This window comes from Coregonus clupeaformis, chromosome 8 (genome assembly GCF_020615455.1).
Source record: "Coregonus clupeaformis isolate EN_2021a chromosome 8, ASM2061545v1, whole genome shotgun sequence".
In the NCBI taxonomy this organism is placed as follows: Eukaryota; Metazoa; Chordata; class Actinopteri; order Salmoniformes; family Salmonidae; genus Coregonus; species Coregonus clupeaformis.
The window spans coordinates 44333103-44477281 of NC_059199.1; the positions used below are offsets into that span (position 1 = coordinate 44333103).

Consider the following 144179-nt stretch of genomic DNA (forward strand, 5'->3'; position numbering starts at 1 on the left):
GCGTTTCACCAGCAGGACCCTGACATTATAAAGGTTAAGAAGGTGGACTTTGTGGCCTTTATAGCTATGGTGATTCATGGCACTGCCAAGGTGGAGAGAAGGTCCAGGAAGATATATATCATTGTGGATGCGGCGGAGCGGTTCCTGGGACTGAAAGATTTCTCTGCAGAGGAGTTACATGGAATATTGGCACAAGCCGTACCACCCTCTCAGGCCCTAGAGCCTGAGAAGGGAGATATGGAGATTTTTAATGTACTATTTTGATTTGGGTGGATTAAGTTAGTTTCCCTATCACATATGGATTTTCTTTTTTACCTTGTTTTGGTTTTCAACTCGTCCAGCTGGTGGCAGCAATACACCTTTTTGGGTTGTAGTCCGCCATAAAACCCACAGGAGAAGAAGACTAGTCTGCCGGAAATGTACACGAAGAAACTCACTCCAAGCTATCTTCAAAAGTTGTGAGCCCTGCGTTAGCTAACAGCAAATACTTTGTCAGCCGCTAGCCTGAACAAGACTATTCTACGTTTAGTACAGTATCTATTTGGTCTATTATTTATGGTAAATTCTATGTTAGCCTGTTACCTAGTTGTTATTTAACTCTCCAATTGTTGATTTGATAGCAGCTAGCTACAGGAGCTAGTTATAGTTTCAGTGTAGCTAGCCTAACGTTACTGTTGTTCAGTCACACAGGCTCAGCTAGAAGAAAATATGCAGCTATGTTGTCATTGACGTTTATTGCTCTGTTGGGTTTATTGAGGGTGTCTGTGTCTGGCTTATAAGCCCAGAGTTCTCTGTAGTTTGTTAGCCAGAGTAGCCTCAATAGCCATTTTAACATGAAGAAGTCAACAAGTGCTATCATGATGCATACCATCACTGTTGCTGTATGCAGCCTAGTGCTGGTTGCTCAAGGGCAGATGGACGACGACGAATGGCTTGATCCGCATGATATGCTGAACTACGATCCAAGCTCAAAGACCATGAGAAAGCCTGCTCAACCGGTTGAGGTACATTACGAAGCAGCTGTGCAATGCATGTTTCCGTGCCATGAGTTGAAATCATTCTATTGCTTTGTTGTTTGTGTTTTTCCTTTGCCATGTTTCATATTATAGTAACTATATGAAACAAAATGCTGAAGTGTGAAAATACAGCAAACTGTCTTGTCTCGTGATATTAATGGAATCGGATAACTAAATGAAATTCATCTTCACAGCTGAGTAATTACCCTAATGTACCCACCAAAAGAAGGGAATACAGCCAGGACTCAGATCAAGTGGAAGTAAAGGAGTGCAACAACAAAGTGGAAGGGTTACAAAGAGAGGTTCGTTTTGGAAACATTATTTTGGACAACCTCTCTTAAATGCTTATTTATGAAACAGTGGCAAAGAGTCACTTTTCTGTGTTATTATTATTTTTTTTTAGATTGAAGGGTACAAGAAGAAGATTACACATATTGCACAGCAGCCGTCATGCAACCCAGTGTTCAAGCGATTCCTCACCAAGCTTCTGAAGGAGATTGAAAAAGTTGGCCTGGTATGTTTTGGCATTCTCTCAACTCTTATGAACGCCGACAATCGATGTATCTTATTCTCTTTATGTAAAACAATTTTAAATGTATGTTACCACCTTGGAATGTAGTATGCTGTCTGTATGCCAAGTGCATATACTTTATGTACTATTCTATTCCATTCCTTGTCTAACCACCAGCCCACCGATCTCAAGAACGATATCCACTACGACGCCAAAGTGAGACTTTCTCGGCAAGCAGTGGCGGAGATCCGGAAGCTTCTGGAGGGAATGGACACCTGGAGAACGGGGGCTCTGGACGATGCCCTCAGCCAGATCCTGGTGGATCTCAAACCACATGACTTCGAGGCCTGGAGATGGCACTTTGAGGACACCTTTGGTGTGGAGATCGACATGGTCATGAAGGTGAGAATGCGTAGCATTGCTGAAAACTACATGGATTTACCACCGCACACACCATGTTTTATAATGTGGTTTGCCTAAAGCAGGGATGGGCAACTCCAGTCCTCAGGGCACGAGTGGTATCACACTTATTCCCCATGCCTAGCAAACACAGCTGATTTTAAACTAATTGCATTCTAAACTGAAGATCATGGTTAGTTGATTATTGGAGTCAGGTGTGATAGCTTGGGCTGGGGCAAAAGTGACACCAATCAGGCCCCAGAGGACTGGAGTTGCCCATCCTTGATCAAAAGGAATTGATGATTAGACTGTTTGTAAAGTAGTCTACACGGGCAGTGAGGATGAAATCATTTGTTTAACTTTTCTTTTAACGTGAGGAAACATCTTTTGACCTTCATACAAGAAAACAGTAGGCTAGGACTAGCCTATAAAAAAGCAACAGGATATAAAAACAAAACTTAAAATACTGCGCTGGCTGGCCTGTCTGATCTTTGCTTGATCTACTCAATTGACTCAGGTACGTAATGACTGACTGAGAAGCACATAAAGCTAAATGGCACATTTGTGTCATCATTAGTAGAAATAAACCACTCCGATTCAGAGCACAGTCATTTTAAACTCAATTCAAGACAAACAAGAGACAGAACTGACACCACTCGTTGGCATTCCAGCAGCAGGAATATTTATCATTGAAATTACACTGCCTTCAGAATGTATTCACACCCCTTTACTTTTTCAAAATGTTGTTGTGTTACAGCCTGAATTTAAAATGAATTCAATTGAGATTATTTCTCAGTGTCCTACAGACAATACCCCAAGATGTTATGTTTTTAGACATTTTTACAAATGCATCAATAAGTATTCAAACCCTTTGTTGAGGCAAGCCTAAATAAGTTCAGGAGTAAAAATGTGGTTAATAAGTTGGACTCACTCTGTGTGCAATAGTGTTTAACATGATTTTTGAATGACTACCTCACCTCTGTACCCCACACATACAATTATCTGTAAGGTCCCTCAGTCAAGCAGTGAATTTCAAACACAGATTCAACCACACACACCAGGGAGGTTTTCCAATCAGGGCATAACATTTACACCCGCCAAATGCGGGTAGATTTAAGTATTGGCGGGTAAGACGTCTATTTCACCATACACGTTGGCTGTGTATTTCTGCTGTTTTGTTTCATAGCTGCTAATCGCACAAAGAAATACGAATCCTATATCCCACCTCACGCAGCAATACTGCCTGGCAGGAGAGCTGTGCGCTCTGAGTGAAGTGCTGATAGATTCAGCATGTTGAAGTTATTAATTACACTTTGGATGGTGTATCAATACACCCAGTCAGTACAAAGATACAGGCGTCCTTCCTAACTCAGTTGCCGGTGAGGAAGGAAACCACTCAGGGATTTCACCATGTGCCAATGGTGACTTTAAAACAGTTAGAGTTTAAGGGCTGTGATAGGAGAAAACTGAGGATGGATCAACAACATTGTAGTTACGCCACAATACTAACCTAATTGACAGAGTGAAAAGGAAGCCTGCACAGAATAACAATATTCCAAAACATGCATCCTATTTGCAACAAGTAAAACTGCAAAAAATGTGGCAAAGCAATTCACTTTTTGTCCTGAATACTAAGTGTTTTGTTTGGGGCAAATCCAAGACAACACATTACTGAGTACCACTCTCCATATTGTCAAGCATAGTGGTGGCTGCATCATGTTATGGGTATGCTTGTCATCGTTAAGGACTAGGGAGTTTTTCGGTATAAAAAAAGAAACAAAGCTAAGCACATGCAAAATCCTAGAGGAAAAGCTGGTTCAGTCTGCTTTCCACAGACACTGGGAGATGAATTCACCTTTCAGCAGGACAATGACCTAAAACACAAGGCCAAATCTACACTGGAGTTTCTTACCAAGAGAGTGAATGTTCCCAAGTGGCTGAGTTACAGTTTTGACTTAAATCTGTTTGAAAATCTATGGCAAAACTTGAAAATGGTTGTCTAGCAATGATTAACAACCAATTTGACAGAGCTTGAAGAATTTGGAAAATAATAATGGGCAAATATAGTACAATCCAGGTGTGCAAAGCTCTTTAGAGACTTATCCAGAAAGCTGTAATCGCTGCCAAAGGTGATTAACATGTATTGACTCAGGGTTGTGAATACTTATGTAAACTAGATATTTCTGTATTTCATTTTCAATAAATGTGCAAAGATTTCTAAACATGTTTTCACTTTGTCATTGTGTAGATGGTTGAGATTTTATTTGAATACATTTTGAATTCAGGCTGTAACACAGCACATGTGGAATAAGTCAAGGGGTGTGAATACTTTCTGAAGGTACTGTATGTAAAGGACCTTCTCTCTCTTCCAGGTGTCTGTGTGTGTCTTAATCATAGTGGTCATCATCTGCAGCGAGATGTGGTCTATAGTCTCCTGGTTTGTCCAGTTCAAGCGAATCTTTGCCATCTGCTTTCTCATCAGTCTGGTCTGGAATTGGTTCTATCTCTACAAGGTAAATTACCAATATACACACTTCCATGCATTTCATAACATTTCCACATGCTAATTACCCCTTACTGTCTATGGTGCTTTATGTTTAGTAGTAAATTAATATAATTATCTGAAAGAATAGGTACAAAGCTCCTTTACTGCCAGTGGCCATTCTGGCAGCCTTCAGTGTAGGGTTTTCCTGATTCAGGATTGGTTCATGTTCTCCGAGGGTAAAAATGTAGGCTAAACACTACAACAATATTGCAGGTCTCTGCAAATAACGTTTTTGGGTGGGTTTATAAGCAGGTCAGGAAATAGCACAAAGTTATTTCAGGTATTTCTAATATGCCGTCTCTATTCTTCAAAACTCAAAGCCAACTAAATTTAAGGAACACCACCAAGGAATATCTTGAGAAAAACAAAATGTGTTACGAGGAGAGCTAGACTGTGACAGATTATATTTGATTGGGAGATCGATGAGAGGGATAAAAGCAGTCGTAGTCCTGGGGTTCTAACTGGTCCCGGGGATGGCAGCACTACCGCTAGACCAGCCTCCAGCACACCAATGACAGTTAATCCACCATATATTATTGGATTTTCTCGACCTGTCAGATTGCCTTTGCCGAGCACCAAAACAAAATGGTGAAGATGGAGGGCGTCGACGCAAAATGCACTGGAAGGAAGAAAATCGACTGGTGGGATAACTTGAAGGGTGAGATGTAAAAATAATACTTGAGCATGGCATCACATATCTTTCCACGGGGGATCAGATTTTCCTCATCTCAGAAATATAAGTGAAAGTACATTTTATTGAATGCGTCATACTTTAATAATCATTGGTGCATGAAGACACAAAGTACACATTACTTCTCACTCGTTTCTGGCAAATAATGTAATGCCGTTTAAGAAAAGAACTTAAGACACATGGGCTTATACATTTTGACCATTTTGTTGCATTAAGTTTACTGTGGAAATGCACATCGGTTTGTTGTCGTGAAGCTTACTGTGGTGTACTCCTCCCTGCCTGTACCACAGATTGGTACAGAGGTGCCATGACTCTCCAAGACGATCCCTGTAAGATGTACTACGAAGTCCTCATGGTCAACCCCATCCTTCTCGTACCACCAACTAAGGTAACCTATTTTTGGCGACCAGGGAAAGTCAATTTCCATTTAGTCAATTCAGGAAGTAAACTGACATTCCACTTCCAGTTTTCAGTCTACTTCCGGAAATGACTGCATTGAAATACACTGCTCAAAAAAATAAAGGGAACACTAAAATAACACATCCTAGATCTGAATGAATGAAATAATCTTATTAAATACTTTTTTATTTACATAGTTGAATGTGCTGACAACAAAATCACACAAAAATTATCAATGGAAATCAAATTTATCAACCCATGGAGGTCTGGATTTGGAGTCACCCTCAAAATTAAAGTGGAAAACCACACTACAGGCTGATCCAACTTTGATGTAATGTCCTTAAAACAAGTCAAAATGAGGCTCAGTAGTGTGTGTGTGGCCTCCACGTGCCTGTGTGACCTCCCTACAACGCCTGGGCATGCTCCTGATGAGGTGGCGGATGGTCTCCTGAGGGATCTCCTCCCAGACCTGGACTAAAGCATCCGCCAACTCCTGGACAGTCTGTGGTGCAACGTGGCGTTGGTAGATGGAGCGAGACATGATGTCCCAGATGTGCTCAATTGGATTCAGGTCTGGGGAACGGGCGGGCCAGTCCATAGCATCAATGCCTTCCTCTTGTAGGAACTGCTGACACACTCCAGCCACATGATGTCTAGCATTGTCTTGCATTAGGAGGAACCCAGGGCCAACCGCACCAGCATATGGTCTCACAAGGGGTCTGAGGATCTCATCTCGGTACCTAATGGCAGTCAGGCTACCTCTGGCGAGCACATGGAGGGTTGTGCGGCCCCCCAAAGAAATGCCATCCCACACCATGACTGACCCACCGCCAAACCGGTCATGCTGGAGGATGTTGCAGGCAGCAGAACGTTCTCCACGGCGTCTCCAGACTCTCACGTCTGTCACGTGCTCAGTGTGAACCTGCTTTCATCTGTGAAGAGCACAGGGCGCCAGTGGCGAATTTGCCAATCTTGGTGTTCTCTGGCAAATGCCAAACGTCCTGCACGGTGTTGGGCTGTAAGCACAACCCCCACCTGTGGAAATCGGGCCCTCATACCACCCTCATGGAGTCTGTTTCTGACCGTTTGAGCAGATACATGTACATTTGTGGCCTGCTGGAGGTCATTTTGCAGGGCTCTGGCAGTGCTCCTCCTGCTCCTCCTTGCACAAAGGTGGAGGTAGCAGTCCTGCTGCTGGGTTGTTGCCCTCCTACGGCCTCCTCCACGTCTCCTGATGTACTGGCCTGTCTCCTGGTAGCGCCTCCATGCTCTGGACACTACGCTGACAGACACAGCAAACCTTCTTGCCACAGCTCGCATTGATGTGCCATCCTGGATGAGCTGCACTACCTGAGCCACTTGTGTGGGTTGTAGACTCCGTCTCATACTACCACTAGAGTGAAAGCACCGCCAGCATTCAAAAGTGACCAAAACATCAGCCAGGAAGCATAGGAACTTAGAAGTGGTCTTTGGTCACCACCTGCAAAACCAGTCCTTTTATTGGGGGTGTCTTGCTAATTGCCTATAATTTCCACCTGTTGTCTATTCCATTTGCACAACAGCATGTGAAATGTATTGTCAATCAGTGTTGCTTCCTAAGTGGACAGTTTGATTTCACAGAAGTGTGATTGACTTGGAGTTACATTGTGTTGTTTAAGTGTTCCCTTTATTTTTTTGAGCAGTGTAGAATTGACCCCAACCCTGTTGACGGCTAACCTATTCCACAGGCCAGGACTGAAAGCTAGTCACCCATACCTTACTCTTGCCATGCAATTAACAACTATTTGAGTATCCCCAAATGCAAAAAGTGCAATGTTTTTCACTTCTATTCAAACTTAAACTTTTGTCTATTTAACAATTGAATTTCAATGTAATTCAGTGACTCCATGTGGGTTTTATTAAAAACTTCAACTAGAAAGGGAATTGACCCCAACCCGACTAAACTCTAACATTTAGCCTATTTCCTGGACCTGTAGGATGCAGTGTGATAATGTATTATCTCTTTGTCTCTGAAGGCTATCACTATGACCATCACCACCTTCTTCACGGAGCCTCTGAAGCACATTGGTCAGGGGATCAGCGAGTTCCTACGAGCCCTCCTCAAGGACCTACCAATCACCTTGCAGATCCCTGTGCTCCTCACCATCGTGTTCTCCATCCTGGTAAGGACAAACACACAATCAAAGAAGCACTGTCACAAGGTCTGGGGTCAATTCCATTTAAATTCAGTCAATTCAGGAAGCGAATTGGTGTTAAATTCTTGAACGACAATTTCGATTTACTTCCTGTGCTGAAATGGAATTGACCCCAACCCTGACTGTCACACAGCAGTCATACTGTTTCCATAGCCAATTTCCTGCCTGTCCCTGAAGCAGTAAATCAATTCCTCAGGTCTTCATGTACGGCAGCGCCCAGGCTGCCATCCAGCATGGCATCACCAGACCGCTGTGTGTCGGTGGGCCCAGGGACCCCTCTCCCCCAGCCTTGGACCAGCCCATGCCCAAGGCCCGTCTGAGAGGGACAGACCACGACCCACTGGCAGGGGGGGACGCCCCTCAACGCTCCCCTCCCCCGCTCAGACGCCGACTAGGACCAGCAGCCAACCAGGGGGTTCAGGACCAGGTCAGGAGTCCCCCCCACAGGGCGCGAAAGGAGCCGACCGTGGAGACTCTGAGGAACGCCGACCGGCGGTACAGCGAGGACAAGATCGTCTCTGAGGGGTGGGAGGATTTCACTGACGCAGAGGATACCGACTCTCTACCGTTAGAGGGTAATACCGACATCCAGGAAGAGATACAACAAGAACCAGTGGTAGTTGGATCCACAACTGAAGGCAATAACTCGCAAAAAGCTAAACCCTCTCCAGTGAAAGCCAAACCAAATGAGGTGTACGTGGCGTCTGAATCTAAGGGGGTAGCTGACAGCCAGGCTGAGAGGCAGCCCTCACCAACTACACAGGGAATAATCGGAGTGGTTTGTGTTGACCTCCACTGAGTTATAGATGCAAAGGTGTTCCCTTATGAACCTGGGGGCACTGGGGGCTTATCAAAAGCAGCCTGTCATTGTAGGTTTTGAGCAGCTACACTGGAAGCGTATACTGTAGATCGCGCCAGCAGAGTGCAAGCCACTCCAGCAAGTGGTCTTGGGTGCGAACTACACAACACATTCTTGAAACTCGAACCAGAGAGTAATTTTACGCTTCAGACCCACCCTGCCAGTGTAGCAGGTTTAATTGACAACAATGGGAGCGGGTCACTCGCTGCTCATGCCCGGCCTAAATAACACATCCAGTGTAGCAGGTCTGTTATGCCAATACATAGTCTTCATTCTAAGCGGTAGGCTAATGGAAAGTAACCTATATTTATGCATACATTTTTCATACTGGCCCCCCATGGGAATCGAACCCACAACCCTGGCGTTGCAAGCGCCATGCTCTACCAACTGAGCTACAGGAGGCCTTGTATGTTTAAATGCCAACCACAGCATCTTACATGCGTTAATGGGATGATTCAGATTCTACATCAATTGGTAAATAGTACCTTCTCTTAAATCAGCTGATCCAGTGTTTTTATAAATTTTTTATCCCAATTTTCCTTTTGCCGTCTCTTTCACGTTTATTTTATTTTTTACCACCACTGTGCTTTATTGTGCTTTTGTTTGCCTGCCTGGTCAATGTGCATGTACTGTTAACGCATGAATAACACCCACGTTTATGAATGACGAAAGTATGTTGTGCAATAATCCTGTCACTGTTTTGTGGCAACTCGCCTTCTGAAATGATGTGAATTATGTTCTGTATGTTTAGGGCTCGACATTAACCTTTATTCGGGACAAGAAGAATATAGCTGAGTTCACACATCACAATATCAAACAGTTACGCTGATCAGAATAGGATCAGTGTCGTCTGGATGCTATGTATTGCTGTTCTCCCAATATCTGTTTAGGATTGTATTGCATTGACAGGCAGAGCGGTCTTTCAATCATCCCTGGTTGCGAGATTTAGATCTGTGTGTAGCCACGTGTGCACTTTTGTTGATATTCCTTGCTAATTAGTGAGTTATTTGCATAGTTATAGAACATTTCTGGTCAGCAAACAGGCTTCGTACGGTCATGAAAATCCTGGAAAAGTCATGGTTTGCGCATTGGCTGCATGTGTGCGAGTGGGCCGGGAGAGAGGGAGACATTGCAGCAGGTAGGCCTCCAAAATAATGACAAGACTAACTAGATAGCCAATTAAACACACATCGTGTAGCCTGGCTAGTTATTTCTGTAGTTAACTACAGTGCATTCAGAAAGTATTCAGATCCCTTTACTTTTTCCACATTTTGTTACGTTACAGCCTTATTCTAAAATGGATTAAATTAATTGTTTCCCTCATCAATCTACCCACAATACCCCATAGTGACAAAGCTGAAATACCTTATGTAAATAAGTATTCAGACCTTTTGCTATGAGACTCGAAATTGAGCTCCATGATTTGATTGGACATGATTTGGAAAGGCACACCTGTCTATATAAGGTCCCACAGTTCACAGTGCATGTCAGAGCAAAAAAAGGAATTGTCCGTAGAGCTCCGAGACAGGATTGTGTCGGCACAGATCTGGGGAAGGGTACCAACATATTTCTGCAACATTGAAGGTCCCCAAGAACACCGTGGCCTTCATCATTCTTAAATGGAAGAAGTTTGAAACCACCAATACTCTTCCTAGAGCTGGCCGCCCGGCCAAACTGAGCAATCGGGGGAGAAGGGCCTTGGTCAGGCAGGTGACGAAGAACCCAATGGTCACTCTGACAGCTCTCCAGAGTTCCTCTGTGGAGATGGAAGAACCTTCCAGAAGGACAACCATCTCTGCAGCACTCCACCAATCAGGCATTTATGGTAGTGGCCAGACGGAAGCCACTTCTCAGTAAAAGGCACATGACAGCCCACTTGGAGTTTGCCAAAAGGCACCTAAAGGACTCTCAGACTATGAGAAACAAGATTCTCTGGTCTGATGAAAACCCATGTTTGTCCCCTGTTGTTGCGTGCCTTTCTTTGTTTGATGAAATCCATACTTTTTTTATAAAACGTTAATCAAATACAACTACCGACTGTTTCCTTGTTGAGATTCAATTGGCACATGTGCATTTGCGCTGGGTTGTGATCCTAGAGCAACAGCAATAAGTAAACATTCAGTGATTGTATTTGATTAACTTTAGTCTGCGCTCAACTCTGTGGAGGAGTTGAGGTACTTGGCAAATCACAGTACAGTATCAACTGGCTGAATCCTACATTGGATTCGATGTCTGCATGTAGTCCGCCAGCAGCGGTTCCAGTGACTCACATTTGAACTTTAATCTGCTATTGTAACTTCTTTCATTCTGCTCAGATAAGTGATAGGATAATAAACAGTTATTATCCTCTCGCTGGACAAATCAATTATCTTTCCGGGAGCGAGTCAGTTGGGCCTCTTGGGTGAGTTTTTTTTTTTTTTTAAACAAAAAGTTGTCGAATATTCCTGCAGAATGTTGTTTTTGTACTTTTAATATAAAGTGTTTCAACTATGGTTATAAACGTTTCCATTTCTAGTAAGAGTTAAGACTTTCAGAAGCTCTCAAAATCAATAAGCCTAACATGAAACGTTGGTAGAAAATGTAATTCAACTTAAGTGCAGTGAACTTATGTCTTAGTTATAAAATTACACTGTACAACTACAAAACAATATGCTGAAATGACCACTGCCACCAACTGTTAATATTAGCATTTTCTAACCAAAAACCAATGTAATTCAATGCCCCCCAGTTAGCATACTCAAAATGTCATGCCCAGATAATCTCAAAATAACTTCAAACCAAGTTGTTGAGTTTTGAGTATGAATTTTAAAAGAATCCTGAATACACCTGACCTGTGACTTTTTAAAACATTTTTATTCCACCCTGGTCATGTGTCTAAGCAATGTGAAAATATGTAGAATTGAGCTTTAAAACATTTTTTCTAAATCATGGGGGTGTAGACAATTCACAATAGGAAATCTCACTCAAAGCTATATTCAAAAGTTGGCCGTTTTGAGACTTGAACCTGTGGGGTCTGAAAATGCCATGTTTCTCGTTGCCACCGACTCGAGGATCCGTGTGTGAGAAGGCTGGTCACTTCCCGATCTTGCTTTACCTCTTTTGGAGCGTTGACAAGAGAAACGAGAAGTCAAATTACTGTGCAAATTACGTTCAAAAGCAATAGGAATCGATACTATACTGAACAAAAATAAACGCAGCATGCAACAATTTCTAACGGCTCTTAACAAAACTCCCCCTACAGAAGACGCCTTCAACCTGCTATAGTCAGTGTATGTTTTTTATTTAAATGATTATTTCTCACTGATGAAAGTGAAGAAGCCATATCGCAAGCAATGATTATTGACGTTTCTAAAAGTTAAAACGAAGCGTCCGGACTAGTTCATGAGGCAGTCGTGGGTAATGTTCCCTCGACTGCCTTCTTTAGGCACTTAGCAAATTTCAGGTCTGCTGAGCACAAATTCTGTGCAACTTCCAGCATGCGTTCACTGATAGTAATGGCGCCGGAGGGGATGGCTGCCGTTTTACAGGCTCCTAACCAACCTATTTTGTTTGTTTTTTTGCGTTGTTTGTAACTTATTTTGTTCATAATGTTGCTGCTACTCTCTCATGACCGAAAAGAGCTTCTGGACATCAGAACAGCAATTACTCACCTCGAACTGGACGAAAATCAATTCTTTAACAAGCCCGTCGAAGGATATACTGCTTTCTCGAGAACAGGCCCAAATCCCCGTCATTTGTGTGAAAAGAGGGGCGGAGGTCGGGCTGCCTTCTGAGAATTCGTAGGCGAGTGAGTAAACCTCCACTACCATCCGTTCTATTGGCCAACGTGCAATCATTGGAAAACAAAATGGATGATCTTCGATTAAGACTATCCTACCAACGGGACATTAAATATGTTATGTTTCACCGAGTCGTGGCTGAACGACGACACGGATAATATAGAGCTGGCTGGGTTTTCTGTGCATCGGCAGTACAGAGAAGCTATGTCTGGTAAGACGAGGGGTGGGTGTGTGTCTATTTGTCAATAACAGCTGGTGCGCGATGTCTAATACTAAAGAAGTCTCGAGGTATTGCTCGTCTGAGGTAGAGTACCTCATGAAAAGCTGTAGATCACACCATCTATATTATTCGTAGCCGTCTATTTACCACCACAAACCGATGCTGGCACTAAGACCGCACTCAACGAGCTGTATAAGGCCATAAGCAAACAAGAAAATGCACATCTAGAAGCGGCGCTCCTAGTGGCCGGGGACTTTAATGCAGGGAAACGTACATCCGTTTTACCTCATTTCTATCAGCATGTCACATGTGCAACCAGAGGGGGAAAAAAACTCTAGACCACCTTTACTCCACACACAGAGACGCACACAAAGCTCTCCCTCGCCCTACATTTGGCAAATCTGACCATAATTCTATCCTCCTGATTCCTGCTTACAAGCAAAAACTAAAGCAGGAAGTACCAGTGACTCGCTCAATACGGAAGTGGTCAGATGACGCGGATGCTACACTACAGGACTGTTTTGCTATCACAGACTGGAACGTACGGTGACCGTACGTACATATCCCAACCAGAAGCCATGGATTACAGGCAACATCCGCATCGAGCTAAAGGCTAGAGCTGCCGCTTTCAAGGAGCGGGACACTAATAAGAAATCCCGCTACGCCCTCAGATGAACCATCAAACAGGCAAAGCATCAATACAGGATGAAGATTTAATCCTACTACACCGGCTCTGACGCTCGTCGGATGTGGCAGGGCTTAAACTATTATGGACTACAATGGGAAACCTAGCTGCGAGCTGCCCAGTGACGCAAGCCTACCAGACGAGCTAAATGCCTTTTATGCTCACTTTGAGGCAAGCAACACTGAAGCATGCATGAGAGCACCAGCTGTTCCAGACGACTGTGTGATCACGCTCTCGGTAGCCGATGTCAGCAAGACCTTGGAGCCGATTTGTGAATTACAGGAAAAGGCGGGCCGAACAGGCCATCATTAACATTGACGGGTCGAGAGTTTCAAGTTCCTTGGTGTCCATATCACCAACAAACTATCATGGTCAAAACACACCAAGAGAGTTGTGAAGAGGGCACGACAACACCTTTTCCCCCTCAGGAGACTGAAAATGTTTGGCATGGGTCCCCAGATCCTTAAAAAGTTATACAGCTGCACCATCAAGAGCATCCTGACCGGTTGCATCACCGCCTGGTATGGCAACTGCTCGGCATCTGACCGTAAGGCGCTACAGAGGGTAGTGCGTACAGCCCAGTACATCACTGGGGCCAAGCTTCCTGCCATCCAGGACCTATATACGAAGCGGTGTCAGAGGAAGGCCCAAAGAAATTGTCAGACTCACATTGACTCGGTACCGGTACCCCCTGTATATAGCCTCGTTATTGTTATTTTGTGTTACTTTTTACCTTAGTTTATTTATTTAATATTTTCTTATCGCTTTGAATGGCATTGTTGGTTAAGGGCTTATAAGTAAGCATTTCACGGTAAGGTCTACACCTGTTGTATTCGGCGCATGTGACAAAATTATTTGATTTGAACACTGAGGCTGTACAGGCTTTAAGTTAATGTTAAGTGGCCATGGGGCAGCAGGTAGCTTAGTGGTTAAGAGCGTTGTGCCAGTAACCGAAAGGTCGCTGGTTCTAATCCCCAAGCCGACTAGGTGAAAAATCTGTCTGTGCCCTTGAGCAAGGCACTTAACCCTGATTGCTCCTGTAAGTCGCTCTGGATAAGAGCGTCTGCTAAATGACTAAAATGTCAATGTAAAATGTATGTAGGCCACTGAAGCTATTTGATCATAATGTAGGCCTACCAGAGTAGCCTACCATCAAGAAAGATTGAGAAAATGCATCCCATAACATTTGAACATGGAAATAGATGTTCTATCGTTCAGCCTACAGTAGCAGCCAATGTGTGGTGTTCAATGTAGGCCTACATTCCATGAGACTTTTGCAAAAAACATGCAGGGCTTGACATTAACCTGTTTATCCACTTGTCCTTCAGACAAGGAGGTGACTGAAAATGTTGTTTGATGCAAGACACCACTTTACAAAATAAAATGCATTATTATTACCATACCATTATTAGAGAATCAGACAAATTATGCTGCCCTCTCCCTATTGGCTACTTAGCTTATTCAAGCCTGTCTCAAAATACAACACTGCCCCTTTATGACAAATAAAAGCTCTTTATCGCTTTTCAAAGATGCCTAGAAATATACACCTTTTGTGCTCTTGTAGGAAGCAATCACTCCCCTATTGCTACCTACAAATGATCTATAACTGGGATAATAACTCCCTAACTAGCAAAGGATATGAACAAAATGTGCACAAGTGGCTACATGCAGCTCTCCCTTTGATCTCAAAACAAGCACATCTACTCAACCGCTCATGCTGTAAACACAGTCCTGTTTAAAGTAAATGGCACAGATCCACATATGGCAATGGTCTATTTGCAGCTCTGATTGTTTAAGCCTCACCGGTCTGTGTAGAGTATGGGCTGAGTAGTGCCTGTCAATGCAATAGAATCCTACTCCGATGTGTTCTGCCTACAACAAAATCTCTTGCACAGTTCGTTTTGTTTTGGTATGTTGCGTTGCATTGAAAGTGGCTAATATTGCGTTGATAGTGGTAACAGGGAAAACTGTAGAACAGTGGTCACCAACTTTTTTCTGAGTCAAGATCACAGAGTCAAAATGCAAGTCGAGATCTACCGCTCAGATTTTTGTCAAACTGGTCTTTTAAAAACGTAAGCCTATGCAGCATTAACCAATTAAAAACAGTACTGTAGCAATGAGGTTTGTGCAGTAAGCTATAGGCCTAATACATTATCACCGCATATTGGCTTTGCTTGAATTGCCCTGCCAATGCATTGTTGTTCGGGCCATTTAAAAATATATATATTTCAAAATTTTAGGTAGGCTATATGATCACACCGGTAATAGTTCCGTTGTTGTATTACTTGTGAGGCACAGCTGAATGAAAAATACCCAAACCGCTAATAATAACGCAAGCCTGTAGATACACTTTACTCCTCATTCATTACTGCTGCACTGCTTGTAGTGCTGAGTGGAAATGGGAAGAACGCGCATTTTATGGCGTATAAAAGTGTTGACAGTTCTGAGTAAGAACTTAAACAAGAACTCAAATCATAAAAAACAGTAGCTCTTTGCTGTATTCGTTGACAGTCTCTAGTCATGGTTTTGAAATATATATTTCGCTGTTGCTCTGTTTTATGCCTGCTACGCTACTGCAGACACGGTAATCTGAGCCATCCGATTGGCCAGCGGTAGTCATATAGTGCACTTGATTTGCTCTCTTTGCCCGCCAGGAAGGCACAGTTTGTACTTCAGACACATTAAATGGTTCAAAATGGCAACAGTTCGCCTACAGGGCAGCTGAATCAGGTGCAACTACCGCCAACAGCCCGAGACGAAAAAAAAAAAAGGAGCAGAAGGCTTTACATTGGATTTTTTACAGAAATGTTTGGCGATCGACTAGGAATACCTTTGAGATCGGTGACCACTGCTCTAGAAAATTGAGTGAAGTTCAATCTCATGCTTCTACCTGTGGGCTGATATTTATGCGCGGCAGTTCCGGCCAACTGCAAGCGCGCAGTTTAGAGGGAACATTGGTCGTGGGTGAAGCTAATGGCTGAGAACTGTAGGGACAAGGCAGCATGCCGGCTAGAGTTTGAGAGCTAGATGAAAGGTTAGCACAACCCCATAAATAACCCCCTTGACAGGCGCCATAATTCGTAAATCCATACACAAAACATTCCATTCAGAAAGCTATGAGGCGCAAATCACGCTTATTCTGTTCCACGGACACAAAAAAAAATCGGAATAAAACCAGCTCTTGTGACTCTCACCGACGCCTCCATTGTACCCCTCGTGACTTTGAACGGATCCCTCACTCCGACTATAAAATAATCTAGGGATTCCTTAGTTTCCATCACAATTTTATTTTTGTTTCCTTTCTTTTTCACGAATGTAGCCAACTCGTTCTCACTCTCTGTACTCTCATCTTCACCCGACCATCATCAGTTTTGGACAGAACAGCCGTATCCGCCATCTTATAGCATTTCCTTCTCTCAGCAGATGATATCATGGCGGTCCGCAAACAAACGTTTAAAGTGCATGCCGCCACCTACTGTGCTGGAATGTACGATCAGTCATTATCTGTCCAATTCTGTACTAAAATTGAAAACCAAATAAATCCCTAAATTCTACCACACCCTCCCCCCTCCTAAACCCCCCCCTCCCCAACCCCATTCAACTTTATCTATATCATGCTGAAACCATTTCAAGAGTCACATCTGTTACCTCCAATATCTCTTTTGCAGTCTCCACAATAACCTTCAACCTGGCATTTCTGCTTTCCACAACCCGAGAGTCGTATTGATAACCTTACCAATAAAAGCTATGAAGTCAACTTTATTCATTATCAAAGTGTCCTTTGACACCGCACATTAATGAGCACAAGATTTCTGAACAGGACCATCAGAAGCACCAGCCCCGACAGTAGGTCCACTTACTACAGGTACATCAGTCCGCACTGTAGTTCTACCAATCTGTTTTACGGCCTCTGCATATGATGCATCATGACTGATCCTGTATCTCTGAGCCTCTCTAGAGTCTCTCTGTACCTGGCATCCACCAAATGCTGCACTGTGTTCTCCCCCACAATTACAGCGCTTAACCTTCACATTGCTTCCACATTCACCGTAATCATGTGCCCCTCCACACTTGGCACGTCTTTTCTTTCCTTTACACTGAGCAGCTACATGTCCCATTCTTTGGCATTTAAAACACTGCAGTGCATATGGGACAAATTCTCTAACATTGAAACTAAGGAATCCTATTTGTACTTTTCACCGCAAGACTTTCTCAAACCACAGCATCACTGATAAGCTTTCACTACTTTGACCCTCTTTCCTACTGATCAACCTTTTTGCCTCAATCACTCAGCCTCCCATCACATTGTCTTATTATAATAATAATAATTTTTTTACCCCCTTTTTCTCCCCATTTTCGAGTTTGTCTCATCGCTGCAACTCCCAAACAGGCCTGGGAGGCGAAGGGCAAGTCATGGGTCCTCCGAAACATGACCCGCCAAACCACGCTTCTTAACACCCGCCCACTTAACCCGGAAGCCAGCTGCTCCAATGTGTCGGAGGAAACACCGTTCACCTGACGACCGAGGTCAGCCTGCAGGCGCCCGGCCTTCCACAAGGAGTCGCTAGAGCGCGATGAGCCAAGTAAAGCCCCCTTGGCCAAACCCTCCCCTAACCCGGACGACGCTGGGTCAATTGTGCGCCGCCCTATGGGACTCCCGATCACGGCCGGTTGTGATACAGCCCGGGATCAAACCCGGGTCTGTAGTGACACCTCTAGCACTGTGATTCCGGGCCTTAGACCGCTGCGCCACTTGGGAGGCCCTCTTCACATTTTCTTTAATATCATCTGTGGACATACTGTAGATATTGGGACTCAGCACCGTCTTCTTCTTCCTCTTTGGTATTATGGTGGTCTGCAAACAAATGTTATAGGTGCATGTCGCAACCTAATGTTTTGGCTGTGTATCAGCCTACGATTCTGTAGCATGAATTTATTACACTTTGAAAAAATTACACCCATTAAAACCTCATCATTATTCCACTACTTTGGCCCTATCTGATCCTACCAGGCCATCAGCCTGGGAGGACGGGACACTATTGTTCAAAACACCTTTTAACTCTTCTGCAGTAAAATCTTGTACACCCAAGTACTTCTCTGCAGCTGCCACCACAACATCTATCCTCTGTGATTTACGTTAGATTCCTGCGGGACAGTGGACAACCATGGCCGTGAACGCCAAAAAATTGACCTTACTGAAGCGCATGCTATTTCTATCACTCTCTATTGACCTCAGCCTTCTCACAGGGATACTCTTAGGATCCCTCAACCTGGACCCATCTTCCTCTACTACTTTCTTCACTGCCTCAGCATGTCACCTTCTGCACTACTCTGATCCTGGCAACCTCAACCCGAGTCTGTATGGGAGTTGCAGTGATGGGACAAGACTGTAACTACCAAATGGATATCACGAAATTGGGGAGAAAAAGTGGTAAAAAGTACCAAAATAAACACTTAAATGATGATTGCTCTCATTGAAACAAATGAAAGATGGGACATCATTACTGCCATTAGAAGTAGCTGAGCTGCAGCGCAATTACTGGCGCTGTTGGGTTGAAATTATACCGGTTTTGACTAGAAGGGATAGGCTACAGTTTGTCAGAATTGACCAGAATTGACTTTTTGTAGCAGGTAAGGAGAACTTATGCAGCATGTTTGGAGAATGAACATCGCAGGTTTGGAGAATTAAGTTAAGGTTAGGAAAAGGGTTAAGGATTGCTAAAATGCACAACAATCTACAGTACATTTGACATCAATTTGACATAAACTGTATCGCATCAAGACATGACCAATTATACCCCCTGGACTCCATTTGAGATCACATAATGACAGACCTCCCTGGTCTAACTAGCTTACTAGCCCAACTCTTGATGGATCCTGCGAAATGATCACATTGACTCCAGTAGAAAAATGCCCCAGGAGCAGTGGCTATAAAATTAGATATTTTAAAGCGACCGGGAACAGCGCGCGCGCTCAGAGTTGCGCGGCGGATATAACAGTAAGCAAGCAACACTGTCTTTGTAATGGACCTGCTAGAATAGGCTACGTAACCCGTCACCCGTGGGGCGCAGATACGTGAGTGGACAGAATAAATTAGTGGGGCATTGTTAAACACGAATGAGATTCTATGGGACATGATGAGGCAGGCTAGAGAGACTACCCCCGTCCCGAGTGCATGAAGTGAGACACTTTCAGACGGTGTCCGTGAAGCAGTATGAGCAGAGAGAGGTCCCTTTTACACGCATCTTCTCACGGACTACAGGCATTTATCGATCCGCTCAGATTACTGGTAATGATGTGCATATTATTACACATTGTTTATTATAAGCCTATGTGCTATTTCATTTATTATATTTTTCAGTTCCTTCGGATTAAGATCGTCGGATATGATGTGATGTTGTCTCCAAAACGATCAGTGTAGGCTATCATTATGTTAACCCATTAGCCTATTATTTATAATAGTAGCCTAAAACTGTTGTGTAGGGCATACGCATAATGAATGCCACCTAACAATGTAACTATTGTGTTTTGTCTTCTCTTTTTAGTGATAGTTATGGCTTAAAGACACCATGGAGGCTAGCCTATGTGAACGTGACAGTGATCGGTAATGCATAGAGAAGTCTAAAGTGTGAGTGATGGCCTCACTTTGTGGGACAGTAAATCTTCCACTTAATCTGGTGCTGTCAGACATGTGTGGACCCACCCTAAAATAGATTGAAATAGCCCAGTAGAGCAGTTGTGTGTTACCGCAGACCAAATAGACTGTAGCCTTCTCTGGCTTTTCTCTTACTTCAAATGATAAATTGGATTGCAGAGTTCCATTTCATTTAGACAATGGTGTGTGAGTGTGTGAGAGAGAGAGCACCATTGCATATCCAAAAAGGTTATTCTGTTTGCTAAACATCACAAAATAGTCTCACCAATCATTCACCTACTGATAATGAAGGACTGAAGGTGTTCTTGAATGAATGATAGGGACATTCATGTTATGAAGACAGGCTACATATCTTGGCACCACGTGGTTATATTAAACCCCCCCAAATTCTGAAGATTGAAAATACTGTTACCAAGGAATTACCTTCATTAACCCTTTACACTTGTGGGAATTGGCCTATATGTTAGGGCTACATTGAAATGGTTCTTACAGAAGAAATATGGAAAGTATGCATAACCATGGTAGCAATTAAAAGGGAACAGTTAGGAGATTATGGGAAAGTTATTAGACTAAAGCTGAGGACGCAACATTTCACCTGACTCAAGTCTGAATACAAACCTTACACTGTTGATTTTGTGCATTTTACATTTATTGTACTTTTTGCCGCATTTGTTGATAAAAAAATCTGAAAATTCTCTGGATACGAATATTCTTGGAAAATTTGGGGTAGGTGCGACATTAGACAAAGGAATTACAAGGGTTTGAGTGAAAGGACTGACTGGTGTCTCCAAGTGGCCACACACCTCTCCAAAGTGTGCACAGTTCCTAAGAAATGTCCATGCACTTTTATGACTCAAAGAAGAGTCTTCCATTATAAGGTGCTTTTTTGAGCTCTCCAAGCTTTGCCATTGAGGAACTAGAGCTTGTAGTTGTTTTGTTTGGAACACAGCCCTGCATCCCTGCTATCACACAATTAGTGTTGTTTACGCAATCCAAAAACAGTCCATTATAAAACAGAATCTGGGTCAGGTGAGCATCATTTGAAAGCTTGTTCTATTGTCAACATGACTAGCTAAATGATAAAATAGGATCTTAGTGTTAGGCTTTCACAAGGCAATTCAGAGAAGCGGAACGTAATTTTGATGCGCATAGAATGGAGTCATGCGTGCATTCAAGTGCGTCGTCCACGGCAAATTTTCTTCACAATAAAACAAACAGGCTCATTTTCTTCAGGACAACCCAGGGTATAACACCATGTCATCTTGTAACTATACATCAAATATAGTGATCATAAACGTTGACAATGTATATTACATGAGTTTTATGAAATGGATGGAAATGTGAAGTGCACATTTGGACTCCCAGGTGTTTGGCTTGCTTGTACTTGGCTTGCTCCCTTGGTAAATGTTTTATTTGGGAATCTATACAAATGCATGTACTAATGACTTATTCTATTACAGACACCTTAATGCGTACTTTTAAATTATATTAATTGAGCTAAACATACAAATAAAACATTTAATAATATATTTAAAATGTTCCTTTTAAGTATATATATTTTTTGAGTACTAATGTTACTGTCCCCACTACAACAACAAAAAATACTTCAATACATGTCATTTTGTCCTTGAAACATTTAATTGAAATACTGTAGAATTCCATTCATTCCTATGGAGGACTACTCCTACTGGGGAGCCAATATGGCCGACCAGTGGCTTCAAAGCCTCTCAATGGCCAATACATAGCATCAGCAATCCAGTGTTTATATACAGTACATCATTAGTCAAAACCCATACAAGTCTGTGAAGCAGAGACCCTGAACTCTGATGTCATGTACTGTATAGCATGTTACTGTACAGCCACCTTTTTCCAATTTAGATACGATTTTCAACCCTTATACGGGTACGAATGTAAAGGGCTACTGTAGGCCTACATTGATTAAAACTAACTTTTATAAAATTGCTGTATATAATGGAACTGGATGAAGAATAAGTAGAGGTATTGCATCCTATCAAACTGATGCATCCACCTGACGCGCGCATGTGGAATTAATGGCGTGAGTCCTCTGAGCCAGCACTTTGAAGAGATTAAAAAATACCTTATGCCACCTTGCTCAGGCCTCTAGGGACGCACGCGGTGCCAATAGTTCTGTCTTTCCTCTCTCTAAAGGACATTACAGGAGAGGAGAGAGGAGACACCCGAAGTGTTCTGTCAGCTTGAAGAGGAAAGGAAATGTAAACCAAAGAGCCAGCTAGGCTATCAGCGTTGTTATGCAACACCAATTCTGATAGTGCTGACTGAGACAAGGAAATCAAGACAGAGCTTAGGCTACTGAAATAATGATATGGAGAGATGTGGTGAGGACATTACACCAGTTCAAACTCACAGAGTTCATTCAGCAATTACTACTTAATACTTTAATCAATTAATATTTTGACTTGCTTAGACTAATCATATAAAGATTGCCTCAGTTCATGATTATAACGCGATTCTTTCTGAATTAAGTTAAATTACCCTGGCCTGAACCAGTGGTGTAAAGTAATTAAGTAAAAATACTTTAAATACTACTTAAGTAGTTTTTTGGGTATATCTACTTTACTTTACTATTTATAGTTTTGACAACTTTTACTTTTACTCCACTACATTCCTAAAGAAAATAATGTACTTTTTACTCCATACATTTTCCCTGACACCCAAAAGAACTCCTTACATTTAGAATACTTAGCAGGACAGGAAAATGGTCCAATTCACACACTTATCAAGAGAAAGTCCCTGGTCATCCATACTGCCTCTGATCTGGCTGACTCAGGAAACTTCGTTTGTAAATTATGTCTGAATGTTGGAGTGTGACCCTGGCTATCCGTAAATTTAAGAAACAAGAAAATCGTGGCGTTTGCTTAATATAATGAATGTGAAATGATTTATACTTTTACTTTTACTTTTGACATAAGTATATTTTAGCAATTATATTTACTTTTACATTTACATTTGAGTCATTTAGCAGACACTCTTATCCAGAGCGACTTACAGTTAGTGAGTGCATACATTTAACTACTTTGATAGTTAAGTATATTTAATAACCAAATACTTTTTGACTTTTACTCAAGTAGTACTTTATTGGGTGACTTTCACTTTTACTTGAGTCATTTTCTATTAAGGTATCTTTACTTTGACTAAAATATGATAATTGGGTAGTTTTTCCATCACTGGCCTGAACCCTAATGCTGGCACAGCCGAATAGACTAGAGCAGTGTAATGGTTTTGTAATTGGTCATCTTCAGTCAACAGTAAACAGCAATAAGGACGCTCGATGAGCGTCTCCAATGCCAAGTCCACTTCGTTTATTCCATCGTCCATCCAATCTTTTCCTCTCAGAGTGGTGCCTGTCTTGCTATTCGAGCGCTACACATTTTTACCCTAATACCATTACGAAAAGACACATTGCCCATTTCAGCTTCTTGCCAGGCAGCCAGTCCATCTTGATTTGGAGGGTGTTCTGTATGTGATTTTCCTGACTCCTGCTTACATACCTCCTCTTAGGGCTGTGGAATACATTTATCCGTTCAATGCATTAGTTAGAAAGCAAGTCAGGTATTTACTCCTCCCCTACTTGCAGGGATGCATTCACCATAGTCATCCTCTCTGAACTAAGGCTAGCGGTAATGATTTTATGTTTTCAAGACTGAATATCAAAATGAAAACAGTAACCAAGGCCAAACATGGGTCACGTTCAGCATGGCAACATTGGCCAACATTCAGATAGAAATGTATTATATAGATTAAAACAAACATGCCTCTCTGGCAGGTAATTAGAAGTCACATCAGCTCTATTCAAGCAATGTCTACCTACAACATTTCACAACGTGGCCCTGCTTTGAGAATTCAGTCAGCTTCATGAGAGAGAGAGAGAGAGAGAGAGAGAGAGAGAGAGAGAGAGAGAGAGAGAGAGAGAGAGAGAGAGAGAGAGAGAGAGAGAGAGAGAGAGAGAGAGAGAGAGAGAGAGAGAGAGGTGCAGAATACCCTAATGCTGTGCCATGCATAATCAGGTTTAAGAGAACAAAGATTCCCAGCTTTACAAACAGTGGTTGTTTGGTTCAGCACCCAGCAGAACAAAGGCTCTTTCAGTGTGTAGCCTACCAAGCAGGCCATGATTAAAAAGGCCCGCTTTGAACCCTTCAATGCTTATTTTCCTTGTATTGTGTCAGATGTGGATTGAAAGACGAGCCTTTTACATATATAGGACATCCTGTAATATGATCATTGTACAGATTTGCATGTTGTCCTCTGTCCCAGGGCTCTCATTGCATTCCACTGTAAAGATTAAGTCTACTAGAAGTCATCATCATCCTTTGTAAAGACATGTAGCTTGTCTGCTGCTCCACCAACCAGTCAAGATGAATGGGTTCACACCACAGGTGGTTGCCAGCCCAGCTAAGGATGTGTCCCAATTGGCTCCCTATTCTCGATACGACCCTTGTCAAAAGTAGTGCACTACATAGGGAATGTCATTTGGGACATAACCTAAGGCGTTGGCTCTCCCCTTAAGTCAAAACCCAGACAGCTAACTCATTTTCTTCTGTGGCAAAGTGTCTCCGTTTAGGCTGAAATAACTCACACACACATCTTGTTATTGACGCTAGCAGCATCCTGTAGGATTGATGTCCACACCCTGGGACCATAGAGAGGAAATGGGAGGAGCTGGAACTGAAACAAGAAGGGAGCGGGCCGGATAGGAACCTAGAACACTGGAGTGTCATTGTTTTGTGTTGGGCAGAACTAAGTCTGTTTCCCAAATGGCACCCTATTCCCTTTATAGTGCACTACTTTTGACCAGGGTGCATTATATAGGGAATAGGGTGTCATTTGGAATGCATTCTAAGTGTGGAACAATAGAAACGTGGGGTTCTACTCACTAACTGTAAGAGCGTCTGCTAAATGACTAAAATGTAAATGTATATGTTCTTTCTGATTGAGAGGGGGTCAAATACTTATTTCCCTCATTAAAATGCAAATCAATTTCTAAAATTTTTGACATGCGTTTTTCTGGATTATTTTGTTGTTATTCTGTCTCTCACTGTTCAAATAAACCTACCATTAAAATTATAGACTGATCATGTCTTTGTCAGTGGGCAAACATACAAAATCAGCAGGTGATCAAATACTTTTTTCCCTCACTGTATGTATTAACGTACATCAATACCCAAATTACCAGTCTCATTAATTGCATGTGGTGTATCTTGGGTGCGAACTCATTTCAATTCCATCATTCCATTGTTGCTTGACTAATGAACGGCAGATCAGATAACGTTATTTAAATGAAGAAAATGGGTGGCCTCTTTCACAACAGAGCCAAGTTGCCCCAAGCAGTTTCCGATAGTACTCTTTCCAATATAATCTTTTGTTATTTATTTATGTGGAGGAGTCAAAGGATTTCAGTGTTCGGTTTTAAATGTAGGTGGCTACTTCCATCTGCTCCTTAAAGCAGAAAGGTCAAATATGGTCTGAGGCTGGCCGAGAGACTTCATAGAATCATCCAAACCCTTTGGAACTTCTCCTGTCTCTCCTGACAAAATATCTGTCTGATCCTCTACGACAGTTGTTCCTTTCACCTCCACCTAATCAAACAAATTCTGGCCACATTCAGAGTTTCCTCATTACCTCTTTCTAATTGTGTCTGGTCTCAGCTCGTTTTGTCTCAATAGAAAGGTGGACATTGAATTTCCCCCTTGGCTCTTGCCTGTCTTTCTCCTTGGAACTTCCTCTTCGCCCTTCGGCTTGCTGTCCTCAGTGAGCTCATATCCCTGCAGTCTCACAAAACTAGGTTGGACCCATTTCCACACGGGGAGCTGAGAGAGAGAAATTCCCTCGCTCTACGTGGGAGGATTACACTGGGGAAAGGTGTGGTGGAAAGAGAGGACTGTTTTGTTCTGAAGGAAAGAGCAGAAGATGATGTAAGAATTGGAAGATATTGCAGTAAACGGATGCTTAATTGGTATTGTTGAATATTTGGCTGTTTTTAATGAAGGCCTGACATTTAGAGATATTTAGTGTAATAGAGGTTCACACTTCTGTGACCTTTTAAAATGCACTACATGGTTGTCTCTCTATTGCTCTCTCTCTCTCTGACAGAACACTGCTTATTTCCTCCTTGGTAACCCATGCAACCTGCGAGACAGGAAAAGAGGAGTCGTTATTTTCTGAAAAATATAATTGAACGATAATCATTTTGATTCCCAATGATACGCTCCAATTCTGCCATGGGACAAGTCAGACGTGAGACTCATGTTTTTTTCTTCTACTTCTTCTCTATGAAAAACTAGAACAGTCAGTCATCAGCAATAGTTCAGCAATTTGGGCCACATAATATTTTTTCTGGCTGTCAGAGTGTGAATGTGGTAGGGCTAGGAGCAGAAACAAGCTATTTTCATTGAAAGGTGATGAATGATGTGTCTGTGCCACACAGAACAGTGTTTCTCCTTTTCTCACACTCTTTTCCCCCACTCTCAATCTTCCCGTTCCCTTTCCTTACATTCTCTATCTATTCCATCCCTTCTCTCTCTCTCTCTCTCTCTCTCTCTCTCTCTCTCTCTCTCTCTCTCTCTCTCTCTCTCTCTCTCTCTCTCTCTCTCTCTCTCTCTCTCTCTCTCTCTCTCTCTCTCTCTCTCTCTCTCTCTCCCTCTCTCTCTCTCTCTCTCTCCGTTGTTCTCTATCTCTCTTTTTTCTCTACAGTGCAGCAGCAGTTGAAGGGGTATATCTGAAGGCTGAAGGTGACCTGTGGCTGGGCCAGGGGCTGCAACACAGGACATGGGAGCTACCTGCCCCTCCCGCTCGTGTCTTGTGTTGCAGCCAGTGGAACAGTGGCACTGCTTAACACCACGAAGAGACGCCGAAGAGACCATGTATCAAGTCAGCCATGGACACCTCTGGTTTTCTCTCCGCTCCTCTCTCCAACGAGGTGTTACCAAGCAACATCAGGGTCCTTTCTCTTGTTTTGTATGTTCAATAGCAGCAGTTTTAAGATAGGCCATGTGTGTCAGGTTTGGGAGTGAAAAGAAGAGCCAAGCTGCTGAACAATATGTTGCATTGACTTTTAATGTTTGTTTTTTGAGGGAGCTGTTTAAACGGGAGGAGGGAAGGAGTTTTAATGAGTTGGGGGGCACCTGCAGAATCAGATGATGAAACAGCGCTTCTCTCTCTCTTTCTGCCAACAATAAGGCAAACACGATTGTGAGGCAATAGAATTAAACAAGGTCAACCATGACGCACCTCTGATGTGAGGCGAGCTGCATGGCATGCACTGCCTAGCTGTCTGGGATAATAATATATAATATAATAATAATATGCCATTTAGCAGACGCTTTTATCCAAAGCGACTTACAGTCATGCGTGCATAAATTTTTTCGTATGGGTGGTCCCGTGGATCAAACCCACTACCCTGGCATTACAAGCGCCATGCTCGACCAATTGAGCTACAGAGGACCACGGGATAGTATTAATGATCCTTTATCTCCCCCAAGGTTACAGATGAACAGCACAAGAGGAAGAGGCACGAGATTGCTTTTGCTCCCAGCAAACAGGGGCGGCGAGAGAGACAGAGGAGAGGGGGGCAGGGTGGGGCACACCGGTGTAAATATTCAGCTCATGTTCCCGCTCTGCTCCGCGCCTGACTGAGCCTTGTCTGGTGACCACGGCAAGACGGGGGAGAAGGGGGCATAATTTAAATTTTCTGACGGGGGTGTCACCTGATTGGAAGGTAAATCCAGTGGGCAGGTCGTCCGCTGTTTTCAATCTATGTCCTAAATTGTGTTGTGTCAAAGCAGGGATTGTAAAGAGGCTGTGCAGTGAATGCAGCAGGATGACTATTATATATTGGTCTCTGGCAGCCGTGTGTTTTCTTCTCAACACCAGTGATGCTAGGAGAGTATTCCCACTGGTACAGACGTCAGTTAAACATCTAGTTTCGATTTACATTTGGTTGAGTTGTCAACTAATGTGAATTCAACGTGAAATCAACAAAAAAATTAACCTGTTATTGGATAAAGGTTAAAAGCAGTTAAAAAAAGACGAAATGCCCTTACGCTGATGACTTTTTGCAAATCCAATCAGTTTTCCACGTTGATTCAACGTCATCACATTGATTTTTTGGGGGTTGAAATTATGTGGAAACAACATTGATTCAACCAGTTTTTGCGCAGTGAGTTATGACTTTTCAGAAACACTTTATGGCATGCCATGAGTTCCTTGAAAACACTCAGTATTCATAGGGCTGCATGTTTTCATACAAATACTTATTGTTGTCTGGAAGAAAGAGGTTGTGATTGCATCTCCAGGTACTATGGTCACTGGTATCTATCTGCCCCCTACTATGTTTAGAAAATTAATACAAGATTGCCCATTCACCACCCCCATGTGAATCTATACTTAATTTAGGTACTTTCCCCTTGAGGCTGTGTACATGATAGCAATTAGACTTGAATAACCTTGGGCAGTTCCACTTTAAGAAATGTCATCAAAGATATCTGGGAGATGGAGCTGCTAAGACAGATCTGACAGATTGCTCATCTCCTGACAGTGCTGCATCTTTTAGGAGTTTTCCATACCAGTGCACTTGCCTCTATCTGCAATGTACACTTACAGATTGGAGTGAACTGCAGTACATCTACAGCCATTCAGGCCTGTGTTCGTTTTATGTATTTAAAGGAGTCTCAGGTTTTAAATGCAGGCTTGATATAACTCAACTCTCTCCAGAGAGGAACAGCACCACTGGGCAAAAAGTGAATGAATCAACATTGTTTCCATGTCATCCCCCCCCCCCCTCCCCCCAAAGAAATGTACGTGATGACGTTGAATCACGGTGGAAAACTGGATTTGCAAAAAGTCATCGATATAAGGACGTTTCTTTTTTTTTTTTACCCAACTTTTAACCTAAATCCAATGGCATGGTGACGTAGTTATTTGTATTTTAAGTTGAATTCACGTTAGTTGACAACTCAAACAATATTAAATCAAAACTAGACATTGAAATTATGAGCGAGAGAGAGAGAGAAAGAAAGAAAGACGACTGTCTGTCTAAAGAGATGCTTTATTAAAATTGAGCCCAAGCAGGCATGCGCTTCGGAGACAGCTGTGACTTGTCACAGTGTTTAAGACCAACCATGTGGGGTTGGACAGATTATTCCCCTGTAGCTCAGTTGGTAGAGCATGGCGCTTGCAACACCAGGGTTGTGGGTTTGTTTCCCATGAGGGGCCAGTATGAAAATGTATGCAGCCACTAACTGTAAGTCGCTCTGGATAAGAGCGTCTGCTAAATGACTAAAATGTAAATTATTCAGAAAGGGAAAAAAATGCCTACAAATATTATGTGAAAAAGTATTGAATAAAATGTGAGGGACCTTCTAGGATGTGACTGCCCTTGAAAGACTCCAGGCCTGCGTCCCAAATGGCTCCCTATAGAGTGCACTACTTTTGACCAGAGCTCTGATAAGATGCCATTTGGGACGCAGGCCAGTTGTTGATGTGAAAGAGTCGCAGAGTTCCTGCAAAACCAGCCATGTCCGGAAACAAGCAGGCAGACAGATAGACAGACATTTCTGCGCTGCCCCCTGGAAACAGTCCGTCTTCGTGGAGTTTAGGAATGTGACTTTAATCATGTATACATCACCATATGCTACGCTCCATGAAGTTGATGTCTGCCGTTTGGGGAAGTTATGCTCCCAAGATTTTAATGAAACCTCCTGCCATCATGAGGTTCAGTGATATACCTTTAGGATAGACCTAAAATCTATTTTACATCATTAAAGGTAATAATAAAATGCAAAATGCTTTGAAAAATGACAAGGTGGAACGATAAAACAGGTTTTCAATAGGGCAAACAGCAAATCTATTTTGGTACTTTGAGGGGGATACAACACACGTTTGATATTGCACAGACAAAATGTATGTGTTTAGGAACTTATCTTTTAAATATCATGTTTGAACAACTGTCACCATCTCTTAACAGAGAGGAAAACCACTACCACTAAAATCCAAATAAATGTCCTTACTCATCTCCCAACGGATACTGTGGCCCCTCGCTCTCCCTCAAGGTTTCAGTTCCAATTACTGCCACTTTTCCGGTGGAGGGGCCCAGGGGAGAAAGAGTATGGGAGGGGATGACAGTGGCCCCTCAGCCTCCCCCCTCAGCTCAGCCTCCCTCCCTCCCTCCACGGAGGAGTTGAGCTGAGTGATGAGTTATAGGCGGCAGATAGCTTAGTGGTTAAGAGCGTTGTGCCAGTACCCGAAAGGTCGCTGGTTCTAATCCCCCAGCCGACTAGGTGAAAAATCTGTCGATGTGCCCTTGAGCAAGGCACTTAACCCTAATTGCTCCTGTAAGTCGCTCTGGATAAGAGCGTCTGCTAAATGACTAAAATGTTATGGGGTCAGATCGCTAAGACACAAGGTGACCCTTTGTGACGGTTGCTGCTGCAACACTGTACTGCTGACAGTGACAGGTATATTCACTTTCATGGTTTATTCATCTTGACAGGTATGTTCAATTTCATGGTTTATTTATCTTGGGGTGCATCCTAAAAGTGCACCTTATTCCCTATGGGCCCTGGTCAAAAGTAGTACACTACATAGGGAATAGGGTGCAATTTTGGACAAGACCTTCATATGGGGTCAAAGGCAGGTAACAAGGAAATGTGGACTGACAGCCTGGAGGGGAGAAGGCTTCTTTCACTATGAAGAGGAAGATAAAATGGTGTCAACTTAATAGATCAGTGAATTGTGAAATGAATGTGTTGTTTTTCTTGTGGAGAGGGAATAGGCTATATTTAGAGACAAACTAAGACACACTGTCAAGACACTGGCAGTTTGGTTTTGCCACACGCCCATCTGTCGGGAACCAAATGAGAGGATTATAATATTCAGCAGTAGGAATTTGTATCGTCCAACTGTAACCAAATGATTGCACGCAAACAGCTTGCTTCACAAATGGGAAGAAATAATAACTCAAAGCCTACTGGCAAGATTTAGAGGTGGCCACTGTCAAATCTTATTCTACAATGGGTTGAGCTGTTTCAACTGCGTTAGGATTATCATACTGGAAAAGTCAGATATAAAAAAAGCTTTTCAGTCATGCACTGGCAGACAGTTCAGTTGCCTGTTCGAGGGAGTAAAAATCGCAGCGCATCGGATTGATATTTGCCAGTGGGCGGAGGATGTAGGCAGCGGCTATTAAAGCACTTCAGTGAGAGCTTGCTCTGAACAATTTTATTGTCCCCGTGTTTTGGTAAATGCGACGAGTGAGGGAAGCGGTAGGAACACTTCCAGCAGTGTTATCAGGTGCAAACAGAAGGAGTCAGGATATCCGGATCCACAGGAGCAAGACATCAGAGGGTGCACGCTTCCCGGTTCCCGCGTCACCGCCCCCGGGCCGTGACTCATCCAGTTGGCATTGACGATGATGTGCTCCCCGGTGTGCGAGGTCGATAGAGAGAAACGGCGCTTGACTCCGGATCGAATGTTCCTCTAGTACCCGGGGGCGTAACTACATATAAGGCCACCGAGGTCCGTACCTCGGTAATTGTTTCAAGAAAACATTATATATATATATATATATATATATATATATATGCGTCACTGCTTGGTATGGCAACTGCTTGGCATCCGACCGCAAGCCACTACAGAGGGTAGTGCAGACAGTACATCACTGGGGCCGAGCTTCCTGCCATCTAGGACCTCTATACCAGGCTGTGTCAGAGGAAGGCCCTAAAAATTGTCGAAGACTCCAGCCACCCAAGTCATAGACTGTTCTCTCTGCTACCGCACTGCAAGCAGTACAGATGCATCAAGACTGGAACCAACAGGACCCTGAAAAGCTTCTATCCCCAAGCCATAAGACTGCTAAATATTTTGTTAAATAGTTCACCAAATAGCTCAACTCGGTACTGGTCGCCCGTGTATATAGCCATGTTATCGTTACTCATTGTGTATTTATTATTACTTTTATTATTACCTGTTTTACTTTTCTATAATTGTCTATTTTCTTTCTCTTTGCGTTGTTGGGAAGGGCCCCTAAGTAAACATTTCACTGTTTGTCTACCACTGTTGTTTACGAAGCATGTGACTAATAACATTTTATTTTATTATATTTGTATGTCACTCACTGACAGTCACTCAATTAGCCCCAGTGCTTGACTTGGACTGAAATAGGTGCTGGTACTCACTTTGGGTGCCGCTACTGTTAAATTTAGGTGCAGGAGCTACACAATACTTTTGAGCTAATAATTCAATAAGAGGAACAGGAGCTCAAGCAGTAGAACATTTTAGGTACTGGGCTCTGGTGAGCTCCTTGCCAAGTCAAGCACTGATTAGCCTATGTCAGTAAAAAAATTTTAGATTGGTAAATTAGTCTAGTTAGTCTAGCCAGTTATCTAAACTTGTAGTAATCATGACCTAATTACTTACTGGGCACGTCCACCGGGCCCAGTTGATTTTGGAGCCCTGGTTACCACGTGAAGCGAACCCGTGCACATGCACAGATACTGTGTGTGACTGTGTGAGAGCTCAGTCTTGCTCAATCTTGCTCATCTCAATATCTGCAGTGCTGTTCATGGCAACATCATTTCGCTGAGTCTACTTTCAAGTAGTTTTTTTTGGGTATCAGTACTTTACTATTTATATTTTTGAAAACTTTTACTTAATGGTCCAATTCATGCACTTATCAAGACAACATGTGGTCATCCCTACTGCCTCTGATCTGGCAGACTCACTAAACACAAAATAATGCTTCATTTGTAAATGATGTCAGAGTGTTGGAGTGTGCCCCTGGCTATCTGTAAATTTAAAGAAATAAAAAATATTAGTGCCATCTGGTTTGCTTAATATAAGGAATTTGAAATTATTTATAGCATTTACTGTTACTTTGGATATTTTAGCAATTACATTTCTTTTTATACTTAAGTATATTTAAAACCAAATACTTTTACTCAAGTACAGGCGTGGACAAAAGTTTTGAGAATGACACAAGTATTGGTCTTCACAAAGTTTGCTGCTTCAGTGTTTTTAGATATTTTTGTCAGATGTTACTATGGTATACTGAAGTATAATTACAAGCATTCCATAAGTGTCAAAGGCTTTTATTGACAAATACATTAAGTTTATGCAAAGAGCCAATATTTGCAGTGTTGACCCTTCTTTTTCAAGACCTCTGCAATCTGCCCTGGCATGCTGTCAATTAACTTCTGGGCCACATCCTGACTGATGGCAGCCCATTCTTGCATAATCAATGCTTGGACTTTGTCAGAATTTGTGGGGTTTTGTTTGTCCACCCGCCTCTTGAGGATCGACCACAAGTTCTCAATGGGATTAAGGTCTGGGGAGTTTCCTGGCCATGGACCCAAAATGTAGATGTTTTGTTCCCCGAGCCACTTAGTTATCACTTTTGCCTTATGGCAAGGTGCTCCATCATGCTGGAAAAGGCATTGGTTGTCACCAAACTGTTCTTGGATGGTTGGAAGAAGTTGCTCTCGGAGGATGTGTTGGTACCATTCTTTATTTTCTGGCTGTGTTCTTAGGCAAAATTGTGAATGAGCCCACTCCCTTGGCTGAGAAGCAACCCCACACATGAATGGTCTCAGGATGCTTTACTGTTGGTATGACACATGGTTGATGGTAGCGCTCACCTTGTCTTCTCCGGACAAGGTGTTTTCCGGATGCCCCAAACAATCGGAAAGGGGATTCATCAGAGAAAATGACTTTACCCCAGTCCTCAGCAGTCCAATCCCTGTACCTTTTGCAGAATATCAGTCTGTCCCTGATGTTTTTCCTGGAGAGAAGTGGCTTCTTTGCTGCCCTTCTTGACACGAGGCCATCCTCCAAAAGTCTTCGCCTCACTGTGCGTGCAGATGCACTCGCACCTGCCTGCTGCCATTCCTGAGCAAGCTCTGCACTGGTGGTGCCCCGATCTCGCAGCTGAATCAACTTTAGGAGACGGTCCTGGCGCTTGCTGGACTTTCTTGGGCGCCCTGACGTCTTCTTCACAACAATTGAACCTCTCTCCTTGAAGTTCTTGATGATCCGATAAATGGTTGATTTAGGTGCAATCTTACTAGCAGCAATATCCTTGCCTGTGAAGCCCTTTTTGTGCAAAGCAATGATGACGGCACGTGTTTCCTTGCAGGTAACCATGGTTAACAGAGGAAGAACAATGATTTCAAGCACCACCCTCCTTTTAAAGCTTCCAGTCTGTTATTCTAACTCAATCAGCATGACAGAGTGATCTCCAGCCTTGTCCTCGTCAACACTCTCACCTGTGTTAACGAGAGAATCACTGACATGATGGCAGCTGGTCCTTTTGTGGCAGGGCTGAAATGCAGTGGAAATGTTTTTTGGGGATTAAGTTAATTTTCATGGCAAAGGGGGACTTTGCAATTAATTGCAATTCATCTGATCACTCATGACATTCTGGAGTATATGCAAATTGCCATCATCAAAACTGAGGCAGCAGACTTTGTGTAAATTAGTATTTGTGTCATTCTCAAAACTTTTGACCACGACTGTAGTATTTTACTGGGTGACTTCACTTTACTGGAGTAAGTTTTCTACACTGAACAAAAATGTAAAATGTAAATTGTTGGTCCCATGTTTCATGAGCTGAAATAAAAGATCCCAGAAATTGGCCATATGCACTAAAAGCTTATTTCTCTCAAATTTTGTACACATCCCTGTTAGTGAGCATTTCTTTGCCAAGATACTCCATCCACCTGACAGGTGTGGAATATCAAGAAGCTGATTAAACAGCATGGTCATTACACAGGGGCACCTTGTGCTGGGGATAATACAATTATTCTCTAAAATGTGAAGTTTTGTCACACAACACAATGCCACAGATGTCTCAAGTTTTGAGGGAGCGGGCAATTGGCATGCTGACTGCAGCAATGTCCACCAGAGCTGTTGCCAGAGAATTTGAATGTTAATTTCTCTACCATAAGTCTCCTCCAACGTCGTTTTAGAGAATGGGGTCGTGTGGGCGAGTGGTTTGCTGATGTCAACATTGTGAACAGAGTTGTGACGAGTACTGATATACGAAGAGGCAGACGCAGGAATCAACAAGGTCAAGGTTTACTTAATAATGATAACGAGAATAACAAAGAGAGCGTAAACGACACGACGCTAAACAATCACACACAACACAATACAGAACAGTCCCGGGCTAAATAGGGGTGGTGATGAGATGATGAGGTGCAGGTGCGCTGAAGGTGATAAGGGTGCGTTGGGTTTCCATTCCGGTGTTGCCGAGGTGGTGCGCTCAGACCGGTGGCTCAGTAGACCAGCGAATCAGCGCGCCGGAGGGGAGCAACAGGAGGAGACGTGACAAGAGACATGGTGGTGGTGGGGTTATGGTATGGGCAGGCATAAGCCACAGACAACGAACACAATTGCATTTTATCGATGGGAATTTAAATGCACAGAGATACCGTGATGAGATCCTTAGACTCATTGTCGTGCCATTCATTCGCAGCCACCACCTCATGTTTCAGCATGATAATGCATGGCCACATGTCACAATGATCTGTACACAATTCCTGGAAGCTGAAAATGTCCCAGTTCTTCCATGGCCTGCATACTCACCAGACATGTCACCCATTGAGCATGTTTGGGATGCTCTGGGTCAACGTGTACAACAGCGTGTTCCAGTTCCCGCCAATATCCAGCAACTTTGCACAGCCATTGAAGAGGAGTGGGACAACATTCCACAGGCCACAATCAACAGCCTGATCATCTCAATGCAAAGGAGATGTGTTGCGTTGCATGAGGTAAATGGTGATCATACCAGATACTGACTGGTTTTCTGATCCACGGCCCTTCTTTTTTTTAAAGGTATCTGTGACCAACAGACGCATATCTGTATCCCAGTCCATAGATTAGGGCCTAATGAATTCATTTAAATTGACTGATTTCCTTATATGAACTGTAACTCAGTAAAATCTTTGAAATTGTTGCATGTTGCGTTTATATTCTTGTTCAGTATATCAAGGTATCTTTACTTTACTCAAGTATGACAATTGGGTACTTTTTCCACCACTGCACTGAGATATGTTAAGAGTGTAGTTTAACTAAAGTGTATTCAAAATGCACGGATGCCTCTTTACCTTATGTGTGCCAGTTCCTTCAGGTCTAAGACAACCATAAATGGTAAACAAGTACCACTTCAAAAAGCTCTCATACCTTCCAGCAGAGTCTGTCAAATGCAATTGAGAAAGAGCCAGTTGTAGGCAGCAATAGAACTAGCTCTCACATCTCTGCATAGATCCCAGGAGATCCAAAAAGAAGAAAGCTGGCCATTTGCCTGCCTTTCTTCCAAAGGAGTCTTACTTACTGTCAAACTTTCTTTGAGGCACAGTCTTGCTAAACAGCTTCCCCACAAGCTTCACACCTCCTTCTCTCCTCCTACCCCCTTTTTGTCTCTTATAAATGACACAAACAGCTCACAGACTTTGATGTGTTGCCAGGACGGGATGAGAGCCTTGGTGAGTTTGGTGCAGGTGAGGGGAGGGAGTTTTTGGAGAGAGTGTGTATGTGAGATGGGAGTTTTGGAGGTATAAGGAAATGGGGTGGTGTGTTTGTGTGCCATGGAGGAGCTTTGTTTTACAGAGGCTCCCAGCGGGCCCCGTGGCTGGAAGGAAATGGAGTGGAGCAGAGAGTGCTATTTGGATCGATGCCCTTCTCTCTCACACAGTATCACTTAGAGGACTCAGGTTCTGGCTCAGGTCTGATTTGGCTGCAGAAACAGCGGATGGCACCCTGCCTCTTGCAACCTTGGCACAGTCACTCACCACCGGAGCACACAGTAGCAGCAGACCCTGGCACAGAGTCAGCCTGGAGGGTGAGAGACACTTCCTTGTTGTGACCTCTCTAGCTCCCCCAATGACAGCACAGTAAACTCAAACAACACTCGCTGTCATTGTCTGTATTTCCCTCCCTCCCGCCCTCCTTCACTCACTCACCCCCTCCCTCACTCACTCACTCACTCACCCCCTCCCTCCCTCCCTGGCACATAGTAGCGTATCATCTGTAATTGACGAAAATATACTCTGACACATTCATTTGGGAGAGCGAAGGTCTGAGGGTAGACTCAGGTAATTATGAGTCACTCACTGGACCAACCAAGGTCAAAAAACGGGTCAAAAGCCCCATTAGTGCGTTCACTAATTGACTAGCCTTGCCAGTCCTGGTCCCTGAAGGTCACCCTTACTATTCCTTTCTAATGGCTGAATTTCATAACCTGGGTTCAAATACTATTCAAAATCATTTCACATACATAGGTTGACTTGATTGAGCTTACCTGGCTAAATGGAATTAACAGAATAGTCGCAAATGAGCAAACCCATCTTGCACTACAGGCAGGCCAAAGCAAATGCTCAAAGTATTTAAAAGATTTCAAATAGTATTTGAACCCAGGAATGGAATGTGGGCCAGAATTCATCTCAATTAAGGAGTCGGGACCTTCCAATATACCTTTATTCACTGGGATTTATTGCATGGCCGAACCAAATGAAAAACAAGTGCAGTGTGTGGGGACACTGGAGTAATTACATCACCCTGCCACACTTGAAAATGTAGTTATTGGCGACGGTGTTGGAAATGCAACAGTGACACTTCATGGTTTTGGGGCGTACAGTTTTCTGATCAGTTCTCTCTCCTTTGCATAAATGGCATATCCCTGAACAGTGCTCTACAGATTGCAGATATGGTGGAAAAAGTTCACATGTTTATGGATGGGATTCGATGAGATGTCGTTGGCTTGCTCCGGTATAGTTCCTCTGTGGAATGTACTGCTGAGGTGCATGAAGGTGGTGTAAGAGTAAGAAGAAGGCAGTCGATCAACATTTCAGATGAGTTTACTACTGTGTGACCTGTCCTTGCAGATATGATTATTGTGCCACTGGAATAGCTGTAATGTGATGTACTATTTAACAAAGCCACTAGATGGCGATGCACACTTTGTAATTGTTTTCCCATTGAGCATCATTTTCGACTTCTACATTTACATTTACATTTTAGTCATTTAGCAGACGCTCTTATCCAGAGCGATTTACAGTTAGTGAATACATATTTTTTTGTACTGGCCCCCGACTTCTCTAATGACTACTTGATTTCAGCACTCGAAATCCATATCCAATTCAACATAACTGTATGGTTAATAAGGTCCCAAGATGAGAGACCTGTTCAACTTGAACTGTGTTTGACCTGAAACGACCCTCCAGATAGCAATAAGATGCTAGAGTCAGACAGTGTTCTAATGGGCTTAATCAGGCCAATCAGAAAAAAAGCACTTCTGGCCTGTTTAAACACAGTTTACAAGTTTAATGTTGTTTAAGAAACAATTTATTATTGGAATATATTATACAGATTATTATTATTGATCTGAATCTACTTCATTGGTCCTTTAATACTTTCCATAGAACAAGCACAATTTGCTAGTCTTTGTATATAGGCCTACCACTGTCATGTCATGTGATCTCACATTGATACCATAGTTGTCAACACATTGTATGTTTAGTAGAATGTTTAATTCTAATCAATGAATCGAATGACATTTTTTATTTATTTAGGGACACATGGGTAAGCGAACTTGTACAATTCAGAGGCTGCAACTAATTAAGCATTTGGATTCAGGAAAGGTTGAAACGTAAGACTCTATACAAGATTCCCTCCTGTTTAGTTGCTTGAGATCTCAGAAGATATCAGGGAAACGGGACCCCTCTGGTTCCGGCTGGGGGCTCCTGGGAGAGAAAGAAGTGTCGATTGGTTTCAACAGGAGAAAGAGAGGGGAGGAGAAAGAGATGGAAGATAAAAGAAAAGTTCCCTGGCAGGCTACCAATAGTCACAGGTGTCTTCCGAACAATCGGCCAGTACAATGGTGGTTGGCAGCCTGGCACACTGCTGCCCAGCCAGGCCTGGTCCGATATGAACAGGACCCCTAGAGGAAAAGACACCAAAGCAATCCCTATGGGGATTATATATAAAGCCAAAAATGCTGAGAGGGAAGGGAGTTGTGTGCAACTATGCATAGCATTTTCCCGACAGGCCCAGATGTTAAACAGTTAATAAATCATTTATGGGGTAATTTGTAGCTGTCATTTGTTAATATGCCATAAAAGATAACAGGTGTGGCCTATACTCTTTCCCTATTAAAATTATGTTATTACACTGTGACACACGATTCACAGTCTTGTGAGAATGATTGTGAACTTGAGTTATTTACAAAAATCATAGCTGGCTTCATTGAATATCTTCAGCATTTGAATCAAATATTGACAACATTCCAGCAGTGGAGGCTGCTGAGGGGAGGACGGCTCATAATAATGGCTGGAACGGAGCACATGGAATGGCATCAAACACCTGGAAACCATGTGTTTGATGTGTTAGATGCCATTCCACTGATTCTGCTCCAGCCATTACCACAAGCCTGTCCTCCCCAATTAAGGTACCACCAACCTCCTGTGCATTCCAGTATTGCATTTATTTTCTTATCAGTGCATTGAACTAATAGGCTAACTTCAGCCCATAACTCATTCCACAGCCTGGGATATCAGATTGAAACCTAAACCCTGTTTAAAGTTATGAAACCATAAACCATGTGTTGGTATTGATCAGACATAAGCAAAGTTGTCTTGACACTGTGAAATGAGAAGGCAAATAAATGTTTCACACAGAACACTTTTCCTGACAGCTGGCTGTGAATTTAATCTATTGGAATTTAATTTGTTCCATATTTTCAGTGCTTAGAGTTTCAGTGATCCAGTCTCAGTCGTCCACAATAGCTGTAGCACTGAACTGACACGTGGCCACAAGTGTTCTCAAGTCACATTCATGTAGTTCCTCTCCTTTTACTGTAAGTCAGATTTCCAATGTTTTTATTTGGCAAATAAACTTGAACTTGAACTGACTGACAGCTCTCTGGTTAAAGAAACCTGTCAAAATGAGAAAATGAATGACTTTTTCACTTGTTCTCATGCCATACATTTGTTGACATTGCAATGCCTATGTAATCAGTTACACAGAGTAGGCCTAGCCTTTGGTAAACTGTTGATATATGCCACACCTGGGCTGCCCTTTGCAATAAAGTCGGTGGGGTTGAAGTCCAGTGTATCTAGGCTACTTCAGGCTTTGAAACACCGGGATGTAGACAATAGATGGATATTTACCAGGCAATAAAGGCTGGGTACAACAATGTTCTGTAGGATGTGAAAGAAAGGCTTTTCAAATAACAAGTTCCTTGGGGGATTCCTTTAACCAACACTTGTGAAACACTGACCACAAAAAACTCAAAGGCCAAACAGTTATGGTCCCAAGGTTTGGTGCAGTTAACTCCTCCTTTCCCAAGCACATTTAAGGGGGTGTTTCACATCCTTTTACATTTATGCAGATATGGACCTTTGGTTTATTCCCACAAGTATTCAACATCATTCTTTTTTATTTGTCAATTTTAAGAAGTTGTCAAATATGATTTTAGTATTCAGAAGCATGCAAACTTACAGACAGACATATTAAGAGTTCAGACTGTGACCCATGAAAATCTCATTGATAAATGCATGCTCTAACCTGTAAACCACACCTATTTGAGTCTCATCCATGGATATATATATATATATATATATATATATATATATTATATATATTGTGGCGTACCGCAGGTTAGCCACCAGGGGTAGAGTCATCGAGGTCTGGTGACAGACGGAGTCTACATCACGCAGCGATGGCTCCCTCTGCTGTATGTGCCAGGTCTCAACGGGCTCTACGGCCAGGACTAATTGGGGCTGATTGTGGTTGGCTCACCAGCTGGACGAGTCCCATAAAGCTGTCAGAAGGTCAGCACACAGGGGTGGGGACTGGGGAAGAGAGGTTACTCCCGTATAGTCGTGCTCAGTACCAGAGATAATGGAGGGAGCTCGGTTTTGTTCTCCACAGGATACAGCAAGACCCCGGAGCCCAGAAGACAGTATCCTGGAGGATATCTATTCTTTTCTCTTTGTTTATTATTTAAATAAACACCCTTGAAACTGAGCTAATACAATTCGGTCCATGTCTGATCTGTGTAAACGTTTTGACCAAACCCCCTGGTCTGCCACAAGTGGTGGAGAATGCGGGCATTCTGATAGCATGGTTAGATCAGGGTTGACGTTTACGCAGCATCAGCATGGACGAGTTGATAGCTCAGTTCGTCTGGGCCCAACAAACACAACAGGCGGTGCAGGAACGAATGCTGGAGGAACAGCGGCTACAAAATGTCCGCCTCGTTGAGGAAATCAGGAAGCCACAAGAAGGAGCGCCTACTGAATCGCATCCAAACCAGTTTTTAATCAAGCTAACGGAGGACGACAACATCGAAACATACCTCTGCATGTTTGAACGGACAGCGCTATGGGAAGGATGGCCAAGGCCAAAGTGGGCAAGTTTGCTGGCCCCGTTCCTGTCCGGGAACGCCCAAAAGTGACCTTAACAATGAACAGGCGGCTAACAACGATGGTTTCAAACGGGAGATACTCAGCCGCTACGGGTACAGCCTGGCCCATCGGGCCCAACTGGTCCACGACTGGAGGTTCGTGGCCGACACCTCCCCCCGAGCCCAGATGAGCGACCTACTGCGCATCACCAGGGCATGGTTCCTAACCGACGTATCCACCCTCTCCATCATAGACAAAGTGGTCATGGATTGCTTCTTACGGGCAGCGAGTCTATGTGCACCTCAGACCTTGGAGGACCTCCTGGGGGCAGTGGAGATGCATCATAACACAGAGGCCCTGCTGAAGGGGAGCCAGGCCGAGTCGGGGACCCGTCCGAGGGGACGGAAGGACAACCCCAATGCCGTATACCCCGAACCGACAGTCACCGGGGCCAAAGGTCCGCAGACCCGTGGAGAGACGGCCGGGGGAGAGCCGACCCGCCGCCGACGACCCCAGGTAGATGGAGACCAAAATAGGTGTTTTGAGTGTGGTGCCCGGGGGCACCTTGCATTGAATTGCCCGGCTCGAGAGGAGTCGATGCCATCAGTGAGCCCCGGAGGCGAGGTGGGCCACGCAGTGAACTACGTCACCTCCTGTTGGGCGCACCGCAAAGTCGACGGACACGACACCGAAGCTCTATTGGACTCCAGGAGTGTGGTTACGCTCATAGCCATGAGCCTGCTAGCCCAGGGGACCGAACGTGGTGGGGAGATGTCCGTTTCCTGTGTTCACTGTGACACCAAGCGGTATCCGACCGTACAGGCCAACATCGTGACGTCACAAGGGAGCTGCCAGATGATGGTGGGTGCCGTACCCGAGTTGCTGGTACCCCTCCTCGTGGGACAAGATTGTCCGCTGTTCCCGGCAATGTGGAGGCATGAGCTTAGGAAAAAGGTACGAGCCGGCAGGAGACGAGAGCGAGGATGACCCGGAAGCAAGCGGTTGACAAACCCGTATCTACAGGTCCGGAGTCGGAGTCCGAGGGGGCGCCGGAACCCAACCCCCATGGTGAAGAACTGGAGGAGGAGTAAAATGCAAATTAATTACCATACAATGTGATTTTCTGGATTTTTGATTCCGTCTCTCACAGTTGAAGTGTATCTATGATAAAAAATTACAGACCTCTACATGCTTTGTAAGTAGGAAAACCTGCAAAATCGGCAGTGTATCAAATACTTGTTCTCGCCACTGTATATACTACCAGTCAAAAGTTTGGACACACCTACTCATTTAAGGGTTTTTCTTTATTTTTTACAATTTTTTACATTGTAGAATAATACTGAAGACATCAAAACTATGAAATAACACATGGAATCATATAGTAACCAAAAAAGTGTTAAACAAATCAAAATATATTTTATATTTGAGATTCTTAAAATAGCCACCCTTTGCCTTGATGACAGCTTTGCACACTCTTGGCATTCTCTCAACCAGCTTCATGAGGAATGCTTTTCCAACAGTATTGAAGGAGTTCCCACATATGCTGAGCACTTGCTGGCTTCTTTTCCTTCACTCTGTGGTCCAACTCATCCCAAACCATCTCAATTGGGTTGAGGGCGGGTGAGGGTGGAGGCCAGGTCATCTGATGCAGCACTCCATCACTCTCCTTCTTGGTCAAATAGCCCTTACACAGCCTGGAGGTGTGTTTTGGGTCATTGTCCTATTGAAAAACAAGTGATAGTCCCACTAAGCCCAAACCAGATGGGATGGCATATCGCTGCAGAATGCTGTGGTAGCCATGCTGGTTAAGTGTGCCTTGAATTCTAAATAAATCACACACAGTGTCACCAGCAAAGCACCCCCACCATCACACCTCCTCCTCCATGCTTCACGGTGGCAACCACACATGCGGAGAGCATCCATTCACCTACTTTGCGTTTCACAAAGACACGGCGGTTGGAACCAAAAATCTCAAATTTGGACTCATCAGACCAAAGGACAGATTTCCACCGGTCTAATGTCCATTGCCTGTGTTTCTTGGCCCAAGCAAGTCTCTTCTTCTTATTGGTGTCCTTTAGTAGTGGTTTATTTGCAGCAATTCGACCATGAAGGCCTGATTCACGCAGTCCCCTATTTACCAAATAGGGTTCTCTTCTGTATACCCCCCCCACCTTGTCACAATACAACTGATTGGCTCAAACGCATTAAGAAGGAAAGAAATTCCACAAATTAACTTTTAACAAGGTTGAGAGAATGCCAAGAGTGTACAAAGCTTTCATCAAGGCAAAAGGTGGCTACATTGAAGAAATATAAAATATTGTAATGACCCAGCTGGGTCATAAAGTAAAAGAGAGACGGGCACCAGGTGTACAGGCAGAACACAGGTTTATTCCTGAATGGGCTATTGTTCAGGCCACAGCCCACGCCGCTAAACCTCGGACATACACAAATATAACATGTCAAGTCAAGGGTCCCAAAACAGAAGAGAGAGAGATGAGACCGTAACCCCTATTTAAGCATTCCAAAACCCCGCGGGATTACCCATCATACCCCCCCCAACCTTTCCATCTGTCCTGGCATATTTAACCCCTGCTAGCACCCATGAGAACGATAGCACACCCACGAACACAGAACACAATACCGGGTCGTTACATAGCCCCCCCCTTTCTAAACCCTAGCCCCTAGGGTTACAAAACAAAATCCTTAAAACGACCCGGAGGTCGCATCAGTCTCTTGTGCCTCCCCTTGACTCTCACTGGTGGACCCCCAGAACACTCATCTGCCCCAATGTCATTTCCAGCGCCCTCCGACGAGGCAGCCCCCGTTCCAGGCTCAGGTTGCGCTAGAGTCTCCTCGCTAGACTGTCCCTGTGTGCTCACATCAGAGTCCTCACTTCCATTCCCTACCGTTTTCCTCCCTCTGTAGGGCGCCAATCGGTCCCGGTGGACCACCACCTTCCTGCTCCGTGGGTGAACCTCCACCCGGTACGTCACCTCCCCCACTCTCTCTATCACCAGGCACAGCCCCACCCAGGCACTGTCCAGCTTTGGGCACCGCCCCTTCTTGCGCGTGGGGTTGTGAAGCCACACTCGTTCTCCCGCTCCAAAGTGCCTCCCCCTAGCGCGTGAGTCATAGTGGCGCTTTTGGCGCATTCCTGCGTTCTCGAGTTGCTCTCTTGCGAAGGTGTGAGCCGCTTCTAACCGGTTCTGCAGACGACGAACATAGTTCGGGCCAGGCAAAACCCCGTCGTCGTTATCAGGAGGGTGGCCAAACGTCAGTTCGGCTGGGGTGCGCAACTCACGACCTAACATTAGTAGCGTTGGGGAGCACGCAGTCGATTCTTGAACAGCCGACCTACATGCCATAAGAATAAACGGTAAGTGGGTGTCCCAATCTTTCTGGTGTTTTGAGGTAACGATAGCCAGCTGTTGTGCTAATGTTCTGTTGAATCTTTCCACCAGCCCATCACTCTGGGGGTGAAGCGGAGTAGTGCGCGTCTCCTCCGCGCCTAACCGTCTACACAACTCTGAGAACACCCGTGACTCAAAGTTTCTCCCCTGGTCGCTGTGTATAGACTGTGGCACCCCAAACCGACTGATTATTCCCCCTACCAACGCATCAGCTACTGTTTCTGCCTCCTGGTCTGGGAGAGCGTAAGCCTCTGGCCACTTGGTGAAGTAGTCCATAGCAGTTAGAATCCACCTGTTACCGCTGTCTGTGGTTGGAAACGGTCCAACTATGTCTACCCCCAGTCTCTCCATGGGCTCCCCTACTGGGAATTGTTGTAGGAGGGCGTGTGACTGACCTGGAGGTCCTTTCTTAGCAGCACACTCGTCGCACTGCCTGCAAAAGTCCTCCACATCCCTCCTGTGCCTGGCCCAATAGAAGCCTTTACGTACGCGCTTTAACGTTTTGGAGACCCCAAAATGCCCGGCGCCTACTCCCCCGTGAAGCTGCTGTAACACGCTCCCTTGCAGCCTTTTGGGAACCACTACCTGCCACGTCATTTCTCCAGTAGCTGGCTTTTTGTGGTCCTCTGTAGCTCAGCTGGTAGAGCACGGCGCTTGTAACGCCAAGGTAGTGGGTTCGATCCCCGGGACCACCCATACACAAAAAAAATGTATGCACGCATGACTGTAAGTCGCTTTGGATAAAAGCGTCTGCTAAATGGCATATTATTATTATTTTTTTTATTTTTTTTCCACCCCCTCTGGAGCACTCCCTCAGCCACTCTAAGGACTGAGAATTTAGCCCAGAGTCCTTTGGTGACTGGTGATAGAGGGGCTACTTCCCCCCACGGCGGTCGTCTTCTCTCTTCCACCCACCCCAGCACAGGACGCAGCTCTGCGTCCTCCTCCTGACGACGCCTCCACTCCCCGACGTCCACAGCCTCAAGCTCCCGGCACTCTGTCACCCTCAGCTGATTCACCGTGGCGGTGACTCCCTCCTTCATGCACAGTTCCCTCTCTCGCTCCACCTGTTTGGCGCAGTACCCACAGCCGTCCTCAGCACACGGGCGGCGGGACAAGGTGTCTGCATTGCTGTGGCGAAGGCCGGCCCTGTGCTCCACCTGGAAGTCGTAGGGTTGCAGCTCCTCCAACCAGCGGGCGATCTGACCCTCTGGCTCCTTGAAGGAGAGAAGCCACTGCAGGGCGGAGTGATCCGTCCGCACCACAAACGGCAGGCCCCCCAGGTAGTACTTGAAATGGCGAACTGCTGCCACGACAGCCAAAAGCTCCCTCCTTGTCACTCAGTAGCGTTTTTCAGCCTTATCAAAAGTTCTGCTGTAATAAGCTACTACGTGCTCCCCGTCAGAACCACGCTGAGCCAGCACAACCCCCAAGCCCTCATTGCTTGCGTCGGTGTCCAGGATAAACGGACGGTTCGGGTCTGGTGAGGACAGGACATGGGCCTCCACCAGGGCACGTTTGAGGGCCTCAAACACCCGCTGGTGCTCTTCGGTCCACTGAAAAACAGTGTCCTTCTTGAGAAGGTGGTTCAAATGAGCTGCTATCCCCGCAAACCCTTTCACAAACCTACAGGAAGCTCTTAACCTCTTTTTTCCCCCTTGGAATTGGCCACCCCCTCACAGCCTCCACTTTGTCTGGCATCGTGCTGATACCCTCACCACCCAGCTGATGACCCAGGAACGCCACCTCCCTTTGCATGAAATGGCACTTTTCTGGGTGTAATTTTAGCCCCGCCCCCGAGATCCTCTCCAGCACTCACCTAAGTGCCCCCAGTGCCCCCTCAAACGATGTGCCGTGCACCAATATGTCGTCTAGGTACACGACACACTCGTCTCTCGGAACCCCCGCCAGCACTCTGTCCATGAGCCTCTCAAAGGTGGCAGGAGCATTACAAAGCCCGAAGCACAGCACCTGGAACTGCCAATGGCCCCTATCCGTGGAGAAGGCCGTTTTTTCACGTGCCCCAGGTGAGAGGGGCACCTGCCAGTAGCCACTGCGCAGATCAAGGGAAGAGAACCACGAGGACCCTCTGACGTGGTCTAGCGACTCATCGATCCTCGGTATGGGGTAAGAGTCTTTAGTGGTGACAGAATTTAGGCCCCTGTAGTCCGCACAAAACCTAAGTTTACCCCCTTTCTTAGGCACCATGACGACCGGCGCGGACCATGGGCTATCTGATGGCTCAATGAAATCAGCCCGCAACATGTCAGCAATAGCTGTGGCTGCTGCTTCCCTCTTGGCAAGGGGAATGCGACGGGGCCGAATTTTAATGGGTTGGTTGTCCCCAGTGTCGATGTCGTGCTGAACCAGGTGCGTTTGCCCTACCTCATCTTCCCCCAAGCCGAAGCTATCTTTAAAGTCAAACAGCAGCTGCTTTAACTGTCTCTGTTGTCTCTCATCCAGACCTTGACAGTTTTTCAGCCACACAGCCTCAACGGCGTCGATAACTTCCTCCTTCCCCTCGTCGGGCTGATGGGGTGAAGGAGCCAGTGTGTTTTGGGCTACTGGGATGCCTGTGCTTGCACCATTATGGGGAGTGAATGTCGTTGCCGCCGGAGACAGCTGCTGGGATGGCACAATGACCAAGGGAGCAGCCGGGACGACCAGTGGAGTTTCGGCAAGCTTGGAGGAAGATGGAGGGACAGCCCTGCCCCCTGCTGGCCCTCCCGAAGGCGACATTCCCACTGTGGGCCCCCCCGACAGCCTCAAAGTGCCCGAAGCTAAGTCCAACTGAGCCCCACAGTTTTTCAAAAAGTCCATTCCCAGTATACAGGGGTCCTGTACCGCTGCTACCGGACACCCCACAGTTCTCCCCCCCACAGTCACAGACAACCGACACTTCCCTAACATGGGGGCTAGCTCCCCCGTGACAGTCCGTAGCTGGACAAGGGTCGGCTCCACCCGCACCCCAACAGGTAGTATGTCTGGTCTCACCAGGGTTACTGTAGAGCCCGTGTCGACCAGGGCCAAACATTCCACCCCTCTACCTTGACGATGACATTGCAGAAGTCCCCAATGGTGGTACGTCCCACCACAACTACCGGACTAGGAAACACGGTGGCAGCTACACCCTGGGGAAGCAGGTCCCCACCCTCTTGCCTGCGCTGCTGGGTACCTCTTCTGCTTACTGTGGGTTCGGGGGCGGAGGGGTGGGCCCGCGCTTCCCCCTGCGCGAGAACCCGCTGTCGTTTCCCTGGTGACGGGAGAATCTGCCACACTCCCGCTGAATGTGGCCAGGCTGGCCACAACCCCAGCAGACAATGGGAGTTGAGCTGACACTGCGATGTTGTCTGGAGCCCCTCTCAATGACAAGCGAAGCGGTCTTGACTAACCCGCCCAACTCGTCGACCCACTCTGGTTTGGTGACCCCCGGCACCCCGGCCGCCGCTGCTCTCACCTCTGGTTGACTGGCAACCTCCACTCTCAATCCCTCACCCCAGATCAGCTCCCTCTTCCTGGCTATCTCCACTGCAGCCCGCAGAGATGCTGGGTCCGACATCTGAACATGCTTACCCAGTTCGGTGGGGGAGAGCGCTCTAATAAAACTGTCCCGTGCCAGCTCGTCTTGCACCCCAATCGGCATAGTTGCATAAGCCCGCCTGGTCAGGCTCAGAATATCACTTGCCAACGCCTTTAATGATTCCCCCTGAAGTCTCTTTTTGTTACTCAGTTCAATCCGCAGCATGTTGGGCTGTGCATCGCTGCCGAAACGGCCCCCAATGCCTCCACTAGCGCACCGTAGTCGCCCCTCTCGTCCGGGGCTAGCGTTAGCAGGCATTCCGACGCCTCCTCTGCCAGGCTCAGGGCAAGCTGTAACCCTTTCGTCTCGTCAGACCACCTCCCGGCTCTAGACAACAACTCGAATTGACTGAAAAAAACTTCCCATTTACCTTGTCCATTGAACTTTGGAAGTTTAGCCGCTACCGTGGCTAATGGCAATAGGGCGCTGCCATCTCTGTTTACATAAGGAGGCCCAGCCATTTCCGCACGCGGTGACGTCGATATCTCCGTCGCCGTGACGTCTGTTCTGGTCGAGCGGTTTGAAGGAAAACCCGCCCGTTCTGCCATCTTGCTGACTGACAATTTAACTTCCGCCATGTGGCTCTCCAGCTCTTCTACAGCCGTCATCGCCTGACCCTCCCGACCGGGTACACCCGAGCCCACAACGGACACTTTGTCCGACTCTTCCTTAACTTTCCGCCTCGCCCCGATCATCATGACCGTAGATGCGAGTCACGCTAAAGCTAACCACGGCCTATACTGAAACAGCTAACTCGCCTAATCTCGATCTATCCCGTCGTTCGAAAGCACTTCTGACACCAATGTAATGACCCAGCTGGGTCATAAAGTAAAAGAGAGACGGGCACCAGGTGTACAGGCAGAACACAGGTTTATTCCTGAATGGGCTATTGTTCAGGCCACAGCCCACACCGCTAAACCTCAAACATACACAAATATAACATGTCAAGTCAAGGGACCCAAAACAGAAGAGAGAGAGATGAGACCGTAACCCCTATTTAAGCATTCCAAAACCCCGCGGGATTACCCATCATACCCCCCCAACCTTTCCATCTGTCCTGGCATATTTAACCCCTGCTAGCACCCATGAGAACGATAACACACCCACGAACACAGAACACAATACCGGGTCGTTACAATATGTTTTGATTTGTTTAACACTTTTTTGGTTACTACATGATTCCATATGTGTTATTTCATAGTTTTGATGTCTTCACTGTTACTCTACAATGTAGGAAATAGTAAAAATAAAGAAAAACCCTTGAATGAGTAGGTGTGTCCAAACTTTTGACTGGTACTGTATATATTATTAAAGAGGTATGGATTAACCTGTAAAGTGTCACATAAGGCCAAACAAACAAACACACACACACGCATACGTGCAAACACACACACACAATATAGATCAATTAGCTACATTGTTATTATTGTATTATTTGTGACAGAAAAAGTGTTACAAGTGAACACCACGTTGTATAAAATTGTGAAATATAATTTCCCCCGCAATGCTTTGGTCACGTGTTCTTTTTTTATCTTCTTTTTTTCAGACTTCCTAGTGACCAACCAACTACACTTGCTTAGTCAGCAAACTTGCATTTCTGTAATAACAAGCGGTTTTAATGTAAAACATATTTTCCAGTACACATACATTTAATGTAAAACATATTTTCCAGTACACATACATTTAGTCTGGTATGTAATTGATTACACAGCTTCAAGAATTCAATTGAAATCGAGTGAAAACAAGAGCTGGCTACTTAAATTCCTGAACAGAAAGTGACAGCCCCAGCTAGCCAGCGCTAGAGACAATCATCAACGTGGAGAGGATGTGGTTGTGCCTTGTGCTGACTGACAGCTGCAGTCAGAGCTTGAGCGAGAAGACAGATGCAAGCCAGAGGTTGAGTCAAAGAGAAAACGCTGAGCAGCTTCTAAGAACACGGAATGTAGTGGAATGTTAAGGTAAGGATTATATTAATTTGGACACTTGGCTAATCAGGTGTAATCTAGCTAGCAAGGTAATTTAGCTAGCACCAAATAGCTCTGGACCAGAGCTAACTATCAAGCAGGTCAGTCAGCAAGCTATTGTAGCAGATAGATTTATCTTTTGCTATAGGACGTTTTGCTAAACGTGGCTAACGTTAGTTGATGTTTAAATCTCTTGTTCCCGAAGATTACTGACTGGGCATCCAGCTCCCAGTGAGTAATAAGATAGTTAAGTATCTAACAAGCTAACGTTAGCTAGTTAGCGATCTAATCAAAGAGACTCCATCTCTCAGATCTGATAGGTACTTAATTTAGCTAGTTAGTTAACTTTAGAACGTCTGTCTTGACAGCTGAACTAGGCTAACCTAACCCATGTCTATGCAAATACATTTTACTAATGTTATTTTGTAACAAATAGTTTGTATAACAACATTGATTTAGCAAGAGTGGTTTGTATTCTCTGATTTTACATGGATACTGGTATTCATTTTAAAGCTCCAATGCTTTTAAATCCTTCTCAGTCCCAGCTATAAGCGAGTTATTACAGTCACATTAAGCCTGGTCTCCTCTGAACTGAAGAGGCTCTAGGTTCTCTGCAGTTTTAACATTCTCAGCATATTTGCATTACAGTGATAAGATATTCTGTATTGTCTATAATTGAAGCATGTCAAGTTCCATGAACTAGCAGATGATTTGTAGTCTGTTGGAACAAAAGGTAGTAATGCTGAAGATGGATCTTCTGCTCACTCCCTGCACTCAGACCACAACCACAACCTAAACATCAGGGAAAACAATAACTTTCCAAAAGTTTCCCTCAAAGTCTTTTAAACTAAACCTGTCAACATACAAGAAGACATCAGTTATCATTTTACAGTTTGGGTCAACAGCAGGAAAAATGCATCAAGTCTATTAAAAAGAAAGATTGGATTACAATCAGTGTGATGGAGTTCTGTGAAATACATTTTATATAACACTTATCAACCTCCTGATACAGTTTGATACGGCCAGCCGGTCGGTCTTACTATAGTGTTTAGGTCTAGTGTAATCACTGAAGAGTTGTTTGTGTCGTTGAGGGAGGTTTTTCAGTGCTGAATGTTTACACTGAGTAAACGCTCACATAGGCCTGTTGGCACTCGTAGTTGAAGCTGGCCAGCTGTTCCTCTCTGGTGTACCATTCAGTGACACTCCGGGGGGGAGGGGGGAGTTTCCCCTTGGTACAGATCTAGGATCAGCATCCCCTCCCCCAATTGTAACCGTAACCATTAGTGGAGGTAAATGCAAAACTGACCCAAGATCAGCGGCGGGGGGGCAACTTTAACCTACACCATTCAGTGACACAGATAACATTATGGTAAAATACACAAAGTACTATGTCTCGCGGGCCGGATTGAAGTGGAAGGCGGATAAGGGCCGTACTTTGCCCCCCCCCATGCTTTATAGCCTACTGTACACTAAACTCTATAGTCTCTATAGCAGGGGTGGGCAAACCTTTTGGCTCAAGGGCCACATTGAGTTTTTGAAACCAATTGAAGGGCCACATACTATATGCGTGACAAAACTTTGGGGGGGGTTTCAGTGCTGAAAAAACACATACACACAGTACATACATTTAAAAAAACGTGACAGGGATATCACAAAAAAGTTGTTTACCATTGTGGAAATAAGCTGTGCCACTAGAGATCCTGGTTCGAATCCAGGCTCTGTCGTAGCCGGCCACGACCGGGAGACCCATGGGGCGGTGCACAATTGGCCCAGCGTCGTCCAGGGTAGGGGAGGGAATGGCCAGCAGGGATGTAGCTCAGTTGGTAGAGCATGGCGTTTGCAACGCCAGGGTTGTGGGTTCGATTCCCACGGGGGGCCAGTATGGGGGAAAATAAAATAAAATAGTAAGTCGCTCTGGATAAGAGCGTCTGCTAAATGACAAAAAAAAAATCTAAAAATCTAAACATGTAAAATGTAAACAGCAAGTAAACTCTCACATATTGCCCCTCATGTTTCAGGTTGGCCAGCTGTTCATCTGCAGTATACCAATCCAATCAGTGTACCATTCAGTAAACCATTCAGTGACACAGATACAACCACACAGCAGAGTAGTGTGTAGGAATGTACTGACACCTATTTTCTGAGTTACAGTTACTGTCGTCAGAGCAACTTGTTTGATTGGTCTCTGAGATGGGGATGTCACAGCAAAAGCGCAGCCCTGTTCCATGGTTGTACCTTATTAACATCCTTGTAGATTACTCTAGCTCGCTGTCAATGTCAGGGGGGTTTTTCTTCTCCTTAGCTGTTACAGATGAAGACATTGCATTGGCTACATTCCAATGTCCATACCTGCATAACCACTTTGAGAATGCATGCCAAATACATTCTAAGTGGTATACTAGTAGAGAAGAAGAAGCTGATGATAATTATGTTGGATCACTATGCTAGGGCTAGGCTATACATTGCTCTCTAATACTATAGTGGTGGTTTTAGCCCAACTGCATAGCACCAGAATTCATTCCACCACACAAATTAACACAGGATAATGGATGAATGAAAATCCTTCTCCAGATGGCTGTAGCCTACTGTACACTAAACTCTAGTCTCTATAGCCTAGTGTACACTAAACTCTAGTCTCTATAGCCTAGTGTACACTAAACTCTAGTCTCTATAGCCTAGTGTACACTAAACTCTAGTCTCTATAGCCTAGTGTACACTAAACTCTAGTCTCTATAGCCTAGTGTACACTAAACTCTAGTCTCTATAGCCTAGTGTACACTAAACTCTATAGACTACTGTACACTAATCTCTAGTCTCTAGCCTACTGCACACTAAACTCTCTATAGCCTAGTGTACACTAAACTCTAGTGTCTATAGCCTAGTGTACACTAAACTATAGTCTACAGCCTAGTGTACACTAAATTCTAGTCTCTATAGCCTAATGTAAACTAAACTCTATAGACTACTGTACACTAACCTCTAGTCTGTATAGCCTACTGCACACTAAACTCGTCTCTATAGCCTAATGTACACTAAACTCTATAAACTACTGTACACTAATCTCTAGTCTCTAGCCTACTGTACACTAATCTCTAGTCTCTAGCCTACTGTACATTAAACTCTAGTCTCTAGCCTACTGTACATTAAACTCTAGTCTCTATAGCCTAGTGTACACTAAACTCTCTAGTCACTATAGCAGGGGTGGGCAAACCTTTTGGCTCAAGGGCCACATTGAGTTTTTGAAACCAATTGAAGGGCCACATACTATATGCGTGACAAAACATGTGAAGCCTTTATTCATTTTCACATTGACACGTAACTACTAGTGTACTGTAGGTGTACATATGCTTGCAGAACAATTCTACCCTTGTACCATCTCTACCCTTGTTTTTTGTGAACACATTTTTCATTTTTATTTCACAATTGATATACTTTATAACATCACAGTCAAACACACACACAGATTCTGCATCTCTACCCTTGTAAAGTACAATCAAACTTACAGTCACAATATGCAAACTTAAAAATAGATAATAATCCTTGCCTACCCCAGTCACGGTTATTCAAGTCTTAATGTGAACAATGGGTCTGGTCACCTCTCTTGGTAAGGGCATCAAAGTCTGGTGTCATCTTTGATGTAGAGATTCTCAGAACAGCTGACAAGTGGTCATTTGTTAAATTTGACCTGTGACGGGATTTGTTGTAATTCATGACTGAGAACGTTTGTTCACACACATTTTACATTTACGTCATTTAGCAGACGCTCTTATCCAGAGCGACTTACAGTTAGTGCATAATTTTTTTTTTCTTCATACCCCCTGTGGGAATCGAACCCACAACCCTGGCGTTGCAAACGCCATGCTCTATCAACTGAGCTACATCCCTGCCGGCCATTCCCTCCCCTACCCTGGACGACGCTGGGCCAATTGCGCGCCACCCCATGGGTCTCCCGGTCGCAGCCGGCTACAACAGCTCTGCTAGCACTGCGATGCAGTGCCTTAGACCACTGCGCCACTCGGAGGATACACACATGTGGACCCGAATAAAACAAGCATCACATGTGCTTTTTAATGTTTGAAACGTTGTTTCATTCAGTGAGCCATAGAACTGGTCTATTGTTGCTGTTTTGTACTTCTCCTTCAAAGCACTGTCACATTGGATGTTGATGAGCTCCAATTGTGTCTGGTGGTGCTTTCTCACTGTCGAAAGACATGGGGCATGATACAAGCTCCAGCTCAGTCTCAATCTTGGTGAAGTCTGAGAAGCGACGGGAAAACTCAGCATGCAGGTCGATCAAAGTGTTACTGTATGTCTCAGTGCGGCACTGCGATGTGGGCGCGTTCAGTGCGGCCAGTTTCAGAAAATGAGCGAGAGACCGGCTGCTCATTTGTCTGGAGAACAACATAAGTTTGGCCTTGAATGATTTCACGTTGGAATACAGTTCATGCACAAAAACACAATTTCCCTGCAGTTTCACATTTAGATCGTTCATATGCCCCAATATGTCCAAACCGAAAGCAAAGTCGCCCAGCCAGTCTGTGTCTTGCAACTCAGAGAAGTCGTCAGCTTTACCAACCTTATCAAGGAACATACCTACAGTTGAAGTCTGAAGTTTACATACACTTAGGTTGGAGTCATTAAAACTCGTTTTTCAACCACTCCACAAATTTCTTGTTAACAAACAATAGTTTTGGCAAGTCGGTTAGGAGATCTGCTTTGTGCATGACACAAGTAATTTTTCCAACAATTGTTTACAGACAGATTATTTCACTTATAATTCACAGTATCACAATTCCAGTGGGTCAGAAGTTGACATACACTAAGTTGACTGTGCCTTTAAACAGCTTGAAAAATTCAAAAAAATGATGTCATGGCTTTAGAAGCTTCTGATAGGCTAATTGACATCATTTGAGTCAATTGGAGGTGTACCTGTGAATGTATTTCAAGGCCTACCTTCAAACTCAGTGCCTCTTTGCTTGATATCAATGGGAAAATCAAAAGAAATCAGCCAAAACCTCTACAAGTCTGTCTCATCCGTGGGAGCAATTTCCAAACGCCTGAAGGTACCACGTTCATCTGTACAAACAATAGTATGCAAGTATAAACACCATGGGACCACGCAGCCGTCATACCGCTCAGGAAGGAGACGCGTTCTGTCTCCTAGAGATGAACGTACTTTGGTGCGAAAAGTGCAAATCATTCCCAGAACAACAGCAAAGGACCTTGTGAAGATGCTGGAGGAAACAAGTACAAAACTATCTACAGTGGGGAGAACAAGTATTTGATACACTGCCGATTTTGCAGGTTTTCCTACTTACAAAGCATGTAGAGGTCTGTAACAAAAATCCAGAAAATCACATTGTATGATTTTTAAGTAATTAATTTGCATTTTATTGCATGACATAAGTATTTGATTACCTACCAACCAGTAAGAATTCCGGCTCTCACAGACCTGTTAGTTTTTATTTAAGAAGCCCTCCTGTTCTCCACTCATTACCTGTATTAACTGCACCTGTTTGAACTCGTTACCTGTATAAAATACACCTGTCCACACACTGAATCAAACAGACTCCAACCTCTCCACAATGGCCAAGACCAGAGAGCTGTGTAAGGACATTAGGGATAAAATTGTAGACCTGCACAAGGCTGGGATGGGCTACAGGACAATAGGCAAGCAGCTTGGTGAGAAGGGAACAACTGTTGGCGCAATTATTAGAAAATGGAAGTTCAAGATGACGGTCAATCACCCTCGGTCTGGGGCTCCATGCAAGATCTCACCTCGTGGGGCATCAATGATCATGAGGAAGGTGAGGGATCAGCCCAGAACTACACGGCAGGACCTGGTGAATGAGCTGAAGAGAGCTGGGACCTCAGTCTCAAAGAAAACCATTAGTAACACACTACGCCGTCATGGATTAAAATCCTGCAGCGCACGCAAGGCCCCCCAGCTCAAGCCAGCGCATGTCCAGGCCCGTCTGAAGTTTACCAATGACCATCTGGATGATCCAGAGGAGGAATGGGAGAAGGTCATGTGGTCTGATGAGACAAAAATAGAGCTTTTTGGTCTAAACTCCACTCGCCGTGTTTGGAAGGAAGAAGAATGATGAGTACAACCCCAAGAACACCATCCCAACCGTGAAGCATGGAGGTGGAAACATCATTCTTTGGAGATGCTTTTCTGCAAAGGGGACAGGACGACTGCACCGTATTGAGGGGAGGATGGATGGGGCCATGTATCGCGAGATCTTGGCCAACAACCTCCTTCCCTCAGTAAGAGCATTGAAGATGGGTCGTGGCTGGGTCTTCCAGCATGACAACGACCCGAAACACACAGCCAGGGCAACTAAGGAGTGGCTCCGTAAGAAGCATCTCAAGATCCTGGAGTGGCCTAGCCAGTCTCCAGACCTGAACCCAATAGAAAATCTTTGGAGGAAGCTGAAAGTCCGTATTGCCCAGCGACAGCCCCGAAACCTGAAGGATCTGGAGAAGGTCTGTATGGAGGAGTGGGCCAAAATCCCTGCTGCAGTGTGTGCAAACCTGGTCAAGACCTACAGGAAACGTATGATCTCTGTAATTGCAAACAAAGGTTTCTGTACCAAATATTAAGTTCTGCTTTTCTGATGTATCAAATACTTATGTCATGCAATAAAATGCAAATTAATTACTTAAAAATCATACAATGTGATTTGCAAGCCAAACACCATCTCAACCGTGAAGCACGGGGGTGGCAGCATCATGCTGTAAGGGTGCTTTGCTGCAGGAGGGTCTGGTGCACTTCACAAAATAGATGGCATCATGAGGAAGGAAAGTTATGTGGATATATTGAAGCAACATCTCAAGAGTCAGGAAGTTAAAGCTTGGTCGCAAATGGGTCTTCCAAATGGACAATGACCCCAAGCATACTTCCAAAGTTGTGGCAAAATGGCTTAAGGACATCAAAGTCAAGGTTTTGGAGTGGCCATCACAAAGCCCTGACCTCAATCCTATAGAAAATTTGTGGGCAAAACTGAAAAAGCGTGTGCGAGCAAGGAGGCCTACAAACCTGACTCAGTTACACCAGCTCTGTCAGGAGGAATGGGCCAAAATTCACCCACCTTATTGTGGGAAGCTTGTGGAAGGCTACCCGAAACGTTTGACCCAAGTTAAACAATTTAAAGGCAATGCTACCAAATACTAATTGAGTGTATGTAAACTTCTGATAAACTGGGAATGTGATGAAATAAATAAAAGCTGAAATAAATCATTCTCTCTACTATTATTCTGACATTTCACATTCTTAAAATAAAGTGGTGATCCTAACTGACCTAAGACAGGGAATTTTTACTAGGATTAAATGTCAGGAATTGTGAAAAACTGAATTTAAATGTATTTGGCTAAGGTGTATGTAAACCTCCGACTTCAACTGTATCTCCCCTCTCAGTTCCCACACACTGCAAAATACTTTTCCCAGGCTTAGCCAGTGCACATTTGAATGGTACAGTATGAAAAAATGTATGCACTCACTAACTGTAAGTCGCTCTGGATAAGAGCGTCTGCTAAATGACTAAAATGTAAATGTACAGCTAGTCCTGGTGTCATTGAGCAGCTGAATGAACTGACGATGGTTAAACCCCCTTGCCCGTATAAAGTTGACATGTTTTACAACCACTTTGACAACATTTTCCAGCTTTAACACACTTTTAGCATGCTTGCTTGAAAATTGACGATTGAGATTATATTCCTTAAAAACGGCAACACTTTCTTGGCATATCAGACATATGTAGGCTAACACATCATCACATGTAGGCTATTTTCGGAGTGGAAAGGCACAGAGTGGATGAAAGCGTTATCAAAGTTCCTGTCTAAAGCCTCAGTCAGTCAATGCTGCTGTAGTGAGTATCCCTGCTGAAATATTAATGCTGTGATTACACTCAAATCAAATCAAATTGTATTTGCCACATGCGCCGAATACAACAGGTGTAGACATTACAGTGAAATGCTTACTTACAAGCCCTTAACCAACAATGCAAAGTAAAACAAATAAAAAAAAGTGTTAACTAAAGCAAATAACTAAAGAGCAGCAGTAAAATAAAATAACAGTAGGGAGGCTATATACAGGGGGGTACCGGTGCAGAGTCAATGTGCGGGGGCACCGGCTAGTCGAGGTAATTGAGGTAATATGTACATGTGGGTAGAGGTAAAGTGACTGCATAAATAATAAACAGAGTAGCAGCAGAGTAAAAAAGGGGGACGTGGTGGTGGTGGGGGGGCAGTGCAAATTGTCCAGGAAGTCATGATTAGCTGTTTAGGAGTCTTATGTCCAATATTAGTAAAAAAAGTATGTTGCTGTCCATTCTTCTTTAAACACACGACATTCAGAGTCCACTTTTCTCATTTTCGCAGCACTCATTTTTCACGTCAAAAGTCATCAAGCAAAAATCGTAACTCAAATATAATAATATTTAATACATTTTGAAAAATGTCTCGCGGGCCGGATTGAAGTGGCCGGCGGGCCAGATGCGGGCCGTACTTTGCCCCCCGCTCTATAGCCTACTGTACAGTAAACCCTAGTCTCTAGCCTACTGTACACAAAACTCTATAGTCTCTATAGCCTAGTGTACACTAAACTCTAGTCTCTATAGCCTAGTGTACACTAAACTCTAGTCTCTATAGCCTAGTGTACACTAAACTCTTGTCTCTATAGCCTAGTGTACACTAAACTCTATCGTCTCTATACTCTGAAACAGCAGCAAAGCATCCACCCTGTGGTCAGTCAGACCTTCATAAGATTAAACACTGCTAGGGCTGTCCAGACTCCCTTTTTAAAATCCCCTGTGACAGAAGATGCTAGATCAGGTGGTATCTAGATTAGTGATAGTGTAGCAACGGGGCAGTGTAGCCAGCCAGCGATGGTGGACCCAAAGCCTCCTGTAGCTGGTGGCCTAGGCCTACTTGTTTTGGATTCTGCAGAGCTCACACAGTCTTACTCCAAAGAGGAGGCAGAGATTCTCCCTAAGCCTTCTGTCAGACTGCTGGTCCGAATCCCTCCCTCCCCAGCCCCACCAAGGGCTATCAGATTCAGTGGGAGGAAGGTGTGATGGACGGCTAATATAAAAGAGGTTTTGTTTAGTGGCGTTCTCTATTTTGTAACCCCAGGCCTCGGAGTCTCTTGGCCAGTGACCAGAGCTTTGAGTGTGAAAGAGGCATGGGCCTGGTAATGCCTCGAAGGACTGAAATGGAGACTCATGCTTAGTGACTCAACAATGCTGCAGCACACATCATGCAAATACTCTCCTCAGTTTGTGAAAGAACTGAATTTGACGAAGTTTAAGGGTGTATTGGCCTATGGTCTATCATATAAACATCTATTTAGGGGGTAACATCCTTGCCATCCTCTCAGAATTTCCCTGTCAAGATCAAAGATGTATTCTTTTCCAGAGTTAAATTTACAATGTTATAGTAAAGCAGTCTAGTCTTGATGATGGAAAAAATCTCAATGGTACAGTAGGAAGCTGGAGTGTGTGTGGACGGAACACATCATCACATGTAGGCTATTTTCGGAGTGGAAAGGCACAGAGTGGATGAAAGCGTATCAAAGTTCCTGTCTAAAGCCTCAGTCAGTCAATGCTGCTGTAGTGAGTATCCCTGCTGAAATATTAATGCTGTGATTACACTCAAATCAAATCAAATTGTATTTGCCACATGCGCCGAATACAACAGGTGTAGACATTACAGTGAAATGCTTACTTACAAGCCCTTAACCAACAATGCAAAGTAAAACAAATAAAAAAAAGTGTTAACTAAAGCAAATAACTAAAGAGCAGCAGTAAAATAAAATAACAGTAGGGAGGCTATATACAGGGGGGTACCGGTGCAGAGTCAATGTGCGGGGGCACCGGCTAGTCGAGGTAATTGAGGTAATATGTACATGTGGGTAGAGGTAAAGTGACTGCATAAATAATAAACAGAGTAGCAGCAGAGTAAAAAAGGGGGACGTGGTGGTGGTGGGGGGGCAGTGCAAATTGTCCAGGTAGTCATGATTAGCTGTTTAGGAGTCTTATGGCTGGGGGTAGAAGCTGTTGAGAAGCCTTTTGGACCTAGACTTGGCGCTCCGGTACCGCTTGCCGTGCGGTAGCAGAGAGAACAGTCTATGACTAGGGTGGCTGGAGTCTTTGACAATTTTGAGGGCCTTCCTCTGACACCGCCTGGTATAGAGGTCCTGGATGGCAGGAAGCTTGGCCGTATGCACTACCCTCTGTAGTGCCTTGCGGTCAGAGGCCGAGCAGTTGCCATACCAGGCGGTGATGCAACCAGTCAGGATGCTCTCGATGGTGCAGCTGTATAACTTTTTGAGGATCTGAGGACCCATGCCAAATGTTTTCAGTCTCCTGAGGGGGAATAGGCTTTGTCATGCCCTCTTCACGACTGTCTTGGTGTGTTTGGACCATGATAGTTCGTTGGTGATGTGGACACCAAGAAACTTGAAGCTCTCAACCTGTTCCACTACAGCCCCGTCGATGAGAATGGGGGCGTGCTCAGTCCTCTTTTTTTTCCTGTAGTCCACAATCATCTCCTTTGTCTTGATCACGTTGAGGGAGAGGTTGTTATCCTGGCATCACACGGCCAGGTCTCTGACCTCCTCCCTATAGGCTGTCTCATTGTTGTCGGTGATTAGGCCTACCACTGTTGTGTCGTCTGCAAACTTAATGAAGGTGCTGGAGTCGTACCTGGCCATGCAGTCATGGGTGAACAGGGAGTACAGGAGGGTACTGAGCACGCACCCCTGAGGGGCCCCCGTGTTGAGGATCAGCGTGGCAGATGTGTTGTTACCTACCCTTACCACTCAGTGACAGCAGTGATGATGGAGATGGGTTTAGAAGTATCTGCCCTCTTTGACTTGCCTCTGGTCTGCCTGTCTTTTGAGTTGAGCTATTTGACTGTATCTAAGCCTACATGTTTTTTTTTGCCTACATGTTGTTAACACTAGAAGAACGGTAGAACAACATTAGGCCTAGACTGTTGCCTAACCCTATCACCTCAGAGAACCTTGGCTATATAGTACACTTAGAAAAAATTGTTCCAAAAGGGTTCTCCGGCTGTCCCCATGGGAGAACCCTTTGAAGAACCATTTTGGGTTCCATGTAGAACCCTCTGTGGAAAGGGTTCTTCAAAGGGTTCTCCCATCGGGACAGTAGAGTAACCCTTTTAGGTTCTAGATATAACTTTCTAGGGTGTGCAATGTGCGTTGCCTCCTGTATAAAATGTTGGATTTGATTAAAGATGCAATATACAGAAATCGCTCCGCCATTTCCTGGTTGCTAAAATTCTAATAGTTCGCCTCATTTCAGTTTGTGACAAAACAGTGTAGAGAATCATTGTACCATCTAAACCGCTGTGAAATATTTTTTCCATAAGTAAAATGTATTTTGTATTTTCAGCTGTTTGAAGCTGGTGTACAAAACCGAAAGTAAAAGATGAAAAAACAACTGAAGAACGGGAAGCATAGAATAGCGCACATAGAACAGATCTACCGCTTCTTAGACTTGCTTTCAATGAGAATTACAGGTCGACCAAAAAGTTACGTATTGTAGCTGTAAATTGAAGCATCTTAACACCACAGAGTAGTAGCCTATAATTCCACCAGTGATCTATCTTTGCTATTTCTATTTAATTTCAGCTTACATCTAGCCCTGAATTTGTCATTATTGATATTGGATGATGATGATGATTGTCATCAGTTTAGTCAATTTGAGCGGCATCATTAGCAGTGTTTTCTCATTTAGCTGTAAACAGATGTCTCTGTCGAACATTAGCGCTGCCACTGAGTGGAATGAAATGAGCATAAAATCATTTGCCTTTAAGCGTTTTGTGCTTAATCAAATCTTGTTGTCGTGTGGAACGCTCTGAGTGAGAATTTTAATTAATCAATATATTTTTAATCAACGGGTAGGCCTATCCTCCACCCCCCCACTGTTATCATGGAGTTCAAATTGCTAATGATTTCTATCACAGTTATGCATGAAACTTGTTATAATCACTATTATTCAGCCGTTGAAATGGAAATATTTAAGATGACAAAATCTCGTATTTAATTTAGAGTGATCAACACAGTGTTTAACATATTTTGACTTTCTGTAATACACAATTTCCAGTGTTCTATTTGTAACAGTCAAGGTGCAGGTTGATGGTCGCGAGACTTGTTATGGATGATGGTCATATCTGTTGATAGTGACGCCAGACTGGAGGTAAAAGGACTGAAGACACACTGATTATCCATTGTTGTATTGATGACATTCTATGAACACTGATTCTGTAGCAGCTGACAGTCACTGCCTTTAGTTTTGTCTTCCTTCAAGCCTCTGGGGCTGGTGTTTACAGAACATTTGGTGTGGTCTTAATAGGATATAAAGGTCCAGTCTCCAAGAGGCCAGTTTGACATTTTCTTTGCTTCTGTGCTGGAGGTGTCTCCCTGTTGCAACTTGTAATAAACCGGATAGATTTTTTATTAACTACGACTGCTCTCCTTTTTGTTCACCTGGAAATTCCTATTACAGCCTTTATAAGTGGTGTAGGTCTAACGGTTCACTGTCATGGTTCAAGGCTGTCATGAATCGACTTATAACTCAGCTCAAGGTGTCGAATACTTTCATCATAGGCCAAACTTCAAACTGGACCTAAACATTTTCTCAGCCCTCCTTGCTGTTTGTTGTGTTTTCCACAGAGCTGTGTGGCCTGGGCACTCTTGAGTGGCAGCTGGTGAGACTCCACGCGACTGGTTGCTGGGGACGATGAGGGTGCGTTGCTCCCGGAAGCTGGGCTTCCTAGCGAAGACCTTCTTCCTGCTGTGGGTGCTCTGGCTGGGCTACATGCTCCTAGCCCGCTCGGCCGCCTCCTCCACAGGGGCCGATGGAGGGGAGGACGGAGGGGGCCTTAACCTGCTGGTCAGGCACTTCTCCACCGTGGAGGAGCAGGGAGGCGAGCAGCTGGCCAGGCCTGTGTACGTGAAGGCGCCAGCGGACGCAAACGCGCACGGGGAGTGGGGCAAGGCCACCAGGCTGAACCTCAGCCCGGAGGAGAGGAAGCAGGAAGAGGACAGCGTGGAGAGATACGCTATTAATATCTTTGTCAGTGATAAGATCTCCCTGCACCGACACATCCAGGACAGCAGGATGAAAGAGTGAGTAGCCAAATGATCTTCATCTTCACATAGTGATGGTGGCAGCCCAACACCCATGTAATAATATGTTATATTATTTCCCCTAACTAAGCCCCCTAATAAAATACAGACCCAGTGAGAACACTCATATAAAATCATGTTCTTTTCGCAACATGTAGCGCATGTGGGTTGAGCTACATGATATGTGTGTGTATGAATGCCTCAATTCTCTGAAGGGATGGCTTGAATAAATCAATTTTACACACATTTGTTAATGCACAAATAAGCATTGAAAGCCGAATCCTAATTTCAAATACAGTCACACAACTCGAACTTTCGTGCAAGTCAAGCATGACATCAATTAGTGGCACACATAGCGTAAGTTGAGATCTGGCAAATAATAACAGAGTCTTTGATCTTCTTGTGAGGTGCAGATATTGCTTGGAATGTAGCAGATTTGTTACCTACTACTGTGCTGTTAATCTATATTGTGAAGCTTACCCTTGCTTACATAGAGATAAGCAACAAGACGGGTTACTACTTGTCCATAATCAAGCTACTACTACGCACACACACACACACACACAATTATCGCTCTGGTTGCAAGCTCGTGTTTTTGCTACTTTTCCATAATTCCGCTTGAGTTTCAATAATAATAAATAAATAATAATATGCCATTTAGCAGACGCTTTTATCCAAAGCGACTTACAGTCATGCGTGCATACATTTTTGTGTATGGGTGGTCCCGGGGATCGAACCCACTACCTTGGCGTTACAAGCGCCGTGCTCTACCAGTTGAGCTACAGAGGACCACGAGCTAATGACTTCCAATAAACACTGAATCTGTCTGGGCTCGCTGTCAGCTTCCAATAAACACTGAATCTGTCTAGGCTCACTGTCAACTTCCAATAAACACTGAATCTGTCTGGACTCGCTGTCAGCTTCCAATAAACACTGAATCTGTCTAGGCTCGTGGTCAACTTCCAATAAACACTGAATCTGTCTGGGCTCACTGTCTCAAGCAAACTGTCACATGTACGCTGCTCCAAAGAGTGACTGATTGTGTGGTCTTTCTTGCAGTCAGCTTATAACGTGATTCGTATCCCCATCATTTCAGGGAACCACATTGATATGCATTACAGCTATCATATTATGCATAATACTATGATGTTTTTTGTGCTTAGGTTTTCATCTGCAAATGGTTTAATTTAGTAATAAGGATAATATCCATCTATATTAGGAGGGGATATTGTCTGTTGCTCTTCATTCCCTTAATCTTGACATTTATTTCGGTACTTTGAAAGATTAGCCTTTGATAGGCTCAAAGAGATCCTCCTAACAACAACTCTCTCTTTCATTTGAGGACAGATGCAGAGCTAAGACGTTTGACTACCGCCGTCTGCCGACCACGTCAGTGATCATAGCGTTCTACAACGAGGCCTGGTCCACCCTGCTCAGGACCATCCACAGTGTTCTGGAGAGCACACCCGCTGTCCTCCTGAAGGAGATCATCCTCATAGACGACTTTAGTGACCGAGGTGAGACGGAGCATGTAGATCAGGGGTATTTAAAATCCCACCCTTGAGGTAGGAGTACTGCTGGTATTCTATTCTACCTGATAATTAATTGCACCCACCTTGTGTCCTCCCAGGTCTAAATCTGTCCTTGATTAGAGGGGAACAATGAAACTGGCTTTGCCTGATTAAGACCTTTTTTTTTTCTTTTTTTTTTTTAAATTGGGAACATCAACAGTGTAGATGAAGGGGAGAGGACAGGTTAAAGAAGGATTTTTAAGCTTTGAGACAATTGAGACATGGATTGTGTATGTGTGCCATTCAGAGGGTGAATGGACAAGACAAAAGATTGAAGTGCCTTTGAACGGGGTATGGTAGTAGGTGCCAGGCGCACCGGTTTGAGTGTGTCAAGAACTGCAACGCTGCTGGGTTTTTCACGCTCAACAGTTTCCGTGTGTATCAAGAATGATCCACCACCCAAAGGACATCCAGCCAACCTGACACAACTGTAGGATGCATTGGAGTCAACATGGGCCAGCATCCCTGTGGAACGCTTTCGACACCTTGTAGAGTCCATGCCCCGATGAATTGAGGCTGTTCTGAGGGCAAAAGGGGTGCAACTCAAAAGGAAGGGTGGTAAGTATGGGAACCCCCTTTGCCTCCAGAACAGCCTGAATTCTTTGGGGCATGGAAACGTTGCTCAATTGGTATCAAGGGACCTAACATGTGCCAGAAAAACATTCCCCACACCATTACACCACCGCCACCAGGATGGGGCCATGAACTCATGCTGCTTACTCAAAATCCTGACTGCCATCAGCATGACGCAACAGGAACCGGGATTTGTTGGACCAGGCAATGTTTTTCCATTCCTCAATTGTCCAGTGTTGGTCGCGTGCCCACTGGAGCTGCTTCTTCTTGTTTTTAGCTGATAGGAGTGGAACCCGGTGTGGTCGTCTGCTAAAATAGCCCATCCGTGACAAGGACTGACGAGTTGTGCTTTCCGAGATGCCGTTCTGCACACCACTGTTATACTGCACAATTATTTGCCTGTTTGTGGCATGCCTGTTAGCTTGCACGATTTTTCCATTCTCCTTCGACCTCTCATCAATGAGCTGTTTTCGCCCACAGGACTGCCGCTGACTGGATGTTTTTAATTTGTCGTACCATTCTCGGTAAACCCTAGACACTGTCGTGTGTGAAAAGCCCAGGAGGCCTGCCATTTCCGAGAAACTGGAAACGACGTGCCTGGCACCGACGATCATACCATGCTCAAAGTTGCTTAGGTCACTCGTTTTGGCCATTCTAACAGTCAAACGAACAGTAACCTGTCTGCCTGCTTTATTTAGCAAGCCACAGCCATGCAACTCACTGTCTGTAGGAGCGAACTATTTTCGTGAAAGGGGTGGTGTACCTAATAATCTGGCCACTGACTGTATATCTGACATGAGATGAGATAGGCCAGAGAAAGTTTAGTGAGAGAGAAATAACATAACTCTCCTGGTCCTAGTGTGGTTATGAGAGAGAGAGAGAGAGAGAGAGAGAGCGAGAGAGAGAGAGAGAGAGAGAGAGAGAGAGAGAGAGAGAGAGAGAGAGAGAGAGAGAGAGAGAGAGAGAGAGAGAGAGAGAGAGAGAGAGAGAGAGAGAGAGAGAGAGAGAGAGAGAGAGAGAGAGAGAGAGAGAGAGAGAGAGAGAGAGAGAGAGGCCAAACCACACAACCAACAACATTAGACACTTTATGGAACACAAAGCCTTCACTATTTCATCCTGGAATATCCAAGGCCTGAGGTCATCTGCCTTTGGCCTATCGGAAATACAGACATTGTCATCCTACAACAAACAGGAGACGGACCCACTGGTTGCCCTCTAGGTTACAGAGAGCTGGTAGTCCCATCCACCAAACTACCAGGTGTGAAACAGGGAAGGGACTCAGGGGGTATGCTAATTTGGTATAGAGCAGACCTAACTCACTCTATTAAATTAATCAAAACAGGAACATTTTACATTTGGTTAGAAATTCAAAAGGAAATTATCTCAACTGAGAAAAATGTCCTCCCTGTGTGCTACCTATATCCCCCACTAGAATCCCCATACTTTAATGAAGACAGTTTCTCCATCCTGGAGGGGAAATCAATAATTTCCAGACCCAGGGACATGTACTAGTCTGTGGCGACCTAAATGCCAGAACTGGACAAGAACCTGACACCCTCAGCACACAGGGGGACAAACACCTACCTGGAGGTGACAGCATTCCCTCCCCCATATGCCCCCCTAGGCACAACTACGACAACATAACCAACAAAAATGGGTCACGACTCCTGCAGCTCTGTCGCACACTGGGTATGTACATAGTCAATGGTAGGCTTCGAGGGGACTCCTATGGTAGGTACACCTATAGCTCATCTCTTGGCAGTAGTACTGTAGACTACTTTATCACTGACCTCAACCCAGAGTCTCTCAGAGCGTTCACAGTCAGCCCACTGACACCCCTATCAGACCACAGCAAAATCACAGTCTACTTGAACAGAGCAATACTCAATCATGAGGCATCAAAGCCAAAAGAACTGAATAATATTAAGAAATGCTATAGATGGAAGGAAAGTAGTGTTGAAACCTACCAAAAAACAATTAGGAAACAACAAATTCAATCCATTCTAGACAACTTCCTGGACAAAACGTTCCACTGTAATAGTGAAGGTGTAAACTTGGCAGTAGAAAACCTAAACAGTATATTTGACCTCTCAGCTTCCCTATCAAATCTAAAAATCTCTAACAGAAAACCAAAGAAAAGTAATAACAGTGATAAATGGTTTGATGAAGAATGCAAAAACCTAAGAAAGAAATTGAGAAACCTATCCAACCAAAAACATAGAGACCCAGAAAACCTGAGCCTACGCCTTCACTATGGTGAATCACTAAAACAATACAGAAATACACTACGGAAAAGAAGGAACAGCATGTCAGAAATCAGCTCAATGTAATTGAAGAATCCATAGACTCTAACCACTTCTGGGAAAATTGGAAAACACTAAACAAACAACAACACGAAGAGCTATCTATCCAAAACGGAGATGTATGGGTAAACCACTTCTCCAATCTTTTTGGCCCTATAACAGAGAACAAACAGCAAAAAAATATACATGATCAAATGCAAATCTTAGAATCAACTATTAAAGACTACCAGAACCCACTGGATTCTCCAATTACATTGAATGAACTACAGGATAAAATACAAACCCTCCAACCCAAAAAGTCCTGTGGTGTTGATGGTATCCTCAATGAAATGATAAAATATACAGACCACAAATTTCAATTAGCTATACTTAAACTCTTTAACATCATCCTTAGCTCTGGCATCTTCCCCAACATCTGGAACCAAGGACTGATCACCCCAATCCACAAAAGTGGAGACAAATTTGACCCCAATAACTACCGTGGGATATGCGTCAACAGCAACCTTGGGAAAATCCTCTGCATTATCATTAACAGCAGACTAGTTCATTTCCTCAGTGAAAACAATGTACTGAGCAAATGTCAAATTGGCTGTTTACCAAATTACCGTACGACAGACCACGTATTCACCCTGCACACCCTAATTGACAAACAAACAAACCAAAACAAAGGCAAAGTCTTCTCATGCTTTGTTGATTTCAAAAAGCTTTTGACTCAATTTGGCATGAGGGTCTGCTATACAAATTGATGGAAAGTGGGGTTGGGGGAAAAACATACGACATTATAAAATCCATGTACACAAACAACAAGTGTGCGGTTAAAATTGGCAAAAAACACACACATTTCTTTCCACAGGGCCGTGGGGTGAGACAGGGATGCAGTTTAAGCCCCACCCTCTTCAACATATATATCAACGAATTGGCGAGGGCACTAGAACAGTCTGCAGCACCCGGCCTCACCCTACTAGAATCTGAAGTCAAATGTCTTCTGTTTGCTGACGATCTGGTGCTTCTGTCACCAACCAAGGAGGGCCTACAGCAGCACCTAGATCTTCTGCACAGATTCTGTCAGACCTGGGCCCTGACAGTAAATCTCAGTAAGACAAAAATAATGGTGTTCCAAAAAAGGTCCAGTTGCCAGGACCACAAATACAAATTCCATCTAGACACCGTTGCCCAAAAAAAAAAAAAAAACTATACATACCTCGGCCTAAACATCAGCGCCACAGGTAACTTCCACAAAGCTGTGAACGATCTGAGAGACAAGGCAAGAAGGGCCTTCTATGCCATCAAAAGGAACATAAAATTTGACATACCAATTAGGATCTGGCTAAAAATACTTGAATCAGTTATAGAACCCATTGCCCTTTATGGTTCTGAGGTCTGGGGTCCGCTCACCAACCAAGAATTCACAAAATGGGACAAACACCAAATTGAGACTCTGCATGCAGAATTCTGCAAAAACATCCTCCGTGTACAACGTAAAACACCAAATAATGCATGCAGAGCAGAATTAGGCCAATACCCGCTAATTATCAAAATCCAGAAAAGAGCAGTTAAATTCTATAACCACTTAAAAGGAAGCGATTCCCAAACCTTCCATAACAAAGCCATCACCTACAGAGAGATGAACTTGGAGAAGAGTCCCCTAAGTAAGCTTGTCCTGGGGCTCTGTTCACAAACACAAACAGACCCCACACAGCCCCAGGAAACAACAACAACAACAACACAATTAGACCCAACCAAATCATGAGAAAACAAAAAGAGAATTACTTGACACATTGGAAAGAACAAACAAAAAAAACAGAGCAAACTAGAATGCTATTTGGCCCTAAACAGAGAGTACACAGTGGCAGAATACTTGACCACTGTGACTGACCCAAACTTAAGGAAAGCTTTGACTATGTACAGACTCAGTGAGCATAGCCTTGCTATTGAGAAAGGCCGCCGTAGGCAGACCTGGCTCTCAAGAGAAGACAGGCTATGTGCACACTGCCCACAAAATGAGGTGGAAACTGAGCTGCACTTCCTAACCTCCTGCCAAATGTATGACCATATTAGAGACACATATTTCCCTCAGATTACAGCGATCCACAAAGAATTCGAAAACAAACCCAATTTTGATAAACTCCCTTATCTACTGGGTGAAAAACCACAGTGTGCCATCACAGCTGCAAGATTTGTGACCTGTTGCCACAAGAAAAGGGCAACCAGTGAAGAACAAACACCATTGTAAATACAACCCATATTTATGTTTATTTATTTTCCCATTTGTACTTTAACTATTTGCACATTGTTACAACACTGTATATATACATAATATGACATTTGAAATGTCTTTATTCTTTTGAAACTTCTGAGTGTAATGTTTACTGTTAATATTTATTGTTTATTTCACTTTCGTTTACTATCTACTTCACTTGCTTTGGCAATGTTAACACACGTTTCCCATGCCAATAAAGCCCTTAAATTGAAATTGAAATTGAGAGAGAGAGAGAGAGAGAGAGAGAGAGAGAGAGAGAGAGATTGACATCTATCTCTCTGTGTGAAACCCAGTCTATCTGAAGTCTCAGCTAGAGCAGTACATCAGTAACTGGGAGCGTGTCCGCCTCATCCGCACCAGCAAGAGGGAGGGGCTGGTCAGGGCGAGGCTAATTGGCGCCACGTACGCCACGGGGAACGTACTGACCTTCCTGGACTGTCACTGCGAGTGTGTCCCCGGCTGGATCGAGCCGCTGCTGGAGAGGTGTGTGTGTCAATTAGCCACCATATTGACAATGTGATTACAGTTAGTTTCAATACTCTGTGAATGGGATGGGACTGGTCATGAGGGTTGCACAACGTTCATTGCATACTGTAGTAACAAGATGTTCTGCAGAGAAGCATAAAATAATACTTTTTTTAATCGATTTGCCAATTGGCCTTCCTGGTCAAGTATAGTGACACAATATTATTACTTTTATCACATATAAATTAGGACTGTCTCATCATGAAAACCTTCCAGGGACAGGACTCAGTTTACACCTCTGTCTTTCAGTGAGTGTCCTTTCTTACACCATATATCTTCTACTCCCTCCAGGATTGGTGAGAATGAGAGCACCATCGTGTGTCCGGTGATCGACACCATCGACTGGAACTCGTTTGAGTTCTACATGCAGACAGATGAGCCCATGATCGGGGGCTTCGACTGGAGGCTGACCTTCCAGTGGCACGCTCTCCCTGAGGTCGAACGCAAGAAACGCAAGTCCCGCATCGAACCCATCAGGTCGGTACTGTCTGGTCATCAGTTTGTTTACAAATTGAGATCTCTGACTGCATCCAAAATGCCACCCTATTCCCTATATAGTGCACTACTTTTGACCAAGACCATAGGGCTCTGACTAAAAGTTATCATCCGAACTCAGATACTCTCCGGCCTTGTTTGAAATGTTTTGAAATGAATCTTTCCTTCTCTCCTCCAATCCTTGAGTTAATCAGTTATCTACCTAAAGTTCGATTGGTGACACAACTAGACCAAAACATTGCTTTCACTTTTGCTACCCTCATGGCCAGGTGACAGGTCATTTTAAAATGTCAAGTCTCTCTCTGACTGTTGATGGTGCTCACCTCCATGTTCCACTATGCTCTCTCTCTCTCAGATCTCCTACCATGGCTGGTGGGCTGTTTGCAGTGAGCAAGGCCTACTTTGAGTACCTGGGCACATACGACATGGGCATGGATGTGTGGGGAGGAGAGAACCTAGAACTGTCCTTTAGGGTGAGTACTGGACACTGTCACTGACACTGTGGCATCAACATCTCTGGCTGGACACTGTCTTTTAATATGGCATCAACATCTCAGTGCCTGGATACTGTCTTTCAATATGGCATCAACATCTCAGTGGCTGTGGCATTTGCTGTTCATCTATTGCCTTTCAGGTCCTGGGTAAAAAATTGAAAGGAAACTCACCTGCATTATGATCTATGCTCCCAAAAAGGGATGTGATCGGCCTCCCGAGTGGCGCAGTGGTCCAAGGCACTGCATCGCAATGCTGAGGCGCCACTACAGCCTGAGGTTCGATCCCAGGCTGTGACACAGCTGGCCGTGACTGGGAGCCCCAATTGGCCCAGTGCCGTCAGTGTAGGGGAGGGTTTGGCTGGGGGGCTTTCCTTGGCTCATCGCGCTCTAGTGACTCCTTGTGGCGGGCCGGGCGAGCCGGGCGCCTGCAAACTGACTTTGGTCGTCAATCGAACAGTGTTTCCTCCGACACATTGATACGGCTGACTTACGGATTAGTGAGCAGTGTGTTAAGAAGCAGTGCTGCTTGGCGGGTCATGTTTCGGAGGACGCATGTCTCGACCTTCGCCTCTCCCGAGCCCATTGGGGAGACAAGGTCTTAACTACCAATTGGGGAGAAAAAAACTATAAGATGGGTTTTATTTGAGGAAAATGTATATAAGCTGATATACTTTGCGTGTGTGTTAAACTAAAGATGGATGGGGTATCACCCTGAGGGAAGTTTTATGTATGTAGAAATAAAATGCCTCTGCGAATCCCCATCTCCATCCATAATTGATGTCTTTTGAACTGGTTTAGAACTATTTTTTGGGACTACAAAGAAATAAATATGGCACGGGAATGAAATAAGTATCCATTACAGTGAGAGAATCTGTCGGGTAATTGGGGCATAACTCAAGGAAGTCGCTAAATGTACAGTACCAGTCAAATGTTTGGACACACCTACTCATTCCAGGGTTTATCTTTATTTTTACTATTTTTTACATTGTAGAATAATAGTGAAGATATCAAAACTTTGAAATAACACATATGGAATGATGTAGTAACCAAAAAAGTGTTAAACAAATCAAAATATATTTTATATTTCTTCTTTGCCTTGATGATAGCTTTGCACACTCTTGGCATTCTCTCAACCAGCTTCATGAGGTAGTCACCTGGAATGCATTTCAACTAACAGGTGTGCCTTGTTAAAAGTTAATTGTGGAATTTATTTCCTTCTTAATGCGTTTGAGCCAATCAGATGTGTTGTGACAAGGTAGGGGTGTTATACAGAAGATAGCCCTAATTGGTAAAAGACCAAGTCCATATTATGGCAAGAACAGCTCAAATAAGCAAAGAGAAATGACAGTCCATCATTACTTTAAGACATGAAGGTCTGTCTATACGGAAAACTTCAAGAACTTTGAAAGTTTCTTCAAGTGCAGTCGCAAAAACCATCAAGCGCTATGATGAAATTGGCTCTCATGAGGACCACCACAGGAATGGAAGACCCAGAGGTACCTCTGCTGCAGAGGATACGTTTATTAGAGTTACCAGCCTCAGAAATTGCAGCCCAAATAAATACTTCACAGAGTTCAAGTCACAGACACATCTCAACATCAACTGTTCACAGGGGACTGTGAATCAGGCCTTCATGGTCGATTTTGCTGCAAAGAAACCACTACAAAAGGACACCAATAAGAAGAAGAGACCTGCTTGGGCCAAGAAACACGAGCAATGGACATTAGACCGGTGGAAATGTGTCCTTTGGTCTGGAGTCCAAATTGGAGATTTTTGGTTCCAACCGCCGTGTCTTTGTGAGATGTGGTGTGGGTGAACGGATGATCTCCGCATGTGTAGTTCCCACCGTAAAGCATGGAGGAGGAGGTGTGATGGTGTGGGGGTGCTTTGCTGGTGACACTGGCTGTGATTTATTTAGAATTCAAGGCACACTTAACCAGCATGGCTACCACAGAATTCTGCAGCGATACGCCCTCCCATCTAGTTTGGGCTTAGTGGGACTATCATTTGTTTTTCAGCAGGACAATGACCCAATACACCTCCAGGCTGTATCAAGCAATTATAAGATGCGAATTGATACCATGAATAAAATGTTCTGCAGGAAATAGATTCAAATAAAAAATGTCCCCAACAAACAGTTTTTTATAACTCTCTGTAATTTGCATAATAGCCAAGAGAGGACAGAGAAGAAGAGCGGTAGTGTTGTTGATTATTCATAGACAATGTCCATCTTGGTTTCTGTCCGCATTATCACACCACTTACATTCCAATTTGGATCCTTTTCCATAGTCTGGAGAACATTGAGGCACTAGTTTGACATTTTGACTTGGGTGGAAAGGAAAACCTCTCCACAAATCTTCCGTTGTCGTCTTCTGTTGTCAGTTTGTTATTTATGGGAAAGTTTGAGTCACATGCATCTCATGTCTGGATTTTTGCCAGAACGCTTAGGTGAAGGGATTCTCTACAATGATATATCATAATACGCATGTCATTTACTATGTTTTATTAATGTGTTCATCTGCTCCACAGGTGTGGCAGTGTGGAGGTTCTCTGGAGATCCACCCCTGCTCCCACGTGGGCCATGTATTCCCAAAGAAAGCACCCTACGCCAGGCCCAAGTTCCTCCAGAACACGGTCCGTGCTGCCGAGGTGTGGATGGACACCTACAAACAGCACTTCTACAACAGAAATCCCCCGGCCAGAAGGGTAAAGTACTGTAGTACACTTTACAATAAAATGCTATATTATCTTATCTTATTTAACTTATTGTAAAGTGATGAACAAACTTGTTGTAATGTAATAAAGCGATAAAGTAACTTATTGTAAAGTGATAAAGCGATAAAATAACTTATTGTAAAGTAATCAAGTAACTTAGTGTAAAGTGATAAAGAGAAAGTAACTTATTGTAAAGAGATAAAGTAACTTATTGTAAAGTGATAAAGTAACTTAGTGTAAAGTGATAAAGTAACTTATTGTAAAGTGATAAAGTAACTTAGTGTAAAGTGATAAAGTAACTTAGTGTAAAGTGATAAAGTAACTTATTGTAAAGTGGTAAAGAGATAAAGTAACTTATTGTAAAGCGGTAAAGAGATAAAGTAACTTATTGTAAAGTGGTAAAGTAACTTAGTGTAAAGTGATAAAGTAACTTATTGTAAAGTGATAGAGATAAAGTAACTTATTGTAAAGTAATCAAGTAACTTAGTGTAAAGTGATAAAGAGAAAGTAACTTATTGTAAAGTGGTAAAGTAACTTAGTGTAAAGTGATAAAGTAACTTATTGTAAAGTGGTAAGGTAACTTAGTGTAAAGTGATAAAGTAACTTATTGTAAAGTGGTAAGGTAACTTAGTGTAAAGTGATAAAGTAACTTATTGTAAAGTGGTAAGGTAACTTAGTGTAAAGTGATAAAGTAACTTATTGTAAAGTGGTAAGGTAACTTAGTGTAAAGTGATAAAGTAACTTATTGTAAAGTGCATAAAGCCAGCAGGTATTAAGAAGTAGGACATGCTCTAGTTAAATCTGTGATAGTTAGTTAGGCCATACCAAGGAAGGAACACCCTAGACTTGGCTATATATTGTATTGTAATAGATTAACTTGGTTGGAGATGTTGCTTCACCTGCCTAGGTGTCAGCAGTGTTGATGAGGTGCTGTCTGTGTTTGAGTGGAATCATCTGTGTGTGTGTGTGTGTGTGTGTGTGTGTATCCCTCTCGGCTTTCTTTGTGTTGGCTTTCTTGGTTTCACTGCTCTGAAACAAATTACATTATTAATGCCAGGGATCTTTGATCAAACAATAAATTACCTTACCAAAGGGAGATGGAGACTGGGTGCCAGAGGAATTGGCAGGTTTGAATTCACTTGGGCGTCATGTACATATAGGCCTGCAGATGTTGCTCATCTGTGGGTGTGTTTTATCGAGGTGGTTTGTTTCGTTTGAAGAGAAATGTGGTTTAAACCACCTAAGTAGTTTTTGTCTAAACAAACTGAAGAACCAAGGAACCAAGCGGAAGCAAATGGGCCGAAACAGGGAGGGAGCTCTGTCGTAGCCGGCCGTGACCGGGAGACCCATGGGGCGGCGCACAATTGGCCAAGCGTCGTCCAGGGTAGGGGAGGGAATGGCCGGCAGGGATGTAGAGCATGGCGTTTGCAACGCCAGGGTTGTGGGTTCGATTCCCACGGGGGGCCAGTATAAAAATAATAATCATGTATGCACTCACTAACTGTAAGTCGCTCTGGATAAGAGCGTCTGCTAAATGACTAAAATGTAAAAATGTCAAATGAGTACGACCTACCTGAATTTGTCCAATGAGAAATGCATGTTTAAATGTTTCTGTTGCAAACTGTTTTGCTACGCTGTGCCCTAATGAATACACCCCTGGTTGATCAGTTGCCACGTAAACCAACTTTAGTGTAACACAATCTGAAGTGTATTTGTATTCCCTCCCTTTGGTTTGTTCAAGGTGGGAGCCCTACTGCTCCCATTAGTAAAACAGGTATCACTCGCCGACTTGGGAAACGTTACCTCCTTAAACAAACTCAACAACGCTCTCTCACACCTGTCATACGGACGGGATATCCTTTTCTTAAGAACACAACAGCAATTCCCCAACCAGGATTCAAACAGATACATACACTACATGGCCAAAAGTATGTTGACACCTAGGGCTGTTGCGGTGACCGCCACACCAGCGGTCACAAGTCATGAAGGCAGTCAAATTCCACATGATACTTTAGTCACGGTAATTAGGCTTCTCCAAGCTCTGATGCTGCCGCTGGTCATTAGTAGCCTACCAAACTTGCTAACTGCCTGGTACTCAGCAATCTATTGTCCCTCTAATCACTCTGACATCAATGCAAATGTATTTGAATATCTAGTCAAACACTTAATGAGAGCCCATGAGCTCGTGTTGCGCAACATTTCTATAGGCTATGCAATTGCGTGAGAAAACAGAGCGATGGCCTCTATTAAAAAGAGGAGGATCCCATCAGCTTTCTATAGGCTAGGCCTGCTATATTTATTTCTCAACTTTCCTAATATTAAGGACATTGCTTATATTTATAACAGGAGCATAGCCTACCTGGCTGGCATGAAAATAGACCACGGGAAAAGCGTCCTCCATTCGCTATTTAACTGCATAGATGACATGTCTTTTTTCCCCGCTGCCCCTGTTTCGATACAGGTGCATGATAATGGTCCATTCTAAATCAAAACAAATGTCACACATATATTATTTAGTATATGTAAAGACAAGATTAAATCAAGAATAGTCTGATGGGTGACAATATTAGCCTATCATTTTTTACATTACATTTTAGTCATTTAGCAGACGCTCTTATCCAGAGCGACTTACAGTTAGTGCATACATTTTTTTTTTTTCATACTGGCCCCCCATGGGAATCGAACCCACAACCCTGGCGTTGCAAACGCCATGCTCTACCAACTGAGCTACATTCCTGCCGGCCATTCCCTCCCCTACCCTGGGCCAATTGTGCGCCGCCCCATGGGTCTCCCGGTCGCAGCCGGCTACGACAGAGCCTGGATTCGAACCAGGATCTCTAGTGGCACAGCTAGCACTGCGATGCAGTGCCTTAGACCACTGCGCCACTCGGGAAGCTATCACCTGTGTATGATGCCCAGCATAAGAAACAATGCCTTTTTTTTGCGACTTCTTCGAATCATAGTCGCACACCTCATGTAGCCTAGCCCATAGGCCTATATGTTTTAATAAGGTTTGTATCACCTCATGTGGCCTACTGCCATGTAGATAAACCTAATAGTTTATCAACATTTTAAGCTAAACGTTCTGATCTGTTGCGTCAGCCACATTGCATAAAAATGGTTTTTTGATGCTAGTGGTTGTATTAATTTGGGATCTATCGCATCCCACAACTGTCCCAGACTATGTTTAAAATATTTATTTCTAGCACAGAATAGAATAGGTCGACTTTTGTACTATGGGGGATAGTAGATTGACATAGGCTAGTGCTTTTGCTGTTCGTTAGGCGTACCCGTATTGTTGGCTGACGAAAAGTAAATGTGGACAGTTCTTCCAATATCTTCAAAATGCGGAATTGGAATTGGATATGTGTCTGTCTTAACTTGTAGCCTGTGAGAAAGACCCGATCAGGTGACTGAGAGCCGTGTGAGTGAGAGACGCTTCGGATTGCGCAGCACACTCATGGAGAAGGGCACAACGCAGCACTCCCGGCCTGCAAAAGGCATGGATTTTTTTAGGGTGCATTACGGCCACAAAGGGGATTCCGCCGTGAAATTCAGGGCATTATCAAGTGCTTGTCAAATTGTGAATGAGAGACTATTGGAGTGTGTACAGCCTGCGCAAAAACAAAGCAGAGCTCATGCCTTTCAAGCGACTGTTTTCTAATCATCAGTCTCATCATGCAGCCTTACAATGTATTAAAAATCAAATCATATAGCCCAACATTTGTAGAACAACTGAAGTTACATTAATAACTCTAAATTAAGCATATAGGAGTACCTATTTCTTTGTTAACCGCTCAATACAGAATAGCCGCATGTGCGCACTCCCTCAAATCGTTTGGAGGAAATATTTATATTTTATTCAGCTTTGTTCAATTGTATTCTTCATACTATAAAATAATGTGAAATAATGACACGGAATTATAAGCAAATCTTGTCTGCTAAATGAACTAGTGTAGCCCACAGCCATTTGGCATAGCCACATCAGGACCTAACATAAGGACAACTCAATTTTATTATACTTTTTTAAATGGCTTGTAGGCTATGTGTGGAAGCCAGGAGATGCTAAATGAGTTCATGTTAATTAATGGTAAATTACCGTGAGACCGACAGTTATTTGCTTGACAATCACCGGCTGACGAAATTTCATGACCGCCACAGCCCTATTGACACCCCTTCAAATTAGTGGATTCGGCTATTTCAGCCACACCCATTGCTGACAGGTGTATAAAATCGAGCACACAGCCATGCAATATCCATAGACAAACATTGGCAGTAGAATGGCCTTACTGAAGAGTGCAGTGACTTTCAACATGGCACCGTCATAGGATGCCACCTTTACAACAAGTCAGTTCGTCAAATTTCTGCCCTGCTAGAGCTGCCCCGTTCAACTGTAAGTGCTGTTATTGTGAAGTGGAAATGTCTAGGAGCAAAAACGGCTCTGGGGCTGTTTTTCATGGTTCGGGCTAGGCTCCTTAGTTCCAGTGAAGGGAAATCTTAACGCTACAGCATACAATGACATTCTAGACGATTCTGTGCATCCAACTTTGTGGCAACAGTTTGGGGAAGGCCCTTTCCTGTTTCAGCATGACAATGCCCCCATGCACAAAGCGAGGTCCATACAGAAACGGTTTGTCGAGATCATTGTGGAAGAGCTTGACTGCCCTTGCGCAGAGCCCTGACCTCAACCCCATCGAACACCTTTGGGATGAAATGGAATTCCCACTGTGAGCCAGGCCTAATCGCCCAACATCAGTGCCCGACCTCACTAATGCTCTTGTGGCTGAATGGAAGCAAGTCCCCCACAGCAATGTTCCAACATCTAGTGAAAAGCCTCCCCAGAAGAGTGGAGACTGTTATAGCAGCAAAGAGGGGACCTTTGGCCATGTAGTGTATGTGTACAGTCATGATATGGTGTGTCATATCAAACCACTCCTATGATTGTCAACTTTGACCAGAGATGCGTTGCAGTGAGATTTAGCCTATTATTCTGGTGTGTGTGTGGGCCTCATTTTGAAAATTGGCGCAAGCTAAATAAGTGTGTTATTTTTCCACAGGAGACATATGGGGACATCTCAGAGAGGGTGGTCCTCCGAGAGAGACTGAAGTGTAACAGCTTTGACTGGTACCTGAAGAACATCTACCCTGACCTGCATGTACCAGAGGACAGGGAGGGCTGGCACGGGGCAGTGAGTCTCTGTTCGTCTGTCTGTCTGTCTGTCTGTCTGTGTGTCTGTCTGTGTGTCTGTCTGTCTCTGTCGGTTTGTCTCTGTCGGTTTGTCTCTGTCTCTCTCTGTCTCTCCATGTCATAATCAAGTTACATTTTTCCCCCATATGTAAGAAATACAATTGAAAATCATAAGCACCAGAGCACTTGAAAAAATGTAAAGACAAACAGCATAATCCATCAGTCTGTGATAAGTTGAGGCCAAAATGAATCCCTATGTCCTACCTCATTGATGGCATCCTTGTAGATGTAAAAGGAGCAATAGACTAGTTTCTCCTAGCCATTTTCCTCTGGCCATATTGCCTGCATACTTTCAGTTCTTTCAAATGTATGTCGGTGACATCAATAACAGTATCTAGGTGTGGACTCAAGGTGTTGACTTCACCCCAGGCAGTTGTTTCAATCAATCAATCAATCAAATGTATTTGATAAAGACCTTTTTTACATCAGCAGTTGTCACAAAGTGCTTTACAGATACTCAGCCTAAACCCCCAAAGAGCAAGCAATGCAGAGGCATTGATGGCAGATCTCATGATGCTAATCCGTATCATTCTCCTCATCACAGTTGCGTAGCTCTGGGATCCATTCAGAGTGCCTGGACTACAACGCTCCGGAACACAATCCCACGGGGGCACACGTCTCCCTCTTCGGTTGCCATGGGCAGGGCGGCAACCAGGTGATAAAAATGTCACGTCTGTCTGTGTTTATTTTGTCTCTCTCTCAACCCTCCCTGACCCCACGTCTGTCTGTGTTTATTTTGTCTCTCTCTCAACCCTCCCTGACCCCACGTCTGTCTCCCTGATGGACGGACAGAGTGGTTTCTCTGAATATCAGCGATATCTGGTGACCACAGGAGAATATCCACCTCATCTCAGCCATCTAAAATCTAGCGTCAAACTTTGGTTTAGTATTGCCAGACAAAGTATCCTAAATAATATTTAAGGCCTAAATCTACATATAACTTAAACACTCAACTAAGTAGTATAACTTTTATAGCAAAGTGTATAGTTAGTTTATAGATAGTTAATAGCCATATGGATGTATGTTTTATGTCCAGTCACAGAACAGGGGGTAGTGGAGGCCTCTATCTGCATGCCTATCTAGTCTATCTCCAACGGCTATATTTCTCTGTCTCTGATTACTCATTGATACGTTGCATCAGGTGTACACCGCTTCTAAAAGCACCATGTGTGTGACCGAAAATCTATGTTTCCACAGCCTGCACTGAAACAAGAAACGGGAACTTCTACCTTCTCTTTACAGAGGTCCCCCCTAGTTCCATTTAAAAGATACATAAGACTCCCAACCACAGATAGTGGCCTAGACTGGATAAATACGTTTTTTCAAGACGGGAGGGAGAACTCATTATTTTAATAGAAATGACTGTTACCCCGTCTGAAAGATACATAGGATGTGAGGAGAATGAAGCGAATGATCGGACCATTGAAGATGAATTACCCTTGGTCTGTTTAAAGGGCACCCAAGATGCTTTGTCTGATTGTCTCTCCAAGGCTTGGGTTTGGAAATGACACCTGTGGAGAATTAGCCTAGGATGTGTCTCACATGGCAGTGAGAGAGCGAGAGAAAAAGAGGTTGAACGCTAATGTTCGGAGCTGCTGATTTAATAAGCAGAAGCACAGCGAGGAAACATTCATCCATTACCCAGGAGGACAGTGATTACAATAATTCAGAAAAGCATAGTTTAACCATGCATGTACATGACTCTCTCTCTCCTTCCCCCCAGTACTTTGAGTATACGACCCATAAGGAGATCCGCTATAACTCTGTGACGGAGCTGTGTGCCGAGGTCCCCGAGGGACAGACTTACATTGGGATGAAGCACTGCCCCCACGACAGAACCCCCACCCCCCCCACCATGATCTGGGAGTTCAGAGAGGTGAGTGATGCAGACACAAGCGTAAAGATGCATGTAAACAGAGGTATGCTCGTACGCACACATACACTCACTCACACAAACACACATTCACAGAAAAACAAAGTGTTTTCATTGTGTTCAGTATGCACAACTGGGCTGATCGAATTTGAAAATACTTTACCATATTTTTTGTTTCATTTTACAGTTGTAAAGCTGTAAAATAGTAAAACAGTTGTAACAGTTGTATATAAGTCCCATGTATTATTATTAGATTGACAAGTGGTCTTCATACTACATTTAGTTTTCAGTTCGACATGGGCTAGCTATAATGCCTTACCTGGATCATAGATGGCGCGTCCATAAGGCTAGGAGAAGCTAAGCTTCCCTTAAAGTAAATTGAATTAAATTGCCAAAATGATAATTTTAATTAGCCTACTCCTACTATTATTATCCTAAATTATGACTATCCAATTTAATCATCACATTAGGAATAGTAGACTATCTTACATAAGTCTGCAAATGCGATGATGCATGGAATGCTTTATTATAAAGGTGCATTTTTATAATGAAAATTAACTTGAAACTCACACACCGCCTATGACCTGATGTCTCTTACCACTTCAGGACGGGGCGATCTACCACCCTCACTCAGACATGTGTATCACCTCCTACCGCACAGCCGAGGGGAGCACGGACGTCCAGATGAGAATGTGCACTTCCGGGGACAAGCACCAGCGCTGGAAGTTTGAGAATGGGAGGGACTAGCTTCACCCTAACCCTAAGTGACCTTTGAACTAAGTGCAATTACAGTTCCACGGTGGACGATTGAGAGAGAGGATTTTTAAAGAGTGACCCAGCAAAGCCTCTCTCTGCGCACTACCTACTGATTCCCTGTGGGAAGACTTGACAAATTCCTCATTTAAAGTGCCTTTGCAAACCAAATGGGGTCCACACCTGAAATGACAATATTTATGCCTGTCTGTCGGAATTCCCTTGTTTTGTTGATCTTTACCTCTCACTGTGAGGGCTGAAAAACAATAAGAAAGCTTGAACGTATGGTCCAATGTTGTCCAGTGGTGTCAGTTCTAAAAGATTGGTTTCAAAGAGGAACAATGGCATCATGGGAGTTTTGTTTTTTAATTACTTTCAGTAGGATCGGCATAGATGCTAACAAATACTGTTGCACCTGCACAATGTTTTTGTAAAGAATATTTTGGTGTTGGTTTTTTACAGGTAGACCACACAACAAGTAATCTAAGGGGGTTTTCTGGGGGTTTGAAATGAAAACTAAAATGTTTACTAAACAAATATGATTCATTTAGGGGTCTAAAGGATTACTCTTTCCTATGTGTTGTTAATCTGGGGTTTGTTACTCAAAGAGAACACTTTGAGATAGCTGAATAAGTCAAAAAGCTTGGTATCATATGAGACTTACTATACAAGCCCCATCTTGTTGTGTGAGTGAATTAAGTGGACTCTGTCACACTAGTAGGCTACATGTGTTCTACTCACCAGCTTCTGACTCTCTGTTTGAAGACTGTGTTCAAGGTAGGATCAGATTGGGCTGTTCGAACAAGACTTGAAACACAGTTAAGCGTGCGCTAAGTACAATTTCACCATTGCCTGAGGGTGGTGGGACATCTGACATGGTTGTTTGGGAGTGCAAAAACATTATTTACACAGGCTGATTTACTGTGTCTACAATGTGCCTAAAAAAACTGAACAGTTGTATTTTCTGAGAGGAGTTTTTTTTTTTTTACGTGTTTTAATCTTATATATTTTTTTTTGAATCTACTGTGCCTAACATAAAAGCATAAACATGTTCATTTCACTTTCCTAGTAGCAATATTCTCATATGGGTGTTTGTCTGCAGCAATGTTCTCTACTGTCTTCCATAGCCTCACCATTTCAGCTAGCACAAGCACATGTCACGGCATTGCTTACTGTAGCATTCATACTGCATCATTCATCAATTGTTGATCTCTCATCGGCTTGATTCACTTAAAGGCCCAGTGCAGTCAAAATGTTTTTTTTCTTCCTGTTTTGTATCTTATTGTACAACTGCTGATTAAACTAACACTGTAAAAGTGTGACAATTTGATCAGTGTTAGTTGCTGATTTAAAATAAAATCTACACAGGACCTTCTAATCAACAGGTTCTGCATGGGTGGAGTTTTTGCCTGCCTGGTGACCTCACCAGGCGGTAAATTAGTTAATAGACCAATAACAAAGAGTTCCAAACCTCTCTGCCAATAACAGCTAGTTTTCCCTTACCCACTCAGACCACTTCCAGACAGTCAAAATTATTTTTGACCATTTCAATGGAAAACTATTACAGTAAGGTACTTAATTGTTACCCAGAAAGGATTTGATATTGATATAAAAACGACTGCATTTGGTCTTTAAATCTACCACACAGCATTTTCTAGATCTTGCTTTTTTGCATTCCTGTCTTTGACAGACTTACATTAATGCAGCATTTGTACCAGCACTCTGCTCACTCTTCTAAACCTAAACTTTTCCAAAAATGTCTGGTTCCCTTGATTGGGATTTGAGGACCAATAGAACTTAATAATAATGTGTGTTGCCATTGAAGTGCTTATTATTGAAATCAGCTGTACCGCGGAAGACTGCTCTTCCTAATGCATAGGCTTTCTGTGGTCCTTTGCACTAGGGCATTTTTATATGATTCTATGAATTATCTTTTGTATTTCCTTTGTAAATGATACTTCTTGATATAAAGGGACCTGAATGGGATGGGCCGTATCTGAACTAATGTACTGATTAATAAGCATAAGAGATGGTTGTGATTATTGTTTGTACCAGTGAAGAATGAAAGGGTTCAAATAAAATTGGTGTTTTGGAGGAATGCTGTAGATCAATCAATGCCTTTTAACTCACTGACCAAAGACTATTAAAACCAAGAATCCAAACGTGTTGATGTTGTTTCTCCTTGCTTAGCACTGACACAAGACTCCATTGAAGATTGACAAGCAAGTAAGAAATCTTTACTTCACTGTTTTCTTCACTATAGGTATTTCCAAAAATACTGATTTAGCACCATCTGGTGGCCATGGAAGGAACCACTCCAAATGTCAAATTGATGCTGTTTGCGGTTCAATAAATATTGGTAGGTGTCATTTTTAACCTTACCATGAGCAATAAAGCAATCAGGATTTTCAACATTCTTGAGTACATGACATGGGTACACCAAAGGCTCCAGTGTTCACTACTCCAATCAATTACTCTGTGACTTTGTGTGAAATTGGCTGTGTTTACACAGGCAGCCCAATTTCGGTCTTTTTTTCACTAATTAGTGAAAGATCTGATGTCAAAATATCTGATATGATTGGTCAAAAGACCAATTAGTGGAAAAAATATCAGAATTAGGCTGCCTGTGTAAGCACAGCCATGGTAGCATAAATTTAGGTGCAGTGAAGTGAAAGCCTAAATTAATTTTGCTTGCCAGAAATTATGTAAATTACACTTGTACAATTCTGTAGCATGTCCATTACTCTGGACAGCACCCTGGGGTATTACATCATAAACACCTTGGAAATGAAGCCAATTAGCTAGGGGTTGATGCAGTGCCATATTTGTTGGCCGCTTGAGAATAATGCCAGATGAGCTACTGTCTGAGAAAAGAGTGTATGGACAACTTAATTTGCATTTACAGTATCTCAGTTTTACATATTGTTTTGTTTTTGAATAGTTGAAGAGAAAGAATACATTTACCTGTTGGGCTACAACATGAGTGTTGACTATGTCTTGTATGAAAACGTCCTCTTGCATAAAATGTAGCCTAATATATGTTTTCCTCCGGTGATAGTAAGACAGGTCAGTGTACCATGGTCTATTACAACACTCCGGTTGTTTTGTCTCTTTGTTGTTTTGACAATAAGAGTATTCAATCAAACAGTATAGGACTCAAATTACCTTCTCACTCTGAACAGTTAACTCAATTATTTATCATTTTAATTTGCTTAAAGATGTTTGCTTCGAACTTTACATTTTTGACATATAGGCCTAGGTGACATTAGTGCTAAGAGAAATAATGTATGAATATTTGTCAATAATGAAGATAACTTTGTTGCACCCGTAAATGTTGAACAACAACAAGTAAATGTTAAATTAATATTTTGAATAACACAAGTACTGCTCATGCAAGAACACAAAACAGTAGTAGTCTCTTTGGCATCAGTGCATGAAAACTACAGGAAACACTCTTCGATAACGAAGTGACTTTTTTCGTAGCAGGTTAGGAGACTGAGGTTAAGGTTAGGAAAAGGGTTAGAGTTAGGGTTAACAAAAATGGTCTCCTAACCTGCTACAAAAATCACTTTGTATCAAAGTGGCGTGAAAGGAGAGTGTCCCTGAAAACTACAGTAAACTACCGTCACGTGATATTGTACTTTATTACTAGTAGTCCATTTAATGCTGTTCACTGACCACAGCTCAGCGTTCAACACCATTGTCCCCTCCAAGCTCGTCACCAAGCTTAGGACCTTGGGATTGAACACCTCCCTCTGGAACTGGATCCTGGACTTCCTGACGGGCCGACCCCAGGTAGTGAGGGTAGACAACATCACCTCTAACACGCTGACCCTCAACACGGGGTCCCTCAGGGGTGTGTGCTTAGTCCCCGCCTGTACTCCCTGTTCACCCACGACTGCGTGGCCATGCACGACTCCAACACCATCATCAAGTTTTCTGATGATACAACGGTGGTAGGCCTGATCACCGGCGACGATGAGACAGCCTACAGGGAGAAGGTCAGTGACCTGGCAGTGTGATGCCGGGACAACAACCTCTCCCTCAACGTCAGTAAGACCAAGGAGCTGATCGTGCACTACAGGAAACGTGGGGGGGGGGGGACAAGCATGCCCCCATCCACATCGATGGGGCTGAAGTGGAGCGGGTTGATCAAGTTCCTCAGGGTCCAAATCACTAAGGACTTAAAATGGTCCACACACACACTCACAGTTGTGAAGGCATGACAGCACCTCCTCCCCCTTACGAAGTTGAAAAAGTTTGGCATGGGCCCTCAAATACTCAAAATGTTATACAGCTGCACCATTGAGAGCATCTTGACTGGCTGCATCACTGCTTGGTATGGCAACAGCACCACCCTCGATCGCATGGCGCTACAGAGGGTGGTGCGGACAGCCCAGTACATCACTGGGGCCGAGCACCCTGCCATCCAGGATCTCTATATCAGGCGGTGTGAAAGGAAGGCCCAAGCCATAGACTGTTCTCTCTGCTTCCGCATGGCAAGTGGTACCGGTGCGTCAAGTCTGACACCAGCAGACTCCTGAACAGCTTCTATACCCAAGCCATAAGACTGCTAAATAGCTAACAAAATGGCTACGCAGACTATCTGAGTTGACCCTTGTATTTATTTTTATTTTTGCACTGTCTCTATGCACACTCACAGGACTCTACACACTTACACACACTGACACTCCAACACACACATAACATGCACACACATTTATACTGACTCTACACTCACAAACATACAATCTTAATTTATGCTGCTGTTACTCTGTTTATCATACATCCTGATGCCTAGTCACCTTACCCCTATACATATCTACCTCTATCACTCTAGTATCCCTGCACATTGTAAATATCTTATTGGAACTGACCCTGTATATAGCTTCTTACTTTCTCATGTTCTTATTTTTATTCATCGTGTGTTTTTGTTCTACCTTATGTTGTTTTTAGTGCAACATTGATATTGATTACTGCATGGTTGGGTTTAGGCTTGCAATAAAGGCGTCGCTGTACTTGTGCACGTGACATTAAAACTTGAAACGAATGTGTCTTTCATTTGTATAATTATGTACAGGGAAATCAAAACGAAACAGCTAAAATATTATTACACTGTAACGAAAAACATATATAATGTTTAACCTGGCATGTAGAAGACATTGTAAGCACAAGCTTCTTTTGCAGTTGTACAACTTTTGCAGTTGTTCTCAAGTTTATCGACCTGAATAATTGTGTGCGGCTCGATCGGAAACACAGTTGGGGTGTGTAGGCTACATTGTGTCTATTGCGACTGGTGCGAATAGAGGAGGGAGGTCAAAGTGCATTTGGAATAGTAGCTTACTGGCACAGAAGCGTTGGAAAATTGTCTTTGATTTGACCTGGATTTTTTTCTCTGGGTGCTAATCCATCAAGATAGCTAATCTAATCGGGCAAATCCTTCTTTAACATCACGTACGTTTATGAGTTGTTTCAATAAACTTTGACCAAGGAAGTCAAGCGCTGGATCCCTGGATAACGGAAAAGAGCGTTGGAAAATTTGACACTTGCTTGATTAGTCAAATTCGGTCAACACAGTTTATCAACTTTAAGTTGCCTAGCATGTTTGATATAAAAAGTTGATTCAATCGAAATAGGAGGAGGACTCTTACAATCCGTAAAGTCATCAGAAGCAAATTTTCGGTGGTTTTGGTGGATCTGGGGCATATTCATTACGAAGATTCTGTTGCAAAACGTTTCATAAACGGAAGCAAAAGGAACATAACGGGGAGGGACATATATTAATTTGTCCAATAGAAACTCTCCTTTTCGTTACAAAACGCAACTGTTTGCAACTGTTTGGACTAATGGTTACACCCCTGGTTTGGTCATGCACTTCCATGGTGCTGTTTTAGCCCACGGGGCATGAACACATCCCTGGAGTGAGTGAGGTAGGGAGACACAATGGCACTTTGCAGGGGAAGGAATCGGTCGAAGTTCATAGTTTGCCTTTTCGGGGCTTCTATAGTGGTATATTATATTTTTAACAGGCATAATAATCCAGGTGACATAGTTGGAACAAGTCTAAGAGAAGTTCCCACTGAGCAAGATATTGCAAATGAAATGCTTAAAAAGCCTGTTTATGACAAACCGCCGCTGGATTTAAATGCCTTGGGAGAAATGGGCAGAGCTGTCAAATTGAACCTCGTTGGAGAGGAGAAGAAAAAGGAAGTGGAAAGTATTAATAAACACCAGATTAATACCTATGTGAGTGATATGATATCTCTCCACCGCAGCCTACCTGAAAGATGGAATCCTCTGTAAGTTGACAGTGAGTTTCAGTGTGGTGTTTGGCTATGTTTATGAAATGTTTCTTGCATTCCGCCTTGTGATGTAAGAGTGTTATAAAGCTTTTCTAAAATATGACTGACTAAATATGTTTTGTACAGGCCTACACTCAGGGGCAACATGCACACCAAAAATCTGAGGGGAAAAATTTGAGGGGTGCGGTCTGGAGGGAGGCTAGAATTGTGCATTTTTCAAACACCTGAAACAGATTTTTCCAGAAATCTAGAGCCATTATCATTGTTCTTAATTCTATGTCAAAAATATCTAAGCATACCTCTTGAGCTGTCTGTCAGTGGCGTGTATTCATTACCAAAACATAAATACAAATGTATGAATTATTTATCTTTTGTCTCTCTGTGTTTTCATGATTTTCCTTCAATTTGTAGCATTGAATGCAAGGGAAGCCAGCAAGCATTTGGCCTCCCTTGATAAAAAAAAGTATAAAATAATAGCCAAACAGCGTTGAGCTAAAGTGAGTGAGCTCAACTGTGAATGGTCCTGGCGCACCAAAATAAAGTGTAAAGGGAAGCCAGTTTGGATTTGGCTTCACTCCAATCACATGGCATCGAGAGAAATGCATACAATGCATTTGGAAAGTATTCAGACCCCTTGACTTTTTCCACATTTTGTTACATTACAGCCTTATTCTGAAATGGATTAAATAAAAACATTTCCTCATCAATCTACACACAATACCCCATAATGACAATGTGAAAACAGGTTTTTAGATTTTTGTGCTAATTTCTTACAAATAAAAAAACAGAAATACCTTATTTACATAAGTATTCAGACCCTTTGCTATGAGACTCCAAATTGAGCTCAGGTGCATCCTGTTTCCATTGATCATCCTTGAGATGTTTCTACAGCTTTATTGGAGTCCACCTGCGGTAAATTCAATTGATTAGACATGATTTGGAAAGGCATACACCTATCTATATGAGGACTCCCGAGTGGCGCAGTGGTCTAAGGCACTGCATCGCAGTGCTAGCTGTGCCACTAGAGATCCTGGTTAGAGTCCAGACTGTCGCAGCCGGCCGCGACCGGGAGACCCATGGGCGGTGCACAATTGGTCCAGCGTCGTCCAAGGTAGGGGAGGGTTTGGCCGGCAGGGATGTGGGTTCATTTCCCACGGGGGGGCCAGTATGAAAAAATAATAATTATGTATGCATTCACTAACTGTAAGTCGCTCTGGATAAGAGCGTCTGCTAAATGACTAAAATGTAAAAATGTCCCACAGTTGACTGCATGTCAGAGCAAAAACCAAGCCATAAGGTCAAAGGAGAGTTCCGAGACAGGATTGTGTCAAGGCACAGATCTGGTTACCAAGAACACAGTGGCCTCCATCATTCTTAAATGGAAGAAGTTTGGAACCACCAAGACTCTTCCTAGAGCTGGCCACCCGGCCAAACTGAGCAATCGGGGGAGAAGGGTCTTGGTCAGGGAGGTGTCCAAGAACCCGATGGTCTGTGGAGATGGGGGAACCTTCCAGAAGGGCAACCATCTCTGCAGCACTCCACCAATCTGGCTTTTATGGTAGAGTGGCCAGCGAAAGCCACTCCTCAGTAAAAGGCACATGACAGCCCGCTTGGAGTTTGCCAAAAGGCACCTAAAGGACTCAGACCATGAGAAACAACATTCTCTGGTCTGATGAAACCAAGATTGAACTCTTTGGCCTGAATGCCAAGCGTCACGTCTGGAGGAAACCTGGCACCATCCATACAGTGAAGCGTGGTGGTGGCAGCATCAGGCGGTGGGGATGTTTTTCAGTGGCAGGGACTGGGAGACTAGTCAGGATCAAGGGAAAGATGAACGGAGCAAAGTACAGAGAGATCCTTGATGAAAACCTGCTCCAGAGCGCTCAGGACCTCAGACTGGGGCAAAGGTTCACCTTCCAACAGGACATCGACCCTAAGCACACAGCCAAGACAACACAGGAGTGGCTCTGGGACAAGTCTCTGAATGTCCTTGAGTGGCCCAGCCAGAGCCCGGACTTGAACCCGATCTAACATCTCTGGAGAGACCTGAAAATAGCTGTGCAGCGACGCTCCCCATCCAACCTGACAGAGCTCGAGAGGATCTGCAGAGAAGAATGGGAGAAACTCCCCAAATACAAGTGTGCCAAGCTTGTAGCATTGTACCCAAGAAGACTCGAGGATGCACTCGCTGCTAAAGGTGCTTCAACAAAGTACTGAGTATAGGGTATGAATACTTATGTAAATGTTATTTCAGTTGTTTATTTTTAATACATTTGCTAACATTTCTAAAAACGTGTTTTTGCTTTGTCATTATGAGGTGTTGTGTGTAGATTGATGAGGACAAACAATTTAATCAATTTTAGAATAAGGCTGTAACGTAACAAAATGTGGAAAAATTCAAGGGGTGCACTGTAACATAAAAACTTGAATTGTTGCATCTCTTTATGTTGTTGTCCTCCGGTGGCTAGCTAGCTAGCTAAAATCGTCCCTTTCCTAAATTAGCCATGGATGGAGATAGGGATTTGGACTTGTTTTACTTAATTCTCCATACTGGCCAATGATTATAATGGCGGTTCTGATCCAGCCATACATTCTTACATTGTGCCCCTGGACTGAGAGGATGGAAATCAATAGGTAGCAGAAGGCTAATGTTAACTAGCTAACGTTGCCCATGAAAGGAATTTAGGCTAGCAAGCAAGCATTTTAGCCAGGTAGCCTAGGACAACAAAAAATAAAAGCGTGTACTGTATGACAGAGTCATAGACCGTTTTGTCAACATGAAAGAGAGGAGGATGGCATTGGCATTTCTCTACTAGTAGGGTGAGTCAACATGTTTTTTCTACTTGCACGCACGCACGCATGCAACACACACACACACACACACACACACACACACACACACACACACACACTCAAATCAGAACCATGGACAGCCAAATCATATTTAGCTTAGGTTGATTGAACTAAATAGTTTTTTTATATATTTTAGTTGTCACTTTATTCGACTAAGCATAGGTGATTTGAACATGTTGAAATGTTGACGTTGAAATGGTGCTGGAATAGTGGAGGCAGCTCCTGTTTTCTTTGCGACTTGCAGTAACTCTCCATGGTTCTAAATCAATAGTTGTTTAGTAGTCCGAAAATGTTGGAAATGTAACTGTTTGTTACATTCATTATGCTTTGTGGACTACACCGGACAGAGGTAGCTCTCCGGTTTTGTGATTAAACAAAGGTGTGGTTGAATTTATTCTGCCACTGTATCTTCTTATTGTCACGGCCTTTGTCCTATATATCACGGCCGCAAGGCATATGAACTAACAAGTTATAGAGCAAACAACGCAATTATCACAACACAGGTTGTAAAATGGCTTTTTTTTCTGGCTTGGCTTCCCCAGTGATTTTACCCACGCACTGCTACTGGGTCCATCTCTGCAGGATATACAGTGCATTCAGAAAGTACCTCTTGATTTTACTGCTGTCTGTATCCTTCTGACTGGTGGTTCTTTTTTTTAAAGAAACAAAATATCCTTCTCTGCATCTCTGATAAAATCTGGGTAAAATATTTAAAGGAATGTGAGTGTTATCCAGTCCATTTAGTTATTGCTTGCTTTCTAAAGTCTACCAACCTTGCCAGCTAAGATGGTAAGACAAGCTAGCTACTCTAACTTGATTTTGTCACGCCTATACCCGCTCCCCTGCTCCAGCGCTCAATGTCTTCGGTCTACAAACCACCGGCCCTGGCAAGTACCCTTCTCCTGTTTTGTTTATCTGCCTTATTTTATTATTAAACTCACCTTCTGCACCTGCTTCCTGACTCCTAGCGTATCCATTACAGAATACTGCCTCACGATATGGAAGCAGCAGAAGAGAAAGACATCTCCCAGACAGTCGGCTAACAGGGACGCCTACTCCAACACCATGATCAGCTGGCGCAACTGGGTACGGCTATAGATGAGGTCCTCCGCGTCCTCCACCACCTCAACACCACCCAAGAGGTTTCACCTCCAACTAGCGGAGGGCTCCTTACCACGAGTCGTCGCAGCGAGCCAGTCCCACAGCCTACTCAGCAGTCCGCCCAGGGAGACGATGCGCGACTGTCCCTCCCGGACAAGTACCACAGGACCATCCAAATGCCGTGACTTCCTACTCCAGTGCTCCCTCTATTTCGCCCATCAGACCAGGCCCTCGCCCCCTCCATGAACATCACCTCGTACCCGCTTTCATCTCCTTTTCCGGTCCAAGCCCTGGATAATCGATCATTAGGATCCGGCACTATCACGCACATCACAGCACCACTCACCCTCACCGTGGGACACATGTACCAAGAAAGCCTTCCCTTCCTCATCATCACCGCACCCATGCACAAAGTCATCCTCGGCCTCCCGTGGCTCCAACGTCATGACCCCACCATCTCCTGGTCGAGGATGGAAATCACTGCCTGGGCACCCGGATGCCGGAAGTCCTGCTTTCCCTTACCCTGTGGTTCCATGTCGGTTAAGAGTCCTGTGGGTACCCTCCAGCCCGACCAGGACCAAGACCTGTGCCACCTGTCTCCCTCCTCATCGCCCCTGGGACTGCGCAATTGACCTGCTTGCAGGCTCTGCGCCTCCGCGCAGCCGCATCTACCCTCTGCCTGTGGCTGAAACCGAGGCCATGGAGGAGTACATCCAGGGGGCTCTCCAACAGGGTTTCATCCGCCCATCCACCTCCCCGGTGTCGGCAGGCTTCTTCTTCGTTGCCAAGAAGGACGGAGGCCTACGTCCGTGCATCGATTACAGAGGCCTCAATTCCATCACCACCAAGTACCGCTACTCTCTCCCGTTGGTGCCGGCCGCAATCGAACAGCTCCGCGGGGCCCGTTTTTAAAACTAAACTGGACCTGTGGAGTGCCTACAATCTGATCCGCATCCGAGAGGGGGATGAATGGAAAACCGGCTTCAGCATGATGTCTGGAGACTACGAGTACTTGGTGATGCCTTATGATTTAGCCAATGCGGCGTTGGCGTTCCAGAAATTTGTGAACGAGGTGTTCCGGGACATGCTCGGGCACCAGGTGGTCGTGTATATCGACGACATCCTGGACTACTCGGCCACCTTGGAGGATCACATCACCCACATCCGAGTAGTCCTGGGACTCTTGGAGAACCGCCTGTATGTAAAAGCAGAGAAGTGCCAGTTCCATCAGGTCGCTGTCTCCTTCTTGGGATACCAGGTCAGCCCGCAGGGAATGAAGATGAATGAAAGGAAGGCTGAGGCAGTCCCAACCACCATAAAGGGGCTACAACGTTTTTTGGAGTTTGCCAACTTCTACCGCCGCTTCATTAAATACTTCAGCTCCATCGCCTCTCCTCTCACCTCTCTCCTCAAGGGTGGTCCCCATAAATTGGTGTGGAGTCCTGCAGCCGATGAGGCCTTCCGCCTACTGAAGGGGCGTTTCACCTCCACCCCGTTGCTGAAACACCCAGATCCTACGCTGCCCTTTGTGGTGGAGGTGGACGCTTCAGAAGTGGGCATGGGGGCCGTCCTGTCCCAATGGCAAAGTAACCCACATAAATTGTATTCATGTGCATACTACTCAAAGAAACTGTCTCCTGCAGAGAGGAACTATGACGTTGGCGACCGGTAGCTCCTGGCGGTGAAGTTTGGGATTAGTGGAGTGGAGACACTGGCTGGAGGGTGCGAAGGACCCATTTCTCATCCTCACCGACCATCGGAACCTGGAGTACATACAGACAGCGAGGCGGCTGAACCCGCGCCAAGCAAGGTGGGCCCTTTTTTTCACTAGATTCAACTTCACCCTGTCATATCGCCCAGGTAAAAAAACATCAAAGCCGATGCCCTGTCCCGTCTACACGATTCAGGAGAGGTTCCTGTCCTGAGTGCGCTCATCATTCTCCCCTCCCGAGTCATTGCCCCTGTGCTTTGGGACGTAGACTTGGACATCCGCCAGGCCCTGGAGAGGGAACCCGCGCCTGCTACCTGCTCTCCGGAGCACACCTACGTTCCCACAGAGGTAAGGGATCGGCTGTTGACCTGGGCGCACACATCCCTCCGCCTCCCCTGGACATCGATGGAACCCCCACCCTATGCCGTCAGGTCTCCATTAACCCATAGTGGCTAACCCTTCACTACTCAGCTCAAGATGATTTGTTGATTTTATGCCCCTTTGAAACAGCTCAAGATGATTTTATACCCCCTTTGAAACAGCTCAAGATGATTTTATGCCCCTTTGCCTAGTTCTAAATGCCAAAATCGGGCAAGATAATGCTTTATTTTGTAATGTTGGATAAAGTCACTAACAAAGCTCGTACAGCTGTTCCTTTTGAGTTTCCTACAGGGCAGGAAATTATGTCTCAAAGGACTCAGTGCCATTTTAGCCATGTGCAAACAATAAAGTCCTGCAGCCATGTCTCAGACATCCAAGCACAATGGTAACCAACAACAGTAACCAACAACAAATAACTGATTTTCTTTTTTCTTCTCCAGTTGTAAGGACCTGGGCCTATGTATTTATAAAGTGTCTCAGAGTATATAATTGTATTCATTAAGAGCTAAATGGTAACACTGATCCTAGATCAGCACTCTTACTCTTAGGCTGTGTTTAAACAGGCAGCCCAGTTCTGATGGTTTTTTTCACTAATTGGTCTTTTGACCAATCAGATCAGCTCTGAAAAAGATCTGATGTGAAAAGATCAGAATTGAGTTGCCTGTCTAAACGCAGCCTTAAACACTTTTTGAAAACTGGCCCAGATCTATTAGCCTGGGTACCAGCCCTGTTTGTGCTATAATTCCACTCCTTGTCATGCCAATGCCAATGAGTGCCAATGAGTGGCATGATGGCACAAGCTGGTCTGGGATCAGGCTACAGATCTATAACAAGTGATCTGTTTCTCTCTTCTCCAGTTGTAAGGACCTGAAGTATGACTACAGGTCATTGCCATCTACCTCAGTGGTGATCGCCTTCTACAACGAGGCGTGGTCCACGCTGCTACGCACTGTCCACAGTGTCCTGGAGACATCACCTAACTTACTGCTACGAGAGGTGGTGCTGGTGGACGACTATAGTGACAGAGGTACAATCATAGACATACAGGGCATGCATGTGCTGATCTAGGATCAGGTCCCCCATATCCATGCAATTTGTGTTAATTGTGATTTAAATGCCAAAACATCCTAGATCAGTACTCCTACTCTGAGACCCTAATGGGCAGACAGGTTTGGCTAGAGTAGACATGATATGCCATTCTGCCTGCCAAAGCAAATGAGAGACAATATTTGATGAATATGACATTCAATATGTTAAGGTTAAAGGTATAGTGCACAGGTTTTGACCTGTACTGAAAGTGCTCTTTCTTGAAAACTTGACTTCTGACATGCAACGTTTTTTGTGGACTAATGAACAAAATACTAAAATAAAGTTTTAGGTGAACTATCCCATTGAATACATTTCAATAATTTTGAATGCCAGTTGGTAAACATGCAGCCTTGCTCATAGGTCACTATTTGCCCCTCTCATGACGTAGTATTGGTCATATGAGTCATTGGAAATATTTGATACGATTTCTGTCAAGTAGCTGGTTGTATTAATTCATTAATGATCAATTAACTACAAAGCACAGGCACACCTATTAGCAGCACCACCCTGTGGTAACATAACACACACTGTACCTACACATTACACACATCCCTTTGTCAGTTGAGGAAATGTACAATCTTGCTTTTCATGAATCATGAAATGGAAACAACAGCCCTTTTTGTTCCCCCGCAGCTCATTTGAAGGAGCCGTTGGAAAACTACATCTCCAGCTTGAAGAAGGTGCGTCTGATCCGGGCCAGGAAGAGGGAGGGCCTGGTGCGGGCCAGGCTCCTTGGGGCCTCCATCGCCACAGGTGACGTGCTGACCTTCCTGGACTGCCACTGTGAATGCCACGAGGGCTGGCTGGAGCCCCTGCTCCACAGGTGAGAAACCACGTAGCAGGCCAGGTGAGGACTGCTCTTCTTCAGTCTAATTGTGGGACTTGTAGTGCCTCCCTCCATTCGTTCTACCTTGCAGTTGTACGTATCATGCTGCTGTGGCTAAATGTGGATATGTATAGCTACTTGAACTATTTTCCCCACCCATCCTCTTTCTCACCAATCCCAAGCCTCCAAAGGCCTGTTCCATATGGTGCCTGTTTACATTGACATTTTACATTTGAGTCATTTTGCACACGTTCTTATCCAGAGTGACTTACAGTAGTGAGTGCGTACATTTTCATACTTTTTTGTACTGGTCCCCCGTTGGAATTGAACCCACAACCCTGGCATTGCAAGTGCCATGCTCTACCAACTGAGCCACCCGGGACTGTTGAGAGGCATCTCTCTCTCCTCTCCCATGTTATAACCCTGTTATACTGCAACCCCCTGCTACCTGCTGCCCAACCCTGTTTTAACCCTGTTTTAACCCTGTTATTCTGCAACCCCCCCGTGCTTACTTCTTCTTTCTTCTCCTTTTCCTCCCAGGATAAAGGAGAAACCGTCAGCTGTGGTCTGTCCAGTCATCGATGTCATCGACTGGAACACTTTTCAGTATCTAGGCAACCCTAGGGAACCTCATATCGGAGGATTTGATTGGCGGCTGGTCTTCACCTGGCACCCGGTGCCAGAGTACGAGCAGAAACACAGGCACTCTCCCATCGATGTCATCAGGTCTGTGGTACCCTCAAATCCCCAGTGTATCAGAGAGGAAAATAGTCAAATCCTAAATTAACTATTGAGATGTACTTTTAACAATTTGACATGCATGTTATTACAGATCAGCAATTGTTATGCACACCATAGGCTGTATAATTTCTGATAATTTCAAGATTTGCTCTGTAAACTGTGTGTTTTGGTCCCAGGTCTCCTACTATGGCTGGTGGGCTGTTTGCTGTCAGTAAGAACTATTTCCATTACCTGGGCACATATGACACAGGCATGGAGGTGTGGGGAGGAGAGAACCTAGAGTTCTCATTTAGGGTGAGTGTGTGTGTGTGTGAGAGAGAGAGAGAGAGAGAGAGAGAGAGAGAGAGAGAGAGAGAGAGAGAGAGAGAGAGAGAGAGAGAGAGAGAGAGAGAGAGAGAGAGAGAGAGAGAGAGAGAGAGAGAGAGAGAGAGAGAGAGAGAGAGAGAGAGAGAGAGAGAGAGAGAGAGAGAGAGAGAGAGAGAGAGAGAGAGAGAGAGAGAGAGAGAGAGAGAGAGAGAGAGAGAGAGAGAGAGAGAGAGAGAGAGAGAGAGAGAGAGAGAGAGAGAGAGAGAGAGAGAATATGAGTGTGTGTTTTGGGTGAGTGTGTGTTGTGTGTGAGCATAGTGTGTCTGAGCAATAGTGTGTGTGAGTGTGTGTTAGCGAGAGTGTGTGTGAGCGAGTGTGTGTGTGAGCGAGTGTGTGTGTACTTTGTGTGATAAGTGTGGGCTTGCTGGACTCTATGCTGTTTGTCCATTGCTTTTTTCTGACATTGCTGTAATAAGTTAAAAACTCACTGGAATCCTGTAATGGATGGTCACCATATTGTTGTGGAATATGTGTGGTGATTCACCAAACACCGAGTGTGGAAAACATTAAGAACACCTTCCTAATATTGACTAATATAAATCACGTTAAAGAATTCGGGACCAAAAGTTCTCGCAGTCAATAAAGTTGCACATTTTGACGAATTTAAACCAGCACAGAGCTCATGTTTTTCTTGATTAGGTTACTTCCTGTGGGATACAAAACAAAACCGCCATACAACAACATAACTCCCTCCCATTTTAAAAAGACACACAAAGCTGTTTGTGCTGCCTGATTTAATCATGGTGTGTAGCTAATAATGTTCTCGTGTTGCTCCTGCTGTTGTTGTTATTTAGATCTGGCAGTGCGGGGGCAGCCTGGAGATCCACCCCTGCTCCCACGTGGGCCACGTCTTCCCCAAGAAGGCCCCCTACTCGCGGGGCAAGGCACTGGCCAACAGCGTGCGTGCTGCCGAGGTCTGGATGGACGAGTACAAGGAGTTGTACTACCACCGTAACCCCCACGCACGCCTGGTAGGCAAGCACTGAACAGGGACTAGTGAACCCCCACGCATGCCTGGTAGGCCAGCACTGAACAGGGACTAGCGAACCCCCACGCACGCCTGGTAGGCCAGCACTGAACAGGGACTAGCGAACCCCCACGCACGCCTGGTAGGCCAGCACTGAACAGGGACTAGCGAACCCCCATGCACGCCTGGTAGGCCAGCACTGAACAGGGACTAGCGAACCCCCGCGCACGCCTGGTAGGCCAGCACTGAACAGGGACTAGCGAAAGCTAGCAAAATGTGTGGCTGCAGAGTTTTAAAGTTTATGGTGCTGTGATTGTTGGTTAGGAGCTGTAGCGTAGGCGGTAATATTTTGTATGCATGCACAGCTTTCAAAGTACTGATCAAATGCACTCATGCCTTTCCCTTACTGTAGACTAGAGGCCTATCAGAATATCTTTGGACAAATGTTTGGAGGCAAGTCCCGGAGAAGCACAATTTTGCCTATGCCTATGGTGTTACTATCTGTAGCAGACATCCTACACTGAAAATAGTTCCTGATTGATAGATTAATCACATCTTTTCACCTCTGAGGACACACACACCGCTCCCCGCGTGCTGCTCTGTTAATGCTCCCCTGATTGAGTGACACTTGTGATGCATAAGGAGGTAGGGGACACCCAAGGTGACACTCCGTCCGGTGTGAGATTACATTGAGATGCACAGCTCAGTGAGTCAGAGACGCTCCCTCCCGCGCTAACCCAAGTGCCAGGTTGCCAACTGACCTTGGTTCAAATAAAATGTTTTCATATACCTCAGCTGGGCTTGATTGAGCTGTCGCAATGAAACTAATAAAATAGTTGCAAAAGTGCAAAGGCGCCCTTCTGGCACTTGAAGGAGGCTAAAGCAAACGCTAAAAGTGTTTAAAAGATTTCAAATAGTATTTGAACCGAGGCCTGCCGGGGTAGCAGGTTGCCAGTGTGTGTTGTTAAAGGGAGAAGGCCCTCTAAACTAAACATAGATCAGATGGCACTCATCTCTCTGAGAGGAGGTGAGGTGCCAACTGCCAAGTGGGGAGTGCCAGGGAGAACACTATCTGCTCCACAAACACTCATTCTCTCTCTCTCACTCACTATCTCTCTGTCTCTCGTTTCCTCTGTCTTTTTCTGACCCACTACCGCTTTGTCTTTCTCTTCCTCTGCCGCAACATCTCTCTGTCTCTCTATCTCTCTCTGTCTCTCTATCTCTCTCTATCTCTCTCTGTCTCTCTATCTCTCTATCTCTCTCTCTCTCTCTGTCTCTCTGTCTCTCTCTCTCTCTCTCTCTCTCTCTCTCTCTCTCTCTCTCTCTCTCTCTCTACCTCTCTCTCTCTCTCTATCTCTCTCTGTCTCTGCTCTCTCTCTCTCTCTCTCTCTCTCTCTCTCTCTCTTTCAGTCTTTCTCTCTCTCTCTCTTTCTCTCCTCTCTCTCTCTCTCTCTCTCTCTCTTTCTCTCTTTCTTTCTTTCTCTCTTTCTTTCTCTCTTTCGGTTCTTTCTTCGGTCTCTCTGTCAGTCTTTCATTCTTTCTTTCTTTCTTTCTTTCTTTCTTTCTTTCTTTCTTTCTTTCTTTCTTTCTTTCTCTCTGTCTCATATTCTTATCTCCCTCTCTGCTCTAGTTTGTTGCAGGCATCAGCTGCATCCTGATGTTTGTCTAGATGTTTACTTGTGCACTGACATAAGTCAAATATATTACAACACCTTCTATTTAGAGCTGAGCTCTCTGCCTGGCATTCAGATGAAGGGGAATGTGCCAGTCTGCCCTTTTCAGTAGAACACAATATGAGATAAAATCGCTCTCAAGTATACAGTGACAGTGACAGTTGATACAGCTCCTGTCAAGCAATGGGATGTTGTTTTCTAATGGTTGGACTAATATCCCTCAGTAGGGACTTGTTATTTCCTGTTCAACTTTTAATTCTCACCAGTTGAAACCTGCCTCTCACTACTTACTAAAAGAAGTGAGTAGGGTTGCAAAATTCCAGCAACTTTCCCAAAATGCCTTGGTTTTCCAGAAATCCAGGTTGGAGCGTTCCCAGATTTCCTGCTTATTCCCTCCTGCTAATTCCCCCGTCTCCCCTTGACTGATCGCTTCCTTCTCTTGAGTCTAAATAAATTGATGAGCAACCAATTAGAGCTGTGTTCAGGCCTGCCGCTCCCATTCATCATCCTGTGGCATTGCTCACCCCCCTCCAACAGGGGCTTGTCTCCAAACAGATGTTCCTGTTTCCAACTCTCCTCTGTGGACCGTAGCTCACACCTAACAACCCCTCTGGACCGGTAGGGATTCAGGGAGAATAATTCAGAAGCCCAGGAAACATAGCAAACCACCACACAGAAATAAAGAAATGCTGATGATGATATTATAATGCTGCAGATGGTGCTGTGGATTGTGGAGTTTATTTGTGTTAAAGGGATAAATCACTCAAAAACTATGTTTTAGTTTTTTGTTCATTAGTCCAATCCCCAAAAATGTTGCATGTCAGCAGTCAAGTTTTCAAGACACAGAGCAGTGCAGCACACACACTGTAACGATAATGCATGTTTTGAGTGATCTATCCCTTTAATAGTGACCAGGAGGCAGTGGTGCACCGCCAGTGGGAAGTGTTTATATGTGATTTGGGGTTGTGTGCAACAGAAGAGGAGTGTGATGCAAAAGTCTTGTTTGTGAGAGAGAGATCTAAAAATGTTGAAAAACCATAGATGGTGCTGTTGTCTGTCATTTCACAGAATATACCCAGAGACTCAAACAGACAGGAAGTCGGTTTCACATTTATTTCTGAGCTCATATCGGCATTGGCTCAAACTAAATAACCTTTTATGATGCACAATCCTTCTAAATAAGATGTCTACATTTCAGGTAAAGAATAAGTTCTGTCTTAGCCTGAAATTCAGAACCTGTTTTGCTAACATTCTACTCCTTGTACTCTGTGTCAAGTTTAGCATGGCAAGGAGTGGCAAGGAGTGGAATGATAACTCAAACAGACTGGTACCCAGGCTAGTCCTGTCTATGCTCATAGAAGACTCTAGTCCACAGATTGGAAAGAAATGTGGAACTAAAGTTTCTTGCGCCGTTGTTGTTTTCAGGAGGCCTTTGGGGACGTGACAGACAGGAGGAAGCTCAGGACCCAGTTAAGATGTAAGGACTTCAAGTGGTACCTGGAGAACATCTATCCTGATATCCACGTCCCTGAGGACAGGCCTGGGATGTTTGGAATGGTGAGGAGAATGCTGCCATTTTGACTCCAGGGATGCATTCATTATGCAGACTGAAACGGACTGAAACTACCTGAACTTGTCCAATAAGAAAAGCTTGTTATCGTTTTCCTATACTACGGTGTGCCCTAATGAATCTCACATTGGCACCACATTAACCTATTTTTATTAAAGGGATAGTGCACTCAAATGTCAGTTATCATAGACAATGTGAATGATCTTTCTCTTGACTCCCCACACTCATAGCTGTACTCTAACAATGGAATCTGCATGTTGTTTCCCTCTAGCTGAAGAACAGAGGCATGTCTAGCTACTGCTTTGACTACAACCCTCCTGACGACAATAACCTGGTGGGCCACCGGATCATCCTCTACACCTGTCATGGCATGGGACAAAACCAGGTAGCTAAAACTCCATCTTTACTCTCTATGTCCTTCATTTAAAACCAGGTAGATATAACTCCATCTTTACTCTCTATGTCCTTCATTTAAAACCAGGTAGATATAACTCCCATCTTTACTCTCTATGTCCTTCATTTAAATCCAGGTAGCTATAACTCCATCTTTACTCTCTATGTCCTTCATTTAAAACCCGGTAGATATAACTCCCATCTTTACTCTCTATGTCCTTCATTTAAATCCAGGTAGCTATAACTCCATCTTTACTCTCTATGTCCTTCATTTAAAACCCGGTAGATATAACTCCATCTTTACTCTCTATGTCCTTCATTTAAAACCCTACAACTCATCCAGAACGCTGCAGCCTGTCTGGTGTTCAACCTTCCCAAGTTCTCTCACGTCACCCCGCTCCTCCGCACACTCCACTGGCTTCCAGTTGAAGCTCGCATCTGCTACAAGACCATGGTGCTTGCCTACGGAGCTGTGATATATATATATATATATATATATATAAAACAAATGAAAATTTAAAATATACTCTAGAAACAAAAAACAAAACATTTGAAAATATTAAAAAAATATATATATATTGTAAATATTGTAAAGTGGTTATCCCACTGGCTATCATAAGGTGAATGCACCAATTTGTAAGTCGCTCTGGATAAGAGCATCTGCTAAATTACGTAAATGTAAATGTAAAACCAGGTAGCTATAACTCCACCTTTACTCTCTATGTCCTTCATTTAAAACCAGGTAGATATAACTCCACCTTTACTCTCTATGTCCTTCATTTAAAACCAGGTAGATATAACTGCACCTTTACTCTCTATGTCCTTCATTTAAAACCAGGTAGATAAAACTCCACCTTTACTCTCTATGTCCTTCATTTAAAACCAGGTAGATATAACTGCACCTTTACTCTCTATGTCCTTCATTTAAAACCAGGTAGATATAACTCCACCTTTACTCTCTATGTCCTTCATTTAAAACCAGGTAGATAAAACTCCACCTTTACTCTCTATGTCCTTCATTTAAAACCAGGTAGATATAACTGCACCTTTACTCTCTATGTCCTTCATTTAAAACCAGGTAGATATAACTGCACCTTTACTCTCTATGTCCTTCATTTAAAACCAGGTAGATAAAACTCCACCTTTACTCTCTATGTCCTTCATTTAAAACCAGGTAGATAAAACTCCACCTTTACTCTCTATGTCCTTCATTTAGTAGTGGTCCATACACTTGTATGCTATCTTATTTTGTTTTCAGGACTGCAGTGATTGTTGTCTTGTGTTCTTAGCATTGATGTTACCTTGAACTGTGCTTAGAATGCCCCCCCAATAGCCTTGACATGGCCTAGTGGTTATTTGGCTTTTGACTGGGCCTGGCAGAGTGTTTGTCTCATGGCTTCAGATTATAATTTACATTGACAAGTATAAAATTGCTTTGTGAATTTGGACCGAAAGGATAGTGAAGAAAGCAGGTACCATCGCGCTCAACCTTAAACTGAAATAGTATTTGTTTGGTGTGTTAAACTAATAAACATCATTTTTTGCACCCAAAGGATAAAAAGAGAGTATTGTACAAAAGTTATATCCAGTGTGGTCTGCAGTGGTCTACATTGAGCCCCTTAAAAGTTGGCATTGTTATTTCAGCACCCCTATGTATCCACTGTGGTGCCCTACTTTGTACTGGCAACTGAAATGGACACAACAAAAACTCACACACACCACACAGCCCACATTGCCCACACTCTGCTGGTCTCACCCTGCTGGTCTCACTCTGCTGGTCTCACTCTGCTGGTCTCACCCTGCTGGTCTCACCTGCTGCAGTTCTTTGAGTACTCCAGTGAGAGAAGTGAGATCCGTTATAACACCAGGGAGCCAGCAGGGTGCGCTGCGGGGGACGCCGTCTCCACCTACCTGACCGTGCACCTGTGCAAGAAACCCCGGCAGCCTGTACCACAGGACCAGAAGTTTGTCCTCAGAGAGGTGAGGGGGAAGGGGACTATGCATCCTAAATGGTAACCTATTCCCTATATACAAGGGCCCTGGTCAAAATGGCACCCTATTTTCTACACTGTATAGACAATAGGGTATAATTTGGGATGCAGCCAAGAGCTTGTCTTCAAGTGAATGAGGTGGATGGGGAGGATGGGATGGAGGCAGGGAGGGGAAGAATGGGAATATTTGGAGGGAAATGCTAACTTTAACGACAAGGAAGTGGGGCAGGAAAACAGGGAGCAGAGCAAGGGGTTTGGGGGGAGGGTTGGGGATGGGGGAGGTTTTATTAACAGAAAGGGGGGGGTAGAGTGAGACTGTGGGTCAGAGAGAAAAAGGGTGGCTTAGAAAGAGGGTCAGTGGTGGCTTGTGGGCTGAGAAATAAGAGGACAGGCTCATTGTAATGGAATCAATGTAAGGGTATCAAACACATGGAAACCATATGTTTGATGTGTTTGATACCGTTCCATTCAGCCATTACAATGAACCAGTCCTCCTATATCTCCGCCCACCAGCCTCCTCTGAAGGGGATAGAGAAAAGAGTGGAGTGGGGAGTGGAAAACCCAGAGGAACACATGGACCAATACAGTAGTACGGGTGTAGCTAAATGTTGGTATGTTGGTTTTCACTAAGCACTCGTGTTCTGTCTGTTCTGTTGCGTTTCTTGTCGGAGCGGCCTCGAGGCCTTCAGAGCATGCTCAAAGGAAATCTTTGACAAACACTGACATTAAGCCCTCCCCTCTCAGCTCTCTCTCTCTCTCTCTCTCTCTCTCTCTCTCTCTCTCTCTCTCTCTCTCTCTCTCTCTCTCTCTCTCTCTCTCTCTCTCTCTCTCTCTCTCTCTCTCTCTCTCTCTCTCTCTCTCTCTCTCTCTCTCTCTCTCTCTCTCAGTTCTCAAATGTTCACACTCTGTCAGTGCTCTCTCTCAGCATTCTCATAAATGTCCCTCTCTCTCTCCCCCCTCTGTCTGTCTGTCTCTCTCTCTCTCTCTCTCGCTCGCTCTCTGACACCCACCAGTGCCTTAGCCTCCACAGACTCCAACTACCCTCAGATACAGAATCATCCGGGTATCACTTTAGTAAATCAAATCCCCCTAGTCTTTCTATGGAGTAGAGGTTACATAATCAAATAATGTATTCTGGATAGCTTTGATGTAGCGGTTTGTACATAGTGGATCATAGAACATTGAGGTAGCCTATTGTCTGGGTGTGCATACTTGGTTGTTTAGTATATGTGTTCAGTGTAGCCAGACATCTTACAGTTTTTCTCCATTGGTTTGGCTCATTTCTTGAAACAGAAATTACATTCTCAAAACTCTAAGATCATTTGGCAAAACAGTCTTACAGTTCAGCACAACACTATAGCTCACTTGCAAAAGCTCATATCTCTCCTAAAACTGTTCACTCATGCTTCAAAACTAAATTCCTTTCCCATATAAGGAGTCAGTGCCACGAAAATGGCAAAGATCCTTCTCAATTGCTTTGGCTCATTTCTTGAAACAGACCGGACGTTCTCAACACTCTTGGTGCTTTAGCCAAAATAACGTGGATGGTTCGGCACAACACCATGGTTCACCTGCAAAAGCTCATACCTCTCCCAAAACAGTTCACGCATGTGTCAAAACTAAATTTCCTTCTCATTTAAATAGTCAGTGCCCCCCAAAATGCTTCGTCCCTTTGGCATTGTGTAAGCACTGCAAGTCAAAATGTTTAGATGTTTTGTCACTATGGCAGAGGACCATTGAAATATCCCTCATGTCCACCTTTCAGTCTTAGCCCAGTCCTTCATTGACAATGGTTACTGTACTGTTTTTTGTCTAGCTAACAGAATACAATTGTGTATAAAACTGAAAAAATAAATAGGATTTTAGGGTAAGAGTAGCCTCCAAGGTTTGACATCACACATTGCACTCATACTGCCAAGGAAATTGTAACCATTATCATTCACACACATAAAGTAACTTCCATACATCAGAGTAAAAGAAAATGTATACAGCATAATATACTGTAATATAAACACACAAACAAAAAACAATGAAAATTATATGCAGCCTACAGTGCTGTAAATAAAGCTGGAGTTTCACAACTAACAGTTCTTCACTGGTCGCTGTCCTCACCCCCTGGCCATCCACACGCTGCTGTCTGTCTGGCCACAGATTCTCGTCCACATCACAGCGTATATTCTCCTTGCGATGCAACGAGGGAAGAAACGGCGTGCATGTCGCAACCATCCCCTACACTGATCTCCTGTAATATCCTCACACGCAGCGTCCATTGCATGGAGCAGGGACCTCTGATCTTGAGCCCGATGCTCATACACTCTCCACCTCCAAGCGGAGAAATACTCCTCAATAGGATTGAGGAAAGGAGAGTAAGGTGGTAGGAACACCATGACCATCCTTGGATGAGTAGTGAACCAGGCCCTGATGAGCGGGCCACGGTGGAAATTCACATTGTCCCATACAATGACATATTGTGGTAGGTGAGGCCCTACGAGACCGCTCTCATTTTCAGGGATCAAATCAACATGAAGGCGGTCCAAGAAGATGAGGAGCTTCTGTGTATTGTATGGGCCAAGACTGGGGATGTGAGTGGCCACACCATTCTCCGATATGGCAGCACACATAGTTATATTGCCCTCGCTGGCCTGGGACATCCACCATGGCCCGGTGGCTACAATATTACGGCCACGTCTTGGCCCTTGGCCAGGTTGAAGCCAGCTTCATCCACAAACACGAGGATGTGATGGGTTCAGTTTCCTTCCAAGCCATTATTCTCTACAATAGCGTTAAAAAAGAAAACATCAAATCAGTCATACAGAAGAGTCATACACTACAGTTACAGACAATTACATAGGAATGTTCTATGTTCTCCACAAGTTCAATATACTACTGGCCACTACTCCAGTGGTTCCAAACCTGGGGTACATGTACCCCTATGCAGAGGTACTACAGGGGGTATTTGACAGAAAGGGGAGGGGGAAATCATCAATGACTAGACTTACTGAAATGTTACAGTAAAACCCACAGTATTAGATAGATTTACATGGGAGGCACTAATTGCAGCTCTTTGACCCCTTTTCTTATTGTATGTTATATTCTTCAAAATAAGGATTATAATGATAATTGCATCATACAGTAAGCTGCAGTTTTTAGGCGAAATGTTGAAGTCAGATAAATCAAATACTTCCATACCTGGATTACCTGGATACACAAATCAGGTAAAGTGGGTACTGAAGCCAAAAAAAGTTTGGGAACCACTGCTTAATTGTAAAAATGTTATAATGATGGACAACCAGTAACTGACTTACATGTACATACTGGTACCGCAGCTCTTTCACTCTATCAGAGTTCCTCTCAAATGGTACCCTGTAAATTTGCTTCATTGTCATCTGATGCTTCTTCAATATCCGGTCTATTGTGGAGATGCTTATAGAGTTGACATTTTGGAATATGGCATTGTCTTGTAGGATTGCAGCGCGGATCTGTCCCAATGTGATGGCATTATTTGCCATCACCATGTTACAGATCTCTTGTTCTTGTTGTTCATTGAGAAGTTTTCCTCTGCCACCTGTGCAAGGTTGTCGTCCAATCCTAGATATAGAAGTCAAAGGACAACACTCCATTCGTAATGTATACCTTATGTATTCCTTACAGAATGAGTTACCTATGTAATTGTATTGTTGTTTTACTTACAGTAACTTTACCACAATTCTAATGCATCACTGCACAGTGACTGGAATACTACTGTAAACTGTATCATCAATACTGTAGAAAATAAACTATTCCATCGTTTATTTTCTCCAATGTTTTTTCTTGTCATTTTAGTATCATAACATCCCATTGAGGTAAGATATTACTGTAGGCCTATCACACACACACACTAAATGAATAGGTAAATATGTAAATAAATATATTTCTTGCTCTATGCACAGTGTCCTGTCCTATACAACATATAATTCCATCATTGACTGACTACATACCTGTTTTCCCTGCGAAAGGTTTGGATGATGGAGGAGACTGTTGAGCGAGGCACATTAGGCTGCACTCGCGACCTGCCTCCGCCATTGTGAGGCCATGGTTGATGACATGGTCTATAATTGTGGCCCGAATCATCCGGGGACAGCATGGTGTCTTCGTGCTCCTCGGCCTCTTCCCCCTATTCCACCACCACGCACCCTTACTCCTCCTCCTCCTCTTCTTCTTCTTCCTCTTCCTCGAGCAGGCAGTTGCCCTTGTTCATTTACTTGGCCAGGTGCCTCCATGTTCAGAAATTGTACTGGTCCTGCATGGTCAAGCTCTTTACATACATGTTTGGCAGCATTCACAGTCATGGACAGCACCTGTCAGGTAACTAAACATACTGTTTGATTGGTCATCTGAGATGTGTGAAACTCCTCCTTCGTTAGTCAAGTTCTAGTTTCACCTGACTGTCAATTGCTGTAATAAATTTATCAAATGTTCCAAGGGATTCATATATGGTATTCATGGTATTATGTTCTTGACTAATTTTGACAATTGAACAGACTATTGTGCATGTGATGACTTATACAATGAAATGACGCTGACACGTTTTGGAGCGAACAACCATTAGACTGAGAATCAACAATCAGTTTAGATCAACAAGATCTATTCACTTGGAAATTGTGCTAAATGTAGGCTACCTGTACTTAATCATTTGCAAAGATGTACTGAGACATTGAGACATGTACTTAGACATTTGCAATTTGATGAAATGAATGAGAAATTCAATTCTGTTGTGAACAATTGCCAAGTGGTTTGGAGGTTTGTCCATGTAGTTTTGAGAATGTAATTTCTGTTTCAAGAAATGAGCCAAACCAATGGAGAAAAACTGTAATACAGTGTGGAGAACAAGTATTTGATACAATGGCGATTTTGCAGGTTTTCCTACTTACAAAGCATGTAGAGGTCTGTACTTTTTATCATAGGTACACTTCAACTGTGAGAGACGGAATCTAAATCTATCAAAAATCCAGAAAATCACATTGTATGATTTTGAAGTAATTAATTTGCATTTTATTGCATGACATAAGTATTTGATCACCTACCAACCAGTAAGAATTCCGGCTCTCACAGACCTGTTAGTTTTTCTTTAAGAAGCCCTCCTGTTCTCCACTCATTATCTGTATTAACTGCACCTGTTTGAACTCGTTACCTGTATAAAAGACACCTGTCCACACACTCAATCAAACAGACTCCAACCTCTCCACAATGGCCAAGACCAGAGAGCTGTGTAAGGACATCAGGGATAAAATTGTAGACCTGCACAAGGCTGGGATGGGCTACAGGACAATAGGCAAGCAGCTTGGTGAGAAGGCAACAACTGTTGGCGCAATTATTAGAAAATGGAAGAAGTTCAAGATGACGGTCAATCACCCTCGGTCTGGGGCTCCATGCAAGATCTCACCTCGTGGGGCATCAATGATCATGAGGAAGGTGAGGGATCAGCCCAGAACTACACGGCAGGACCTGGTCAATGACCTGAAGAGAGCTGGGACCACAGTCTCAAAGAAAACCATTAGTAACACACTACGCCGTCATGGATTAAAATCCTGCAGCACACACAGGGTCCCCCTGCTCAAGCCAGCGCATGTCCAGGCCCGTCTGAAGTTTGCCAATGACCATCTGGATGATCCAGAGGAGGAATGGGAGATGGTCATGTGGTCTGATGAGACAAAAATAGAGCTTTTTGGTCTAAACTCCACTCGCCGTGTTTGGAGGAAGAAGAAGGATGAGTACAACCCCAAGAACACCATCCCAACCGTGAAGCATGGAGGTGAAAACATCATTCTTTGGGGATGCTTTTCTGCAAAGGGGACAGGACGACTGCACCGCATTGAGGGGAGGATGGATGGGGCCATGTATCGCGAGATCTTGGCCAACAACCTCCTTCCCTCAGTAAGAGCATTGAAGATGGGTCGTGGCTGGGCATTCCAGCATGACAACGACCCGAAACACACAGCCAGGGTAAGAAGCATCTCAAGGTCCTGGAGTGGCCTAGCCAGTGTCCAGACCTGAACCCAATAGAAAATCTTTGGAGGGAGCTGAAAGTCCATATTGCCCAGCGACAGCCCCGAAACCTGAAGGATCTGGAGAAGGTCTGTATGGAGGAGTGGGCCAAAATCCCTGCTGCAGTGTGTGCAAACCTGGTCAAGACCTACAGGAAACGTATGATCTCTGTAATTGCAAACAAAGGTTTCTGTACCAAATATTAAGTTCTGCTTTTCTGATGTATCAAATACTTATGTCATGCAATAAAATGCAAATGTATTACTTAAAAATCATACAATGTGATTTTCTGGATTTTTGTTTTAGATTCCGTCTCTCACAGTTGAAGTGTACCTATGATAGAAATTACAGACCTCTACATGCTTTGTAAGTAGGAAAACCTGCAAAATCGGCAGTGTATCAAATACTTGTTCTCCCCACTGTAGCTGGAGATAAAGCATTATATCTAAATGTAAATGGAGAGAGGGAGGGATGGAGGGATGGAGGGAGGGAGGGAGGGAGGGAGCGACAGAAGGCGGGAGACAATTTCTTGGCCCTCTCCATATTCAAACATGAGGATTTACTATGATATTGCTGTTTTCACACTGCACTGCTCCCATCTCTGTAATGTATGTATGTAGTCTCTTGTGTTCCTGGATGTAGTCTACACACCAGTGGTTCACAACTCCACTCCTCCAGGGCTGTATCCAGTCCTACTGGTGTTAATATCCCAATGGTGCTTATTTGTCATTGAGTCCACACACTTGGTAGCTCAGGTAGATATTAGCTGGTTAGAAAACAAGGATGAAGACCAGTATTAGGTAATAGGCCTTAAGACAAGGACAGTGCTTCCCTACTCTATACTAGTGGTCCATTTGGTCTGTCTTGTAAAATAGACTGTATTTCAATAACCTGTATGAATAAAGGTGACATGTTATAAATAACTCCTCTCCAATAGGACGGCACCCTCTACCACATGATGACCCAGAAGTGTGTCCAGGCTGTGGACAAGACGGACAATGGCAGCCCTGCCCCCGCCCTGCGGCCCTGCTCGGACCACGCCAACCAGAAGTGGTTCTTTGAGGAGAGGGGGGCGTAGTGGAGCGGGCCAGACGAAATCTCTATCTCTGGGGTGGAGGGCCAACCAAACCCCTATCCTGTGGTGGAGGGAGAGGGAGAGGGAGAGGGAGTGGGTGAGGGAGAGGGAGCGAGAGAGGGAGTGGAGGAGGGAGAGGGAGTGGAGGAGGGAGAGGGAGTGGGTGAGGGAGAGGGAGAGGGAGAGGGAGAGGGAGAGGGAGAGGGAGAGGGAGCGAGAGAGGGAGTGGAGGAGGGTGAGGGAGCGGGCTGGAGGCCCCAAGACCCATACTCAGGTCCAGTGTCCCTATGCTGTGGAGATAGCCTGGGTCATATTCACTAGGAACTAAACAGAAATGTTGTTGCCGAAACGGGGAGGTACTATTTGAACTAGTCCAATTGGAATCACTCATTTTCGTTTTCTGTTGCACACCGTTTTGAATCGTTGTGCCCTAATGAATATGATCCTGGTCAGGCAAAGGACGAACCACTATCTCACCTCCTGTATCTATGCACAACCGTGTGCTTGCTCGACAATGTTTGATATTTGATATTAACACATACCACATATCTACTTCTCCAATCTTTTTTTTTTTTTCTTTTTTTGTGTGAAAACCTGGGAGACAGATGATGTTGGAATGGATTGGGATATTTTTAACACATTTTTACATTTTAGTCATTTAGCAGACACTCTTATCCAGAGCGACTTACAGTTAGTGAGTGCATACATTATTTTTTTTCAGCCCCCCGTGGAAATCAAACCCACAACCCTGGCGTTGCAAACGCCATGCTCTACCAACTGAGCTACATCCCTGCCGGCCATTCCCTCCCCTACCCTGGAAGACGCTGGGCCAATTGTGCGCCACCCCATGGGTCACATCCAGTCTATAGTGTGAGATTTAATGTCAACCGGTGCAATTGTTCATGCTGGTATTTACATTTACATTTTTGTCATTTAGCAGACTGCTCTTATCCAGATTTGTTCTTGTTTTTCATTGGTTAAGGGCTGTGTCCACTCACTCCACTGGGTTAACACCCATTTGAGGAAGAGGGGTACACCCATAGAGAATGATAGAGGCCTCTAGTGGCCAAAAGGCGTATTTGCATGGGCAACACCATTGAGGGCTTCAACCATTTTAATGTATTCAACTGGGTGGGACTTCCAACTTCATTGGCTGTTGGTGACCCTGTTGGAGTCAGCAAATCGTTAAGAAGCAAATATACTACTTCAAAATGTAGATTGCCTCAATGGCACTCCACCCTGCCCAGAAGCTATAATGGCACAGATTAAAAGATGAGTCCTCTGTCTATCTCTATGGGTGCACCAAGGTTCATACCGCCTATCTGTTCATCTGACTGAACGCCACTCCTGCTTTTTGTTTTCACTTTCATCGTTTACCCTTTTCCCTTCTCTTGAACCCAGGACCACTTTGCCACTGGTAGTGGATGTTTTTGGCATTGCAGTGACCTGAATCTTGACAGAGTGACAGTATGTACTTGCATTACATTGCAGCTCTATCTCAGACTCAACCTCTAGAGGGAGCCAAAGCTTCCATCTTGTGTGCTGATCTTTTTCCCACTCCAACCACTATGTTCTCAGCTCAGTGATGTGTGTGCATGGTTCATTTTCAGGTATTTCAATATTTATGGGAGCCATTTCTTTGTTTTATACATCTGTATCTTTTTATAAGTGCTAACTACTATAACAGGGGAGGACAGCTCATAATAATAGCTGGGATGAAGCAAATGGAATGGCATCAAACACATGGAAACCACGTTTTTGATGTATTTGATACCATTCCACCTGTTCCACTCCAGCCATTACCATGAGCCCAACCTGTGATGAGAATGAGAACACATAGTACCTCTTTAGTCACTCAACTACTGATAGGAGAAACTCCAGACATATTTAGTTGTGTTCATGAATCACAATAATGAACAGCCTGTTATAAACTCAGCAAAAAAATAAACATCCTCTCACTGTCAACTGCATTTATTTTCAGCAAACTTAACATGTGTACATATTTGTATGAACATAACAAGATTCAACAACTGAGAGTGGGGGGGGGGGGGTGGGTCAAAAGTAACAGTGAGTATCTGGTGTGGCCACCAGCTGCATTAAGTACTGCAGTGCATCTCCTCCTCATGGACTGCACCAGATTTGCTAGTTCTTGCTGTGAGATGTTATCCCACTCTTCCACCAAGGCACCTGCAAGTTCCCGGACATTTCTGGGGGGAATAGCCCTAGCCCTCACCCTCCGATCCAACAGGTCCCAGACGTGCTCAATGGGATTGAGATCCGGGCTCTTCGCTGGCCATGGCAGAACACTGACATTCCTGTCTTGCAGGAAATCACGCACAGAACGAGCAGTATGGCTGGTGGCATTGTCATGCTGGAGGGTCATGTCAGGATGAGCCTGCAGGAAGGGTACCACATGAGGGAGGAGGATGTCTTCCCTGTAACGCACAGCGTTAAGATTGCCTGCAATGACAACAAGCTCAGTCCGATGATGCTGTGACACACCGCCCTAGACGTTAAACGCGAATCCGACCATCACCCCTGGTGAGACAAAACCGCAACTCGTCAGTGAAGAGCACTTTTTGCCAGTCCTGTCTGGTCCGGTGGGTTTGTGCCCATAGGCGACGTTGTTGCTGGTGAGGACCTGCCTTACAACAGGCCTACAAGCCCTCAGTCCAGCCTCTCTCAGCCTATTGCGGACAGTCTGAGCACTGATGGAGGGATTGTGCGTTCCTGGTGTAACTCGGGCAGTTGTTGTTGCCATCCTGTACTTGTCCCGCAGGTGTGATGTTCGGATGTACCGATCCTGTGCAGGTGTTGTTACACATGGTCTGCCACTGCGAGGACAATCACTGTCCGTCCTGTCTCCCTGTAGCACTGTCTTAGGCGTCTCACAGTACAAACATTGCAATTTATTGCCCTGGCCACATCTGTAGTCCTCATGCCTAAGGCACGTTCACGCAGATGAGCAGGGACCCAGAGCATCTTTCTTTTGGTGTTTTTCAGAGTCAGTAGAAAGGCCACTTTAGTGTCCTAAGTTTTCATAACTGTGACCTTAATTGCCTACCGTCTGTAAGCTGTTAGTGTCTTAACGACCGTTCCACAGGTGCATGTTCATTAATTGTTTATGGTTAATTGAACAAGCATGGGAAACAGTGTTTAAACCCTTTACAATGAAGATCTGTGAAGTTATTTGGATTTTTACAAATTATCTTTGAAAGACAGGGTCCTGAAAAAGGGAAGTTTCTTTTTTTGCTGAGTTTATTCATTGAAGTGCCCTTTAATATAGACCACATGGAGAATTAAATAAATCTGAGAGAAAAAAAGGCTAAAGTGTGAAAATTAAGCATTTTGACATGTCCATCCTTCAACCCTGTGTCACTTCTAGGAAGATTTTAACCCTAATTAATCCCAAAATTTCTCCACCATCACTGTAAAGCCCTAGTTATTTTCTTGCTTTGACAAAGTCATTTCTGAATATTATTATTTATTAGTGATTCATTTAGGTCTGTCCCTCATTTTAAGGTCAACCCTGTTTTACTATGGTGAAACTATTTATTCAAAAGAAACATTGATCATCTAATAGTCAAATCATAGAGGAAAAAGCTGGTTCTACTATTTTTGGCAAATTTCTGGTGTTTAGTGGTGGAAAACTGAGTGGGTCGATAATAAAACGATTATCAACCCTGTTTTGTGAAGCTTGCATTCAATTGCCACTCCCTGTTGCACACAACAAGCTTTCATTCCCCCTGTCACAACGGGATTTATGGTGATTTATTAAGACATCGTTAACCTTGTTACGGTCAACCCTGTTACTTTATTTGCCACTTAATAGGTACTTACTATAGTATTTTTTTATTTAACCTCTTAAGATGGGAAAATGTGTTTATTAAGTTCAACATGTGCTCTTTATGACAGAATGTTAAAATTAGGTGAAATCAAAAAGGCACCGAATTGGTGGAATGACCCAAGAATAAACGTATCTATACTGTGTCTGTTCATTTCATTACATTCATGTTTATTTCAAATTATATATTTACCCAGTTTGTTTACTTAATTATGAATCATCGTTAATGTCAGAGAGGATTAATATTGTTATTAATTGAGAAATTAGTAAAAAGATCCACTTGACTCTATTTATTGCAACTGCAACAACAAATAGGACAGCGATTGTTGACAATGAATAAGAAACGATCCTTTAGGCCATCAATTGGGCCATTTTACCCTGAAAAAGTGCCTTACTGATGCAAAAAGAGATATCAAAAGAGATTAAGGACAAAATATACCCCCTTATTCCCTATAGTTATAGTGCATAAGGTGTCATATGAGAAATTGCCTATGTGTATGAAAGATTGATCTCTTATGCAAGGAGATTGTGACCAATTGTGGATGAATGGAATACTGTCTTGATCCCTATTTAGCCTAGGAGTGTGGATGTGTGGTCACACAGTTGCTGCATTTAGGTGGATGTTGGGTACACAGCGGTGACACACACCCACACACATACAGTATCTTTCTGACAGGTCATAGAATAGGGCGGCGCTTCTCTATCATTGTACGTCATAAAGTGGGATGTTCTGCTAGCTGTCCAGTATGGGACACAGTACTCTGGATGCATCCCACATGGCACCCTATTCCCTATTGTGGCAAAGAAGGGGGCAGAGTGTTAAATGGCAGAATGTGAGGGCAGAACTAATAAACGGGCTCTGCCCTCTCACTAAAATGGCCAGCCCAACAAGAACTACAGATCACAAAATGGCAGACCGCCAAAAACGACAATTGGAGGTGTACCTGTGGATGTATTTCAAGGCCTACCTTCAAACTCAGTGCCTCTTTGCTTGACATCATGGCATGCTCCTGATGAGGTGGCGGATGGTCTCCTGAGGGATCTCCTCCCAGACCTGGACTAAAGCATCCGCCAACTCCTGGACAGTCTGTGGTGCAACGTGGCGTTGGTGGATGGAGCGAGACATGATGTCCCAGATGTGCTCAATTGGATTCAGGTCTGGGGAACGGGCGGGCCAGTCCATAGCATCAATGCCTTCCTCTTGCAGGAACTGCTGACACACTCCAGCCACAAGGTCTAGCATTGTCTTGCATCAGGAGGAACCCAGGGCCAACCGCACCAGCATATGGTCTCACAAGGGGTCTGAGGATCTCATCTCGGTACCTAATGGCAGTCAGGCTACCTCTGGCGAGCACATGGAGGGCTGTGCGGCTCCCCAAAGAAATGCCACCCCACACCATGACTGACCCACTGCCAAACCGGTCATGCTGGAGGATGTTGCAGGCAGCAGAACGTTCTCCACGGCGTCTCCAGACTCTGTCACATCTGTCACGTGCTCAGTGTGAACCTGCTTTCATCTGTGAAGAGCACAGGGCGCCAGTGGCGAATTTGCCAATCTTGGTGTTCTCTGGCAAATGCCAAACGTCCTGCACGGTGTTGGGCTGTAAGCACAACCCCCACCTGTGGACGTCGGGCCCTCATACCACGCTCATGGAGTCTGTTTCTGACCGTTTGAGCAGACACATGCACATTTGTGGCCTGCTGGAGGTCATTTTGCAGGGCTCTGGCAGTGCTCCTCCTTGCACAAAGGCGGAGGTAGCAGTCCTGCTGCTGGGTTGTTGCCATCCTACAGCCTCCTCCACGTCTCCTGATGTACTGGCCTGTCTCCTGGTAGCGCCTCCATGCTCTGGACACTACGCTGACAGACACAGCAAACCTTCTTGCCACAGCTCGCATTGATGTGCCATCCTGGATGAGCTGCACTACCTGAGCCACTTGTGTGGGTTGTAGACTCCGTCTCATGCTACCACTAGAGTGAAAGCACCGCCAGCATTCAAAAGTGACCAAAACATCAGCCAGGAAGCATAGGAACTGAGAAGTGGTCTGTAGTCACCACCTGCAAAACCAGTCCTTTATTGGGGGTGTCTTGCTAATTGCCTATAATTTCCACCTGTTGTCAATTCCATTTGCACAACAGCATGTGAAATGTATTGTCAATCAGTGTTGCTTCCTAAGTGGACAGAAGTGTGATTGACTTGGAGTTACATTGTGTTGTTTAAGTGTTCCCTTTATTTTTTTGAGCAGTGTATTTTTAAATTTCAGATGCCTATGTATGTACTCTGCTGTGTGCTGACGCAGGTATTCTCTAGCACTTCATATTTTATTTGAGTAACTACACACATCATTTTAATTTTTCATGTTTGTTCCCTTTGCCATATATGACTCATGCACCCCAGTGATAATAATATAGACTGATGCTGGTGGATCCATTCCTGTCATCCTCTTTCCGAGATAGATAGTGAGAGAGCGAGCATTCTGTTCAAACCATATCTGATTGGTTTTAACACCAGCTGCTGTGTGAGATGGCAAAATGTCAAGCTCACGCCAAGTCCCTCTGTTCCCCCTGTGCCTCAGCAATGCCCTGCAGTCTTCCTCAATTACTCATTCATGAAGCTCCGCTGTTTGATATTTCATAGGGTGCCTGCGTGGGCCTCCTTTGTGTGGTGTCATCTGCCTAGGCTGGCTCTCTGGGGAGGTGAGCGGAAAGGAAGGGGATTAGAACATTAGAGTTAGAGCTGTGTTCCCTGTCTCTCCTCTCACAGAAACACTGAAGGGAACTAGCTGGGGCCTGTTCAGGAAGGCTGGAATGTTCCTTAGTGTTGCAAAATGTGACATCATACACCAATATTTAACAAAGATGTGATTTTTTTCTACAACATTTTTTTGCAACATTTCGGGAAATGTCAGTCTTCTGAACGCACCCCTAGAGTCAAGCTGCTGGCGCTCTCTCATAATGACACGCTCTCAGAAGAACTAGCTGGAACCACTCACATTCTGACAGGTGCTAATGCTGCCGAGACGTCAATCTGCTTAAGCTAAAGATCAGCGCTGAGTATTTTTGCCATTTTTAACAATGTATGGAATATGTCATGCTAAAATTCAGCGTTCCCAGAAATATCATGAATATGTTAACATGGAAAGACAACATTCTCCAGGAAAATAATATATTCTTATGTATAACAGTGATATATAGTAATATGAAAACTGTACATTGAGGCAACAAGCCTTCCACAGTAACCCACATCATATGCATATGTCCCTTGATCATGTAAATCACACTCCCTACAGTACAACTCCTTAGAGAAGCTAAGACTCATTCCGTATTATTCTGTACGTAAATCCGGGACAGTCAAATTAGTATGATATGTTACATTTGGTATGGTTACATAAGACAGAAGGTTACTTAATGCAAAAACGAAAGGAGGGTGGTTGGTTCGAATCTCATCATGGACAACTTTAGATAATTAGCAACTTTTCAACTACGTACTAGTTTTTAGCTACTTTGCAACTACTTAGCATGTTAGCTAACCTTTCCCCTAACCTTAACCCTTTTAGATAATCCTAACCTTAACCCTTTTAGCTAACCCTTCCCCTAACCCTAACCCTTTAAAACTCCTAACAGTGCTTGACTGGGGAGCTGAGTACCGGCACCTCAAATGTTCTACCGCTTGAGCTCCTGTTCCTCTTATAGAATATTAATTGAAAAGTATTGTGGAGCTCCTGCACCTAAATGTAAACAGTACCGTCACCCAAAATTAGTACTGGCACCTATATGAGTCCAAGTCAAGCACTGACTCCTAAACTTAACCTAACCTTAACCCTAACCCCTAGCCTAGCTAACATTAGCGAGCTAGCTAACGTTAGCCACCTAACTAGAATTCGCAACATATCATACATTTTTCAAATTTGTAACATATCTTAACAATAATATGAAATGCTCTGAGACCATGTTGCAGAGGGAGAAACCATAGGAGGGTTCAGTGTGAAACATAGCCTATCACAGGAGGCTGCTGAGGGGAGCACAGCTCATAATAATGTCTGGTACGGAGCAAATGGAATGGCATCAAACACCTGGAAACCATGTGTTTGATACCATTCCACCTATTCCGCTCCATCCATTACCATTAGCCCGTGCTCCCCAATTAAGGTGCCATCTAATTACTATCTGCAGATTAGGAATTAGGAAAGTGATCACATAACTAATTGATCAAAGATGATCACGTACATAGAAGGGATTTATATTTTCCCGAAGATCGACCAAGTTTCAATACCTGGAATAATTCATATTTATCCAGAGAGTCCCGGGAAATACCGCAAAAAATTGGAAGTGCCCATTTTTAAAGCGTTTAAAACCAAGATATGGTCACTATGCCAGGGTTCTCCCGAAATAAGATTGTAGCTATGCCACATTGCCGGTTTGGCTGTGCCACTATGTAAAGATTTCACAGCAAGTGAAATGTATATTTAGTAATGATAGAGTAACAATGACATCTGCATTGCTTGCTGTTTGGGGTTTTAGGCTGGGTTTCTGTATAGCACTTTGTGACATCTGCTGACATCCGAGAGTTATCATGTTCATCAATTAATTCAGCGCATTTCAGCAGTAGGCCTACGCTATCTCGACACCTAGAGTAGGCTATAGCGTTGTCGAATCATACAAACTTTGTAATGGCAGTCAAACAAAAGTCAAATGACCAATGTTGCTAAGCTTGCTAGATAACCTCCAATGAATGACAGAGTATCCTCCTATTTGGACCAACTCTCCAATACCGTTTGATGATGATACTGTAGCGACCCGCACAGACAGCTGTGTGTTATGTGTTAGGCTAGTAGATGGTTGTGTTGTACCTACCAGTACCTAGTGTTCGCGGGGTCCGACATGTCAATCAACCTGCTATCTGCCAATCACGGGAATGCCTGGAATGTTCTGATGCCGGGCATCCTGGCGGTTGGCGGAGTGGCGTGGAGGGGGGTTGGGCAGGGGGATGGAGCATTGGAAGTTAAGACCAGGTTTAGCCTTTGTTCTCTCTCTTTACGTCTGGGCTTCACAAGAGAAGGTCACGATTGGCTTGTGGGTTATCTTTCATTTATTTGGCGTGGGCTACGGCCAAACAGTAGCCTGTGTAAAGTTGGTTTAATAAACCGTCCATTCGTAAACTCAATCCTCTGTCTGGACAGTTGTTCTTTTATGATCTAGTCAGGTCATTACATTGGTGTCAGAAGTAAAAACGTTGATAAAAGTTAGCCAGCTAGCTGACTTCTGTGGCTAGCTACTGTAGGTGAGAACGGGGGTTGAAGATGCTTCGAGGGAATCCGAAAGTGAAGGTGGAGGTAGGGGACGATTATGGCCAAGGAGGTGCGTGTGCATGGACGTCGGGGGTTCTGGCTGAGGAGATCGCCAGGGCATCAGAGCCCAGAGGCCGCTTGAGGGAGGACGTTAGAGTGATGGCGGCTGAAGCGGGCATGAGTGCTTCGTCGACTGTGTTTCACGCGGATTCTGGTGGGCGGACCGAAGGGGTGACGTCGACGCAGCGGGACGAGGAATCTGGGGCTCAGGATGTAAACAAACATGGCGGCGCCCAGTTCCCGGCTGCGTCCGTATCCGTTAAGACCCCGAAGTATTCCGGTAAGGCGGATTGGGAAGCTTTTCATGCTCAGTTTGAACTGTTAGCTCATTTTAGGGGTGGTCGGATGAAGATAGGGCACTGCAGTTGGCTTTATGCCTCACGGATGAAGCTCTGGCCTGTTTGATATTGATTAGCCCCGAGGACAGACGTGATTATGGTGCTTTAGTGGGAGCACTGAGGAGGCGCTATGGACAGTGTGTACAGCCCGGGCTACTGCGCTCCGAACTGAGTAATAGACGCAGGCAGCCTGGAGAGCCTCTACGGGTGCTAGCTAATGACATTGAGAGCCTCTCTCGGCGGGCATATGCTCACATGCCCCCCTCCGTGCAGAGCGAGCTAGCACGGGACCAGTTCATACAGGCGCTCTCTCCTACGGAGCTGCGCATACAGACCCAGCTGGCTCATCCTGAGTCATTGCAGGTAGCCTTGGAGATGGCTTTGGAGAGGGAGCTGGTGTGGGCTGGGGCTTCAGCTGGGGCTTTGGTGGGGGTGCAGGGAGACAGACCCTCTGTGCGAGCTGGGGGCAGAGCAGCCCGGAGCCGGAAAAGCCTGCATGGGTGGCTGAAATGACAGAACTCATTCGTGCTGTGTCGCTACAGGCGGCACGAAACACACGCCCTGGTCCCAGGGTCTGCTGGGGGTTGTGGCCAGCCAGGCCATCTGCGCCGAGATTGCCCCATATCCCCCAGAGCTCAGGGGAAACGGCTCGGGGTCCGCATAGACCGGGTAGTGCGGACCCCTGGCTTTCTATCCCAACCACCATCTTCTTCAGGAGGAGCCCACCGGCACAGACGGGGAAGCAAGGCTCCACTTCCCCAGAAGCAGACGAGGGCAAGCGGATGGAGCCTGTTGTTGTGGTGGGCCGGACCTGTGTTGGGGACTTTTGTCATGTCCCTGTCACTGTGGAGGGGGTGCCCTGCTCCGCCCTGGTGGACACTGGGTCCACAGTAACCCTGGTGAGGCCAGATATTGTGCCAGGTTGGACTCAGTGTGAGCCTACAACTGTGCAGCTCCGCACAGTCACAGGTGAGCTGGCACCCATGAAAGGGAAGGGAATAATGACTCTGACAGTAGGGGGCAGGACTGTGCATCATCCTGTGTGGGTGGCGGCTGTGCAGGACCCTTGTATCCTGGGGTTGGACTTTCTTAGGAGCACAGGCTGCCAGTTAGACCTAAATAGGGGCACACTGAGCTTCCAGGGAGGGCCGGAGGTCACCATGGCCCCTAATGTCACATTCACTCAACCCAACAAACCCTTTACTACAACAGTTAAAGCAGCAGAGACTCATGGCTGCCCCCCCTCCCCCACCTCTGGGTGTGACTTTTCCCCAGCTCCCCTGTCACCTACGGCGTTGTGTTACATTCCCCCAGCTACCTCCACGACACAGCCCTCTGTGAGCCCGGGCCGCGCCCCCCCAGCCCAGCTACCCCAGATGGGAGGGGAGAGGACACTGTCTGCAGTGAGGGAGATATGGGGGAGGAACTGTGTTGGTCTTGACCCCGAGCAGCAGGAACGGTTGAGGCAGTTGCTGTTTGAATTCAGAGACAGCTTTGCACTGAGTGAGGAAGAGGTGGGTCAGACTCATCTGGTGCAGCATGAGATCGACACAGGTGATGCTCGACCTATCAAGATGCGTCCCCGCCGTATCCCGCTGGCACGCCAGGAGGCGGCAGACAAGGCTGTGTTGGAGATGCAGCGGGCAGACTTCATTGAGCCCTCAGACAGCCCCTGGGCGGCGCCAGTCGTCATGGTTCCGAAGAAGGGGGGCAAGCTGAGGTTCTGTGCGGACTACAGGCGGCTGAATGAGGTAACCAGGAAGGACTCATACCCCATACCACGTATCGATGAGTCGCTGGACCTGGTTAGGGGTCCTCCTGGTTCTCCTCACTAGACCTCCGCAGTGGCTACTGGCAGGTGCCCCTCTCCCCAGAGGCCAGAGCCAAAACTGCGTTCTCCACTAACAGAGGACACTGGCAGTTCAAGGTCCTGTGCTTTGGCCTGTGCAACGCTCCAGCTACTTTTGAGCGTTTGATGGACAGGGTGCTGGATGGCATCCCCCGACAGCAGTGTCTGGTATACCTCGATGACATCCTGGCCCATGGCAGCTCCTTCCAGTCAGCCCTGGGGGGCGCTACGGTGTGTGCTGGAGAGGGTGGCTGCCGCAGGTCTGAAGCTCCACCCCGAGAAGTGCCACTTCATGAGGAGAGAGGTGTCCTTCTTGGGCCACCGAGTGGGGAAGGAGGGGATCAGCACCATGGAGGACAAGGTAGCGGCTGTCAGAGACTGGCCCACCCCCACCGACCAGCGTCAGCTGAAGAGCTTCCTGGGCCTGGCCTCGTACTACAGGAGGTTTGTACGGGCTTCTCAAGCGTTGCTGCTCCACTGAACCGCCTGCTGCCGAAGGACAAGGCTTTCACTTGGACAGTGGAGTGTGAGGAGGCGTTCAACACCCTCAAACGTGCACTGATCGAGGCCCCCGTGCTCGCCCCCTGACCTCACATTGCCCTTTATCCTGGACACAGACGCGAGCAATGTGGGCATGGGTGGGGGTGCTGGCCCAGGTGGGGCCAGAGGGGAGAGAGCGGTGGCGTACTTCAGCAAAACATTTGACAAACATGAGCGCCGCTACTGTGTCACCCGGCGGGAGCTCTTGGCTGTTGTGGCTTCCGTCAAACACTTCAAGTACTACCTGGGTGGTCTGCCCTTTACTGTAAGGACTGACCACTCTGCTCTCCAGTGGCTCATGTCTTTCAGAGAGCCAGAGGGGCAGGTGGCACGCTGGTTGGAGGAGCTTCAGCCGTATGACTTCACGGTGGTGCACAGGGCAGGGGCACGCCACTCCAACGCCGACGCCATGTCCCGTCGGCCCTGTACTGCAGACGGCTGCCGCCACTGTGAACGGAGAGAGGGACGGGAGAGAGAGCTGTGTGCAGAGGAGGGGGGTCTGTGCCACAGTGTGTCGGGCGAGCGGGCCTGTCTGCTGTGAGCTGCAGACTGTCGACGTGGCTGAATGGGGGCAGCAGCAGGGACGGGACACAGATCTACAGCCAGTGCTACAGTGGGTAGAGGCGCAGGTGAGGCCACCATGGGAAGAGGTGACAGCGCTCTCACTCGCGACCAAAGGGTTGTGGTCAAAGTTTGAGCGACTGCGGCTGGCTGATGGCGTGTTACAGCGGGCATGGAAGGAGTCAGCTACGGGGGAGGAGAGGTGGCAGGTGGTGGTCCCAAAAGCATTGCGGGAGGCTGTGCTCCAGAGTACTCATGGGGGGGTGGGGACTGGACACTTTGGGGTCACAAAAACACTGCGCCGCCTCCGTCAGGGCTTTTACTGGGGGCAGCACAAGAGGGATGTGGAAGACTTTTGCCGCCGCTGTGACAACTGCACAGCGAGAAAGGGCCCCCCAGGCCACTCTCATGCTCAGCTCCAACAGTTCCCAGTGGGGGCTCCCATGGAGAGGGTGGGAGTGGATGTAGTGGGGCCGTTCCCCACCACAGACAGTGGAAACCGCTGGGTGCTCACGGCCATGGACTATTTCACAAAATGGCCCGAGGCCTATGCTCTGCCTGACCAGGAGGCAGAGACCATCGTCGACGCCCTGACAGCGGGGATGTTCAGCAGGTTTGGAGCTGCAGAGTCCATCCACAGCGACCAAGGCAGAAACTTTGAGTCCCGTGTGTTCGCCACCATGTGTGAGAGGCTGGGTATGCACAAGACCCGCACTACTCCTCTCCATCCTCAAAGTGATGGCCTTGTGGAGCGCTTCAACAAAACGCTTGGACAGCAGCTGGCCATCGTCTCTTCCAAACACCAGCGTGACTGGGACAAAAACCTGCCTATGGTCCTCATGGCATGCCGCTCCGCTGTCCAAGACTCCACCTCCTGCACGCCTGCCCTCCTCATGCTGGGGAGAGAGATCCGTACCCCTGCGGAGATGGCGTTTGGTCGGCCCCTGGATAGCCCTCATGTTTCCCCGGGGCCGGAGTATGCCCGGAGACTCCAGGACCGCCTGGAGACAGCCCACACCTTCGCCAGAGAGCAGCTGCTGAATGCAGGTGTGAGGCAGAAGAGGAACTATGACGTGCACACCCGGGGAAGGCACTTTGTGGCTGGGGAGCTGGTCTGGGTCTACAGCCCGCTAAGAAAAAAAGGCAGATGCCCCAAGTTGGACAGTCACTGGGTGGGACCCTGCAGTGTCCTGGAGAGGGTAGGGGAGGTTGTTTACCGGTGCAGCTTCCTCCCAGGGGGAGAAAGGTGACACTGCACCGGGACAGGTTAGCCCCCATATAGAGGGCCTCTTCTCCCCAAACCCCAGGAACCCCCCACAATTCCCCTCTCTGGCAATGACATTCTCCAGGCACCCAACCCCAGGTGCCGCAGACAAGGCTCCAGACAGCCCACTCCCCCTGTGTCACCGCGTGGTTCCCCAGAGCCACGGACTGTATTACCCGTTCCCGCTTCCTTGTCCCCCATGTCCTTGCCTTCATCCCCTGGTTCCCAGAGGGGCACTCTGCGGCCATCACAGCCACGCAGGCAAAGGAGACCTCCGGGTCGCTTCAGAGACTTTGTTTGTTCCCTCGGGGACGAGGGACTTTGTGGTGGGGGGCTGTGTAGCGACCCGCACAGACAGCTGTGTGTTATGTGTTAGGCTAGTAGATGGTTGTGTTGTACCTACCAGTACCTAGTGTTCGCGGGGTCCGACATGTCAATCAACCTGCTATCTGCCAATCACGGGAATGCCTGGAATGTTCTGATGCCGGGCATCCTGGCGGTTGGCGGAGTGGCGTGGAGGGGGTTGGGCAGGGGGATGGAGCATTGGAAGTTAAGACCAGGTTTAGCCTTTGTTCTCTCTCTTTACGTCTGGGCTTCACAAGAGAAGGTCACGATTGGCTTGTGGGTTATCTTTCATTTATTTGGCGTGGGCTACGGCCAAACAGTAGCCTGTGTAAAGTTGGTTTAATAAACCGTCCATTCGTAAACTCAATCCTCTGTCTGGACAGTTGTTCTTTTATGATCTAGTCAGGTCATTACAATACATTATCTACCGAAGCTCTCATATGGGCAGCAATACGACAGTGCGGAAAGCTGGGGAAAATGTTATAGCGGTATTTTGACATGCATAGCAGACCCCGCGGCAGAACGAATCAGTTGGACAGGCCTTTGATTTCCATAGGGGGGCACGTTTTCTCACTGGACGTCCTATGTGTGCACGCGTTTGCGTGTTCACAATTTTTTAATGGCTGTAATAATAAAGACCATCCGCAGCTCGTGAGTTTAAAGTTTGTGGAAGCTTACAATTTACCCTACAATGATTATTTATGATTATTTTTATATGCGCATTTTCTTGGAACAGTTTCATTTCAATAATAACGTTTTCATTTCTCCAAAATCATTGTCACGTTGTTAATCATAAAAATCTGAAGTAAAAAATTAAACTATGCCAAGAGCACTAGCCTCTGCCATTTGGAAACATTGATACACTGTGATCCATTGGCGGCTAAAGAAACGAGAGCATGGAACTCAGCGATACAGTAGTAGGACTATAACTTCCATCGTCAACTAAGTAAAATACATAGGCCTAAAGCCGAAAAAAATTAAAACAGTAGAAAATATCCAGATAAATTCTGGTTCTTTCAATCACAATCTATTTACTCCGCCTGTCTGACTTCCTTTCTATCTGTCTTGACTTGAGCTATTGCTAATGTTAAGTTGCGTCAATTCAAATCTGGTATAGGAACAAAAAGAGGTCAATACACGTCTTCTAAAATAGACTAGTATTTTAATTAATGCAAAACACTTCAATGGTAAATATGATGTTCGTATATACGGGTCCACTGAAAAACCACGCAGGGCAGACAGAGAACTGGTCCATTGTTATAAGTTCTTCTTTAAATACTCTGACAGAGATAGTTCCCGCTCCCTGCTGGCCTATCAGAGTAGAGACTGAGCGTGGTTTAGACTTACTCAGCCTATCGTTGGCGCACAGGCTGGTCCCATCTCCTTGGCGCTTCACTGTTGCCAGGCGTTAGTGTTATCGTCACAACTTGTCTCGAGTCAGCAACCCATAGACACAGATTTCAGTACTTTCCCACTCTAACTGTACTCTTTGTACATATGTCCTTGGACAGTTCAAAAAAGAGGCAGTGTTTGAGTAAGTGAGTCACAAGCCTTATCTCCTCCTACCCCCTAACGTTCCTCACATGAATCACAGCTTGTTAGGTTAAACAATTTATATCAGTACAGTACAAACCTTTTATGTTTAATCATTAATGCTTTCTTATTAAGCTAACAGCACATCTAAAATATAATATAATAATTTCCCACACTAGTGTAGTGTAACATTTTATCAAATCATCACTTGGTCCGGTGGGACGCTGTCTCTAGCGAACTTGCAACATTGTATCAACTAGCCTATTCTGGGCCCTCATTCGCACCAAAGTACGTTCATCTCTAGGAGACAGAACGCATCTCCTTCCTGAGCGGTATGACGGCTGTGTGGTGTTTATACTTGCGTACTATTGGTGTTTATACTTGCGTACTATTGTTTGTACAGATGAACATGGTACCTTCAGGCATTTGGAAATTGCTCCCAAGGATGAACCAGACTTGTGGAGGTCTACAATTTTTTTTTTAAGAGGCTGATTTCTTTTGATTTTCCCATGATGTCAAGCAAAGAGGCACTGAGTTTGAAGGTAGGCCTTGAAATACATCCACAGGTACACCTCCAATTGACTCAAATTATGTCAATTACCCTATCAGAAGCTTCTAAAGCCATGACATCATTTTCTGGAATTTTCCAAGCTGTTTAAAGGTACAGTCAACTTAGTGTATGTAAACTTCTGACCCACTGGAATTGTGATACAGTGAATTATAAGTGAAATAATCTGTCTGTAAACAATTGTTGGAAAAATGACATGTGTCATGCACAAAGTAGATGTCCTAACCGACTTGCCAAAACTATAGTTTGTTAACAAGACATTTTTGGAGTGGTTGAAAAACGAGTTTTAATGACTCCAACATAAGTGTATGTAAACTTCCGACTTCAACTGTGTGGGATCATCAGATCATTATATGTTGCTCTTTCACACGGCTTGGTAATTATCGAGGCCAGAAGTGTTGGAAAGATTTTTAAAATACGGAGAATCTATCATTTGCAATGGATGTTAAAAAACAGACTTTGTTAACTTGTGTGAGGCAAAGAAAAAATGAGTGGTGTACGTGGTGAGTTAAGACAGTCAGAAATTGCCAAATAGGCACTTTCATACATACGCATGCATTCTGGAGAGACGCACCATATCTTCGCCACACCCCCTCCCCTTGTTCTTGATGCAACATTTTAAAATTTTACTAAAGATACATTAGCTTCACACATTTTAGACACTTTTCACTGACAGCCGCAACTCAATCAGCTAGACCTATTGCAACGCGCACTACCCAAATCGCGGGTTTCCCAAACACAGTGGTGATATAAGACAATGATCCTCTGTGGCTAAGTTATGCTCCCTGGTGAAGTATTTTGAACTATTTTATTTATACAGGAGTAATTATATAATTTTGGCGAAAAATCAACTTACTTTAGGGCATTCCAGCATCCTAACAGTGCACTTACTATGCGCTCGCCAACTTTCCTTTCCAATTCGCAAGAGGCTGAAACCAGAGATCTGTATATAATGACGAGATGCTAATGTCTGCGCCCTAACAATGGGAGTCTTTGTCCCAAAGGCGGGAAGGCAGGGGACAAGCTTATGACTGCATATTATTCCCATAGAAACGCCTTGGGCTTATCCTGAACAGAATTTGGCGAGAGTGAGTCCTCTCGCTTTGCATCTTCCTCTCTGCTGAAACTACAGTATATCACCAGAGAAAGCATCCGAGCGAGCGGAACAGCGCCCCTCTATATGTAGCCCATGTATCTGATGCTGTCGGCCAGAAATAGTATGACATACCATATACTCTTAGTCCAGACAGCATCAATACAGTGCCTTCGGAAAGTACTCAGACCCCTTGACTTTTTCCACATTTTGATATGTTACAGCCTTATTCTAAAATTTATTAAATTGTTTTTTCCTCATCAATCTACACATGATACCCATAATGACAAAGCAAAAGCAGGTTTTTAGAAATGTTTGCTAATTTATTAAGAATAGAAAACGGAAATATTACATTTACATAAGTATTCACACCCTTTACTCAGTACTTTGTTGAAGCACCTTTGGTTGCGATTACAGCCTGGAGTCTTCTTGGTTATGACACTACAAGCTTGGCACACCTGTACTTGGGGAGTTTCTCCCATTCTTCTCTGCTGATCTTCTCAAGCTCTGTCAGGTTAGATGGGGAGCGTTGCTGCACAGCTATTTTCAGGTCTCTCCAGAGATGTTAGATCGGGTTCAAGTCCGGTCTCTGGCTGGGCCACTCAAGGACATTCAGAGACATGTCCCAAAGCCACACCTGCGTTGTCTTGGCTGTGTGCTTAGGGTCGTTGTCCTGTTGGAAGGTAAAACGTCGCCCCAGTCTGAGGTCCTGCGTGCTCTGGAGCAGGTTTTCATCAAGGATCTCTCTGTACAATGCTCCGTTCATCTTTACCTCGATCCTGACTAGTCTCTCAGTCCCTGCCGCTGAAAAACCTCCCCACAGCATGATGCTGCCACCACCATGCTTCACTGTAGGGATGGTGCCAGGTTACCTCCAGACGTGACGCTTGGCATTCAGGCCAAAGAGTTTAATTTTGATTTCATCAGACCAGAGAATCTTTTTTCTCATGGTCTGAGAGTCCTTCAGGAGCCTTTTGGCAAACTCCAAGCAGAGTGTCATGTGCCTTTTACTGAGGAGTGGCTTCCGTCTGGCCACGCTACCATGAAGGCCTGATTGGTGGTGTTGCAGAGATGGTTGTCCTTCTGGAAGGTTCTCCTATCTCCACAGAGGAACTGTAGAGCTCTGTCAGAGTGACCATCGGGTTCTTGGTCACCTCCCTGACCAAGGCCCTTCTCCCCAGATTACTCGGGGGAGAAGTTTGGCCGGGCGGCCAGCTCTAGGAAGAGTCTTGGTGGTTCCAAACTTCTTCCATTTAAAATGATGGAGGCCACTGTGTTCTTGTGGATCTTCAATGCTGCAGACATTTTTGGTACCCTTCCCCAGATCTGTGCCTCGACACAATCCTCTCTTGGAGCTCTACGGACAATTCATTTGACATCATGGCTTGGTTTTTGCTCTGACATATACTGTCAACTGTGGGACCTTATATAGACAGATGTGTGCCTTTCCAAATCATGTCCAATCAATTGAATTTACCACAGGTGGACTCCAATCAAGTTGTAGAAACATGTCAAGGATGATCAATGGAAAGAGGATGCACCTGAGCTCAATGTTGAGTCTCATAGCAAAGGGTCTGAATACTTATATAAATAAGGTATTTCAGTTTTTTATTTTTAATACGTTTGCATACATTTCTAAAAACCTGTTTTCGCTTTGTCATTATGGGGTATTGTGTGTAGATTGGTGAAAAAACTAACATTTAATCATTTTTAGAATAAGGCTGTAACGTCACAATGTGGAAAAAGTCAAGGGGTCTGAACTTTCCGAAGGCACATGGTCTACACATACTGAGACAGAGGAGCGCTGTTTCGCTCACTCGTATGCTTTAACTGAGATTGATGTGTCTTTCTGTTGGCACGTATCTGGGTCAAATAAATGATGAATATTTCACTATTTTAATATGGACTGGCAAGGAGGTACATTAGGGTGAGCCAGGCCCCCTAAGGCCCGCCATAATGCCGGCCCTGATGCATAGGTGAGACGTGCTTTGATAATGCAACCTATGGATTACAGAATAAAGTTAGGAATTTTCATGCGAGACAGGAGTCAAGATTGTTACCAAATATCCAAACAGAGATTCAGTGAAAACAAAAATCTGACATTGGGAGTCCCCCACCCACGTCTCAAAGCAGAGCGATGGCGCTGTCCCAATCAAAAGGTGCTGAAATGATAATCTAGCTGACCACACACGCACTGTAAAAAATGGACTGTAGAAATTACAGTAAATTAACTGCAAAAAAGTTGCCAGTAAAAGTACTGTAAAACAACAGTGATTTACTGTAAATTAGAATTACAACATGTTGCTGTAGATGTACTACAATAACTTACTGTTTATAAATAACAGCAATTTGCTGTATTTTTACAGTACCTGTACACCATTCTAATTACAATATATTATTGTGCTTCTATTTTACAGTAAATACTTGTATCTACGAAATGTACAGGATTTACTTGGCAACTCTTGGGGCCTTAGGGATACGGAGGGACGTGGGTGGGATGCTGATCACTGGGATGACGGCTCAACTTGGGATGGGGAGGGGCTTTAGCGGGGGAATTAGTGGAGAACAATTGAAGGGTTACTCCGTAGCAATGCAAATATCACGGTACAGCTATATGGACACTCAATCATTACGCTATTTTTTATTGGTAAATTTACAAACATATATAATGATAAATAGACTTGAAACTTGTATCTCATTATGGTGTATGGTGAAATAAGTATAGCCAGTTATAATTGTAATGGCTTAGCTGATAATAACAAAAGAAGAACAATATTTACATGGCTCAAAGAGAAGGAATATAATATCTATTGTATACAGGAAACTCATTCAACAATTCGAGATGAAGTAGCGTGGAAAAAAGAATGGGGGGAAATATACTTCTCCCATGGGCAAAGAAATTCAAAAGGGGTGATGATATTAATTAATAGTAATTTCGATCCGAATGTGCAAATTGTCCAAATAGATACGCAAGGTAGATGGATTATTTTAAATATGGTATTGGACCATAAACAGATATGGCTCATTAACCTTACGGACCAAATAATGATGATCCACAATTCTTTGACAATATATATAATAAATTATCAAGCCTGCAAGCAACTCAAGACAATATTATTATGGTGGGGGATTATAATACTGTTTTAAATAGCTCAATGGACCGAAAAGGAAATCACACCACAAACAATCACCCACATGCTCTTAAGGAAATTGTGAATGTCATGGATACATTAGAACTAGTAGATATATGGAGGCTTAAATATGCTGATCTAGTGAGATATACATGGCGGAGACTGAATCAAGCTAGTCGTCTTGACTTCTTTCTTATCTCATTCTCGTTGGCACCAAAAGTAAAAAAAAGTGTTGATAGGGGACAGAATGCGGTCGGACCATCATATAATAGGCATATACATTACTCTGACTGAATTTCCACGTGGGCGAGGATATTGGAAATTTAATCAAAGCCTATTAGATGATAATTTATTTATAATTAGAACAAAGGAATTTATAACTGACTTTTTCCAACATAACATAGGTACAGCGAATCCCCTTATTGTATGGGACACCTTTAAATGTGCCTTTAGAGGCCATGCAATTCAGTACTCATCTCGAAAACAAAAGCAATTTAGGTCAAAAGAGTTTATACTAAGAAAGGAAATAGAAAGTCTAACAGAACAGATAGATGGCAATAAAAACTGTAACATAGAGGCTCAGAATAAATTAGAGGAAAAACAAAAGAAATGGAAAAACTTATTCAAGAAAGATCAAGTGTAATATATTATAAAAATAAAGCAAACTGGATGGAATATGGGGAAAAATGCACAAAATTATTTTTTAATCTTCAACATAGGAATGCTACCAAAAGAACTTAATGAAACTGGTTACAATTGACGGAGTCACCCATAATTCACCTAATGATATTTTGAAGGAAGAAACAAAGTATTTTAAGCATATGTTTTCTTTTCAGTCGCCTCCATCTCCTCTAACTGAAGCTAATTGTAGAGATTTTTTTTCTATTGATAATGTCAAATTAACAGCCACACAGAAAGACTCATGTGAAGGTGAAATTACAGAGGAGGAACTTCTGGATGCAATTAAAGACTTTAAGTCCGGGAAAACTCCAGGGTTGGATGGCATACCAATCGAGGTATACCAAACCTTTTTTGATATACTAAGAGGACCGTTATTAGCATGTTTTAACCACTCCTATGTAAATGGTAGATTATCTGACACTCAAGAAGAAGGTCTGATCTCATTATTACTGAAACAGGATACAAGTGGAAAATATAAAGATCCAGTCCATTTACAAAATTGGAGGCCCCTTACACTTCAGTGTTGTGATGCAAAAATCCTAGCAAAATGTATAGCGCATAGAATTAAAAAAGGTATTGTCGGATATTATTCATTCTAATCAGACAGGTTTTTTACATGGAAGATACATTGGAGATAATATAAGGCAAGTATTGGAAACAATAGAACACTATGGAAAATATGGGGAAACCAGGCCTGCTATTCATAGCAGACTTCGAAAAAGGCATTTGATAAAGTTCGACTGGAATTTATATATAAATGCCTGGAGCATTTCAATTTTGGAGAATCTCTTATAAAATGGGTCAAAATCATGTATAGTAACCCTAGGTGTAAAATAGTAAATAATGGCTATTTCTCAGAAAGTTTTAAACTGTCAAGAGAGTGAAACAAGGTTGTCCACTATCGGCATATCTATTTATTGTGGCCATCGAGATGTTAGCTATTAAAATCAGATCCAGTAATAATATCAGAGGATTAGAAATACAGGGCTTAAAAAACAAAGGTGTCATTGTACGCAGATGATTCATGTTTTCTTTTAGATCCACAACTAGAATCCCTCCACAGCCTCATAGAGGATCTAGATACATTTTCTAACCTCTCTGGATTAAAACCAAATTATGACAAATGTACTATATTACGTATTGGATCACTAAAAAATACAATTTTTACATTACCATGTAGTTTACCAATAAAATGGTCTGATGGTGATGTGGATATACTCGGAATACATATCCCAAAGGAAATAAATGATCTCACTTCAATAAATTTTAATAGAAAGTTAGCAAAAATAGATCTTACTACCATGGAAAGGAAAATACCTGTCAATTTGTGGAAAAATCACCCTGATTAACTCTTTAGTATTATCCCAGTTTACCTATTTGCTTATGGTCTTGCCTATGCCTAGCAAACAGTTTTTTTAATTATATGAGAAAAAAATATTCAATTTTATTTGGAACGGCAAGCCAGACAAAATTAAAAGAGCATATTTATATAATGAATATGAATTCGGAGGACAGAAATTATTAAATATTAAAGCATTAGACCTATCACTAAAATCTTCAGTCATCCAAAAGTTATACTTAAATCCGAACTGGTTCTCAAGCAAATTAGTAAGATTGTCTCACCCACTGTTCAAGAAAGGCCTTTTTCCCTTTATTCAGATTACAACCTCTCACTTTCAGTTATTTGAAAAGGAAATAATCTCCCCAAATGTCACTATTTCTAAAACAAGCCATAGAAAGTTGGTTGCAATTTCAATTTAATCCTCCAGAAACGACAGAACAAATAATGCAACAAATATTGTGGTTAAATTCAAATATACTAATTGACAAAAAACCTTTATTTTTTGACAGAATGTTTAAAAAAGGTATAATCTTCGTAAATGATATCATCTGTAGGACTGGTGGAGTTATGTCGCACATGCAGCTAACAAAAACATATGGAAATGTCTGCTCTACCCAAAATTACAACCAAATAATTGCAGCCTTACCGCAAAAGTGGAAGAGGAAAGTTGAAGGGGGAGAAAGTAAGGAACTTGTCTGTCGGCCTTGCATTAAAGAACATAATTGGTTAAGGAAAACTGTGATAAATAAAAAAGTATATCAGTTTCACTTAAGGACCAAAGGATTGACAGCCGATCTTTGACGTACCGATCCCATGGCATAGTGTTTATGAACTGACACGCAAAACGACACCGGATTCAAAAATTAGAATCTTTCAATTTAAATTATTATATAAAATTCTTGCTACCAATAGAATGTTATTTATATGGGGGATACAATCTTCCCAGCTCTGCAGATTTTGCTGTGAAGAGATAGAATCATTAGATCATTTGTTTTGGTTCTGTCCATTTGTAGCTTGTTTTTGGACACAGGTCCAGGAATGGCTAAAGGATTGCAATATTACCTGGAACTAACCTTGCAGATAGCATTACTGGGTGATCTGAAAAGTCATAGTCAATCAATCAATAATATAATAATACTTTTAGCAAAAATGTTTATTTTAAATTCACAATCTGTAGAAGCAATGAGAATAGAAAGGTTCAGAACTTTTGTAAAACATCACAGTACGGTTGAAATATATATGGCAAATAGAAATCCTATATGGATGGTGTTAAGAGATAGATGGGAGGTATTGAATAGAGTTGAAGGATGGGACTAATAACTAATAACAACAAATAATAACAAAGATAGCTAATAATGTAAGCATACTGTGTCCATAATAAGATAGGTTGTATGTTGGGAGCTTTTGGGAAAGAGCACAGTTAGAAAGATATGGCATTTAGAAGCAAACCGGATGGACATCATGAAAATGATCGGAGAGGTTGAGAGTAGAAGAAGTTCAAGAGCAAAAAAATAAATAAATAAATATATATATATATATATATATATATATATATATATAGAATTATTGTAAAATTAACTCTGTCCATAAGGTGTAGATAGTAAGTATAGACCGGAAGTAGAGGCCTGGGCGTTGTTGTTCACTAATTTACTCCAAGTAGGGAAAGGATGGTGGGGTTGAAAAGTAATAAAGGGGAATATATATAAAAAATAAAAAAACATGGGGGATTGGAAGTGATGCAGACAATTACATTGATAGAAGATACAATCTATCTGCAATATTAAGCTGATCCATCCCCCCCCCCCAAAAAAAAATAAAAAAAATACTTGTATCTACGAAATGTACAGGATTTACTTGGCAACTCGAATTGCCGTTAAATTACTGTAATTTATTTTACGTTTTTTTGCTGTAAAACTATAGTTATCTGTTCAATGTGATTTTACAGTAACATATGACATTTACAGATAAAATATGCCAATAGTACTGTAAACTTTTAAAACATTTGCATGACCAAAACAAGTAAACACAATTAAAAAAAATTCATCAAATGTATTGGTCACATACACATGGTTAGCAGATGTTATTGCAAGTGTAGCGAAATGCTTGTGCTTCTAGTTCTGACAGTGTAGTAATATCTAGCAAGTAATATCTAACAGTTCCACAACAAATATCTAATACACACAAATCTAAGTAAAGGAATGGAATAAGAATATATAAATATATGGATGAGCAATGTCATTGTCAGAGCGGCATAGGCTAAGATGCAATAGATAGTATAGAATACAGTATATACATATGAGACGAGTAATGCAAGATATGTAAACATTATTAAAGTGGCATTATTAAAGTGACTAGTGTTCCATTTATTAAAGTGGCCAGTGATTTTCAAGTCTGTATGTAGGCAGCAGCGCCTCTGTGCTAGTGATGGCTGTTTAACAGTCTGATGGCCTTGAGATAGAAGCTGTTTTTCAGTCTCTCGGTCCCAGCTTTGATGCACCTGTACTGACCTCGCCTTCTGGATGATAGCAGGGTGAACAGGCAGTGGCTCGGGTGGTAGTTGTCCTTGATTATCTTTTTGGCCTTCCTGTGACATTGGGTGCTGTAGGTGTCCTGGAGGGCAGGTAGTTTTACATTTACATTTACATTTTAGTCATTTAGCAGACGCTCTTATCCAGAGCGACTTACAGGAGCAATTAGGGTTAAGTGCCTTGCTCAAGGGCACATTTACGTCATTTAGCAGACGCCTTATCCAGAGCGACTGACAAATTGGTGCATTCACCCTATAGCCAGTGGGATAACCACTTTACAATTTTTTTTTTTTTGGGGGGTAGAAGGATTACTATCCTATCCCAGGTGTTCCTTAAAGAGGTGGGTTTCAAATGTCTCCGGAAGGTGGTGAGTGACTCGCTGTCCTGGCGTCGTGAGGGAGCTTGTTCCACCATTGGGGTGCCAGAGCAGCGAACAGCTTTGACTGGGCTGAGCGGGAACTATGCTTCCGCAGAGGAAGGGAGCCAGCAGGCCAGGAGGTGGATGAAACGCAATGCCCTCGCTCTGGGTGTAGGGACTGATCAGAGCCTGAAGGTACGGAGGTGCCGTTCCCCTCACTGCTCCATAGGCAAGCACCATGGTCTTGTAACGGATGCGAGCTTCAACTGGAAGCCAGTGGAGTGTGCGGAGGGAGGGGGTGACGTGAGAGAACTTGGGAAGGTTGAACACCAGACGGGCTGCGGCATTCTGGATGAGTTGTAGGGGTTTAATGGCACAGGCAGGGAGCCCAGCCAACAGCGAGTTGCAGTAATCCAGACGGGAGATGACAAGTGCCTGGATTAGGACCTGTGCCGCTTCCTGTGTAAGGCAGGGTCGTACTCTCCGAATGTTGTAGAGCATGAACCTGCAGGATCGGGTCACCGCCTTGATGTTGGCGGAGAACGACAGGGTGTTGTCCAGGGTCACGCCAAGGCTCTTCGCACTCTGGGAGGAGGACACAACGGAGTTGTCAACCGTGATGGCGAGATCATGGTACGGGCAGTCCTTCCCGGGAGGAAGAGCAGCTCCGTCTTGCCAGGGTTCAGCTTGAGGTGGTGATCCGTCATCCATACTGATATGTCGGCCAGACATGCAGAGATGCGATTCGCCACCTGGTTATCAGAAGGGGGAAAGGAGAAGATTAGTTGTGTATCGTCAGCGTAGCAATGATAGGAGAGGCCATGTGAGGATATGACAGAGCCAAGTGACTTGGTGTATAGGGGAGAAAAGGACAGGGCCTGGGAACTGAGCCCTGGGGACACCAGTGGTGAGAGCACGTGGTGCGGAGACAGCTTCGCCACGCCACTTGGTAGGAGCGACCGGTCAGGTAGGACGCAATCCAGGAGTGAGCCGCGCCGGAGATGCCCAGCTCGGAGAGGGTGGAGAGGAGGATCTGATGGTTCACTGTATCAAAGGCAGCAGACAGGTCTAGAAGGACAAGAGCAGAGGAGAGAGATAGCTTTAGCAGTGCGGAGAGCCTCCGTGACACAGAGAAGAGCAGTCTCAGTTGAATGACCAGTCCTGAAACCTGACTGGTTTGGATCAAGAAGGTCATTCTGAGAGAGATAGCAAGAGAGTTGGCTAAAGACGGCACGCTCAATAGTTTTGGAAAGAAAAGAAAGAAGGGATACTGGTCTGTAGTTGTTGACATCAGTGGGATCAGAGTGTTGGTTTTTTGAGAAGGGGGTGCAACTCTCGCTCTCTTGAAGACGGAAGGGACATGGCCAGCGGTCAAGGATTAGTTGATCAGCGAGGTGAGGTAGGGGAGAAGGTCACGGAGATGGTCTGGAGAAGAGAGGAGGGGATGGGGTCAAGCGGGCAGGTTGTTGGGCGGCCTGCAGTCACTAGTCGCAAGATTTTATCTGAGAGAGAGGGAGAAAGAAGTCAAAGCATAGGGTAGGGCAGTGTGAGCAGGACCAGCAGTGTCATTAGGACTTAACAAACGAGGATCGGATGTCGTCAACCTTCTTTTCAAAGTGGTTGACAAAGTCATCCACGAGAGGGGGAGGAGGGGGAGGGATTCAGCAGTGAGGAGAATGTGGCAAAGAGCTTCCTAGGGTTAGAGGCAGATGCTTGGAATTTAGAGTGGTAGAAAGTGGCCTTACCAGCAGAAACAGATGAAGAAAATGTAGAGAGGGAGGGAGGAAAAGATGCCAGGTCGGGCAGGGAGTTTAGTTTTCTTCCATTTCCGCTCAGCTGCCCGGGAGCTCTGTTCTGTGAGCTCGCAATGAGTCATCAAGCCACAGAGCTGGAAGGGGAGGACCGAGCCGGCCGGGAGGATAGGGGACACAGGGAGTCAAAGGATGCAGAAAGGGGAGGAGAGGAGGGTTGAGGAGGCAGAATCAGGAGATTGGAGGGAGGAAGGATTGAGCAGAGGGAAGAGATGATAGGATGGAAGAGGGAGAGAGTAGTGGGGAGAGAGAGAGCGAAGGTTGCGGCGGCGCGTTACCATCTGTGTAGGGGCAGAGTGAGTAGTGTTGGAGGAGAGCGAGAGAGAAAAGGATACAAAGTAGTGGTCGGAGACATGGAGGGGAGTTGCAGTGAGATTAGTAGAAGAGCAACATCTAGTAAAGATGAAGTCAAGCGTATTGCCTGCCTTGTGAGTGGGGGGATGGTGAGAGGGTGAGGTCAAAAGAGGAGAGGAGTGGAAAGAAGGAGGCAGAGAGAAATGAGTCAAATGTAGACGTGGGGAGGTTGAAATCCCCCAAGACTGTGAAGGGTGAGCCATCCTCAGGAAAGGAACTTATCAAGGTGTCAAGCTCATTGATGAACTCTCCAAGGGAACCTGGAGGGCGATAGATGACAAGGATATTAAGCTTAAATGGGCTAGTGACTGTGACAGCGTGGAATTCAAATGAGGAGATAGACAGATGGGTTAGGGGGAAAAATTGAGAATGACCACTTGGGAGAGATGAGGATTCCTGTGCCACCACCCCTCTGACCAGATGCTCTCGGGGTATGCGAGAACACATGGTCAGACGAGGAGAGAGCAGTAGGAGTAGCAGTGTTTTCAGTGGTAATCCATGTTTCCGTCAGTGCCAGGAAGTCGAGGGACTGGAGGGTGGCATAGGCTGGGATGAAGTCAGCCTTGTTGGCGGCAGAACGGCAGTTCCAGAGGCTGCCTGAGACCTGGAACTCCAGGTGTGTAGTGCGTGCAGGGACCACCAGGTTAGCGAGGCAGCAGCCACGCGGTGTGAGGCGTTTGTGTAGCCTGTGCGGAGAGGAGAGAACAGGGATAGGCAGAGGCATAGTTGACAGGCTGCAGCAGATGGCTACAATAATGCAGAGGAGATCGGGATGAAATGAACTAAACATCAGGGAAAGGAGAGAGCAGGCCTCCCTCACCAAAAAAAAATTATATATATATAACTCTCCCAACTTCCACCTCAGAAACTATAATTGTTTCACTGAACCACCCGAGTAAAACTCTCCCAACTTCCACTTTAGAAATTAGAATTGTTGTAAACTACAGCAGACTGTTATCAGTAGCTGTAATTAAGTACAGCAGCTACCAACCACCTAACGTTAATGCCTCGGATGAGGTTAGAAAAACAGCTGAATGGTAGCAGCTAGCTGGCTCAATCACAGGTACTCTTAAGCATGAAATAACATTGGAAACAATTAACCATAGTTGCAAAAAAGTTACCAGTAGCTACCCGCTAGCTAGCTAGCTTTGTTGGTCCAAGTAGTGGGTAGGCTAGCCTCGTGCTTCGCCGAGTCCGCCGAATACAGTCCTTACCTACAATAATTACCTACAATAACCTTCAATAACTACCTGAGTAAGCTACCTATAATACCAAACTACAATACCTACCTACAATCTAAATACATGGTTTAAGCTTAACTCAACACCATATAAGAAGCCAAGCTTACCTTTCATAACGCAGCAACGATTAAACGTTGGGTAGCTAGCACAAAGATATTGTATTTAGCTACCACAGCCTGCTGGTAGTGTTGGCTGGCTAGCAATGGCTACTGTGTTGACTTTGTTTGAAAAAAGCAGCGTCGCTGCGAGCGAATGTAGCTGGCTAAAAGGATATTGTTTTTAGTTGCAACCGTTGCTAATAGCAACCTCGCCAGCTAATCCAGGAGGTGAGTTAGCTAGCTAGCCCGTGCTACATCGGCACCGCCGAATACAAAAGTAACCTACAATAACTACACAACAGCTACCCACAACAGCCCACGATGCCTACCTATACTACTTAATAATATACAGCCCACGATGCCTACCTATAGTACCTAACTACAATCTAAATACATAGTTTAAGCCTTACTCGACAAAGCCCAAGCTATGTAGCCAAACTGGCAGACTGCAATCAGTAGCCGAAATTAAGTACAGTAGCTACCAACCACCTAACGTTAATGATAATGAGGTTAGAAAAACAGCTGAAGGTGGCAGCTAGCTGGCTCAATTACAGGTACTCTTAAGCGTGAAATAACATTGGAAACAGCTAACCACAGTTGCTAAAAGTTACCGGTAGCTACCCGCTAGCTAGCTAGCTTTGTTGGTCCAAGTAGTGGGTAGGCTAGCCTCGTGCTTCGCCGGAGTCCGCCGAATAAACGTGCTATTACATACCTGTAGTAATACAATGAAACGGACACAAAGGTTATCTTCTTGACTGCACAGTTCTGGAGCTTTCTTTATTGAGTTTGCCTCCGGTGATGCGTTGTGCAGACCGCACCACCCTCTGGAGAGCTCTGCGGTTGTGGGCGGTGCAGTTGCCATACCAGGCGGTGATACAGCCCGACAGGATGCTCTCAACTGTGCATCTGTAAAAGTTTGAGGGTTTTAGAGACGCTGTTGCGCTTTCTTCACCAAACTGTCTGTGTGGGTGGACCATATCAGTTTGTACGCCGAGGAACTAAAATCAATTCCACCTTCTCCACTGCTGTCCTGTCGATGTGGATAGGGGGGTACTCCTTAAGCATGGTTTAATGTAAACAAACCAAAAAAGTGACAAACACATTCAATAAGCTCCCATAGTACAACTTCACCGTTGCTCGATGGAAAATGCCAATAAACTGTAGCCAAATGGTCTGCATCACAAACGCCTCAATTACAAACCTACACCTTTCCCCTAGCACCTATCAAAAAGTGTAAATCTGAAAATGATTACTCAGGACAGAATACAATTGTTAATCTTAACAGTATTGGTATGACATAACTTCACAAAATCAAGTGTTTCCATTATAGCATTAGTAAGGATGGATGCAACCACCCCATCTACAAAACTGAGAATCATCTTCGTTTACAAATTGAAAAATTGCACAAAATTATGTTTAATGATATTCTAATTGACCTGGCCCTGGTATCCTGGGTGGATATTGACCTCATTCCGTCAGTAGAGGATGCCTGGTTGTTCTTTAAAAGTGCTTTCCTCTCCATCTTAAATAAGCATGCCCCATTACAAAATTCAGAACTAAGAACAGATATAGCCCCTGGTTCACCCCAGACTTGACTGCCCTTGACCAGCACAAAAACATCCTGTGGCGTACTGCATTAGCATCGAACAGCCCCCGCGATATGCAACTTTTCAGGGAAGTCAGGAACAAATATACACAATCAGTTAGGAAAGCAAAGGCTAGCTTTTTCAAACAGAAATTTGCATCCTGTAGCACTAACTCCAAAACGGTTTGTGACACTGTAAAGTCCATGGAGAATAAGAGCACCTCCTCCCAGCTGCCCACTGCACTGAGGCAAGGAAACACTGTCACCACCGATAAATCTACGATAATCGAGAATTTCAATAAGCATTTTGCTACGGCTGGCCATGCTTTCCACCTGGCTACCCCTACCCCAGCCACCAGCTCTGCACCCTCTGTTGCAACTTGCACATGCCACCCCCCCCCCCCCACACCGCTTCTCCTTCACCAAAATTCAGATTGCTGATGTTCTGAAAGGGCTGCAAAATCTGGACCCCTACAAATCAGCTGGGCTAGACAATCTGGACCCTTTCATTCTAAAATTAGCAGCCGAAATTGTAGCAACCCCTGTTACTAGCCTGTTCAACCTCTCTTTCGTATCATCTGAGATCCCCTGAGATTGGAAAGCTGCCGCGGTCATCCCCCTCTTAAAAGGGGGTGACACTCTAGATCCAAACTGTTACAGACCTATATCCATCCTGCCCTGCCTTTCGAAAGTATTTGAAAGCCAAGTTAACAAACAGATCACCGACCATTTCGAATCCCACTGTACCTTCTCCACTATGCAATATGGTTTCCGAGCTGGTCATGGGTGCACCTCAGCCACGCTCAAGGTCCTAAACGGTATTATAACTGCGATCGATAAAAGACAGTACTGTGCAGCCATCTTCATCGACCTGGCCAAGGCTTTCGACTCTGTCAATCACCACATTCTTATTGGCAGACTAAATAGCCTTGGTTTCTCAAATGACTGCCTCGCCTGGTTCACCAACTACTTCTCAGATAGAGTTCAATGTGTCAAATCGGAGGGACTTTTGTCTGGACCTCTGGCAGTCTCTATGGGGGTGCCACAGGGTTCAATTCTCGGGCCGACTCTATTCTCTGTGTATATCAATGATGTCGCTCTTGCTGCTGGTGACTCTCAGATCCACCTCTACGCAGACGACACCATTTTGTATACATCTGGCCCGTCATTGGACACTGTGTTAACAAACCTCCAAACGAGCTTCAATGCCATACAACACTCCTTCCGTAGCCTCCAACTGCTCTTAAACGCTAGTAAAACTAAATGCATGCTCTTCAATGGAACGCTGCTTGCACCCGCCCACCCGACTAGAATCACTTCTCTCGGCAGGTCTGACTTAGAATATGTGGACAACTACAAATACCTAGGTGTCTGGTTAGACCGTAAATTCTCCTTCCAGACTCACATTAAGCATCTCCAATCCAAAGTTAAATCTAGAATCGGCTTCCTATTTCGCAACAAAGCCTCCTTCACTCATGCTACCAAACATGCCCTCGTAAAACTGACTATCCTACCGATCCTTGACTTCGGCGATGTCATTTACAAAATAGCCTCCAACACTCTACTCAGCAAATTGGATGTAGTCTATCTTGAACTTCTTCCATTTTCTAATAATTGCGCCAACAGTTGTTGCCTTCTCACCAAGCTGCTTGCCTATTGTCCTGTAGCCCATCCCAGCCTTGTGTAGGTCTACAATTTTATCCCTGATGTCCTTACACAGCTCTCTGGTCTTGGCCATTGTGGAGAGGTTGGAGTCAGTTTGATTGAGTGTGTGGACAGGTGTCTTTTATACAGGTAACGAGTTCAAACAGGTGCAGTTAATACAGGTAATGAGTGGAGAACAGGAGGGCTTCTTAAAGAAAAACTAAGAGGTCTGTGAGAGCCGGAATATGGTTGGTAGGTGATCAAATACTTATGTCATGCAATAAAATGCAAATGAATTACTTAAAAATCATACAATGTGATTTTCTGGATTTTTGTTTTAGATTCCGTCTCTCACAGTTGAAGTGTACCTATGATCAAAATTACAGACCTCTACATGCTTTGTAAGTAGGAAAACCTGCAAAATCGGCAGTGTATCAAATACTTGTTCTCCCCACTGTATATATACATACATATCCTTTAAAAATATAGATATTTCCCTTTATTACTTTCCAACACCACCATCCATTCCCTAATTGGAGTAAAGTAGTGAACAACAATGCTTAGGCCTCTACTTCATGCTTATACATACTATATACATTTTATGGACACAGTCAATAATTATATTTTGTTTGTTTTTACTCCTGAACTTCCTCCGATAATTTTCATGATGTACATCTGGTATGCTTCTATATGCCATATATTTCTAACTGTGCTCTTTCACAAAAGCTCACAATATATAACCTATATTCTTATT

At 44.4% G+C, this 144179-nt stretch overlaps 3 protein-coding genes across 3 annotated transcripts; all 3 read left to right on the forward strand.

The window, feature by feature from the left end:
- The first annotated feature begins 430 nt into the window (after window positions 1–430).
- Window positions 431–9154, forward strand: LOC121571809 (chloride channel CLIC-like protein 1). The gene is made up of 9 exons (XM_041883502.2): window positions 431–1004; window positions 1211–1318; window positions 1420–1530; window positions 1705–1929; window positions 4299–4439; window positions 5030–5129; window positions 5453–5550; window positions 7577–7723; window positions 7953–9154. The coding sequence occupies exons 1-9, from the start codon at window positions 834–836 to the stop codon at window positions 8553–8555; spliced, it is 1704 nt and encodes a 567-aa protein (XP_041739436.1). The 5' UTR covers window positions 431–833; the 3' UTR covers window positions 8556–9154.
- A 40843-nt stretch (window positions 9155–49997) lies between these two features.
- LOC121571810 (polypeptide N-acetylgalactosaminyltransferase 4) lies at window positions 49998–83638 on the forward strand. The gene is made up of 11 exons (XM_041883504.2): window positions 49998–50336; window positions 63043–63498; window positions 64846–65015; window positions 70499–70688; window positions 71022–71207; window positions 71581–71698; window positions 74249–74425; window positions 79492–79623; window positions 80227–80337; window positions 81406–81558; window positions 82162–83638. Exons 2-11 carry the CDS (start codon window positions 63110–63112, stop codon window positions 82300–82302), a joined length of 1767 nt encoding a protein of 588 aa, XP_041739438.1. The 5' UTR covers window positions 49998–50336; window positions 63043–63109; the 3' UTR covers window positions 82303–83638.
- Window positions 83639–93552: 9914 nt separating this feature from the next.
- On the forward strand, window positions 93553–111410 carry LOC121572542 (polypeptide N-acetylgalactosaminyltransferase 12-like). Its single transcript, XM_041884593.2, has 11 exons — window positions 93553–94150; window positions 94544–94706; window positions 95514–95683; window positions 96379–96568; window positions 97112–97297; window positions 97489–97606; window positions 98473–98649; window positions 101744–101875; window positions 102160–102273; window positions 104103–104261; window positions 111234–111410. Exons 1-11 carry the CDS (start codon window positions 93553–93555, stop codon window positions 111372–111374), a joined length of 2148 nt encoding a protein of 715 aa, XP_041740527.1. The 3' UTR covers window positions 111375–111410.
- Window positions 111411–144179: the final 32769 nt, after the last annotated feature.

Excerpts from the sequence above, each read along its gene's own strand:
- LOC121571809 (XM_041883502.2), top strand. The coding sequence starts at position 834 with ATGAAGAAGTCAACAAGTGCTATCATGATGCATACCATCACTGTTGCT. Across the intron at positions 1,005-1,210 it reads AGCCTGCTCAACCGGTTGAG|CTGAGTAATTACCCTAATGT; the intron begins GTACATTACGAA and ends TCATCTTCACAG. Across the intron at positions 5,130-5,452 it reads CTGGTGGGATAACTTGAAGG|ATTGGTACAGAGGTGCCATG; the intron begins GTGAGATGTAAA and ends CCTGTACCACAG.
- LOC121571810 (XM_041883504.2), top strand. The coding sequence starts at position 63,110 with ATGAGGGTGCGTTGCTCCCGGAAGCTGGGCTTCCTAGCGAAGACCTTC. Across the intron at positions 74,426-79,491 it reads GAAATCCCCCGGCCAGAAGG|GAGACATATGGGGACATCTC; the intron begins GTAAAGTACTGT and ends ATTTTTCCACAG. Across the intron at positions 80,338-81,405 it reads ATGGGCAGGGCGGCAACCAG|TACTTTGAGTATACGACCCA; the intron begins GTGATAAAAATG and ends CCTTCCCCCCAG.
- LOC121572542 (XM_041884593.2), top strand. The coding sequence starts at position 93,553 with ATGATGTCTGGAGACTACGAGTACTTGGTGATGCCTTATGATTTAGCC. Across the intron at positions 97,298-97,488 it reads TCTCCCATCGATGTCATCAG|GTCTCCTACTATGGCTGGTG; the intron begins GTCTGTGGTACC and ends TTTTGGTCCCAG. Across the intron at positions 98,650-101,743 it reads GTAACCCCCACGCACGCCTG|GAGGCCTTTGGGGACGTGAC; the intron begins GTAGGCAAGCAC and ends TGTTGTTTTCAG.